Here is a 144179-nt window from a genome sequence, read left to right as displayed (position 1 = left end):
GAACGAAAGCTCGTTCCTCGTTCCTTCGCAATCTGGAAAAGAGTTCCGGTTACACTTGTAACATTAGAACGTTTCGTTATTTTAACGTTACATTTGGTTCTTCAAATAAAAGTATAGTGTAGGATAATCCTGAGGTGAAATAATAAAGTGAGCAATTCAAAACTCACATCAAACTACGTACATTATACGAATTGGAACGCTGCTGGCAGCAGATTATCTGCAGATAAAAAGAATCCAAAGAAACGCAACCAGACGAATTTTACCACGGAGTTGAATAGCGCCGACATTACACCTCGCTCTCTTAGCTTATCTTGAACTTGATCGGCTAATCATCTCCCTTAATCCTGGAAGAGAGAGAAGCGAGGAGAGGCACGAATGTTAGCCAGACACACGTCCGCTTTGCGGAGGGAAGGGATAAAGGGGCGAGGCGAAAAGAGAGACAGAATGAAAGACTACAGGCGGTCCTGAAAAACCCTTGCAACGTTTTCATGTGTATATTGTATATTTACATTGGCTGTCTTCTCAAAAACAAAACGGGGATGAAGACTCGGAACGCAGTGCAGACGCGCCGGCCACAGCTGAACTTGGTGCCTGTCTGAGGGGGCGGGTGGCCCACGTGAAGAAATAATGGCGCGGCCAGGTGCATGCGGGCGCACCGGCGCTTGCTATGAGGCTCGTTGGTGCATAAGCAGCTCCCACTGATAAATGCACCCGCAAGCGCATTTCCATGCACAGATAAAACGATCCCCAGCAGCGACAAGGTGGAAGAAAGAGACGCTTGGAAGTCAGCGACTGCCTATAATCCCGAGCAACAGCCTCCCGTATCTCAAGAGGATGGGCGGATGTGGTGCGGCGTACGATGCATCGCCCCGGCCGGTGATCTTGGAGAAACCCTTAACGACTTTTTAGGAAATGCGGCGCCGCCACCGAGGCGAACGTCGAGGCGCGAAAAATAGGCGCTGCCCGTACGCAGCGCTGGTGCTAGAGTGATAAGCGCCTGTGCCCGCGGTGCCTATATCGAATGACGAATACGTAAGCAGCGCTGCGAGCTGTCAGCAAACGGCCGCTCTGGCCCACCGTCCACGGCGTTCGCTGAGGAGATGGCTCGAGGACGCTCTCCATCGACGCGCAGCGTGCGCACTATGTGCCGCGGGAGAAATTTATTGACTTCTCGCTTCGCCCTCGTGGCGTCATTTGCTGATATGGCGGCTATATTTACTCTTTGTTATGTGATCATATGGTACAGCGGCTTCCGTGCGCACACGACCATGCCTGGGGGGTGAAAAAGACTAGAACAAAAAGTCAGCTTAAAAAGGGGGGGAGCAAGTCGCGCTTCCATTCTTTCTCAAAGCAGTGGAAAATCGAGGAAGCACAATTACACAAGACGCAAGAGTGTTAATGAACAGCGATCGACAACGATCCAGCGGAAAGAAATACAGCGGGAATTCACTTGCCCGGACCGAAAGAGGGGGGCGCGAACCCAGCAGCTGCGAAGAAATTAAGAGCCCACGGTCCAAGCAAGGGATGACAAAAGAGTGGTGTGTGTGTGTGTGTGTGTGTGTGTGTGTGTGTGTGTGTGTGTGTGTGTGTGTGTGTGTGTGTGTGTGTGTGTGTGTGTGTGTGTGTGTGTGTGTGTGTGTGTGTGTGTGTGTGTGTGTGTGTGTGTGGAGAGAGAGAGAGAGAAAGAGGGAGAGAAGGCCAGAGGGCACCAAATTAGACAAACGATGGATGAGCCGGAACGCGGCGACACAGGGTAGTGGGGGAGGCTCCCCGACAGAATGGAAATACGCTCCTTTCCCATTGTCCCCTAGCGCGATCAACAGGTCCTTGCTGACGTGGCGCCCGAAAACTTGGGCTTGCTCCGGCGAACTCGCACAATGAGCGCCTGCCATCGGCAGATGCGGACAACTTCGGCGGCCTGCCTATTCCCGCTCCTTCCTCCTTTCAGCCGCTCTTGCTGGCGCCTTTCGCACTGCGTCGCTCCCATAGGCACCGCCCTGTTGGTGCGATCAAGTGCGCGCAGCGCCGAGTTTCACTGTGCTTGTTAAAACACCGCTGTCGGCCATTCTTGTACTTCATTACCGGCCCCTTGTCGTCCGCTCGAGGCGACCAACTCACTCATCTGTGCACTCCCCAAACTCCTCTTGCTGTGGGTGTAGACGCAGTCGTGTCGCGTACACAGTGCTAAAACGTAGGACGTCTGTCGACGGCCGTTCGAGAGTACAATGTCGGTAATGAACCGTCCATCACTCCTTCTCACCATTCCCTCACATCTTATCTTCGGGGTGGCTTCGGACGCCGTTAGCAATCTCACTGCTACCTCAAACAATGATCGCCCTTAATCTGACAGCCGTGATCGCGATAACTTGTTTTCCTCACCAGCCACGTGTTTTGAGTTGGGAAGTACTTTTTTCTTAAAAAACACTATTCATTCGAGATTTTTCCGTTCGAGACTATTCATGAAACAGTAGCTTGATTACCAGACTGAAACAATGATAAATGCTTACAGGCGTGGGCGTCTTTTGGAAAACGTGCCTCAATAGTTGCGTGAGCAATTACATGTCAGCCATCAACGCCTACTGCCGACACCCTGTTGCCTATTGAGACGGAACAAAGCTTTGGTTAGCTGTTCAATAATATATAGTTGACGGCGCATTTTGCGGCACGAATCATCTATGTCCACAAGGATGAACAAGTAGTAACAGCATAAGTTACGCCATTCAATGCAAAATGCACGTCTTCTTGCGTGAAGCATCATGCAAGAAGACGTGCTGCATTGCTGCATCGTGTAAATCGGAGGCTCGATTCAGTGGACTCGTGTGGCTCGCTGCATCGTCCTCAATTTAAGTTGAACCCACTTCGTAAGTGTCCAGATGACGATGCTGATGATGATTCCAAATTTCAACAAATTTCGAGGTTTCAAAGCCGTTTCAGTGTCCCTTAAAACGTTCTTTGACAACTTCACGCAGTTTTATTGCGATAGTAATCATATGAATTTTTAAAAGTGTTTTCAGCGCAAGCACGTAAGTGCTGAAGGAAAGGCGACACAGTGAATAACGGAAGGCAAAGAGGGACGCACAAGAGCGATGTGCGTCCCTCTTTTAAAATTGCACTTTAACCAACTAGCTCAAATCGCCGTTCTTCTTCAAATATATGAACACTCTCCGCGGCTTTTTGCCGTCTCCGTCGCCGCCATGCCCCGTAGACAGTCCAAATCGATAACATCGCCCCGCGAATCGTATGTTCAACGCGCTAGTGAAAACGCGTGAGGGCTAGGGACGAGCGCGGCTAAAGCAGCGATGAAAAGAGCCGGCCGTCTCCGTCGCACGAAGGGCACATGCGATAACATTGCCCCGCGTGCGAGGCCTGGCGTCGATGGCTCGCTGCTGGGGAAGGGGGGGGGGGGGGCAGCGTCGCTCGAGAAGCAACTGCGAACTTTGCTCATACAGGTGCGGTCGGGAGCGCCGGTGCGCGCGCTATCCAGACTGCTCGTAAACTTGCTGTGCTCTCAGCGTTTACTTCGCGTTTAGAGGACTGACAGCACGAAAACCGTTTAGGTCCATGGTGCGGCCGTATTCCCTTAACCCAGCGTTTTGTTGAGTTGCGAGAGATCGGATTCACAAGAGTTAGCTGCCAGCCTTACTTCGTATAACATTACACTGTAAAAAAAAATTACTCCCAGGTGGGAGTAAAATGCTTGTCCTCTAGCGACCCCCCTATTGGGAGTTTTTTATACTCCGGACTTCCGGAGTAAAGCTTTCACTCCGGCTGGCCGGAGTTATTGCGTGGCGCCTCCGGAGTATTTTTTGCTGTTCTTTCACTCCGGCTGGCCGGAGTTCTTGCGTGGCATCTTCGGAGTATTTTTCACTGTTCTTTTACTCCGGCTGGCCGGAGTTTTTGCGCGGCACCTCCGGAGTATTTTTCGCTGTTCTTTCACTCCGGCTGGCCGGAGTTTTTGCGTGGCACCTTCGGGGTATTTTTCGCTGTTCTTTCACTCCGGATATCCGGAGTTTTTTCGTGGCACCTCCGGAGTATTTTACAAATTTCCTTACTCCGTCCGGACGGAATTTCAGTGAGATGCATCGGAAGTATCTTTCTCTTTGCTCCGCTGTTACAGTTTCTTTACTCTATGCTGATCGTGTAACGCGTTGGTTACCTGAAGCAATTCTCATCAAAACACTGCAGAGTCACTGTGTACTTTTTTCCACAGAGCTCTAGCAGATGAAATTCAAGAGAACACTTCAGTTCTTATTATTTCATTTATTCACAATAAGCTGCAGTTTTCGGTTCATGATCCAGCATTTGGGAAAGCAATACAAGAAGAAACAAAGATGCAAAAAGCCACCAAAAAAAACAAAGCAGAAGTCAGATCATGTGATATCAACAGTACTCAAGTTTTAAGCGCAGCGTGTCGAAATGAAGTCCAGAATGCTGCAAAAGAATGCACAACAGGAAGCGTAGTCGCCGGAAAACCATCCACGACGGACCATCCATCAGATCCATTGACGGCGCAAGGGTTCAGCTGATTTCTTCCTGCATAATTTAGCAAAAAACTAGTACATGAGAACTGTAAGTCATGCCACAAACACGAAAACTGAGGACACTAAAGCCACAGATACTCACTAAATCCCATGCAGGGTGCCAGTCCATGAGAACACCCAGGTTCTTACAGCATAGTCAATACTAAAATTAACGACAAAGTTTGACAGAGCAGTACAAATAAACGGACCACACAAAGAACACAATATCACAAAGAAGTCAATATCAAGAAGCACATCCCATGTACTCTGGTGTCAGCCAGCCGCTCTGTGATAAAAACACACCTCCGCGCCGCGAATAAAGTGCAAAACGCGCGAAACCTTTCCATAATTTCTAAATCGATACCTCTACTTCTGCTCAATCTTTCAAAGCCATTTTTTTCACTAAAATGAGCGAATTTCGGTACTTTCGACGAAAGTATCGCGAATACCTCTCCCAGTTAACTTGCTAATTTTATAAAATATTATTACTGGTTATTACAGTTGCATTTCAATCTGTGCTTATCGTCCTACTTGCCGCAAATTAGGCGCTTCCAGTTTGTATGCTTCCGGCCGCTCCATAAAAAAAGCGTACCTGTATTCTGCTTTGCAAGACAGACTTCGGGGCAAGTTGGCGTTGTACCTTTCTTTCTTAATTTGCTACGCCCGCTCTGTCATGAAACTTTTCGTAACGGACATTTTTCAAAATAGTTATTGCGTGGGCATGTATAGTTTCCAAACCTACAGCCTCGAGCATAAATTAAAAAAAATTACTCCCACTTAACAAAAAACAAATTGTCAATAAAAAATACAAACTTTACGCCACCTATGCCGATTGCATCTTCAGTACATACTGACAGAAATGAGGGAATGACGACCAGTCTACTCAACTCACAGTTTCTTGCAAACGTCGGGCAGGAGGCCACGGATGGTGTTGCACGCCGTGGTGTCACGATGTGTGCACGAGGATTCGAGGAATTTCCTTTTTCCCTCTTTTGTTCACGGGCCAGCGTCGTTGCATTGCAGGTCCAAACTATGTCCCGTCTTCGAGCACTGTTTGTCAGAAAGAGATAGAGAGAAATGTTTTATTTACAGAGACACTCTACTTGAAGGTGAACATCTTGACAGTTTTAACTATCTGGTCCGGGAGATAAACTGAGATTTTATTAGGCCTCCAACCCCCCCCCCCCCCCCAAAAAAAAAAAAAAACTACATACACGGCGTTGGCAGCAGGGCGGAAAAGAGAAAATTAAATGCAGCAGCGCAATAGACCTTTTTCAAGCAATCCCAGAACCCCCCGAGGGCGCGCGAAGCACTATGGGACAAGTGTGTACGGCGAGCCCGCCGGCTGTTGCGTCGCTCACTGCTCGTTGGCGCCGTGGGAGCACCAAACAAAAAAAAAAAAAAAACGCGTCGCTGCTGGTTGACTATTATTAAATCCTAAATACTACACGTCTGAACGCACCTGCATGTATCTCTACGCATGGAATGGGAAAGAAATGATGCAGTCAGTGTAGGTATATTACCGAGCGGATGTCAGTTAAGCGGCATGCGAGTTATCACGTGCCGGTACACATGCAGTAAAAACGTGCTATCGGGAGCAATGTGAGCTGGAACACCGAATTCGTATTTATTCAATGATTACTTGTTCAGAAGCCACTACGGCATTTAATGCTATAGTGGCTCGTGATAGGGTTTACCCAAACTGTAGAGAGGTGTTACAGTGTTCAGGTATACAGATGATTATATTATTTTATTTGACAAGTCACGCGCTGTACAAGGAAGTGAGCACATGTGTGCTCATTTGTGTGCTTGAAAAAGCTCGTGTGCTTGAAAAAGGTCTATTGTACCTTCCCCCCCCCCCCCCCCGGCAACACGGAACAGACTGCTAATTTCTCAAGAAGGTGCCCTCTCTTTCTCCTTCATTTTCTTTCATATGCCATTTCCCCTCGCCCCAACGACGTTGAGCCGTGCTCTCTAATGCGTTGCAGAAATAAGCGTTTTTTTTAAATCCTCAAACCAGTACTACTATATACAGTAACCTCAAACATGGAAGGGGGGTCGACAGACAATAACCCCTCTTCCAACGAAACGTCAAGCGCCCCACAACCCGTTTTTGTGCCAAGCGACCCCTGCCTTCCTTTCGCATTCCCCTTCGCCTACAAACTGGTCTCATCAGCCCCCTCTCTCCCTTTCTTGTTATGGACGGACCACATTCAATTACATTTCTATATTGATATATCAGATACAACTTATCATATCAAATAATTTTTCACCAAAATGAGCACGTATATGCGTTCTAAAAATCTGTACCAAACACGTTTCTCTAGCTCAATTCGCAAAATATATAAAAATAATACTGATTTCAGTTTTTCATGTTCTATTAGTTCAGTTTACATGAAAGATCAAGTTTATTAACACGTAATGATAGACCTCAACCTGGCGTATATTCATATCGAGAGCGGACAAAAATTACCCTTTGTTTATACTAACCAGACCAACAATATCTCTTTAACAATTAGGTTTACTTATAACACTTAACAACTCTTTATTGAATTAACCCACAACTATATGATGTTTTCCATCAATGCATATCGCTGGTCACTCCACGCTCCAAATATTACAGTGCTGTGTCTAAAGTTACCGCAGATATCCATATTTCTTAAAAAAAACATCTGGTCCAAACAACGCGTTTTCGAAATTTCTGCTGGATTTTTTATTGCCAGTCTGTAACGCCAACCTAGTCTTGGTAACCTCCTTGGTTATCAACCTAACAGTACCCAATTTTAGCACTTTTCGACAAAAATGACGGAGATAATTTAACAAGAGCTCACTCACCAGGTTTGCGCCGCACCCGCGACCGTCCGCTTGTTCGCCACTCGCGAGATCACCATGTGTCGTTTGCTGCAAGGTACCATCACGCCATTAGGGTCCCGCAACTTGCTGCTATCGATGAGATGACTTCGTTGACGCTTGCAGTCGCTTGTAATGTCCACAAGGTGCACGGAACGATTTCCTTTTTCCGAACGCGGCCGAAGGCTTCGGACAATCCTCGCTGCACTACGACGGGGACACACGCGCTTCAGGCAGGGTCACTGAGGAGACAGGGGATTGGAATGCAAGGCAAGCGAACTCGTCGGACGGGTTGGACGGCCGGCGGCTTGTGTCGTGAAATTCTTGCTCGCAGGCCTGAAAACCTGTCTAGGAGGTGGTGGTGGAAACCGGCCGGCCGGCGAGGCTGCCTACGTCACTCCTCCAACAGCCAATGGAAAGCCGCTGAGCGATGCTCCGGAGTATTTGAGGCACGAGCTCCGGAGTATAATCAGGGAAAGGGCGCCCTTTTCCTCCCTCCATCGCCCGCGGGAGGAGAACGGCGGTGAATGAACGTATATACTCCGGCAAATTCCGATGTGTTCGAGTTGGGGAGAGCTCACCGGAGTTAGGCGGGAGCATCATCCCCCAAGACCTCCCAGCTGGGTACATTTTCGTTTACAGTGTACAATTTGTTGCTATCGCATTCATTGCGTCGCCCTAGCGGCGAAACTGTGATTTGTTTTCTTTGAATTCCCGCGGGTATGTAAACACAGACATTATATTTATGGCGCAGTTACCTGTGGGAACACATATCAATCGTGCATTTCATCAGTGCAACGGTTCCAGAACCAAGCAATCCGAATTATCACTTTTAGCCCTCGCCGTTTTAATGCCACCACATTATACTTAGACAATACAACACTTTACACATTCGGAAGTTATTTCAATTTAATTGTACTTGTTTGTTTTTTTAAATAATAAATCGTCAGCTACCTTTCGATCTTATCAACTGTGACTTACTAAAAAAGTCACAGTTTCGCCGCAAAGCCGAAGCAATGAATGCGATAGGAACAAATTACAAAGTCGCAAGAACACCAAGCAGCTCGATACTTGCAGCACGCCCATCTACCCCAAACGAGCCACGAAACGAACACGCACAGGATGACCACGAACTAACAACGGTAACAGCTCGACACTTGCAGCGCGCTGGCTGCTCAAACACAACGAAGGAAGCTCGAAAAGAACGCACAGGTATACACAAGACGAGCGTGAACTAACGACTGTCCCATTTACTTATTCGTGTTTGAGCGGCGCGCTGCAACCCAACGCTTTTAGATTTTTTTTTTCTTGAAAACTGAGGCGCGTGGAGTGGCTCATCCGCGTCTCCTGCCGTGCGGTGGCGCTCGAAGCATTGTTTACCCGGCGTTCCACATCGCGTGTGGGTACAGAAGTGGGCCACTTTCTAGTGCGCGTCTCAAGGGCAATTTTCAAACAGAAGTAAAATTTATCATTGCTTTAAAGCGCACCCTGCAGGCAATCTCGCGGGTGATACTGCACACGCGAAAGCACCTCCGACATCTACATACCGCCAGTGTTAAATGGTGTATAAAAATAGCTCACCGTTATTATTGCGGCCAACCGGCGGCGCGTGGCCGAGTTCATTAAAGAGTGGCGCTGAGGAGCGAGGGGTCGCAGGTTCGAATCCGGGTGCCGCACTTTGAAGATCTTTTTCTGATTTATTTTTCTTTGTTGGTTTTATTTATGAAGAAGAAACGAAATGAAATATTTATATATACATATACATGTCCGGGGCATGACGGCGACGGCAAAAATCAGCGGAGAGTGTCCATATAATTGCTATCGCAATAAAAACAGTAATCGTACATGTTTTGCATTAGAACGATGTTCAATTACTAGCACAAGTTCGCACTACTTACGGCATAAAATTCTTGTCATTTACAGCTATTTCGTTATGAAACTCTATATCACTCAATCTAAAGTCTTCATCTAATCTGTACACTTAAAAGAAAAACTGAAATTATTCTTTCTGTCGTCATAAATCATTCTATTTTGTCCGTTTTGAATTACATTGCAGTTATTGTATTATTTTGCTGTTGTACTTAGCACTATATTTATAGTTTTTTTTTGCTGTAGTTGTTGTATAACTCTGTTCCATTGATATTACGTTTTCTTGCCATTTGCCGATGCATTTTTTAGTACAAACCGCCTTCCTTGCGGATCCCCCTGCAGTCTTCGCACTATGGGACCCTAGTCCGTAAAACGTCTCCTTCATTTTATGTATATATATATATATATATATCGCTACTTTGGTTCGCTTTCACAGCAACTTGGACCACCGGGTATGTGTTCAAATAAACAACATAGGAACCGACACAACATTGGCCGTCAGGTATATGTGTGACTTGCAGGGGTCGATCCAGCTTTTTCTGAGAGGATGGCCAGCAAGCACATGGTGATGGATGATGACGCTCAACGTCTGCACTTTCTCCTGTGGTTCGCACTGAGATGCACCAGATAAAGTTGGGTATTCTGCGCCATGCATAGGAGGGAGCCGGCTTATAAATGCTTGCAGTCAATCAATGGTGATGAGAAATCGTCGAACAATGAATGTCGCTGGAGCAAATGTTTCGACGAGGGTACTTGTCTTCGTCAGGTACTTGTCGACGATATTTCTTGACGTAATGTTAACTCCGGAGGCGTTCCTTGTTCGACGATTTCCCATGATTTTAGGCCTCCATCTTCCCCTAGACTTCTGTCTTTTTTTTTTTATTAATTTCTGTTACAATCACGCGCATATGACCGTCTTCGGGCTGTGCGACTGACTTGCCAGCAAAAATCAATACACCCAACCCTTGCGCGTCCCATGGCTAAGAAACAGAAAGTTATCTCCCGCATTTTTTTCCTTCTCGTTCTCATTTTATTTCTTATCACTTTCCCAAACTCAGGATAGCCAATCAGACGCTTTTCTAGTCAACCTCCCCATTTTTGTTTTTTCCTTCCTTCTTGTCGTCTGTTATAGGCGCACGTCCGTCTATGGCAGCTATCAATAGCACGTGGTAGTACTGCAGTCTCATCTCGCTGGGGGCAGATGTGTACCTTCCATAGTGCAATATAATCCGTGTAAATGGTAAAGTTCAGATCATCGATGCAAGTCGAGACGATTCGTAGATTCCTGCATGACTTGAAGCACAAGACGATTCGCCTTGTGCTCCGTGCTGGGAGCTCATATTATTTTCGAATATGATGAGCGTGTTTTCCATCAGATGTGCGACAGAAGCGTCTCGGAAACACAGAGTTTCCATTACCTTGACATGGCGAGAGAAAAAAGATCGCCGGAGCTGAGCTGTGCTTTAATCGAAATTCAAGGAACGGCCTGTAATGCAGGACTCTTTCAAACTCCTTCATCGCATCTCAGTACTTAGCGTGTCGGGGGAAGCAAAGTCGTCATAAACGTGCCATTTTGATCGGTTGTTTGTTGTAACGACATCAGACAAGATTCCTGAATTTGTATGCTTTACAAGCGCAATAGTCTGACTGCGATGTGCTGCGGAATGGCTCGGTCATGCTGTCAGACGGCCCAACAAGGCATGCGTGCACCCTTAGTTTCTGACGTTTCAGCCACTGTCCAGCTAGCAGTGGCCTGAGAATTTTACGCGCAAGCGTAACATGCCCGTCTGCGAAATCGGCGAGATTGAGTCGGAGGCCGCGAGAGAAACGAGCGCCAGAGAAGAATGGTGCGTGGAGGTGGAGCGGTGAGTGCGCGCCGGTGAAACTTAGGAGGAGAGAGCGGCGGAGCGGGGGAGGGAGAAGGTACGAGGCGAAGTGTCGTGGAGGCAGAGGCGTTGACTTCCTCTCTGCGGATCCTGTGCGCGTTATGGATTTCCAGTGCCGCAGGTCACCCACCGCTTTTCTAATGGAAAGAGAGGTATATAGTCCTGGCACTCGGTGTTGTGGCTACTTAGTACGTCTGGAAAAGGCGGCCTCTCCTTTGCTCTGTCTTCTTTTACTCCCCTTCTCCGATGACGCTGCGCTGTGCTCCCTTAACGGGTTGCAGCAATAAACGTATTTCCTATCCTCAAGCCACTACTACGTTATCGGGCGTGTCTCGCGATGGAGAGGCCAAGCGATAAAGACGGAGCAGCAACGCAAGCGGCGGTAGGTGGAGCGCGAGTCGACTGACTTCGGAGTAGTCGGCAAGTGCCGGGCACGAGCTGAACAAGACCAGCAACAGACCCGCGCCAGACGTGCCTAGAAGACTCGCGAAGAAAGAGCTATGAGGCTGCGGGCATGTAGGAAGACGCCATAGCTTAGAAACTCCGGCACAACGTCATGCCCGTTAGGAAACCAACCACGCATTTGCATATCGTGTACGTGTAACATCGGTGTGGCCTGCAGAATTATTAATTTCTTACACCAATCATAGACAACTATCGCTTTTTTTTAATCAGGCGCTATCTGAAATGAACGCACGTATCACGCGCGCATACGATGCACCTTTCGCCTATTTGTTCTTCGCACGACGACGAAGACGTTTTGTGTGTTTGAGTGATGGGAGAATGGCGTGGGGGGGGGGGGGGGGGGGGTGATCTTTAACTATTTCAAGTGCGATGATACCAAACAATCACCTAGTCAGTAAATTAGAAGTAGAGAAAAGACAAAGGAAAGGCAGTGAGGTCAAACAGGCCCGTCTCCCTCTCCATTTTTTAAGGAGGGACCCGGCCCCCCCCCCCCCCTTCGGCAGGTACACTATAGCTCCGCAGCACCCATTTGATAAGCGCTGGAGCTTTTTTTTCAGTAGTAATTTGTGCGGGGAAATTATGACCCCCCAATTTTCCAAATAATGATTCAATCGCGATTATTTGGTTGACGTGGCGTCAGCGAAATGCAAAAAATACGTATTGTCATAGAGTTGAATGCGGTTCCCCGAAACACAGCCCACCACAGGTTACCACCCTGTTCGAATGAGCTCCTTGGCACAGCATACTGTTTCCCGAGGCACCTGAGCGTGGAGGTACCTCATCGTGAATCAGTGAAGGTTCACCTTGGTCTCAGTCGGTTAGTCAATAATCATTCCTTTAGTCGTGCATTACGAGCCTGGTATAATGCCAAAGACACATGTGTCTTTGGCACTTGCATAAAAAAGTAGGCAAAAAAGCATGCATGCTTTTTTGCCTACTTTATTATGCAAGTAGGTGTCAAATAAATATAGCGTTGTCGTGCATGCGGTTCTCAATGCAGTGAGTCAAGTAATGTATGTTCTGCGTTGCAGCTAAAATTATCTGCTTTCAGCTCACATATGTTTATTCCTTTACATCCAGAGTTATTTTTTAAAAAATTGTACCCAAAACGCCAATTTTTTTGAGTTCTTCATCGCATCGGCACATTGAAAAAATGCCGGAAATACGCTCGGAATAATACATTTCTTTGCATAACCTTCATAAGCGTTTGTTCAGTTCTAGAGACAGTTTGCTGCTTCATTACACTGTGATCGCCCCAAACACAACATCTGTGGCCTCTGAGAATGTCGACTACACACGCGCGCGCACGCACGCGCGCGCGCACACACACACACACACACACACACACACACACACACACACACACACACACACACACACACACACACATATATATATATATATATATATATATATATATATATATATATATATATATATATATATATATATATATATATATATATATATATATACGTAATTATGCCACCGCCTTAAGCGGGCGGGCGCGCCCACCCGTCAAACAAGGGAGACTTTATGCCCCGATAGAATCCTAGCGCTTTTGAATGTGAACTCACCCCCCCCCCCCCACACACACACACACATACCAAACCCTCTGCCACGTACCTAACTGCCGCTGTTCCCCGGCTCGCTTTCACATTCATACGTATCATTAAAATAATGCCAACTCTCCGCGTTTTTTTTTTATAACACTTCGCAACCTTGTTAATGCTTGTTGGTGGGCTAGTTGGTTTTCGTGCTTATTGAAACACCAGAAGACAGGGACGGAACATTCAGCGCACATATTTGTCTCCTTCCGTCACTGTAATTTCGCACTGTTTTTCGTTTCTGTATACCAGGGGCGTAGCCAGAAATTTTTTTCGCGAGGGGGGGGGGGGGGTTTAACCACACTTTATGTATGTTCGTGCGTGCGTTTGTACGTGTTCGTGTATATATACGCAAGCAAAACTGAAAAATTTCGGGGAGGGTTTGAACTCCCCCCCAACCCCTCCTCCCTGGCTACGCCCCTGCTGTATACATACTTCACAGCACGCCTCTTGAAAAATTTTGTTAAGAGGGGGAGGGGGGAGCGCCTCGTGAAAAAAATGACAGGGTTCCTTATGCGTTCGCCTAAAACATGGACCTAAAACGACTCGAAAGCGAAAGTCATGCGGTTTTGCTATTTCACCATGCACTTTATATCGACGTCCAAAGTTCACTAATTAGCTATCACTAATGTAACCTTCACTAATCAACTCATTAGTCAGTTAATTAGTTTTGATTATAATTTACTTTTACTGATTATCTTTCATTAATTAATTCACTTCCTAAATTTTTTTTATTATCATCATAAATATGCACAGTCCTGCCTGGGCCCTGCTTTCATTCGCTCTTCTAGACGTCAGTAGGACCCTAACGTCAGTAAGCCGGGTCACTCGAACGCCACTCATTTTGTGCTCTGGCTCCAAGCGGCCGGAGCCACTTCGCGGACGGTTGGTTGGTTGGTTGTCCCTCAGTAACCTGGCTCAACCCACCGCGGGAGATCGGCAGGTCTCCAGACGATGGTGATGCTCCTGGGATTACTGGCACTTACCCACTCAGGGAGATCGGATAAGAGTCAGGTGGATCACATAGTTTCAACTTTTTTTCTTTAAGTGCTACAAGAGGATACGGTGTCGATCAGAAAGAATAGTTATTTTTAATGAATCCCAATTTCAGACTAAACCATGTTGCGTAACCTCTCAAAGGAACAAAAATCATTATGCCAGGAGGACATAATCTAAACATCATTAGCGGTTGATGTATCGATTAAATCTATTTGACTGGCATAGGAATTTCTCCACATCACTGCATACATTCCCGTCCGAGTGTCCCAGCACAGAAGCCCCAAAATGACAGCAGTACATCGAAGTAACTGGCATACCAAGTTACCGCATTATAATTTCCGTAGTTCTTTTTCTGACTGAGGAAAAACGTCGGCATTCCAGCAAGAAGTGTTCGATTGTTTCTACCGCATTACAAAAGGAACATGAAGGAGAGATCGCCAGACCAGCTCTGTGCATGCAGATTCAGAGTTGGGATTCTACAGCGCAGACGTCTGCTGCGCCAGCAGATCGTCTTCTTCATATTTTTCTTTACTGCCTCCTTTTCACGCTTTCGCAAAGACGAAGTGGAAGACCATGGAGAAAAGAAAAAAAAACTTTTTTTTTCTTTCTTCCATGTGGGAAACACGCTAAGCGTCCTTTTTTTTTTTTAAGTCACGCGAACGACGCAAAGACGAAGGGACCGCACAGCTAGCGCGCCTGTAGCCATGAAGCGCGTGGTGACCTGTGAAACTGGTGATGGTGGTGTCCCAAAAATGCCGACCGTCGCGGAAAAAACGCGTGACGCGCTCACCCAAACACCCTCCTCACGCTGGCGCACATCAAAGTAATTATTAAAACGAAATAAGTTCCCTTACCGGGGCTCCGGTTTGAACCCGGGTCCCCCTGTCCGAAAGCGAGTGCCTCACACCCGTGCCTCACACACCCAGTGCCACACACCCGTGTACGCCCAATGTGAACTGAACTGAACCATACGGATGCGTACTACTAGCGCGTTCTACCGACGATCCAAAAAACGATTGGGAAGCGGTACACTGCAGCTATGGGCGCTTCATTGAAATATTTCGTGTTGGCCGACTAAAAGCGATCTGCTGGTCAACGCGCAATGTCGATATCGGGAATTGCACATTTCAGGAAAATTCTGACTTCGAGAAGAAAATTGAATCCATAACCCACGTTTTCATGAACGCGTGATGCCCCATTCGTTGGGCCCAGTGGCGTAGACAAGGGGGGGGGGGGTCAAACCCCCCCAGAAAATTTTCAGTTTTGCATGCGTATATGTACACGCACACATACAAACGCACGCACGAACATACATAAAGTATGGTTGAACCCCCCCCCCCCCCCGAAAAAGAATAGCATATCCACGGAGTGAATGATGATGAGTGGGCGAAGCTGCGGAGGTTCATCGGTAAACCGTGAATCTTCCGTGAATTCTGCCCAGTTCATCATCACCGACGTGAGATCGGGCGCGTTTATACTAAAGGTTCGATGAGTTATGACGACTTACAGCTCACTTTAATTTTACATGTACGCTGTGAATTTTCATTGTTTAGAAAACCATTGCTTTAGAAAACATCTGGCGTCTTTCGTTAAGCAGCTGGCGTCTTTTCGTTTTGCTTTAAAAACATCTGGCGTTCTTTCGTTTTGCTTTTAGAAAACATCTGGCGTCTTTCGTTGGTTTATTTCATCAATCAACGGCGTTTTGAACAAAATTTTTATTGTTTAATCACGCACAGGAGAAATCTCACCAGGCACTACCTTGGAGGTAAACAATGGCTGCTAATGGGAATGAGAGACAGAAGAAGTCGGCTTTTAGCTAACACTTACACTTCTACTTCTACTAACGTTTCCTACTGGAACATGCCAATGGCTGATAATGCGGAATGAGAGACAGAAGAATTCGGCTTTTAGTTAACGCGCACGCTGCGAATTTTTTATTGTTCAACAACGCACAGGAAAAATCTCCCACCGGCACCACCTTCGAGGTCAAGATCTGGTACTAGCGTTACGACTGTTAACGCACTACTACGACTACGAGGGACGAACGGGTGCCGCCTTAAGGAGCTTCGCCCCTAAAAAATTTCTGGATACGCCCCTGGTTGGGTCGTTATAGAGGCTGACGAACGCTGGAAAAAACATAAAAGGCCTCATGCCGATTCAGCCCGAAAACAGCATTTTGGTGACGGCCGCTACTTATGAAACTGAACGCTCATTCTCGGCGCTAGGACTACATAACACGCTCGCAGAGCTGATAGAGGCCCACACGGTGGCACAGTATGACCGGCTAACACAGATCCCCACGGGCAGACATATTTTGGACACAATTGGGGTCACGTATGACGTACAACATGGGGTCAAAAAAGACATTCCGCGGGAAGTGAGGAAACACATCATAGTACCCCCATTACCTAGAAATATGCATCCTGAGCATCACCAAGATAGAAGGATAGAAAGGGCGAAAACACTGCATAAAAAATTCAGCAACGATCGGGACGTGATCTATGTAGATGCAGCGGAATACGAGAATGGCCGAAACATGGCCATAGTAGCAACGAATATTCAAGGGGACTCCAAGGTCAGTGGCACTATACGTACAGGAAAGGCAGAAGTGGCGGAGGAGGTGGCTATAGCAATAGCACTAGCCTCCACAAAAGCCCACCTCATAATCAGCGACTCCAAAACCGCTGTTAAAAATTATGCGAAGGGAAGGATCTCGCCGGAAGCGCTAAGAATTCTAGCTAACTTTCGCGCCGAGCGGCTTGTTCATACTATATGGGCGCCGGCTCACTCCTCCCTCCCCGGGAACGAAATCGCGCACGACCTGGCTCGAGAATTGGCAGGCCGAACAGGTGCAGCGCGAAGCCCGGGGACGGAGAGAGACCGCATGGTTAGTTATGAGGAAATCACAAAATACTACAGGCTAGGAAGGGCTCGCTTTCCCCCGGCACACACCTCGCTAAGCAAGCAGCAGGCGACGGCCTGGCACCTCTTACAGACGAACACGTTCCCGAGTCCGGTCGCATATCACTACTACTACCCGGAGTTATACTCCGATATGTGTAGGTTTCGCAATCGAAGGGCGGACCTGAATCATATTGCTACGTACCAGCGGCATCGCGGCCAAAGAGACGAAGAGAAGGACGAAACAGACTGGCACGTGCTGTTCTCGTCGGTTGTGCTGCTCGCCTAAGCTGTACAATACAGGGATACGTATCCCTCTGAGTTGGTGTCTTTTTCCGTAACATATTTGGTGGAGTGGTGCAATCCCCTACCTCGCCAAGGAACTCCGCAGCGGACGTTGTCTCGAGGATTTCCCCATGGCCTCCCAAGACTCGGCTACATCCCCGCCGCCCGCATTGCCTCCTGCCCTGCCTGCCAACCCACCGGCCGCACCCACTTTCGTCACGCTTCCCGCCGTGAAAGAGCCTGGCGTCTTCTCGGGCCTCGAAGGTTCTGACGTCGACCAATGGATGCGCCTGTACGAACGCGTCAGCGCCAGTTACAGGTGGGACCCCACCCTCATGCTCGCGAATGTCATATTTTACCTGGACGGAACCCCTCGTCTCTGATTTGACACCCATGAGCATGAGATTACCAGCTGGGACCGCTTTAAGGAAAAGATCCGCGAAATTTTTGGCAACTCTCTTGGACGTCGCCTCGCCGCAAAGACTGAATTATCGACTCGCACACAAAGCTCCACTGAGTCCTACCTCAGTTATGTTCAACATGTCCTGGTCCTCTGCCGCAAAGCCGACGAAACCATGTCTGAGCAAGAACAAGTTGCGCACATACTCAAGGGTATCGCCGACTTAAAGTGTAAGACGGTGGCGCAAAAAGGGACAAGGACGAAACAAGAAGAAGAGACATATACAAGCGCACGACGACGCGTTCAACTTGCTGTTGTGCACTAACGTGTCCTCTGTCGATGTGGTACTTCAACAATGTCGTCGCTTGGAACAGGCTAAAAGTAGGCGTGTCTCCCAACTGTTCCCGCGCCTTCCGAATACCGCAATGACGCCTTCTTGCCTCGCTACATATATCCGGCAACCGGACGCCTGCGATCACTTGACCCGACTCGTTAGGCGTGAACTTGAAGCAGCCGCCCCTGTTACCGTGGCACCACCATCCTCTGACACACCTCCTTCCGTCCCTTTACCCCTTCTTCAAGCAGTAATCCGACAGGAAATTGCCAGCATGGGTATCTGCTCTATTTCGACGCCTCCCCGTACCGACTTCCCGCCGCACTTCACGCCCCCACGTCGACTCCCGTCTGGCTCGCCACCAGCGTTCCGTAATCCGTCCGAATGGAGAACACCTGATGACAAGCCCATATGCTTCTACTGTCACCGAATAGGACACATATATCGTCATTGCCGAAGTCGCTGGGGTCCTCCTGCACAAAATTTCCCGCCTTCCTTCAATAATCGTCCCGCTCCTCGTTCTGCAACCAGCCCAGACCACTCTGCCCCTCCTGCCCACTTCGCCCCTCCAGCCCACTTCGCCCCTCCAGCCCACTACGTCCCTCCGGCCCACTTTGCCCCTCAGGGCTACTCTTCCCATCAGGACCACTTTGCCCCTCACGATCCCCATTACTCCTGCTCTCCCTCACCCCACCGTCGCCAGTCCCGTTCGCCTCAGCCCCGACGACCACCTTCCCCCGCTCCCCCCCGACGTTAGCCGACGGAAAACTAAATGCTGCAGCCTCTGGAGGTGGCGCTGCATCAATCGGACCAAGCGAAAATCCTCTATTGACCATACCGACGAAACGGAACCTTATTGACGTACAAGTCGACGGAGTGCCTGTGACAGCTCTAGTCGACACTGGCGCTCAAGTTTCCGTTATGAACACTGATTTTAGACGCAAGCTCAAGAAAGTTCTCACACCTGCGACGACTCCATTTGTCCGTGTTGCCGACGGCGGAACAGCATCTGTCGTGGGAATGTGCTCCGCTCATGTAAGCATTGCTGATCGCCACACAGTTGTCCTCTTCGCCGTCCTTGAATAATGTCCCCATGACGTCATCTTAGGCCACGACTTCTTGTCTGCGCATTCTGCCCTCATTGACTGCTCGGCCAGTACGCTCCGTCTCCACTTGCCCATGATCGACCCTCCTGTGCCCCGGCCTAGTCGCCTCTGCACTGCCGGATACGGTCGCCTCTCACCCCAAACACTGACCTATGTCGAATTTGTCTCACCACCACCAGTTCCCGACGGCGACTATGTACTGACCCCTATCACCGATGTCCTGATAAGTCGTGGTATTACGCTACCACACACCGTTCTTTCGGTCACAGGGAACTCCACGTGCCTTCCCGTTGTCAATTTTAGTTTGACACCGCAAGTGCTCCCGCAAGGCATCACTTTGGCATTACTTTCGACCTTAGAATACAGCGCGGTGGCTGCTCTCACGGTGACCGCTCCGTCCGATCCCCATGCCCAGCAACAACGTAATCCTTGTCCCGACAGCGCCATACGGTGCTTGCACCTTAACGCCGCAGCAGAGTTACGAGCTCCACCAGCTTCTGCTGTCCTACGTCGACGTTTTCGATCTCAGCGGCCATCCATTGGGAAAAGCTACTGGTGTAACCCACCGCACGAACACAGCTGACCAGCCTCCTATTCATAGGCGCCCATATATATATATATATATATATATATATATATATATATATATATATATATATATATATATATATATATATATATATATATATATATATATATCATCATCAGCCTGTCTACGCCCACTGCAGGGCAAAGGCCTCTCCCATGTTCCGCCAATCAACCCGGTCCTGTGCTTTCTGCTGCCACGTTATACCTACAAACTTCTTAATCTCATCTACCCACCTAATTTCTGTCTCCCCCTCACGCGTTTACCATCTCTTGGAATCCAGTCAGTTACCCTTAACGACCACCGGTTATCCTGCCGACGTGCTACGTGCCCGGCCCATAGCACCGATAACTCGCTCTTCGATGCAACCAGTGCGCATATGCTGTAGCGTAAAGTGAAAAAAAAAAAGTGCTTAGAAGTGATAGGGTATCCTTTGTAAGTACACATTTGCTACCTCTTAAAATTAAAGGCAGAGGATTTTGTCCCTCGGGTATTACTGCAGTTTCTCTCTTATAGCCCACCTCTGCACATAACGTGCACTCCGAGCTACTAACTACCCAAAAAAAATAATAAAAAAATACATTCGTATATTGCCATGAAGCCAACTTGTGCATCGAAATTCGCATATAACCAGCACATTGACTTTAGCTCCGAAATTTCTTGTTTTTTTTTTGCGGGTTATACACGAGAAAATATGATAAGTCTCTTGAGCAGGTAATTTAATATTCAAAATGTATCAGAGCTGTGTAGCATGTTAGTCATGTTCACGAATGATGACGCATGTGCTGTTTATAGGTATGACTCTTTGTGAGCATTATAGCATGTCAGCTACTTTAGTCGCACTGTTGGAAGTCAATGTGCCTTTATGTTCCATAGTGTATTTTTGTGTTTTGCACATGCACCTGCAATGCATAGATTCGTCTGCTTTACAATGAATAAGGGTTGCTGTATTGAGCTTGTTTTTATTTTTTTTCGTGTTTGTTATGCTCTTGCTACTGAATTTGCAAACTTTAATTGTAACCCCTAGATAGCTTTATTTCTTTCTAATTATATCTCTCGCATCCCATAGCATACAGTAGAAGTGTGTACATGCACTTAATTTTACTAATGCCCTTGCAATAATTTTATTTTCAATGCATTATTGTGGCTTTGATAACTTGAGGAATAAAAGCATCACTTTGTTTTCTTCTGAGAAAAGTTATGAAAAAAAAACCTATGGTAACGGTGTTATTTAAATTGAAAGGGGTAAGATATTAGAAAAATTTTGAATATGCATCTTTTCGTCCAGTTTCCTTAAAAAAATATTTGTGGAGCACTTTGTTACGTTTAATGTGAATCCTAGCCATTGCATAGTGAAAAGTGTCATATTTTTTTCAATACGTGGCTTAGCTTTTCAGACATAACTTTCAATCACTCAGGGCCCTGTTTAATGCCAGCAGCTCGCCATATGCTCAACCAGTTGCCTGCATATTTTTAGAAAATTGCCTGGCATTCTGACTGGAGCTTATTTAGTGACCTTGCAATGTTTTTTTCATCTTGCAGCCGATATTGGCACTTAATGTAACAACTATGCTGGCAGTAATATTACCATGAGCTTTTCTGGGTGGCCACATGCAAACGCAGTAATACGCAGAGCTGGCATGTCGAGCCTGTACTTGCGTATTCTTGGATTTAATAGCATTGCATTATGGTATGTATAGTTAGTAGTGGCGAAATTTTAATGATTTCTAGTGCACGGCCTCTGCGCATGATGAAACCTAGTGATTCAAGACATGCCATAAGGGCACACTGAGCACATACGTTCTGCATATGTCTGCCTCGATTATCCTTAAACGAATTAAGTGAGTCGGCGCACCATTGCACGACATTGAATGTATGAGAAGGCCATGCACTCGGAATGTCGCGTTTTGTTTGTTGCCGATGGTACTGCGCTTTTGTGACCCGACGTGCAGCCGAATGCTGTTGAATGGCAACTTGTTATTAACGGGCTTTTTTGGGTGTAAGTATTGTGCGTTCCTGCATGGCCACTAACCTGCAACCTGCCTTCTCTCGGTGTGACCACTGATTTAACCCTGGTTGGTGGCTTCTTGGCACGTAGCATGACTAAGTGACGTGGTGAAGCATGTACGGCACCTTAAGTAGATATTTCACACTGTTGTATTGCAGTTTTAGTGTCACAGATTGTGAGAGAATCTTAGTTCCCTTGTTGAGTCTCTCAATCGTATTTTTCACTCTGCCTGTCTCGAGGAGGTTTTACTGTTGTCTTGTTATCATTCCTACAATTTTTTATTACAATAGCGTCACAAACAAACCTGCACTTTTACATGTACATTTATGAGAAAATGTGTAGGCAGCACTGTATCTGGTAAAAGCGTTTTACGTCACTGCTTGGCTTAAAGTCAAAAGCTTAGGGCAGTAAACTTCCAGTTTTAAGTTCAATCTCTTTCTCCTAGAACGCTTTAAATTTTCTGAGACGTAATTTTGTTTATTAATTGTCTTTGGCAGTGTTTCAAAAACTTTTCCAGCTGATAGTATGTATTGTTGGGATACATTTAGTGCAGACCATTGCACATCTTTCCAAAGATGTGCTCATTGTGAATTAGTTGCATTGTGTGCAAATAAAAACATTTATTACTCCCCTGATTAAGATTTTCCATGTTCTATGGTAGTATGAATATTATAGACTTTTCACAGATCCAATTATTTGTTGGACTGTTCGCCTGAGAATTTAGCACTTAGTTTATATGACGGAAATTATTCGTAAGATAAGCGTCAGCACCGTCACTTTCATGATAGTATTCTTCTTGCTTATTACAAACCGTGCGTCATTCGATTACTGCTTCGCCAACTTTACACTGTCCATCACAAAAGCAGTCACACAGAACATTTTAGGGTCCATATTTCATGTTGCTTAGGTAGTAATAGGTCGGTTAGAGAAGAACTGCGTTTTGTTTCAAAATGAATACATGCAGCCTCGTGTACTATGTGTAACAATTAATGTTATGTGGCTCAACTTGTCACATGACAATAATTAGTGACAAACATCCAGTGGCTTCAAATGGCAGCAACTTTTTTTTTATCAAATATATGGACAGTTCACTGTAAACTAGTAAGATCATTGATAAAACTGGTGCGATTTCTCTGGGCTTCTAATGTGACAGACACAACCTTTGTAATTACGTATCCTCATGCGCATTGGTGATTGAATACTATTACTCATTGGTGTTTAACATGCCTAATATAGCTTTCCTTGTCATTTTTCTTTCACTACCGTTATGCGTCAGACATGTAATTAACTCCTAATTTCACAATCCTAATGTTCAGGTGGCTTTGGTGCATTCAATGTTTTTTTGTTTTTAACACTGCAGCAGCCTTCCTTGATGAGTTGCTCACTAAGCAAAGTCAGCAGCAGTACTAAAGGGTATTAACAAATGTAGAAAGCCCTCCTGGGACAGGTTAACTAAAACCATAACAAATATATGTGTAGAACTTCCGGTTCCTTGCTTGTATATATATATATATATATCGCCATTACTGTCGCCATTACTCATTGTCGTTCAGTGCTGTCTATTAAACATCTTAACAATTTGGTGGAGAGTGCTCTGCTCCCATTCAGTGCCCCTGGAGCTCCGATCCCGTACCCTGCCATCTACCATGCCTCAAGACGCCGCCCAGCAAACGCCTCCTCTCGCAACGAGCACATGTCCCGGTGTCCCCCGTATACGCGATCCACCTATCTTCACTGGCGCCGATAGCACCGACGTGGAGGACTGGCTCGCAATTTACGAGCGCGTCAGCATCCCCAACAAATGGGACGAAGAAGGCAAGTTAAGCAACTTGGTATTCTACCTCGCGGGCGTAGCAAGCTTGTGGTACAACAACCACGCGTCCGATTTTGCGACTTGGTCCGATTTCAAGACCGCCGTCATCAGCGTCTTTGGCCGCCCAACAGTTCGTAAGCTGCAAGCCGAACAGCGCTTACGTGAACTATCTCAGCAGGCCGGTGAATCTTTCACAAGTTATATCGAAGACGTCCTCGACTTGTGTAAGAAGGCCAACGGGACCATGTCTGAGTCTGACAAGATCCGGAACGTAATGAAAGGCATTGACGACGATGCCTTCACCGTGCTGCTTGCCAAAAACCCTGGCACAGTGGCCGAGGTCATAACGCTGTGCCAGAGCTACGAGGAGCTCCGCCGGCAGCGTTCGATGACCCGTCGATCCCCATCACGCGACGCAGAGCTTGCTGGCTTGGCGGTAATAACTGACCAGGCCGCGCTGCTGGCAGAAGTCAAGTCGTTCGTGCGCGAGGAAATTGCACGCCAGGTCTCCCTCCTCGCCTTTGCCCACCCGCAGCCCGTTCAACAGTCGTCGACCACCCTTCTTCCTCCTCTCCACCGAGCGATTGAGCAGGAAATTGCGGAGGTCATGCCTGAGTACCACCCGCAACCTCCGGCTCCTACGCCCCAGAGTTACGCTCAAGTTGTCGCCAGGCCGCCCCAAGTAATTCCTGCGGCTGCCCCAATGAGTTACGCCGAAGCCGCCGCTAGATCTCCGTTCTTTGAGGCGGGTGTGCCGGCTACATATGCTGACGCCATCCCTCGGCCCCGACTGCAGTCCACCACACAGTCATTTCAGCAGCCGACCAGTCAATCGCGTCCTGCGACATGGGCGGGAGGACCTACCCCGGCGAACCGATGGCGCACCCCCGACAACCGGCCCATCTGCTTTGCTTGTGGTTACGCCGGTCACGTGGCACGTTATTGTCAACGCGTGCAGCCGCCTCGAGTCGCGTCACCTGTCACCAGCCAGTCAAGCCGTGCATTCTACGACCCACCTCCACCTATGTCGCCGACGTCACGCCCACCTCCAGCTACTCGCCGCTCTCCGTCTCCACGACGTCGATCACTGTCACCCATGCGGCCACGTTCGGTCGCACGAGAGCAGGAATACTAGTCGTCGCAGTCCAGGAGGCAAGGGCTGCGATGCTATCGAACTGTGAAAGCCCTCAGCGAAGTCCATCGAATGTAATCGACGTGCTTGTGGACGGTGTTCGCGCATCGGCCCTTATCGATACTGGAGCCGCTGTATCCGTTATGGACGCAAAACTTTGCCGCTTACTTCGAAAAGTGATGACGCCACTTTCTGGGATGTCCTTCCTACCGCAAGCTCCCAGAGTATTCATCCTACAGCAGTATGCACTGCTCGCGTCGTCATTCAGGACGTTCTGTACGACGTCGAGTTCATCATAATTGCGGCATGCTCTCACGACGTCATCCTGGGATGGGATTTCCACTCCCGCCACGACGCCGTAATTCGTTGCGCACCAGCCGAAATCGAACTCTCACCGTTCTCACATTTGACGCCGACAGACAGTCCATCGGCAGTGAGCAAGATCCTCGTCCAAGACGATACGAAAGTGCCTCCAAACTCGTCAACGGCTGTGTCGGTCTACTGCGCCGGTCTCTCCGACACCATTGCACTCCTTTCGCCATCTGCCCGCATCTGCACTAGGAAAGGGTTGCTGGTACCTTTCGCGACCGTGCGAGTCACTCAGGGCAGCACCGCTATTTTTGCTACCTACCCATCCCCGTGCATTGTTACGTTGGTTCGAGGGGAATGTCTCGGCAAAGTGGAACCCGTTGAAGACGCACAAGTTCTGGACGCACCCGATGACTCGCACTGTACCAGTTCCCCCACCATCAGTGCTGTTTCCACGTCTGATTCGTCACCTACTGATGTATTTGGTCCCTCCATTGCTGACAACCTTACGTCGGTCCAGCGTTCGCAGCTTCTGTGCTTGTTGGATGAATTTCGTCATTCTTTCGATGTCGGGCAAACATCCCTCAGCCGCACGTCCGCTGTTACGCATCGCATCGACACTGGCGCCCAACCATCACTGCGGCAACGTCCATATCGCGTGTCTCCCACAGAACGCCGGGTAATTAACGAGCAAGTGGACGATATGCTTCGACGCGATGTAATTCGGCCCTCCGACAGCCCATGGGCGTCTCCTGTTGTTCTCGTTGCGAAGAAGGACGGTTCTGTGCGGTTCTGTGTGGACTACCGACGGCTCAACAAGGTCACCCGCAATGATGTTTATCCACTGCCGCGAATCGACGACGCGATTGACAGCCTCCAAGGAGCAGAATTCTTTTCATCTCTCGATTTGCGCTCGGGGTACTGGCAAGTACCCATGGCTGATGACGCTCGACCAAAGACAGCCTTTGTCACGCCCGACGGCTTGTACGAGTTCAACGTCATGCCGTTCGGTCTGTGTAATGCGCCCGTGACCTTCGAGCGCATGATGGACACCGTTCTGCGTAACTTGAAATGGCACACGTGCCTGTGTTACCTGGTCGACGTCGTCGTCTTCGCACCGGACTTCTCCACGCATCTCCAACGTCTGCGGCATGTCTTGACCCGTTTGAGCAACGCCGGCCTCCAACTGAATCTGAAGAAGTGCCGATTTGCGGCACGGCAGCTGACAATCCTCGGCTACGTCGTGTCCAAAGACGGAATCCTTCCCGATCCGGCCAAGCTTCGGGCCGTGGCCGAATTTCCCAAACCTACGTCCGTCAAAGAACTGCGCAGTTTCGTCGGACTGTGTTCATACTTTCGACGCTTCATACGAAACTTTGCCACCATCATATCGACGCTGACGAAGCTCCTTGGAAGTAACGGACCCCTAAATTCGTGGTCGTCCGAGTGTGACGACGCGTTCGCAAAGCTCCGTCGTTTGTTGACGTCTCCTCCCATACTACGCCACTACGACCCTACAGCCCAAACGGAGGTACACACGGACGCCAGCGGTGTAGGCCTCGGCGCTGTCCTTGCGCAACGCAAACCAGGGTTCCCCGAATATGTCGTGGCATACGCAAGCCGTACGCTTACCAGAGCCGAGACCAATTACTCAGTCACGGAAAAAGAGTGCCTGGCGATCATATGGGCCCTTACAAAGTTTCGACCTTATTTGTATGGTCGCCCATTTGATGTCGTCACCGACCATGATGCACTATGGTGGCTGTCGTCATTGAAGGATCCCTCAGGCCTTCTCGCCCGCTGGGCACTTCGCCTGCAGGACTACGACATCCGCGTGCTGTACCGCAACGGACGCCAGCATGCTGACGCCGACGCCCTCTCGCGCTCTCCCTTGCCTGACGACAATGCCCCCTGCTCAGTATCTCACATAGCTGTTGCTTCAATCAGCGTTCACACCATCGCTACCGAACAGCGCAAGGATAAATGGATCACCTCGCTGATCGACTTGCTCACTGATCCGACGGCAACACCATCCACTCGCGCGTTGCGTCGTCAAGCCCACCATTTCGCCGTTCGCGACGACCTCCTGCACCGACGCAATTACAACGCCGACGGCCGCCAGTGGCTACTAGTGATACCCCGCAGTCTGCGTTCTGAAATATGCGAGGCCTTCCACTCTGACCCGCAATGCGCGCACTCTGGGGTATCCAAAACTTACCACCGCATTCGACAACGATACTTCTGGCGTGGGATGTACCGCTACGTGCAGAAGTTCGTTCGCTCCTGCCTCGATTGCCAACGCCGAAAACCTGCAACGCACGTGTCGCCAGCAGGTCTACAACCATTACCTTGCCCTAACCGTCCGTTCGGGCGCGTGGGCATCGATTTGTATGAACCACTTCCTCTGACTTCGGCTGGTAACCGCTGGGCCATCGTCGCTGTTGACCATCTAACGCGATACGCCGAAACCGCCGCCCTCCCAGCGGCTACAGCGCGGATGTTGCCTCCTTCCTACTACACCGATTCATACTGCGTCACGGTCCACCCCAAGAGCTTCTCAGCGATCGAGGCCGTGTCTTCTTATCGGAAGTCGTGGAAGCCATTCTGAAAGAGTGCCATGCTGTTCACCGCAAAACTACTGCTTACCACCCGCAGACGAATGGCCTAACCGAACGCTTTAACCGAACGCTCGGCGACATGCTGTCAATGTACGTCGCCGCCGATCACACCATTCTGCCCTTTGTCACCTACGCCTATAACACCGCCCCTCAGAGCACTACTGGTTTTTCACCGTTCTTCTTACTGTACGGAAGGCACCCGTCGTACACCATCGACACGATACTTTCTGACACAGCCAGGCTCGCTGAAGAGTGTCGCGAGCTTACCAAGACATTTACGACGCAGGAACAAGAGCTGCAGAAGAGCATTCGCGATGGCACCACTACTTCTGAACCCACGTTCCTCCCTGGAGCGCTCGTATGGCTCTCGGTCCCTACCGCTGCAAGTGGCCTTTCTTCAAAACTGCTGCCGAAATACGAAGGCCCATACCGGGTCGTCGAGCGCACATCCCCGGTCAACTACTTGATCGAACCCATCGAACCAGCTTCGGACATGCGCCGTCGAGGGCGCGACATTGTCAAGGTGGAGCGCCTCAAGGCCTACTATGACCCACTCATATGTGACGAGCTGTTAGGTCGCCGGACGGCTCCCTTTTCATACCCGGGGTAATTGTAGAGAAGCCTTGGGACATGGTAATGTGTTACCCTCTCCAGCGCCTTCTAGTGGGTCGTCCTCTTTGGTTGCTTGAAAAAGAACGACGCTCGCGCAGGGAGTTCGTGCCTTGCCGTGACTGTCGCCATTACTCATTGTCGTTCAGTGCTGTCTATTAAACACCTTAACAATATATATATATATATATATATATATATATATATATATATATATATATATATATATATATATATATATATATATATATATATATATATATATATCAGTGCTGGGCAGTATCGAAGATACATGTATCTTCGATACTATTTTAGATACTTTTTGGGTATCTTGTACCTGTATCGCGATACGTCTCGCAAAACAAGTATCTGTATCTGTATTTCCGGTACATTGAAGAATGTATCGTGTATCTTAAGATACAAGATACTGCGATCGCACCACCACCGTGCGAAGCAGTAAATGTTGGCTGAGCTTGAGCTTCTCAAGCTGATAGTGCTGCCACTAAGTCACCGGAATAAAACTAAAGGCAGTGACATTATTTTATCGTTCCGCAAGAGTTTTCCAGCGAGGATAGGCGATAAGCTCCGAGTGTCCGTATATATTGGTTCAGCAGATTTACGAGGTGGCGCTCGCGTCGTCTCGACAGACAAGCGCGCGAACGTCTGCGCCCAGCCGAATTTTTGTTTAATCGTTTTTTTTAGTTTTGTCAGTGCCATGACACTTGGCACTTAGCGACTCTCCTGTGCCGCGTACTACAATACGTGCAGCTTCTTTCGCACACATGCTGATGCCACTATAAAGTCATTATCGAAGTTCCGCTTGTGTGGTGCTTCGTTACGAAGTCTGAAGAATGCAAGAATGGCGGGCTGCTTCGCCTCTCGTGGTTTCACACATCGGTGATTTGAAGGATCTCGTGGATGTAAGTTTGCATGACATCCAACGAGATTGACTCATATGCAAATAAGATTCTAACAGCTACAACACCAACAGTACCGATGCTGGATCTAACAGGACAAGCATTCATCTAAGAGACGCTACCTTGGCGTACGTCTGTTTTTATTTTATTCAAAGAGTTTTTAAAATCACAATTTGATTGTTAGCAGAAGTTATTTCTTAGCTGTCCTTCTTCTCCATCCCTTACCTATGTCTATATATTGTTTTTTTCTGCCGGTCTGCTTACTGCAATATGCCTTTAACGTGCTGCCAATGTAAGCTCTCTGCTTTATTCCTAGTTTTAACTGTCATATCCAGCTTTTGTGGACACATCACAGCCAGCGCCCCTGGCGGGCCCGGCGCGAAGCTAGCGCGTTTTCAATGGAACTGGCGAGTGTTTCACGAATAATTAAGTGTAGAGGGTGAATGTTGAAAAACGCAGACCACAGAGCGCCTCTGGGAACCTAAACGCACGAGAGGACTACAGCGATCATGTTGCAGGAAGCTTCAAGTTTGTTCCCGGAGCAGTTAAAGATTGTACAATGGGAGTCTATGGAAACGGCGAAAAATGTGGCCTGTTTTTCGTGACAAAAACGGTCGCTGTCGTAAAACTAAGCAAGTTATGTTAATGGTCAGGAAATCACAAGTAGTCCTGACAATCAGCTTTCGTTTGAAGCCATTCGCAACTTGCCGCACTTCGCATAACATTGTTCCCTAACGCGTTTTTTGAAGCGCGGTCGTTCAAATGTTTGTGGTAAATTGATAAACCCTTGCTTACCACAGGCGACAAGGCGTCCACTGTGGCCGAGCGAGCTAATCGCTCAAGTTCAGAGCGCGGCATCACCGCGCCGTCATGGGTTCGATTCCTGGCAACGGATCAGCAATTTTTTTTTCAGCCCGTGACTTAATTCCACAGCTTCGCACGGGATGTCGCCGCCGAAACAAAATAGAGCTTTCGTTTCGGTTTCGGTTCTTGACTGTAATCTTGAGCTGCCGTTTCTTTTTCTCTTTATTATATGACTTTTCTAGTGTATGTTTAAACATTCCACGCGTATCACATCGTTCAGATCTACATTTGTAATTCTTACTTTATTCTTTTATAAACGTCCTAAGGAACAGAACGCCCGATCAAGTTATGGTGAACAAAGCTCTTTCGAACTTTTGTACGCGTATTGTGGTGGAAACTCATTTCTCCGTTCTCATGATTTCGTTACGACCTTCTCAGGTACCTACAATTCAGCAACGTAAAGGAAGCGAACTAAGCTTTGACAAGCGAGGCATAGTAATTAAATGACAAAGACGTTTTTGCAGTTGCTTTTTACTTTAGGGCTAACGCAAGAGTTTGTCGTAATCTTAACGAACGAAGGGCAAGTTTTCGAGGGGTTCGTTTTTTTGTTAGACACTACTAATGAAACCAACAGATAATTAAGCCAATCAAAGAATAGGAAAATTATTTTTTTCTTTTTCAAACAGCAGTGCAATGATTTCGCCCTAACTTAAATGAAATCAAAATCGCTATCTCGACAAGCATCAGCGGACGGCTCATATACCCTTCTATATGCTGCGCTCTCAACTCGAAGAGACTGTGCGAAATCCCCTTTCCTACCTGAGGTGGCTGTGTTCTCTTACAGCACCATTTTGTAGATTTACGAGAGACTGCATCTAGAAGAGTTAGCTGCCAGCTTTACTTCATTTGTTGCTATCGCACTCATTGCATCGTCCTTGCGGTGAAACTGGGATTTTTATTCATCTCTTGTCATATCTATCGCCCTGCGTGAACAGAAAAAAACCAGCATGCCTTCTCATTTAACACCACAAAGCACTGTGCACTACAATGGATAGGTCCGTGTGATATGATATGTGTGGATCAAAGCTTTCGGGAAGTCCAGGGACTGGTGCTCCCAGTTACAAAACGAACATCCTGTGATTCAGCAGCTTTTCGCACGCACTCGCAGCCCACCTCAACGTACCGCAATAAGATGCCATTTTAAACATCTGGAAATGAAAATGTGCGCATCATGTACTGGTTGCGCAAGGCTGGAACCGAAAGCGGAGCTAGCGTTTGACCTAGCTTCTTCTATGGTTTTGCTAGTATTACCAAGCCATTGCTAGAGGTGCAAAGATTTTGCTAGTATAGTATTATAGGATATGGCTAGTCTTGGATAATCTATTCTTCTCAGGTTTCGGTCGGTTCCCAAGACTACGCACTTGTTCCGTGGTTCTGAAGGGGAAATGTCGCGTCACTAGTAGTTAGGTGATGGGATTTTAGTCTCGTGAGAGAGAAAGTACATCTTTATTAGAGTCCAGTGCGGACGCTGAGGTTGCCCCGCGCCACCCGGTTGTTCCGAAGTTTTTGGCGCCAACACGTCACGTCAGTAGTTACGTGACGTTACGGGATTTTAGTGGCGAGACTAATTACTTGATTTTACGTGATTTTTAGTCACGTGGCTAGTTGTTACGTGATTGTAGTCACATAAGTAGATGTGCGATGTTACGTGATTTTGGTCACGCGACAATTGCAGGCCTGGTGTACAAAAAATTGTAGTCGCAGGAAACAACAACCGATCATCGATATCACATATATTTTACGATCACGAGAAATTCACTTTCGTTGCTCGAAAGAGCAAGCGAAGCTGCACTCGTGCACTTTTTATCACGTTTCAAAATTGTTTGGGCTTCTACGATTTTTTCTGGAATTTTTTGTATGCTTCACTTGCTCTATTCTTTTTTCTTTCCTGGTGAAGAGCGCATATATATTGCTGTAAGTTTGAAAATATAGTCAGTTGTAAGTTCAGCGCTGTGTGTGTTTTCCTATGTCGTCCTCGCTCATTACGCTGTGAAACATCGAATTATGGTCTACAGCGCATTTTTGCAAACAGAAAGCAGCTGTTTTCCCTTTTGCATTCCGTTGCTGCTCTTTGGAAGGTGGGGACACTTGCAAGGAGAGTTTGACCGTAGTATCTTTATAATAGCCGCAGTATCACGGGCTAGCCGCCGCGCGCTGTGGCTGAATGGGTTCATCATCCGTGCTGGCTGTTTGCGCGCAATTGCTGGGGCCTTGATTCGAATCCCAATGCGGTTTTTTCTTCTTTTTTTGTCTATCTCAGAATTACTTATGTTTGCCGCGCTGGTACAGCGGTTACGGTGCTCGGCTGCTGACCCAAAGGGGACAGGTTTGACGGCGGCTCCAGCATTTTTGAACAAGGCGAAAATGCTAGAGGCTCGTGTACTTCGTTTTAGATGCACGTTACGAACCTGAAGTGGTTGAAATTTCCACAGCCCTCCTCTCCGGCATGCCTCATAAACATATTATGGTTTGGGCACGTAGAACTCCAGCAATTATTATTACTAGTACAACGCTGCTGAAGATATAGTTGCTTGTTTTCTCGCTGGACCATTTCACCCAAGATATTTGTTGCACTTTCGGTTTCGTTTTTGGAAATGGAGTAAGTAAACTTCTAATGTTTTATTTTTTATTACCACGCAACCCATTACTTAATAACGAAGAAAAGGAACCCAGATTTTAGTTAACCTCAACCATAAGAAGGCAATACAAAACGAAACCAAGGCAAGCATGAGGGCTGCCATTTGTAACATAATGAAGCGTTTTAAAGAAGTACTCTACTATTAGATACGACGCAGAAACGTAACCAGTAAAAGTAGAACCAATGCAAAGCTTGTATTGTTGAATCGTCGCCTTTTTTCTACGGGAGCAGCGTTCTCTGCTTCTGCAAGTAGTGCTGCTCTTTTGCATTACATTTACTTCCCCTCCGAAAAAGAGCCATCCTGGCTAATTACGGACAGCTGCACAGTGACAGTGAGGCTTTAGCAGGCCCATATGCACAATCTGATTCCTCGACATTGTTTGGGGACGACGACGAAGTGTGCCTCTTGCACAGCGCTTTGTTTACCGGGTGACAGTCTTTGGTGATTTGTCATGTTCCTCGCGTAGCCATCGGTATTTTATTTGGCTACACTGGAAGTAGACTGGCTTCCACACCCTCCAGGCATGCCTCCGCCGTCGGCGGGCCCCTCGAGGAAACGGAACAGCGAACTCAGCGACGCCGACAGTGAGTCCACCGAACTGTATTCGGCGAGCAGTGACGATTCCGACGATGGATTCACGCCTGTTTACAGTCGTAAACCAAAACGAAGATCTATGGGTGCTTCATCAGCTTCAACCGCATCTACTGTGAAGCCGAAGGTGGCTTCAACGAACTACACCGTCTTATTTGTGCCTGTTACGCCATCGGACAATCTGAGACACCTGAATCGGCAGACCATCTCGAGGAAACTCGAGTCTCTGGCTCCAAACGAAATCAAGGATGTTCGAGTCAACCCCCGCAAGAATGTCTTGGCCATCGATGTTATACACCAGGCATCTCTGCTTGCTCTGACCAGGGTCACAGACTTCGACGGCATAAAGGTTCGAGCTCACCTTCCACTTAACAAGGACATGGTGGTAGGCGTCATATACGATGTCGACATCTCCATTCCTTGTGGCGACCTTCCAATGCTCATCAAGGAAGTTAGTGATCATAGCAACATAGTCCTAGTCTCACGTCTGGGCAACTCGCGTTGCGTAAAGATTGTCTTCAAAGGCGACATATTGCCATCCCACGTGAAGGTCGGACACTTTCGTCACGTGGTCCGTCCATTTACACCACGACCACTCCAGTGCCGTAAATGTCAAAAAATGGGTCATGTGAGCGGAGTTTGCAGGAACGTGGCGATTTGCCCCCGCTGTGCAGAGCCACACAATGCGGAATCCTGCCGAGCAACTGTCCTGGAATGTACCAACTGCCATGGATCACACGAAGCCTCATCAAGGGACTGTCCCTTGGTGAAAAAGGAATGGAGCGTCATGAGGCAGATGGTACGGGACGGCTCAACGCACAAAGAGGCCGCTGATGTGGTGAGAAATAGACAACGACGCTCGCGACGGCGACGACCGTCTAAGGCTACTGCGGCGCGATCTAGACGGACAACGCGATCTCCTACTCCGACAGACCGTCAGACTTCTCCGAAGCGACAGCTACCACCACTGCCGCCACCACCACCGCCCACTGCCTCACAGTCGGAGAGCCGAAAAGACGCAGAGGCTTTGAAAGCGGCGGCGGATGTCGCGTGGCCCTCACTGCCACCACTGCGCAGTCTTAAAGAGCCGATGCAGAATGGCCCGCAATGTACATCATCGTCCACAGATGATTGCCACGACAAAAACCTACAAGTCCTCGCTGTGTTGAGGTCTCTCATGACCACGATGCGCACTCTCCTCAACGGAATGACAACTCCGTCAGCTCAATGTGCTCTGCAAGTTCTGGATTCCTTGGAGCCAGTCCTTGCAAGCCTTTTTTAACGCCTACTTCTAGACAACCGCAGAGGAAGCGATGTCAAATATTTCTCGGTTGTGACTGTGTGTGTGTGCGGTGAACACTGTGCGCGTATTACTTGTTCCTTCTTTCCTCCTTGCTCTCTCTATTCTTTTTTCTCCCCTTCCCCCTCCCCCGTGTAGGGTAGCAAACCGGGTGCAACCTGGTTAACCTGCCTGCCTTTCCTTCGCTTTTATCTCTCTCTCTCTCTCTCGACATTGTTTGATTACAATAAGTCTCAAGCGACTTGACAGCGTATATGAAGTACGAGGCTTGCTAGACCACACAGTACGGGCAGTGGTACTTCGGAAGAAGTTTCGTAGAGCGACCGGGGCCACTTGGAGTCCAGAGGCCAGGCCCGTAGCTAGGGGGTATGTCCCAAGGGCCCGTCTCCCCTCCCAAAAGTTTGACGGAGGCGGTGTTTTACCGACAAGAATAATGAGAATAGGTGTTTATCTCAAACTGTCAAGGCCTTCAGCAAGTGCCCCCTCGCTGACTGGCACAGGCCGGCGGCGGGGACCGGTGTGCACAGAACAGACGGCGAAACGGTAGGCAAGCAGACTCGGAAGCGAGCGCGGCCGCGCGCGCCATTGCCACAGCAACGACGGAGAGATCTTCAACCGGCTGCTATGCAGCTGGCTTGCGTTTCCTTTCTTGAATTTTCGGCACTCGCCACTTTCCTAGGAAAGTGGCGAGTGCCGTTTCAGTTTTCTGTTTTGTCATCTTTACGCGATATTGTTATTCTTTAAAATTTCTGTACTTTCAGTAAACCTTCAGGTTCACAGTATGCTGTTTTTTTGTTTTATTTTTGCAATTTGCAGTACCTTTTTGTATTACAAAGTTGTTTATGCTGTACTAAACGTTTGAATGCAAATTTTACTGTGACTCTCTGTATGCTATTGCTATTGCTTGATGTAATCCTAAATGCAACTCTTACAGTATTACTCATGTATGTTTAAGTATGATCTTACATGCCCATTTGTACTGTAAACGTCGTAGGCTGCCAATGTAAGGGTCTTCAGGGACCAAGTCAAGCTGCCTAGAGCAGCTTTTAGCCCTGAAGACTATCCAGATTTTTCTGGTGAAATAAACTTTGACTTTGACTTTGAAGAATGCTGTCTCACGCTCATAACGTGCATGCCATTTGTGACCTGCAAGTGCCGGGCGCGCGACGATAATGCAATCGAGAGGCATGCACGATATCAGGACTGTTTTTGTGAGGCGAAACGACACCCTTTCAACACGTTCTTTAGTGTACGGTGCTTTGCTGAAAAGCATAGGTAATTTCATAGGGAATATTAGCCGATCACACACTGCCTTTGTTGCCGCAACGACTAGGGGTGTGCGAATATTCGAAAATTTCGAATGGCGAATCGAATAGCATTCTATTCGATTCGGTACTCGAATCGAATAGTACATATTCGAAATGCCGAATATTTTCCGAATAGTTTTCGAATAATCAGCGCCGACGGGAGAACGCGAAAACAACTAAATTCTGGAACAGTCAACGATCATTTTTCTTCTTTAATCACTAAATTACCAATATGCATGCAGCCCAAGATTTTACGAGACTACCGACGCTATATTGATTACCGAATGAAGGTGTTTTTTCTGAAAACTCCACTCTTACTCAATTTTTACTATGCTGCACCTGCATCGTATTACCCAGTTCGTGTCTTCGTCTTGTAATAACTGAAGGTGGGGACTGTGGCTACATTCAGCTCCACGAATTGCAACAGACGCAAGTGGTGTGTTTGCATAAATATTTCTTGCAGATACAGCTTTCAACAGTGATGTTCACACGCTTTCGGTGCCGAGCCCCATGTTGTAATGACAGGTTTATCCGTTTTATTACAGCCTTAGCTGTATGCGTGGTGTTCGGTTAAAAACTGATTAGTTTTTGTGTCTCAATTTTATTTAAAAGCAGGTGACAAACCTTGATTGCGGTATCACTGCTGTGTTTCAACCTACACTTACAAGATATTTCGAAGGTTTAGGTTGCTGCTGTGTATGAGCTTACCTGAGTTTTCATAACTTAAGTATTTTGAGTCGCTTAAAAGTAACCGTAATTTTCATTGGTGAAAGTTTGTGAATATTCGTTTAAGTGAAAATGTCGTGGAGTTGTCTTACTATTCGAAAACTATTCGAAGAGTATTCGATTAGTATTCGTATTCGATTCGGTGTTATCACTATTCGATTCGTATTCGATTCGGTTCCAAAATTCACTATTCGCACACCCCTAGCAACGACACTTCACGCCGTTGAAAGAGTAATAAGAGGGAGTAACTAAGAGGGAAGTCCAGGCATGGACACATGCATGTTGTCTTTACTGATGACTTTCCCTTAACAGGTACCCATGTTAGCAGCAATGTACAACAGAGTGAATGAAAACAGCGAGGAAGAAGACTTCAAAACAAACAAGTGCTTTTCGCTTTACCGTTCTGCTTACCGATTCAATGAGCCAAGTATTCGACGCTCACTAGATTGCCCTCCGCACTGTGTTCCCGAGCCAAGCCTAACTACGGTTCATCAAACTAATGAACAGATCAAGCTCGTCTTGCTTGTTCGCCTCAGGTTTTTGACTAACGTGTCGGTAATGCACTATATATATATATATATATATATATATATATATATATATATATATATATATATATATATATATATATATATATATATATATATATATATATATATAAGGAAGGAAGTGTCCTTGGATCCAGTCGAATCAATGCTTTGCGAAGTAGAGGACGTGCAACACGAAAACTTTTTATTAATCCGACGTTTCAGCCGGGGACCGGCCTTCATCAGCTGATGAAGGCCGGTCCCCGGCTGAAACGTCGGATTAATAAAAAGTTTTCGTGTTGCACGTCCTCTACTTCGCAAAGCATATATATATATATATATATATATATATATATATATATATATATATATATATATATATATATATATATATATATATATATATATATATATATATATATATATATATATATATATATATATATATATAATGTGTGTGTGTGTGTGTGTGTGTGTGTGTAGAATGCCTTGCGGGTAGCACTCACTAAAAAAAGAAAAGATGCCTTACTAACGTTTCAGCCGTGACACCGCCTACGTAGGTCAGTGTCTTGCGAAGCCCATGCCACAGCCCAAACGTTATGGAATGCATTTTTTCCGGTTTTTGATTTGTGCTATCTGGAAGTTCATTCAATATGGAAAGCGCCGCGCGCATGCGCCGTTGCTCGACATGCGTTCACTAGTAGTCGCGAAGGCAACGCCACCTCTCAAAGTCAACTCCTTTTACTCATTTATAAGCACAGATTAAATCGAGAATGCCTAATACCGTGCAGATTATTTTTAAACGCATTTTTTTTCTTTAGTAAATAGCAGCGGACTGCGTACAGCATTCCGCACATCTCATTCGTGCACTATGAAGGCTTGCCCGTCAGGCAACGCGACATGCCGTTGTGACTTTCAAAGCGCAATTCAACAATACAAATCCTAATCATATGGTGAAAAAAAAAAGCTCGTTTATGCCACTGTAATTTACAGCCAGGGTCTCGTGACACATTTCGGTCGGTTGTCAGTCCCTTTAAGAAAGCACATCGCGAATATATATAGTGATAGAGTAAGTATTTACTCTAAAAAGGCGTGACCTCACTCATGCTCACCTCATGTTCCACGATCCCAAATATTTGTCCATAAGTAAATATTGAGAAGGTTATTGTGTATACATATTTGAACTTTCTCACTATCAAGCAGGTAATTTTCGCGTCACTACAAAATCTGCCCTAAATGGTGGCTCTGCGTTGCACAGCACACGTGTGCGCTGTACAGCGCAGAGCCACCATTTAGGGCAGATTTAGGGCCTAATCTAAGAAAAAAAAAACAAGTTATCAGATTGACAGGAATTCAATTCTTTGAGCTATTTGCACTCAGACAAAGCTGAGAGGGAATACCATGTCTAGAGGGTGTTTTCTAAAACGCGTGCATCTATGATAGCACTGTGCTATCGATGCGCATTAACCAGACTTCACACCTGTGTGCAGATATCCCTAATATTAAAGTCGAGGTTATACATGCCAGTTATCGTGTCTTCCGAAATATTATTAATTTTTCTTAGTCACTTTCGCGCGTATTTCTATTGAAACTTTTATGTTGCAGTAAAATTTAATATTGAATTATATATTTCTTACTATCTATTTTACTGTGCCTTCCTTATCTACAATAGAGAGAAAACTACCCGATACAGTGGAAGGGACTTTCAAGGTGGGCCTACACGTTTGAGCCAAAGAAGAATCCCAACCAGGAATGTCTTCGCAGCTTCGACATTCCTATCGAGCCAGAAGATTCCAGGATTCAATACGAGGCTGATATTTTCCATCATGAAGTACAAAAGAAAGCTCCGGTTTTGAAGACCCTCGAGCGGAGCTGTAATCATTTTATTCGACATGGGTCATTTTCCGTTGGGCTTTCAGAGGAAGAAGACTACTGCTTGAAAAGCAGTAGATATTAAGAGAAAAAGCAGATTTCGCTAGGCTTTATCTGGCTGAAGACTGGTATTTTTCAGTCATTGCTACGAGCGAAAAACTACTAATCAAAATTCCTGTGCGCATAAACACCATTGTTCTCTTAAGGGAACCTCCTGGAAAGAAAGGCTTAAGATTTCCTTTGGAACGCCTGCACATCTTGGTGGCAACAGAAGGAGCTCCACTCACAACTGAAGAAATTTTCATATGCTGGGTGAACGAAAGAAGGGGGAATTAAACGGTTCGCTTTTCTCTGATGTATCTTGTGACCCGTTGCTGAGCAAGTCAAATGCATTTTGTATTCTACATCAGGAGTGTCACAAATTAGCGCGTTATAAAGCACGCGCGCTGCCGCTTTCAAACGGCTGCGCGACAGACCGGCGCGAGTCGCGCGCCCAAGAAGCGCGAACGACAAAAAAAACAAGCATCAAAAGACGCCGGCGCGCCGCATCCTCCTCACCCACTCGAGCCAGACGCAGACAACGCGATCAAACGCCCAGCAATGCCTGGAAACATCTAGAAGGAAAGGGTGACGCATCGCCGATGATGCCGCCGCGGTTCGAACCTACGAGAAAGCTCTCGCCCTTTCTCTAGCCTCAGCTGTACTGCACGCCGAAGAACCCTCCCGACGCTTCTAGAGACCGGGGGAGAAGGGATAAAAGCGTGCAAACGACGACGATTCACAAGGTAAGTGAAGGAGTGAAGAAGTGAAGGAGACAGGAGTGAGTCAGTCGGCCCGGTGAGGGTGAAGTTATGCTACGTGTGGCTCCGTTAGCCAAGGAAGACGTGTTTATGATGGTGTGCGGTCAGTCCATCGTCGATCTGCAAGAATCCGATGACGACGCCGTGTGAGCCGTGACTAGTCACGACGACGGTTGAGCTACGACGATCAACGCCGGAGCTGGCGTGAGTGTTTCCTAGAAGAAAAGCATTCGATTACCGTCCAAGAATTGTGAACTGGATACGCCGTTGTACGTTCGGGACTTTAACTGTCCTTAATAGTTGTAATGCATGCGATTGCATTTGTAGCGTGTGATCTGTTTGTTTAGCTCCTGTTGTGTAAACACCATCTGAATTATATTGTGAAGTTGTAACTGGTACCAGCCGAGTGTGCATGTGTTTGTATTATTTGTATTGCCTTAACTGAGAATATACTTCGTTTTCGTTTCTGTTGTCGACTCTCGGCTCTGACTCGGCCTTTGGACCACAACCGGCGTTCGCTGGCGCACCAAAGGACCAACTCTAAATTGTCCGCGCTTTTGTGGTGCGTTTTCGGAAGGCCGTGACGCCAGCCCTTAGAATCCGCCCGGCGATTGCCATCCCCATTAACGGGATCAGTGACAAGGAGTGACACAGAATGAAGAAGTGATTTTGAGAGATTGTAGGAATAGTTACTATATTATGTTGGATTAACAATCGTTGTTTCAGCGAAAAAAAAAACGCCAAAATTTGCTGTTCTGAATTTCTTTGTGCTGATCAAAGTGGACGATGGGGCCAGTAGGTGATTCATGATTGACTTTGTGCTTGCTGCAGTGCGAAGTTGAAAGAGTCTGCGCCCACAGAACATGAAAGGAGAGCTTCAGGAGAACTTCCAGCCCATTAGGGTACCCTGTTGGTGTAGCTGCGCCAACAGGATTCAAGACAATCACCTCGAGCATATGAGTCAGTCGACCGTGAGAAAAAAAGGGGAAAAAAAAGAAAGAAAAAGAAGAAATGCAATTAGGATAGATAAGTGCCTTTTTTAGCGGGATAGACGGCAGATCTAGAGATTATTACACAACGCGTCAGTCGTATGTGTTCTGCTATACGTTCATTCCTAACAAAAAAAAACTAACCAAGTTCACATTTTCCGGTGTAAGAGATCATCTTGCAACGACTGTATCACTTTTGCACACCCGCTTAGATGGCGCAAAGCTTGCGGTGGCAGCCACATTTCAATAAGAACTAAATGAAAACAAATAAAAACTACCCTTAACTTCTTTTTTTTTTACTCTCATTCCTAGCGTTCTCAAACTTATCCAGTTCTAATTTGAGGTAACGCAAGGAGCAAACGAGCCTCACCCAAGTGGTACACCAAAGGAAATTCAGTTTATTATGCAACCACAATATCCTGTTTGTATCCAAACATAATGGTTCCCGCTAGCTGACAAAAGAAACTCGGAAAGCAGCATGCTGCTCCAATATCCCACCGGTCGGCAGCGCAAGAAACTAAACAAACAAACAAACAAACAAACAAACAAATAAAAACACGATTCTCTTCATGCATCGTGGGCGCGTCCATAACGGCCAGACATTTGGCATGGCACATCTAGAAAAACTGCCAATTCATTGCCAGTCGTCGCCGTTGAGATAACGCCGACAAACAGCGCTCTCTTTTCTGCGCATCGAGGTGAAGCGACAGTCTCGGGGCGTGTGTACTGTTTCTCTTGATTCTCTTTTACTTAGTGCTGCGTCACTGCATACGTCATGGCGGGACTTTTGAATTCTTTGGGGTCGATACGCCACGTGGTGTCGTTCACGCGAACTAGGCCGCTGGTGTCCAGAAAAGCTGCATATGCTGCGTAATTTCTGCTCCTATTCTTCTTCAAGTGGAATATAAGTTTATATACTTACATTCCACTTGAATTTACTGTTATGTAAAGGTGATGTTGAGAACAAATATATAATAATCCGGGCGTGACTGGAGTATGCAGTAACGATAATTCTGCTTACTGCTAAGTAAATTAGCAAATTTTAGTTTGCATTATAATAACGTAAATTATTAGGTGTCATCTTAAATATGTTGGCAAAGATATTCGAGAAACACTGTTATGCCAAATGCTCGGTTTTTCTCATGAGCGTCCCAAAGAGTCGTTTTACGCCATTTTTCATAGGCACTGAATTTAATTGTCGTAGCTATGAGGGGTTACCCGCCGCGGTGGTCCAGTGCTTATGGCGCTTGACTGCTGGCCCGAAGGTCGCGGTAGCCGGATTCAGATGGAGGTAAAATGGTAGAGGCCCGTGTGCTTGTATGTATGTTTTAGAACCCCAGGTGGTCAAAATTTCCGGAGCCCTCCATACAGCGTCTTTCATAATCATATCATGTTTTTTGGACGTAAAACGCAACAATTATTATTAGCTCTTGGGGGTGCCTCCTGTATCGTGCTTCTATACTTATTCTATGTGTTTGATACGGAACCGCTTTTTTATTTTACTTGGATATATTTGTTTTCATTGTTTAGGCTTCCCTGAATCCTTTTGCTGTTGCTATCACCAGGTAATCGGATCTATAACTATCAATAACGTGAATAGCGGCGGTGTCCTGCAGCGCTTTGCTCAACTGTACAATACGTCTGAAACGTTTCTCGACTCTACATGTTCTTGGTGACGTACACCTGTCCGGTGATCCGCTATTGCGAAAACCGTAATTTGTTTACCGGCCAAGTAGAACTCCACAGCGGTATTTGCACCTTCGTGCGGAGGCTTCTTATTGAAGTTCATGTGGTTCGATGGCAACCCGTATAATGGTCAGCAAGCAGAGCAGCGAATAGCTCCCATCAGTTACAAAAGCTACAAGCAAGAACCGCTATCAGCGAAATGTATAAAGAGCTGTCATGTTAAGCAGCTAAAACAGCGCCAATAAGTTGTTTCGGAAAGAAACAGATATGCCTTGAACAATAAATACAAAGCTTTCGAGACACTAACAGACTTTTCATTCAAATTAAACACAATTGGTCGCAGTTAATCAGTTTTCAAGCGAACATCTATGTGCATAGGCGTTTAATGCTGCATTATATAGATATATATTAACAAATTTGAGAATGTATCGAAGATACAATTGGAATGTATCGTATCGGATACAATCACTGTTGCAGTATCTTGTATCGTATCGCGATACAATTTCAAAGTATCCTTGCCCAGCCCTGATATATATATATATATATATATATATATATATATATATATATATATATATATATATATATATATATATATATATATATATATATATATATATATATATATATAAGTGGCTATTTATTAGACGTAGAAGAAATGAGGAAATAGAAGACGCTTCTTTCTGTCTCCCGTATCGGGGTCACGGCTAAGCGCCATTCGTCGCGCCGTCAACCTCCTCTTTTTTCACTACAGTGTTCTAGAAGTTTGTAGTGCGCTCACTGAGCGGCGGAGCGTGACGCACTTCATGTCGCCGCCGACAGGCGGCGCGGCTCCCAGCGTCACCTGAAACTTTCCGGCGGATTGCTGGGCGCGGCTAGCGCTCGTTGCTGTTTTGCGCGCAAGAAAAGTCAAAGTTACGGTGCGCAACACACGGAGCTTCTTTTGATGCAACTTTTCTGTGAATTGTGAAATAAATTACTGTCGCTGTGACTGATTTACGAAGGGTGGGCAATGTTTTAAGCGGTTATTGCATAGATGAATGCTCCTCCACGTAGCCGCTGCAGTAACAGATAGGGCGTGTAGTTGGGGGGTTGAAATTTTTTTTTTTGTCCTGCTGATCGATACGATTTTCAATGCCCTTTCGCCGCTGTAACGATCATAGCGACTTCACTCTCGTCTTTCGAGCCCCACAACAACGCCTCACTTTTTTTTTCTTTTTTTTTATTTGCACATATGAGCTGGTCTGTGTAATAGGAGAATCTGTTGCTGGGCCTGTTGGTATACATACTTGAAGAAACGAAAAAACCAGCTTACGGACGCTTACACAAGAAGAGAAGACACTCGCTGGAACTAGCAACAGGTTTAATGAAACCACATAACGTTCCCTGATAAGCCAAGTGCGCATGCGTCGTACATAAAACATGTGTGATTCACAATAAGAGAGAATGACATCAGTAACCACATTTAAAAAAAAAAAAAGCAATCTCTTTTTTTGATAGTGACAGATACAGTAATGCATTTGTTCGAACCATATGTTTCCAGATTTGCGCTTCAATCACTTCCCGTTCGTATTAATTGCGTGGTTCCCATACCAATAATTTGCGTGCCTTTCAGATCAGGAGAACAGCCGCACACCCGGCAATGAGCAGGCAGATTTGCTCCTCCTCCTGGCCTGATAGACGTCTGATCTGATTTTATTTACACAAACCCCTGCATATGTATGCGCAAATGCTTGCCATATGATTAACAATGCAGAAATGGTCACGACCAATAAACAGCCGACGACGACGTTGATCTAACAGGCACTGGAGCATCCCAAAAGGAGCCCAATTCCTACGGGTCTCCCGCTTCCTAATGACAGCTGCTTCTCCCCTCTACATCTCCTTTTTCTGTACACGAGTATGGTTTTGCTGTCACCACCCTCCTGTTTTTTGTTGTTGTTTTTTTTTGCTTTTATTGTTACCGCACTTGACTACGCGGTCACTCCTAGCTTCGTTGGGTCCAGCTGTTTTTGTTGTCAAACGCTGCCCCAGCAATTTCTCTGCACGTACGCTGCATGCCCTATGTGCACGACCGCCGGAGGCTGTAGCGCATCCCTCCCGTCCAGATGCAGCGGCGGACCGTCTGTGAGACAGTTGCAGTTTGCGGACAGACACAAATGCCGATCCTTCAGAAAAACAAGCATTACGTAAGTGCAGCAAAGCGGCACGCGTGGTGCCGATCGACAAAGGTCCTTCAAACGAATGAATGGCGTGAACATGCGCTGCAGGGAATCAGCTTGAAAGAAGAATAAAATGCTCGACCCCCTCCTTCCTCCTTTTTTTTTTTTTTTTTTTTTTTGTGGTCTCTTTTAAGTGTCATTGTGGTGGCCCTCTTACCGCCTTCAACTCCGCGTTTGTTGATCCCCCCGGAACTACATCGTAACCAGCGTAACCCCGACCAGGGGACGCGCTTCGCACCCCGCAAGAGAAGTTTTCAGGAGAAAATACGGCAGGGGGGTGAGCCCACTGCCCCATTCTAGTACACTGTATTTTTCACCCTCTCTTTCGTGGAGCCGGCGCATCCGCAACGCTGAGTGGCTGCGACGCGCGATACCTCCCAGTCAGGTGACACTGACGTCACGAAAAGCGCGCGCAAGGAAACTTCGCCGCTCGCGCACGCCATGAACCCTCCAGGCGTGCATGTGCGGTTGCATGCGTGTTTGTATGTGTGCATGTGTGCGCTTGCGTGTGTAGGTGCGTGTGCGCACGTGTTTTTGCGTGTGTGCGACTGCATGTGCGCGCCTGCGTGTGCGTAGGTTTGTGTATGTGTGCGCCATGGTGTGCGTGTGCGCGCGTATGCGTGTGTATATGTGCGCCTGTGCGTGCGTGTGCTTGCGCATATTCGCGCGTGTGTATGTGCGTGCGTGTCTATCGCGACTGTACCCGCGTGTGGATGTATGTGGGTGCGTGTATCGCGTGTGCATGTATGTACGGGCGTGCGTGCGTGCCTGTATCGCGAGCGTATGTATGTATGTGCGTGCGTGTCTGTATCGCGTGTGCATGTATATGCGTGCGTGTCTATCACTTGTATATGCGCGTGTGTATGTATGTGCGTGCGTGTCTGTAGCGCGTGTGTACGCGCGTGTGTGTGTATGTGCGTTCGTTAGTGTCTGTATCGCGCGTTTATGTTCGTGTGTATGTGCGTGCGTGTCTGTGCAACTCCTTCGGTGCACCTCCTTCGGCAAGTGCAACTCCTTCGGCAAGCCGAGGGTGCCGCCAGAGCTCAAGGACTCATGGCTGCCACCTAGGGAAGGGAGCCCATCCCTCAAATCTTGCCGTCTTAAATAAAAGTTATTTCCTCCTCCTCCTCGCGTTAGGAGGGAGCATTTGCGCAAATCGAAAGAAAGAAGCGCAGAGTACGTCAGGCACGCCAAGCTTAATAATAATAATAATATCTGGGGTTTAACGTCCCAAAACGACGATATTATTATGAGAGACGCCGTAGTGGAGGGCTCCGGAAATTTCGACCACCTGGGGTTCTTTAACGTGCACCTAAATCTAAGTACACGGGCCTCAAACATTTTCACCTCCATCGAAAATACAGCCGCCGCGGCCGGGATTCGATCCCGCGACCTTCGGGTCAGCAGTCGAGCGCCATAACCGCTATACCACCGTGGCGGGGCGGGCACGCCAAGCTTCACTTGCCCCCATTTCCCCGGGCTCCTAAAGGGCTCCTAAATTTATTAAGACGAAAGCCTTAGATGCCTCATCAAACGCGAAATTTGACCGTCGGCGTCTCGCGTCCTGCGGCGTTGGGGACGAATGATGCAAAAAAAAAAAAAAATCATCATCACGTGATGACGTGACCATATGAAGTAATCATGACGTCACAGATCGCAAAAATTTGTTACGTCGCCATATTACGTCACAAATTCTGGCGCGACATCATGCGACGTAACGCCACATGATGCCGTTGTAGCGCCCTCCTTTGGGCAGCGAACAAAACCGGAGAGCGCGTGACCTCAACAGAAGAAAATAAAGACGGCGCTTGGCAGTGGTATAGCAGTGGAACGTGAAGCCACGGCTCGTGTTGCCGGCTGGCGTCGATTCTGGTTCAGCCGTCTCGACGTTCCTTCACTCCTGTGGCATATGCCTACACCGTCATCACAGGACATCGTAGTTTGGTCAAAGGCGCCCCTAGTCACCTAAGAGGGGGGGGGGGGGGGGCAAAGTGTGCCCCATACATTGACTTAGTAGGGGGGCGCTGCGATAAACTTTCGCCCCCCCCCCCCCCTGATGAGGAACCCTGCACACGCCTAGGTTCACATTGCACCTGTGGCGTCCCCCAGTGCGCAGTACTGAACCCTAAGCTATTTTTTCCCCTTCCTTCATCAAGTTTCAGCTTCTTTATTTTCACTGTTATCTTAGACTGCAACAAATCTTGCTCTATCAATCTCATATCCTTGCATGGTTTCTGCCAATATCCTTCTGTTGCTTATATGTCCATCCACTTTGAAACCAAGACCGGTCCTTTGATAGACACGCCCACGGATCTTGCTGGCATTCCATTAGTGTGTTGAGTACCTTCCATATTTTTCTTGTAGCAGACATAGGCCTCCTAGCTCCTGTTGTGAATATTTACTCCGGCGTGTTTGTGTCTGCCTATGCAGCCATCTCAGGCTTTCTTTGTGTTAGAATACGGATTTTCCCTTCCGATTTCTTTTTAGCCGCATTTGTAAATCTCCGTTTTTTTTTTCGCCATCTGTTGTAACCAATTTGATATCTATGTTACTCTTTTTTATGATACGTCGATGTCACTTAATTGTTGGTATCCGACTTCCTTCATCTTTGCCTTCATTTCCCAGGTGAAAATGTGTAACTGGGAATACAACTGGTTTCAACTGACATTAACTGTGATCAATTCTGGACCCAGTTGCAGACCAACCGGTCCCGAGTTAGCTCGCAAGTGGTAAGCTGTTGGTTCCAGTTGCAAGGCAACTGGACACCCACTGATCTCCAGTTGAACCGGAAGCAACTGGTCCCAGATGGGCCCTGTATAACCAGCCCAGGATGCAAGACTGCGATAGATGGAGCATACATGACTGTAACGAACAGGCCGCTACCGCTTCAAATGGAATGATAATAAAGATAATCATAATCAAGATCATCACGCGCATCTTTTGGGGCCGCATTCCGAGTCGGAGACAAAGCTCCTCATCGCTTCAAGGCGCGCAGAATGGCTGTGGAAGGCCGGGCAAGCAGTCACTTGAGCCAGTGGAGACGCCAGATTAAGCGACACTTTCGCCAAAAGTGATCGTCTCAGAATATGGCCCTTCGTTTGGGTTTGGTCGCCACGCGTCCACGATACAAAAGGTTGGTCACAACACATCATCATCACTATCTCTGCGGAACACCTCTGGTTAGAATGACCTAGAATTCCAGGTCACATCTACTCTGGAGCAGTGTACCATAACAATATTCTTGGCCACTGCACCTCCGGCGAATAGAGACGTCGGCAGGCTTTGGACGACGTCTTGCTTTTGGCATGTCCTAAAGCGGGAAGGCTTCGCGGAGGCGACGGCGATTGCTGCCTGTCGTATTTTCGCTCGCGAAAAAGGTGCCTCGCGATTCAGCTTCCTTGTTCAGCGGTATAAGCATGAATAAGAGTCTGCTTTTATAGCGAGATTTACACGCCTTGTTACGTGGCACATGCAGCTGCGTTTACGGCGTACCACGTGTCATAGGCCACGTGTAATCCGAAGGCCGTTCGCTCAGTCAGGTTTCGGTTTCGTTCTTGTGCCTTTGGGCTTACATGAAATCATTTTTTTCTAATTCATGGAGCAATTCTACAGGAGGGTCACAAGAACATACAAGAACATACGTCGACATCATCAAAATATTGCCAGCTTGAGCTGCCCTTTGATTGGGCTTGAACCATTGCCAATATTTGTTATATATTGTAGTTTAATTGTAGCAGTGCATTCTGTAGGCACTTATTCTTGCTTGACACTGAATATTAATGAACCTTTCTTTTTCTTTTTTGAAGAGAAAGTTCTCACACTACGGATGTCTGAAAACGACGATAAATAACCATCTTCTTAGTGTAGGCAACACTGCACACTGCTACTAGTGGCAAAAATGGCGCTGAGCATGTCGGCTGTGTTGAGGGGTTTTCTTACCAATAAGCAAATTGTCGGACGTAGCATAGGGTATGACTGTCCTCATTATCGATAACTTAAAGATGAAACCTGTATGACATTACTGTAGTGTTACCGTACCAGAATTCAGCGTGACTAGTGTTTGAGTTGTCCTCATAATTTCATTACTCCTTGCGGTTTGCAAATAAACAGAAATTCGTGCTTTCTTTTCTTTTGCCTTAGTAATCGACCTTTACAAGCGTGTTATCCAATCCGCTCAAGGTGCATTGTATTTGTCTAAATTTTTGCCTGCGCCCTTTAAAGGTAGCTGACCCTTCGTTTATTTATCTCTTCTCTACACAGGGCGACCAGCTGCTGCGCTCGTCTAACCCAAAATTCTGTTCGAGGATTTGCGACACAAAAGTACAGCAGCACTGGCACCTTACCGCCAGCGCCAAAGCGGCCTCCTTCTGGCTTCATTCTCTTTGCGGCAGACGCCAGAAAGACCGTACTCAAGGAAAACCCAGGTGTGCAAAATGCAGCGATTCGCGAGTGTCGTGTATGTGCTTTGGAAACATCTGCATATGAGCTATCTTAGCACCTTGCCTGCAGTTGCGTAGTTCGCCCGAGTAAGCGCGGACACATCGTTCTGAAACAGCGTTCGTCACCTTCACTCAAACTTTACACATAAATCGATATTGAAGGTAGTAGATCAAAGCTTACACTTCTGTTTGTGCAGTACAGTGTCTATGACTCCTAATACCGTGTAAGTTTGCATCTACTGGCTTTCTTAAATACTTGCAACCTTTCTTTGAGAAGACGTTGGTTTCATGATCCCAAAAGAGTGTATTGTGAACTTGCTATATTATTAAATAAATATTTCGAGGCGCCAAGGCAGCTGAGGTTCTGTGCGTCAGCTGTCATGTTACAGTGAAGTAAAATAAAATAAAAAAAAATGCCCCGCGACGGTGGTCTAGTGGTTATGGCGCTCGACTGCTGACCCGAAGGTCGCGGGATCGAATCCCGGCCGCGGCGGCTGCATTTTCGATGGAGGCGAAAATGTTTGAGGCCCGTGTACTTAGATTTAGGTGCACGTTAAAGAACCCCAGGTGGTCGAAATTTCCGGAGCCCTCCACTACGGCGTCTCTCATAATCATATCGTGGTTTTGGGACGTTAAACCCCAGATATTATTATATTATTAAGTAAAATAAAAATGATTTGATTTGATATTTATGGTCCATCACTTGCTAGAACAATCGTAAGTTTTGATTCCGTCATGAGCCAACTTTACACAAAAATCGGGTGATATTTGTCCCTAACTGTGGGGACCTCGTATAAATTTGGTCATGGGTTAGCAAAGTTAAGTGGTGAAGCAGGCTACTCAGATGTGCAAACCAGGATCATCTTTACAGATGTGCTTTAACCATTGTGTAAGTTCAGACACCACATAGGAAAGGTACTGCATTTCTGCTTTAAAAGAACAACTTCATGATCTAGTTGGCATTTGCCATGCAACTGGAAAGATGTGCGCCAAGGAGAGAAAATGCAAACACGCCACCGGTGTTGGCGTATTTGTGTTTTCTTTTGTCCTTACCTTGTGTTCACTGAGTGATGTGTTTGCTTAGTGAGGCATCCCCGTTTATTGGGCACACTATCACTCACAGTATGTCGAAGCAGTCTTGACTGGTTGTGTTTGCCACTACTTTCAAAATAGGCTGTACTATTTCCAACGAGCACTGCTTTAAAATTTTGGTCGGAAAAAGGCACCAGTCGAGGCAGTGTGATGATATGGAGTGTACATGACAAAGCAAGAAATGTGAAATAAATCATTAAGCTGCTGTAGAGGACTAACTTCACAGAAGTAGCTTTACCTATATTTTTGGACAACAGCAAAAGTTTAGTTTGGGTTCTCAGGCTGGAGATGTTTCTCACCATAAATGAGGCATGTTTCAAAACAGTGTGCATTGACATCCGGTTCCAACGATGGCATTGCGTTGGCTCATCAGCTGTAGTGGTGTCCTGGTGAGCACAAGGTGGCAGGTTTGATTTTTAGTCATGGCATCTAAATTTCTGTGGGGGGCAAAATGCAGAAATGTTCATGTACTGAGATTTCAGCACATGTTACAAAACTTAAGTAATCTGATATAACCTAGAGTCCATTCTCTCTCATAATGACCATCATCCAGATTTAGCTGTAGGACATTAACTTACCAGCCAATCAGTAAACATGATTCCCTTGAATTGCATAGGGCAATTGCATTGATTCATATGGATTGCTTATCCAATTAATTGCATCAATTCTTGCATTCCACTCCACATAGCAAAAACTGCTCCAGATGTTTTATTCAGTATGTGCTACCCTAGCATTCAGATAGTATTTCATCTGATAAAGTATGTGCTTGTATGTAGCAAGCCTAGGGGGGTATGTAAATGCTTAGAATACAGAACTACCAAGAGCTGACCAATTTCGTATATGTACACAGGGGTCCACTGTTAAAGGGACACTAAAGGCAAATATTAAGTCGACGTTGATTGTTGAAATAGTGGTCTAGAAACCTCGTAGTGCCACTTTTATGCCAAGGAAGTGCTTATTTTGAAATAAAATCACGTTTTAGTGGTCCGCATCGCGTTAGCGCACTTCAAATTACCCGCCTGAAATCCGACTTTCATACGTCACTGCTGCCATGCCCAACGTTGCCCATCCTTACTGTGCGGCCGCCGACACTAGTAGCAGCAGAGCGAAAGTAGCGGGACCCACAGCAGCAACAACGGCCATCGAAGCCATCGAAGCTTGCCGCAATCGCCGCAATGGATGTGGACGGAGAACTTGGCAACGAGACATTGGCTCGCGACGCTGGGCTCCAACTCAGCCACTTGAGCCCCGATGAACGCGGTATGCTGCTGAGGGCTCGTAGTGCCGGCATCGTTGCATGCGGCATTTTGTCGAACTCTCTGTCAGAGCGACTTTCACGAGCGCGCAAAACACACTCGGCAGTACGCAATCCCGAAACTACCACTGAGACGCGACCGCGTGAGCGAAGCAAAGAGCCGGGCGAAGCGCAGTTTGGCGAAAATGGAACCTTTGAACCACGCGCGCTGTTCCTGATGGCAAGGCCACAAAGGTTTTTTTTTCCATGAATCAAACGGAAACGAACAAACAGAATTTTATTACATCTTTTGATGCACGGAAGGTTCTTTTTTTATTGCTGCTAGTTTGATTACTAGTGATTTATTGTAGGCAGACTCTCATACGTCATCGGGATCACTTCGAAAATGTCCCACTCGTGGCGCTCATCATGTGATACATTTAGCTTAATTTCTCGGTAAGTACGGCACTGCTGTTGATAATATTGCCGTTTTAGAAGTTGTCATACATTGAGCTTTCACTCTGACATAAATTGTTATTTGCCTTTAGTGTCCCTTTAAAGGGAACATCGGAGTGCGTGACGGCCGGTCGGCGCCACCGCCAGCCGGCGGCTGCAAGGAGTTTTGCGCAGGCGCAGTTAGCTCTGTGAATGGTACTCTTTCGTCGTCCGCTATCGTCTGCTGCCGCGTCACGAATCGTAGTGAAGCGAGCCGTACTCGCGACAAAAGAGCACCACTTACAGCGTGCACTGCGCCTGCGCAAGACTGGTTGCAGCCGCCAACCAACAGTGGCGCTGATCGGCCGTCACGCACTCCGATGATCCCTTTAACAGTGGACCCCTGTGTACATCTTTAAGAAAGCAGTGTCTCCTTTCTTACATATATACTCGGAAAAAGGCCAACAAGTGGACGGGCTGCTTCTTAAAGGGGCCCTGCAACACTTTTCCAAGTAGCCATGGAGTGGCTTCAGTAAAGGAGCTTATTGCCTCACGAATCGACTGCCGCAAAAATTTTTAGAATCTGTCCAGTAAGGGTGGAGTTACAAGGATTTGTCGCACACTATAATTGCTTTCTCTCTCCTCTCGTCGCGAAAAAAGTGCTGGAAGCTAAGCAGGGATGGGTGGCAAGGGGGAAGAAGCTACGTCACACGCACCTCGTGACCTTGAGCACTTATTCTTTTTTTCTTTGAACGCACGGCGTACTTTCAGTGCGATCGTGCGCGCGGGGGCAAGTGGCGGCCTCCAGCAGCAGCAGCTGCAGTAACTCCCGAGCGCGCCATGTTCAATTCAGCTAATGGCTTGGAACTTGAGTCAATGATGCAGCGATTTTGAGTAAATAGCGCCATTTGTCGAGAGAAGAGGAAGCGATTTTTAGCTGACTTTGAGAACCTATTGTAAATCCCAGGCCGCATGCTGCGCTATAATGTTTGGCTCACATGTTCTCAGGAACTTCGACTACCAATTGGTAGCGTTTTCTGACCATGCTGGAAAAGTGTTGCAGGGCCCCTTTAGAGGCGACCACGAATACAAGTGTTTACATTGAAAGGCAAAATGAATTCGCAGTAAAAAAAGAAGACAGGTGAAGAATATTCGCATCACTTATTTTGTAGATCAAGTCATATGTCCCAACAAAGGATGATTACTTATAGTATTTCAATTCTTACCATTTTTAAAGAATAGTCGCCGAAAACCCCGTAGCTGTCTCTGCAAAAATCAATATCTCCCAGATTATTAAGTCTATTACAGGCTGTTTTTACTCTCTGGTAAGGATTATCAAATAGAAGAGTCCTAGTTGTAATAAAAGAAGACATGAAAGGTAAGCATATGTACATGCCTTGTCAAGTTTTAAGTAGAAGATTACCACTGCAGCATTCAAGCTGGATCTGTTTTATTGAAACAATGCTTTCTTTGCCTAGCCCACCATGGTTTCACATCTGTTGGCATATGACCATGTTGACACACACACACTGGAAAAAATACAGTTTAACCTACTTGTAACATTACTCAAGTGCAATGAAAATTCTATTGTTATAACCGGTTGCATGAAAAAAAGCAAAATGTGGGGACAGCAGGCTGTTGTAAGAAAACTGTAATATCGGATGGGATATGCCAACACACATCAGCAAATAAGGATGACACAGCTGCAGATTTTTCAAACATGCTTGAAAATTCAGACGCTGTCACAGCACTGCCACAAGCCCCATAGAGAACATATAAGAACGTCTTAAATTTCGGATGCTGAAACTCTTCGTAGTTTCATTTTTCCGACTTTTTGCTCCAATCGCATATCCGAAACTGCAATAACTGAAGCCTAAACCACTGCAGCATCAATGATCTCGCAGGCTAGAACCGGCGCTGTTGCGAGTCAATCCGTTTGCAGCCGTAGCAGAGTTAAAAAGTCAGCTTTGCTGCAATGCCAATACGCTGTGCGGCGAAGCATACCATGAATCCGAAGGGGCTACTGTCATGGCACGAGTTAACACCCCCTCGTCATGATGCAGAGTAGCCTATTCATGTTCGGAGAGGCGGAAGGATGACAGGAGAGGCGTGCGTTGCTGGTGATACTGAGAAGAATACAGCACAGGTCCCATTATATGAGCGCATGGTGGCCGATAGGCTGGTGGGCGGAGGTGCAGCAGCTTGAATTTCTTGTTTTCGAAGATTTCACATTCCATTAACTTTTGGCACGGACACCCAACAGCCAATATTTATTGTTATAACCAATAATGTGGCATGGGAGCATTGTTGTAAGCTGGGTATTTCACCATAGAAGACATTTAAAAGTTGATGGTGCAGCAGCTTCTCATTGTTATAACTAACATATTGCTAAAACTGGTATCGTTATAAGTGGATTTTAATGTATGTGTGCGTGTGTGTGTGTGCTTGCATGCATGTGAAGAAATTAAGGTGGACAAAAAGACAACTTGCCGATGGCAGGGACTGAACATGCAACATTTGGATAACGCGTCCGATGCTCTATCAATTGAGCTATGGCGGCAGTCCTCCCATCCACTTTATCGGGTATAGTATGTGCATTTAAACCAAGGAGTGTTTTTTGTCAGAGCCACTAGTGGCCATGACGGCTTTTTTTTTTTTGTGCCTGCTGGTGTCACGTAGCATGTGATCTTTTTGCAAGCTGGCAGCCGACCATTAATCCCTTGCATATGGTAGTATGCAAGGGAATATTGGTTGGCTGCCAGTTCATTAAAAAAAAGAAAGAAAAAAAGATTGCTCCACACTCGCTGTCATGGCTACAAGTGGTGCTGACTAACACTCCTAGTTTTAAAGATATACCTGATAAAGTGGACGGGAGGACGACTACCACCGTAGCTCAATTGGCCGAGCATCGGACGCATTAACCGAAGATTGCAGGTTCGGTCCCTGCCGGTGGCAAATTGTCTTTTCGTCCACCTTAATTTCTTCATATTTATATAATAATTACTACAAATAACGTCCCCTATCCTTGGCTTGATTGTTTGTTGGTTCTCATTGACGTTGTGTTAAAAAAGAAGAAACGAGCCCTTAAGATCCCCTTCTTTCGATTATATATATATATATATATATATATATATATATATTCTTGTACTATGTTCTTGTATTTGACATCTAAAGCCCAAAGCGATTTCAAAAACGATCACATCAGACACATTGCACCGTCCTTTAGGAGACCTCCTACATATAAGTTTCAGCTCTGTGCGTGAGTTTGCATGCACTGCGTGATGCAATAAACGAGAAGAGGCGAGGAATTTTGATGATGGTGTCCGCCTGCTTCATGACAAAGCTTCAGTTCACATGGTAGCGTTGCGATAGCTGTAGCAAAAGTCTGTGGCTTTGAGGAGATCGATCACACACTCTGTAGCCCAGACCTGGTGCCGAGTGACTTGCACCTCCTCTCAAGGCTGCAAAAAAGCGTCGAGGCACAAAAATTGCTGCTGATGATTAATTGAAGAATGTAGTCTGCGGACATACTGAAGACAAAAAAAAAGCAGACTTATTTTTCCAAGGGCATAAAATGTTAGCACAGGTGTGAAAAATGTCTTGAATTGAAGTGAAGGGAGATTATATTGAAAAGTGGCACAGTTGTTTCCTTCTATCACCATTAAGAGGTGGCACACACACACACGCACACGCGCACACACACACAGGAGAAGCAATATAAAAGTTCCTGGAATTGTTTCACCCAACATAGCATTCATACCCTTGGGTAGGGGACTGGGAACGTTTACGCACAGTCAGTGCCGGTCTGGGCAAGTTTTAAGGCGAAATGGTGTCACTGCGCTGTGTGATGTAGACGTGAGTGGTGGGCAGTCGGCACAATGTTGCACTTTGAACGACATGCGAACATCAAGTTCATATGCAAACTGGAAAGTCGGCTGTAGAGACTCTATCTGCCTTGCACAAAGCGTACGCTGATAATGCACTAAAGAAAACCACAGTTTACGACTGGTTTGGACAGTTTAAGAAAGGGCATAAGACGTTTGAGGACAATGAGCGCAGCGGGAGACTGTCGACATCCTGAACAGCGAAATGATTGCCAATGTGGAACAGCTGATTCACTGTCATCAAAGAATGACACCCAAGGATTTAAAGCAAGAAGCAGGTATCTCGCAAGGATCAATTCATGCCATTTTATGCAGTGATTTTAAGATGAGATGCGTCAGTGCGAAGTTTGTTCCAAGGCAGCTGAACACTGATCAGATGGAATGTCGCATGGCAATCGCTGGTGAGCTCTTTGAGACAAGTACACAGCACCAGATGTTGTTCCAGCAGATTGTCACTGGTGATGAGTCTTGAGTGGCACACACCTGCGTCTCCCATACCAAAAAAGTCATGCATCATCAGAAAGTGATGCTCATTGCATTCTTTGGCATCGATGGTTTGGTGCGTCATGTGTTCGTACTGCCTGAACAATTTGTTACTGGCGCTTTCTACATGCAAGTTTTGCAGAGGGTGTGTGTATGCAATTCGAAAGGCGCGACAGGACAAGTGGCAAGGCAAGTAGTGTCTGCATCACGACAACACGCCAAGCCACACATCGCTCTTTCTGCATCAATTCGTTGCATGGGTAACATTCCGGTCAATCGTCAACCACCGTAATCTCCGGATCTCACTCCTAGTGACTTTTGGCTGTCCCCCATTATGAAAATGGGCCTCAAGGGCATACATTTTGTAACCATGGACGATATCAAAGTGAATGCAACAGCTAAGTTCAGACAGATTCCAAAAGACACGCCTTCTGCTGCTGCTTCCAACAATGGCAGGAGCAATGGAGCAAGTGTTTGTGTGTACAAGTGTCCTACTTCGAAGATGCCTAGGCAGGCATTGCCATAGGTCAGGGGACTCAAACACGCGGCCCACCGACCTTTCGCTAGTGGCCCGCGGCCCGCATATGACAGTCTTTGTCCCATATTTTTATAATTTTGTGACTGCTTGCGACATTGCTAAACGGTACTCTCGTTATTTTCTAGCCCATCGTGATTAATAACACCTTTTTATGGGTAAGACACACAGGCGTAACTGGTCTGAAGCATTTTTTTTTCGTCAGGCGTCCTATGGGGTCACATTGTGTTGAAATGTAACTGAGGAACAATAACTCTATACTTCAGGATCGGCATCCAGATTTTAGTCATCGTGGAGATCGGTATAGATATGTTTCTTGAATCCTGATGCCAAATGCCCTTCAGAAATAACCCAAATATGAGATATAGGAAAGGCCTTCTTTTAAATGGCAATGTCAGCTGACATTTTGTTCACCCCCCCCCTCCACCCTCCTTCCAACTTCTTCACTGTCCCGGCCCTTGACCAGCGTGGGTATGTATGTGCATTTGTGACAACTGGTACACAAGTCTTAAATTAATTTACATAAGGATCATACTTCTCCCCGTATATGCCTTTCCTAACCATTCCTCCCTCACAAATATCACACACCGCCTTTGTCCTGATGACACTGCTGTGCCAATGTCCATTGTGTGCGTATATGGTACATGAACTGGTGCTTGCATTTTAGCATAGCTTGTGCACAGGTATACATTGCATGAGATTACACTGCACAGAAAGAAAATAAGAACAGTTATGTGCAACACGTTTTGTTGTACAGCATTCAATAACCACTTCAAATTGATTCCAGCGTGTGCATTAAACTTTTATAATATTATTGTGTGAACTACAAGTATTTACCTACTTTTCTGTCACATCTGCATATTACGGGAGCATGAAACCTTGTCTTTTTTCTTCTCTTGTTCTTAATGTGCATGTTTGTGCACATGTTCAGTCACTAAATGAACTTAACATATTGGAAGTTATATCAGTGGTATGTTATATCACGACATTAAAGACTTCTGGAACCACTGTGTTCATGGTAGGCTTGTGATCCTTGAGCAATGTCTTGGCTTTATGCTCTTTGTGTTCACATGCATTTTAGAAAATTGACAAGCCGTGTAATATTTAGTGGGTGCTTACTATATTGCTGAAGTTCTTTATTTGTTTTTTCTCTTTCATTATTGGCAGCCCTCGCACCTACTGAAGTTATTAAGGTGGTTGCAGGAAAATGGAAAACAGCTGACGATGTTACAAGAAATGTGAGTCGTCTTGCACTTGTGAACTTGTTTGTAGCGAAAATTTGCAAATTTTTAACCACATTATTCCCGTCGTTTTTGCAGAAATATGCTGCTTTAGCTCGTGAACGCTTTGAGCAGTATGAGAAAGAAAAAGCTGCCTACACTTCTCAACTGACCGAGCAGCAGAGGGAAGTCCTTGAAGAAGTCAGGCTGGACAAGAAATTAAAGCTCACCAAAAGGAGGTTGAATGATGTGAGTGCGTTTTCCACAATTTTATTGCCAATGGTATAAAGGCCACTAACATTTTAGCATTACAGAAAAGCGCTTCATGAAGTCTTCGCTCATTTTTTATAAATGTCCATGCCAGTTACATGTTTCAGCTGAATGCACTTCTTTTTGGTGTGCATTTTGTTTGGTGTCTATTTATTTTCTAATATACAGGGTGTTTTTGTTAGGCAATACAGATTATTTTAGAATAACAGAGAGCTGAGCTAGTTGGTAAGTATTCATTCTAAAAAGACAGGGCGTGCAAACACGGACACAAGAAAGAAGTCAGGACACCACAAACGCCGACTAACAACTGAAGACACGCACAACAGCTGAAAAGAAAGAAGGCACGAAAACTTATCTGTGCATGCCCATGCAACAGGAAAACCTATCAATCTGGCACGCGTGGTGGTCTACGTGGAAGATAACTGTTAAGGCATTTGATTTCATCTTTATGCAAGTTAATCGACGGTTGGCTCACGCATGCGCTACCACTATTCTCGATATGCCATGCTTCAATCATCAGGCGCGTTTCTTCATTTCTATGAAGACTTCTGACTTCTTTCTTGTGTCCGTGTTTGCACGCCCTGTTTTTTTAGAATGAAGACAGATTATTTATAACAATCCTGTGACAGTAAGGCACCTGACGTTTTCACACACAAACTCCACACAGAGGCGGAAATACTTTGCCGTAGTTAGAACGACACTGTTGTGAATAATTAACAAAAACTCGTTAATTAACTTTTTAATTACTGACTTGAGGACAGGTGTTCATGTTACAAAGTTGTAGTGCTTGCATACTTATGTTTAAGAAATCACAAAAGTTGCGCATAGTTCGAGATATTCGTCATCGAATTTCAAGAACGAAATTGAAACTGATCACGCAAGGCACGCACGAAGTGCGATCGTTTTGATATGTCGGACCAGAACTACCCGTCATAAGGGAGTGACAAAATTTGAATAAAGGAGTGCCGCGGCCGTATGTTTTCGTGAAAAGCTCCAAGTCATCTCACTTATGCCCACGCATCGCCTTACTTTTGCGCATAGTGTTTAGTGCTTATCCGTTTCTTTTGAACTGTGCACAAGAAAACTGCAATATCAATCTTTCATTGTCTGGGAAGCATAAAACTCAGGGGCAGCCACTGCGGCGCTTCTTTTTGCAGACAGGCAAAATAGTTTTTCGCACCTCTTCGCAGTTTAAGAAAGAAACAGATAAGCGCCACCCATCGCATGGAAACATTAAGCTGCCTACTTGTGTATTTCAGAATACTTGCTGATTTTGTGACCAGATTCTGCTTCGGCACGCCTTCGTTCAAGTTTCGTCACTTCCCTGTCACATGTCGTTCCAGTGTTTCACTGCGCTTTGTGCGCGCCAGGCGCAATGAGTTTCGATTTCTTCCTTGAAATTCGATGACGAATATCTCGGACTACGTGCAACTTTTGTGATTCCGCAAGAATGGGTATGACAAATTATCATGCACTACAACTTACTAAGATAAACAACTGCACTGAAGTCAATAATTAAAAAGTTAATTACCAAGTTTTTGTTTATTAGTTGCATCGAGGTAATTTCAGTTGCGGCAAAGTCTTTCTGCCTCAACATAGATTACATGTGTGAAAATGACAGGAGCGTAACTCATAGCATTTTTATAAAAAATCTGTATTGTCTAAAAAAAAAACACCCTGTATGTATTACAGGAAGATAGGTGGGGGATGTCTTTTATGTCGTGATTTCCTAATGCACTTGGGAAAATGTACAAGTACATCAGAAGTATGCACTTTCTGTGTAGCCTCCAAGTTAGGAGCAGCCATGATTGCTTTTCTCATAAATTATTCTACCTAAAAATTGGCATTTCTTGATGCATTTTTTGACGTGATAAGCAGTGTGAGAAACAACTATTGTTGTGCAACTACTAAAACAACTGGCAGATTTGGGTGACCCTGTCAGCTCACAGTGCAATATATAGAGGAAATCTGTTGCTACAACTGAGCTCCCTACCCCACACCCTTCTTTACCTTGCTTTATTTTTATTATTCCTTTTTCCGTATGACCGCCTAAACACAGTGCAATTGCTAGTACAGTATTGGCTCCGTCATTTATCCTGAAGCTTTCAAATTTTCACAGTGCACTCTTCAGGTTATATATCCGATTCCTGCAAGGTTTCTGCCTGACACAACAAGCAGTAGTATTTCTGTCATTTTGCTTGCACACAACTTCAAAATTGGCCCTGACAAGTAATAAGTAAAGCTGACAACTTCTCACAGTGTACCTAACCAAAGCAATGGCTTATAATTGGGCCTACATATTGCCTGTATGCACCTTCACGAAGCCTTATCTTGCCCTCAAGTTTCAGGTTGCTGCAGCATTTGGTTCTTCAGATGGACGTGTGTGCTTGTGTACACATCTCTTTTTTTACAGGGTGTTTTTTTTTAGGCAATACAGATTTTTTATAAAAATCCTGTGACAGCCAGACTCCTGTCATTTTCGCACATGAACTCTACGTCGAGGCGGAAATACTTTGCCACAACTAAAATGACATTGACACGACTAATTAACGAAAACGCATTAATTAACTTTTTCATTATTTACTTTAGGGCAGTCGTGTATTATTAGGAAGTTGTAGTGCATGCTAATCTATGACGTACCGATTTTTAAAAAATCATGGAAGTCACATGTAATTCATGATGTTCATCATCAAATTCTAAGGGTGATATTGAAGCTGGCCGCCCCCGGCACGCAGGAAGCGCAACATCTCTGTTATGTAAGACCGGAACTACACGTGACGAAAAACTGATGAAATTTGGATCAAGGCACGCCGAAGCAGAATCTGGTCAGGATAATCGGCAAGCCTTCTGAAATACAAAAGCAGACAACTTATCCTTAGGATGCGATATGTGGTGCTCATAGGTCGGCAAAAATATTGGAACTCACTCAGGCTCACTCAATAACTATACTTTCCTCTGAGAGCTCACTCGGACTCAGACTCACCAATATTTTCCTCAGCTGGACTCACTCGGACTCAGACTCACTAAACTTTTTCTCAACCGGACTCACTCGGACTCAAACTCACCAACATATTGCTCAGCCGGACTCACTCAGACTCGCGGCTTGACCTGAGCCTGAGTGAGTCGACTCATAAGTCCGCTGGTGTAAAATGAGCTGTTCAGATCATGGTGTAAATGCTGTTTAACGCCAATATCTCACATAATCGGTGCTCTACGATACGCATTTTGATCTTGTACCTTCAAATACGAGTTATCAGTGGTTGCAGTCCAGTAAGGACGTTTTTATGAAATATGCGTCTCACAGGAGATATTTCTATCAAGAACGTCCGGTGATAGAGATTGCGGGGCGAGGTCATGGCAACCCCCCCCCCCCCCAAACTTACGCCTCTGATCAATAAACATAGAGGTGGAGCATGAACGCTATTGCGCTGAGGCAGGTCTGAATAGATTTGAGTATAAACCTAAGCCGATATAAGGCCGATAGTAATGCTGACAGGTGAGTTGATAGGACCATAGGTCGGCAATAAAAGGTGGAACTCACTCAGACTCACTCAATCTGTGCTAAGGGCTCACTCGAACTCAGACTCACCGATATTTTCCTCAACCGGACTCACTCGGACTCAACCTCACTAAACTTTTTCTCAACCGGACTCACTCGGACTCAAACTCGCCAACATATTGCTCAGCCGGGCTCACTCAGGCTCAGACTCACGGCTCGATCTGAGTCTGAGTGAGTCTGAGTGAGTCGTCTCATGAGTGAGTTTGCCGACCTATGGTGGTGCTTATCTTTTTTTTATAAACAGGCGTGAAAAACTATTTTGCCTGTCTGCAAGAAGTGCCGTGGTGGCTGGCCTTGAGTTTTATGCTTAAGGTAGGTCACCACCCTCAGAAACGCATTTAAAAAAAATGATTTTTTTAGATTTGGCATTTTCAAGCTCCCTGTGTATTCAAGAATATTTAGCAAGAAGAATTATGTTGTTATCTTAAGCCGTTCGAAAGTTACCACAATTTTTCTAACCCCTCCTAGACGCAACCGAAACCGAATGTTTCTGACTCCACAGCACCTGTCATATCGTCATAAAATTCTCTTTGTATGCATATTACATTATGCTAAGTTGTTTAAGTATGTTCTAAAGCATGTGAGACATGATGTTTTCGATATATTTAAAAATTTCCTCTACAGTGCTGTGGCACTCTGTACTTCATGTTGTGCGTGTTTCCATTTAGTTGTCTGTGCTTTTTTATATGCCATCTGGAGCTCTCAGATTTAGTTTTGGCCTTTCAAGGAGAAAGTTATAGTACTCCATGAAATATTGTAAAGTATAGGACGAAAAGGAAGTGTCAACACAGGTTAGGGAATTAATATACCAAGCGCGGACCCGCTGTGGAGCACGTGGATGTGAGTCAGCTGGAGATGCAAAACGAGCAAGAAAAGGAATGCAGGCTTCAGCTTGCTCAAAAGGAGCATGTGGCGCTTCGAAGGAGGGCCCCAGCTAAGAGCCTGGTGAATTTTATATAGCATGGACAGTTGGTCCAAATCTCTAAAGCCATTTTTCTCAAAACATCATTTTTTTGCATCCTACAGTTATGCAAACAGTGATAACCTTCCTTCTAATAAATATTTTCACATAAAAAATTCCGTGCGATTTCCTTATATATGGAACTGTGCATTCAAGCAGAATGACTGAAAATGAACGGTAACTTTTTGTACTATGGCCAATTGTGTGCAAAACAAACCTGCTGGATATTAACTTTATCAGTCTTTTTATGATAATGCGCATTAGCTTAGAGATGTGGTGACTGTGGTGGCTAGATGCACAGGTTATTGTCCTCGTTACATGCCTGCCAAGTAACGTTTGAATCATGCCGACCATTTTGTAGTAATGACTGTTGGTGTAACATGCGTATTTTGGTACATTTTGATTTTTCTAAATTTATTTTTTAGATTTTGAGCAATTTTATAATTTTAAAGTTTCAAACTACCTAAGCACTACAAGCCAAAAGTATAATTATGACTTTTGGACTACAACTGTAAAATTTTTCTCGAAGATGGTTACCTACCTTAACAGAGGAAGAAAAGGTTGATATTGCAGTTTTCTTGTGCACAGCTCAAAATAAACAGATAAGCACCAAACACCACATGCAAAGGTAAGGTGATCCACTGGTGCAAGCGTTTTTCGTGAAAAGACACGGCTATGACGCACCTTCATTCAAATTTCATCATTTCGTTGTCACGGGTAGTTCTGGTCTGACGTAACATAGTTGTCGTGTTTCGTGTGTGCCGGGCGCAATCAGTTTCGATATTGCCCGTAAAATTCGATGATGAATATCTCCAATTATGTGCAACTTTTGTGATTTCTAAAAAATGTGTATGCCATAAATTTTCATGCACTACAACTTTCAAATATAAACAACTGCCCTCAAGTCAATAATTAAAAAGTTAATAAACAAGTTTTTGTTAATTAGTCTAACAGTGTCGTTTCACCTGCAGCAAAGTATTTCCACCTCGACGTTGAGTTCGAGTGCGAAAACCACTGGAGCCTTACTGTCATAGGATTTTTATTTAAAAATCTGTATTGTCTAAAAAAGAACACCCTGTGTGTCTTTTTTGCATATCTGTACTCTTGCTTTGAATGTCTCTTGCATGCATGTGCATTTTCAAGTGCTTCTTGTTGCAGTAACAGTTTTGTTGTAGCATCATTGTAGCCTTACTTTTTTGTGCTTGTAAAATGGTTCTAGTTTGGGACATGTAGGTACTGCCTGCTACTATTTGGCAATAAAATCTAATTGACGTCTAGTCTCTCTTAGAATTTCTCTTGACCCTTTCAGGCCTGAATTATTTCTGTTCAGTTTAAGGAACTGGTTTTTACAATTTGAGATGTGCATGATGATGGTAGTCCAAAAAAATGAAAAAATTGTGCTCACACTTTTTAATCAAAAGTAATTAGTGACTGAATTAATCTAGCAATTAATTATTATTTAATAATGTTTCGATTATTTTTTATTAATTTATTGCTTTAAAATTATTTCGGTGGGATAGCATAATACCCAATAGACAAAATTCAAATTTTTGATACAGAACAAAAATAAATGCCCTACCTTTCAAATTTTTGATACAGAACAAAAATAAATGCCCTACCTCCGCACAGTGAAAGAAAAAGCTGTCTCAGCGAATTGCGGGAACAGCGTGACTGCTTCTGTCAATTCTTTGTTCACACGTGACCTCACTTTCTTGTGTGTACCAGGTTGGCAGCATATGTAGAGCAGATGCTAAATATGAGTTCTAGCGGAAGAGCCCATTTTTTTTACCAGGTGGTTGCAGACTGACCTTCAAAAGTGATGATTCCAATTGGAATCGCTGGGCCTGATGGGGTTGAAGGAATCATGAACCACCCCTCGGGCTTGGTGAGAAAACATATTCTGCGTATACAGATACTGCTATGAACAGCTCAGCCAAATCTTGCAGTCATGTGCAGCAAAGAGAATTTAGAAGTAAAGCGCAATGTTGCCATTTTCTCAGGTACCCTCTTTTCATACAGAGGCATGTGCTCACTCTTTTCGGAGCTGCCGGCGCCAGCTGTTTGATGTCGAACAGCAGATGACATGCTATTGGTCAATAGCCGAGATAAGTCAACAGTGGTGCTTGGATCAGATGCGCTTCGTGCCACGAGGTGCCGCCAAGTGCCAGCGCCATGCCCCATAGTCTGCTAACGTTACACAGTGAGGCACACCCAAGCGCAAGAATCACAATGGGAGAGAGAGATTGCATTTGGTCATGTGTGCTCAAGGTCATGATACACGCTGGCGTAACTTTTCCCCCATGCCATCCCTCCCTGCTTAGCTTCCAGACGAGACGAGAGAAGAGAAAAAGCGCTTAAAGCGAGTGACAAGTCCCTGTAACTCCGCTCTTTCTTGACAGAATCAAGAAATTTTTGCGGCAATCGATTCGTGAGACAATAAACTCCGATATTGAGCTCATTCGATGATTATGTGGAAAAGTGGTAGTGGACCCCTTTAAGATTTGTAAATTTCCAATACATGTTTCTTATACAGTTTTTACACATTTATGAAAGAAAGAAGAAAGTTGAGTTGAGTTTGGTTTTATGGCGCAAGAGCGACTAAGGCTAAGGCTTCGCCAAAAGGAAGGGAGGAAAGAAAAGGTTATAGGATACTTACAGTTAGGAACATTATGGATAAACTCACAACACTGTTGTAAGTTAAAAAAAGATTGGTACCTATACGGCACATGTTTTGAAGTATTTTTAATGGAATCTGTTGAAGCATGATACATAATATATGTACTATGAGTAGAAAATCTGCCCTCTTGATGTACCAAATGTTACGGGTAAGAAACCAGCATGGTAGTGTATTGCCCACTGTTTAGCGAATACCATAGCATCTTGCTTTCCCTTGGATTCTTTGTATTAGCTTGATGTACTAGTAATACTCTTTTAGTGAGTATCTGATCTGCTGAAGTCTGTATAGTTTGTTATCAATATGTATTTTTGCTGTATCATATAACTGTGGCCTGTAACTACAGCTAAAAGTGCAGATAGAACTTGACCAACAACAGATATTGTGAAAAGATGGCACATTGGAAGCAGGCTGATACATTAAACTTCTTCAGCCATCATTCAACATAACTTAATGGGTAGATATTCAAGCAAATTTATGGTGGCTCTCTGATTTATGGCAACGAGCCCACCAAGGAATGTAGCTGCATTAAGCACTGGCATAAAGTAGACTCCTACGCTTGTCTTACATACCACCCTCTCTTGTAAATGTGCCTACTTAATTGCGCTGCCTATAATTGCCTATAGCAGGCACATTAATGGTATTGGTTGAAGGAAAAGGCAATGTGAGTTGCAACTACAGCAGGCAGTTGTAGGTTAGCTCTTGAGAAAAATGGCATCTACGTTCATTGACGATGTAACTGCTGAAGAAAGGCACTACTTTGAAGGGACACTAAAGAGAAACAATGAATCAGCCTAGATCGACAACTTGTGCTTAGAGAACTCTAATGTCGTTAATTTCGCCATCATAGGTTTATTAATAGAGGAGAAAATCAAGTTCAAAGTTTCATTTTTAAATTTCGCGCCGAAATCTCCCCGCATGACGTCACGGATTTCAAAGTGTATTTATTGTATTTATTGGTATTTATTGTATTTAAGTTATTGTATTCTGGCGCCATTGGCTCAACAAAATTACCCCAAACTTGGTATGTTGAGTCTATGGCCCCCTGAGAGGACAATGTACTTCATTTTTACTGATTAGGAACTACGTAGTCCCTAGTAGGCGCCATCAAAACATGTGACGTCATGGCGAATGGTGCGGAAACTTCAAGGTGGCGTTGCCACCCACATTTTGTTTTTGCATGTTTTCTCGCTTACTAAGCGTCTTCTCGCAGCAAGCTTGGTGTTTTTGGTATCGTGAAAGAGTACTTTACGAATATGAGAAAAATCGTTTTGCTCTTTAGTGTCCCTTTAAGTGTTACCAAAAGGCATTCACAGTCGTCACAATAGAATGAAGTACAAAGAAGTTCCTGTGTTGCGCATTTCATATCTTTATTATGGTGACCTATATTGAAGGAGGGGTGGGCCTGATATATTTTTTAAAATTTTCTTTTCATATTGTTACGGGGAAGAAACTCTTCGCCCATGACAATATAAAGGCTGTACATTGTTGTCTCTGCTGTTAAAGCATTTCATTTGCTCTAGTAGCTGTAGCAACGTCCTTTTTTATATTTTTAGAAACTTAAAGAATTGGATAAACCTAAAGGAGCCCGGTCAGCTTATGTGCTGTTTTCTACAGAAATGCGGAAGAAGCTACAGGAGAAACCTCCAAAGGTGTGTTTCTGTGCATTTTGTACTTTGGGCTTACACTTCACCCTCACCCTAGGTTGGTTTTTGTGCATCACATATGTAGGTGTATAGGACTCGGACAGCTACTAGTGTGCATGCACATTTTTCTCGTTGACCAAGAGATTTTATTTTGCATGGACGTTCGTTTGGCTGTTATAAGCAGTTTGCCTGCCATAGTTACCATGGCAAGCACACTACATATTCTGTAACCAACGCTTGTGTGCCCCTCCCCCATGTAATACCTTGGTAATGAGAGCTTTTAGGGAGGGGTATTTTGAATAATAATAATAATAATAATAATAATAATAATAATAATAATAATAATAATAATAATAATACAGGGTTTGGAGGCACTTATTATGAGTTGCAATGCTACAGGTTACTTTTTAAATAGTGCCAGTTCCTAATGCCCACTCCATGTGGACATGTGTAACAGCACCTTTAGTAATGTCATTTAATTGATTGTGCACCTTAATATTTTGATGTATTCTTTAAAGAACTGCTTCTGCAAGCAAACTAAAACAAATCTGTCTAATGCAAACTGGTCTACAGCACATATTTAACCTAAATGACTAGGTAGTGCATATTAGTTGGCTTTTTTTTATTAGTTGGCTCTTATGTGGTTCCTCGCTTCGTCCTTTGTGTCTTTTTCTGCGCTCCCAGTTTGCTGAACAGAACTGCATAGATGAGCTTGTATGGTATGAAGGATTAAAAAGGCTGAACGTCACGGTGATGACCATGTGGCAGCATCCTGTGCTATAATGTGTTTTTATTTTTATTTATTATTATTATTATTTTATTTATTATTATTTTTTTCAATTGTCTACCATGTAATATCTCTTTCAGTGCTAACATACTCTGCAGGTTGTGTTGTAAAGTAGTGCATAAAACGTGGTATGTCAGTGCTAGAAAATAATATAAGCTGGGGAGCATGCATTTCTTATTTAGACTGATTCTATTCTGATCTTTGCAAACTGTCCTTGTGGTCATATAAAATGAAATGCATATAATAAAGGTGATAAATAATTACTATCCATGGTGCAATTAAGTGTTAAAACAATAAACATTTGTTCCTTGTGTTACACAACTTCACTAAAACACTAGTTGCAATACAGTTAAAGCTCATTTTAATGAAGTCAAACTGACCCAAGAATTATTTCAATAGACTGAAATCTTTGCTATATCAAAACCTCATAGTTACTTCTGGCTAAATTTTATTACTTTTTAAGGGCTAAAAGAAATACTATAACTATTGCCTGCATGCACATATACCTGCCAGTTCTGCCAATGCCAAGCTGGCAACAAGCCATGGCGCCTTCGACAGAGCACCATAAACGACTGCCTTGTTCAGCTCCCATCCATGTCAATACTGGCATGAGCATACCATGAAAAAAGCTACACTATCTATGAGCAATCATATGCGCAGTCGTATTCTAGGTCTAGTTTTATCGAACATATAATGTCTGTAATAAAGTGTGGAGAATTACAAATAAGCAGCTATAACCGTGAATACTAAAAAACAGTCACCCACTTGCTATTCTTGACGTTCAGTCTCTCATACTAGTGCAACGCAAAGATGTGATGGCGCTCATGTGTGCAAAGTCTGCTTGTTTTGCTATGTTCTGGCATTATTTGATGTCACTGAGGCATGACTTGCATTCGATATAACGAACACAGATATAACGAATTATCGGTTATAACTAAGTAATTGAAGAATAGCCTTGTCATAGATACAGTGTTACAGAAAAACGTTTATAACGAACTTTCGGATATAACAAAGTTATTTTCGTGGCAGATGTGACTTTGTTATAATGAGGTTTCAGTGTATATCAAGCGATCAATGAGCGGTCACTGTACCTGCCAGTGTAAACAAACGCACTTGTTATTGCTTCGGTTTGTCACCAGCACTCATTCACGGAAATTAATCGGCGGTTAGGGCAACAAAATCGGTAGTTAGGGCAACAAAATCGGTAGTTAGGGCAACCTTTGGTCTTTACTTTGCAGCAAGATGTGCTGTGTTGGGTTGCCGGCATTCTCAGCAACTAGATTGGATGGTGGCAAGTTGAATGCAAATGGCGATTAATGACTGCTGAATACATTGGCATCACAGCTGTCCCTGTTTGATGGCTCCAAAGGCATTGTTTGATAAGGAGCAGCCACAAATCAGCAGCATGTGCTAGCTCTTCGCCTTTACCATTTTTATTCTCTGCACTGGCCTGACAGGCATGCTTTGCATGCATTCCCAGCTTGTACGGTACATTTAAATATGTCACATGAAGGGGTACTGCTCGGTTGGATTTCGTTTTCGTTTTCGTACTTTATTGCTTATTTAAAATATTGAATTTGCTGAGAACGTGTGACAGGATTATCTCGTGAACATAGAACTGCCATTACCTTGACATGGTAAAAAAATTGCCTGCGATCGGTTTTAAGAGCCATCCTTTGCCTTGCACAGCTGCAGAGAGATGTCATGTTAAAGCAAGAAAGTGCATGAATTGAATATGAATACCCTTGAATGTTGAAGGCTCCTGGAAATTCCGTGTTATCAACACAAAAGTCATTGGTTCCTTGTATTCCACTCCACTGCATTCTTTGTGTAAGACTAAAAATGAATTGGAGTCGTGCTTGCACTGCCCATCTTTCTTGCAAGACTGCTACTGGACGTCCATCTTCTGGTTGGCATAGCTCATGCACAACCAATGTGAACATAACGCCTGCTTTATCACTTTCTAACGTAGTGTCACTGTAACGTTTAAACAGAATGATGCATTGTAATTAAAAGGTAGCTATCAGCACATCAAACCCTGTCGTGAAAATGTTGCATTCAGCATGAGGATACCTTTAGTGTATCTGCTTTCACGCACGCACGCGCGCGCGCGCGCGCGCGCACACACACACACACACACACACACACACACACAGAGAGAGAGAGAGAGACATGGATACCATGCATTGTGGAGTTCATGCTAATGTGATGTGAAGCTTTGGCCACACAATGCATGAGTTAACATTTCAATCTACGTGTATATCATATCCATTGTTGGAACTTCTAAAGGGCCACCAGAGGCACACTCTAACACCAGGATTTATACAGCACAGTTATAATGTGAACCTCCTCAACATTATATGTTTGTAGCAGAACATGTAATGCTATTTATTTCAAATACATTGCATGATATACAATGTGTCTTTGTTGTTGCTTGTTTTTTTTAGCTGCAGCAAACATTTAATATTAGTCCTTAATAATTCATCGTCGCGTCATTGTTGCGATTTGTATATCTAAGTTGGCAGCCTCTAGGTGAAAATATGTAATTTGTGCAGTTTTGTGCATAAATAACCATGGTACAATAATTATTGCTTTAATTACTTATTGTAGGTGGCCAAAGGAAATGAATAGTTTGGAGCCCATCCTCTATTGTCTAGCTGAGCAATGAAATTAAGCTCCTGTAAGGGCTACGTGGATGAATATATTTCACAGTCGGAGGCTCTCTGAATGTGAAACTAGCATAGAAAAAGAGTACTACCTATGATGTCAACATTATCACCCCTCACCTTTCATCATGTTGCCATCATCACCAATGGCATGGCCGTGCAAGCTGTTGCCTTGCAGTCAGCCCGCTTTCATTTCTTTTCTTTTTAATAGCAAAGCTGTTTAGCAAAACGTTCCTTGTGAGTCGATCCAGAAAACTATAATCATCATCAATGGGTATGTGCCACAGAAATGGGGTAAATCCCACTATTCACCACTGTCCACTAAAAAAGAAGAAGGCAACAGTTAGCCCAACAAATGGCTGCGAAGAAGCGGGTATGTGCCACAGATATTTGATAAATCCCACTACTCACCTCACTATCTCACTACTCACCACTGGTCTACTAAAAATGAAGAAGGCAACAGTTAGCCCAACAAATGGCTGCGAAGCGACGACGGCAAGCCGAACACCCTGAGTACGTACGCAAGAATGCTAGGGAAGTACGGGAAAGGCAACGGCGGGTGCGAGAACACCCTGAAGCGATGGAATGCCTACGCCAACGACGACATGCCCGTAGATTTATGAGAAGTGCGAATGCTTGGTTTCAGTGCAAGTTTCTGTCGCTAGAGTTTGGACAACTGTGTCGTTTCTGTGGCTGTCTCTGGTTTAAGTCAGACCTCTCTGTGCTGAGAATCAATGCAGAAACAACCTAGCATCACCTAGCTAAAGCTTAGCAACAACCTAGAAGCAACCTAGAACCTGCATCACCTAGCTAAGGCCTAGAAACAACCTAGAAGCAACCAGATTAGTCTTCAGAATCGTCCAGTATTGCTGTTTCAAGCCTTACATGGCTTAGTGCAAGCTTCGCCAAATTTTTTTCTAGCCTAGTTGTTGTCACAACAAGTTTAATGCTCATACAGCATCGAACATCAGCTGCTGAAAACCGACTTTTCCACAGAAGGAATACATGACAGAATGATGGCAGTAGAGATTTAGCACGCCATTGGCATCAAGAGATTGTGCTGCTGTCAAAAAAATACGCGTGGCTTTGTTATCGCAAACATCAAAGACCAGCGGAGCTCGGGGAAACCCAGTAAAGTAGTACCAAACCACACACTTAGTCTAACTTTTGCTGGGCTTCCCCTAGCTCCACTAATCAATCGGACACATTCACGATCTTCATTTCTTTGCCTACACAAACTCTCGGCTTCCCTCAATCTAAACTCAGGATCTTCTCTTCTGCGACGCTTGGTTTCAGCTTCCCTAGCTCTCACTTCTGGATCGAATCGCTGTTGCCGCATCCGCTCACGATTAGCTTCTTAACGGCCCCGCAGTCGAGCGCCTTCTTCCGCGGGGGTCCTGATGGTAGTCCTTGCCATTGCTAAGCAAATAAATGCCACATCACTTGTTTTTGCACTGCGAGAAAGAGGACCGCCGAAGCGAGCGCGCGGGCACACGGGTGTTATCGGAGAGCAGTGACATCACAGCACCTGTGCTTGCCGCGCTGCTTCTTCTCTCCCATAGGCTCCACCCACCCTTGCCACGCCGCTCCCTCTCTCCCACTAAGCTCCGCTCTACTACCACCTGCGTCCTCTCCACCTCATATCCGCTCTCCCCCAGCTCGGTGAAGCAGCGCACGACAGAATGGAAAACCTAGCAAGGTTCTAACAGCTCCGCTGCAAAAGAAAAAGAATAAAGATGAACCACAAGGAACCTCTTCAAGAGGCCATGCTTGTGGTAACAGTTCCATCGTGAAATGCAGGGCAGTGTTACTGATGTTACAGACAGTCGCAGACTTTGTCCATGTTAGCTTCACTTTCAGTAGGCCTTTGTGAAGCATTTCTTCACATAGCTCTGATGGGAGCTTGTATAGCGAAAAATTTTCTGCTCAACTTGATCATTGCAAGGATGGGCTCCAAGCTTCTCATTTTCTGTTCCCAATTAAACTGTTATGTAAAAATTAATTAGCATACACTTTTAATTACACAGGAAACTGCACAAATTACTGTCTACAGAAAGCCATCCTGGACACGTGCATACAATGACATCACCATAATTTATATGTCGTTTTAAAAATTTGGTGCAATTAGAAGCAAGAAACACTGACTATATCAGCTCAGTCAAAATGAGGAAACACTTGCACAGCCGTGCATGTCCATAGTGCTGAACTTGAAGCATCATCTGGTATGTTTATAAGAGAAAAAGGAAAATAATACTTGATATCACTTTCAAACATCTTCCTACCTGTGGTTTTGCAGGCGTGGTATGAAGGCTGCGATTGAAGGAGTGCCTAATGCCACCTAAAGCACAAAGCATGATGTGTCAGCATAGAGTTGAAAGAAACACAATTGTACTATTCCACTGAAGCACACCTAACATCTGAAATTAGTGTGATTACGTGGGACTGGCACATTAACTTGCCTACTGCTGTCCAGCCAAGCCAAGCTGCCGATCAAAACATGAACATGCATCCAGAATGTGCCATTCAAATTATTCTTGCTGAGGACATTCACCAACTCATATTTCTGGCATGGAGGGGCCAAACGTTGACCTGAGCTTCGTTGCTCAATTCAGCTTGCGCATGTGTTTTAGTGATTTGGTACTGAACTGTCTGGTAAAACATACTTGTGGCAAGCTTACCACGACAGCTCTTGCTGGCCATTTTAATGAGCAGCCACCCTGCTGGCCATCAAGTTTCCATCACTGCATTGCTTACGAAGAGTTAGCAACCAAATTTTAGGCACCTAGTTGACTTAGCGGTCACTTTAGTGGCAACAAAATGTCAGCTAATGTTGCCATTTGAAAGAAAGCCTTTCCCATATCTCGTATATGGTTTATTTCTAAAGGCGATTTGATGTCAGGTATCAAGAAATATGTCAATACTGATCTCCGGAATGACTGAAATTCAGACGCCGATTCTGAAATATAGAGCTTTTGTATTTTTGTTTCACGGTTATGTTTTAACACATGGCGACTGCATGGGGTGCCTCACAAAAAAAATGCTTGAGACCAGTCGCGTCTGTTTAGATCATGAACATACTTATTAAGCAAATAAAATATATATATATGGGACAAAGACGGTCGTGTGCGTGCCAGGCCACTAGCAAAAGGTCCGCGGGCCGCATGTTTGGGACCCCTGGTATAGACAGTGAGGCTAACATTTGAATGATAAGAGCAGATATTCAGGAGTTGTAATAGCTTTAGTGGGACTATATATTTTAGATATACCTTTATAAAGTAATTACTTTTGCTTTTTGGCTTATCCACAACTTGTATACATACATGCCTATGCATCATAAAGTCTGTTAAGTTTGTTATGGTTCCTGCTTAAAGTTCAAAAATAATCTGCTGCAAACTTACAGAGTCTTGCCACACAGCAATTTTAATTAGTTGATGACTGAACAGTCTACTGCTTTCTTGTCAGTGGTGGTGAGGCAGGTAAATGATGATGCACACAATCAGTACTTTCCCTTCCCTCCGAATTCTAACAGGTTATTGGCCGCAGTTTGTTGCAAACACTGCAGCACACAAAAGTTATGCTTAGTTCAGAATTTGCTGTGACAAAGATAAAAAAAAAACTATTTTTGTGTGCAGTTAAATTTATAAAGCACCTGCAATTGCTCCATCTCTTCTCCAGAGTGCAGTTGGCAGCAGTATTTCTTCATGGTTTCTAGGGAAGCTGCCTAGTAAAAGTGAGGTTCCATCCCCACAGGTAGGCATTCATTCTACATTAGGGCAGCAGCAAAAGCAGCTAGTAAGGCTTCCTTAGTGACAGATATTTAGCATCTTGTCACTTATGTGATAAACCCTAGTGCCTTCTGTTTTAAGTAGGTGTTATATAAGAATGGACTGTTGTGTTTTTATTACAAAAATGAATATACCAGCTGTTTGACACACACAGGAAAAGGGGGATGACACAGTCCTGTGTGTTGTGTCCTCTTCTTTTGTTACTTGTTATGCTGAAGAGCCAGTGAAGTCATGCCAGCAAGCTCATGTAACTATCGCTTCACTCTGAGTAAATAAGACGCAATCCAACAGAATAAAAAAAGCAGAAAGATAGGATATAGGCTTGCAATTCTCAGTTATTTGTGAGTTGTTGCCCTGTTTTTGTGCTTGTTTCTTCTGTTGTCATGCATCTTATTTACTCAGGGTAGCATGTACCAACTAGCTCAACAAGTTCTACTGAGCTACCATTGTTGCTTTGTCGTGACAGACCAAATTGCCAAACAGCACATTTTGACTGGTACTGTAGCAAGATATGGCTTTCGCTTCTTTTTATTTTTCATTTGCTTGTATTTAACAAAAACACTGTTGAAAAAGTACTGAATAGCAGTAAATGAGAGCAAGCATAAATATGCAGCACTGTTAATTAGAAGTAAAATGTTCAAGAATGACGTCACCATCTGATGAGCTCATGTACGTGTGCAAACATTCTGTGAGATGAGGAGATGCTACGTGATAACATTGGACATTCTCTTGGTTTTATTACAGCGAAAGCTGTTATGAGATCACAGCAACAGCCAGTTGTGGTGGTGTAGTTGTCCGCCGCCACCACCAAATATCTGTAACTGCTATCGCGCGAGATAAGAAAAAATGAACTGAGAAAAAATATCGAAAATCAGATGGGATTTGAACCCGGGCCCTCTGCATGGCAGTCGAGTATTCTACCACAGAGCCACGCCGGTGCTTGAAACTCCTTTGCAAAAAGACCCTATACAAGCGTCATGTTGGACAAGGAGTCACGTTAGCATATGTAATATAGCGTGGTAGGAGCGTAAAATAACAGCCAGGCATCGCACAATGCGAATTGCGTAGCGAGTGGGTTGTTTAATGCTTCCAACCCGTTACAAAGGGCTCAGCCATAATTCTTCATAGTCATCAGCCACAGCATCAACAAAGTCCACGTAATGCCTTCCAGATGTGTAGCGGATACCACGCTTCTACGCAGAATGACGAATAATGGCATAGTGGGTGCTTCCCTACCTCACAAAAATTATGATTTATGGCATAGTGGGTACCTTGCAAATGTAGTTGTATTATTTGCCCCAAGAGAGTTTACAATGGGCTAGAAAGGCCGCTCTTCCAGCTTTCGCTGTGACTATGCTGGGAGTTCTGCGCAGGCCTGGCGGTTTCTTTCTTTCTTTGTTCTTTTTTGTTTCTTTTTCTTGTTTTTCTTTTTTATAAGTATGATCACAAAGACGGACCATAATCTAAATGTATAAAGTTTTAGCAGCCTCCAAGGCAGTGCCCCTAATTACTCCATTCGCACAACTATAAGGAGGACTCTTATAGAATAATAGTGTGATTATAGTGTAGTTTAATGGGCATAATGCAGTGACATCAACGAGATTAGAACAAGGTCATTATTATAGCATAATGGGTGATCTATGCCTGCACACAATCCTTGCAAATGTAGGACTGCGTTCTGAACTGCCTGCAAATTTCCCCACAGCACTCTTCCAAAACAGATGCTATCTATACAGGGCATGTTTGCTGCGTGCGGTTTGTTGAGCATGCATCATGGCTGTTGCATTTGTACAGCAAGGTTATGTGGGACCTGCACCACTACCTGAAGTGCTTAGATAAGTGCTCTTGGAGTGGTTGGACTCCAGTATTGTTCCAGTTTATTTTTAGAAGGAATGGCTTGCAGGTGTCTGGAAAAAGAGGCATTTAAGCTTGTACAGGTCCATCATGCTCTTTTGTAGATGGCAGGCAATACACTCAATTACTGTTTATCCAGATGCTCTATTTTTCGGACACGTGTGGTGGTGTGTGTGGTGGTACTTTAATGGTACCACCATGCACCCATAAAGCCAGTGTATGAAGGCGTCTGAAATTTCTGATGCTGAAACCCTTTGTAGTCTAGAATGGCAATAATTGATGCCGTTTTAGACAACTGTAACTGCCACTTCGATTATCTGACAGCCTTCAGCCAGCACTCTTGTGCACCACTCCACTGGCAGCTGTTGCCACAGTCATAGCCACTGTGTTTTGTGGTTGGATGTTTGCTAACAAGGTTCCTGTTGTTCAGTGTCGTGTTTTTTTAAATTAAAAATATCTGCCGCTATCAGAAATCGCAACAGCTTTGCCTTAGTCAACCTCACCGATGGTATCAAACCACGGAAAACATGGCAAGGGTCTAAGTGTTGCATAATACCAGTTTCCAAAAGTCACTTGGCTGTAATACAGTGTCGACGTGTTGAAGCACACACAATACATTTCAGCAAACTATACCAAGAGTGGAAAGGGGTCACCTTCATGAGACATACTACTAGTATGCGTTCCTTAAATATACATATGTGTACTTGCCGTATTCTGTTACAGTACGAGCACTGACATGCCTAATAAGTGTATTGACAGGCCTTCAGAGCATATCAGTAGTGAGTGGATGCGGTAATTTGAGCTCTTGGGGGCAGTATAAGGCATGCATTTGTTTTTTTCGGGCATTTGTGCAGTCCTTAGGGAGTATGAAAAATCAGATGTTGACTGTGCTACAAAGACTGCAGAGACATTTTTCTAACTGCTTGCATTTGCGGCCGAAAAGTTGTGCATCACATTTTAAATAAAGATATAAGTATGCGTCATGTAATTTCATTTAACGTCATGCATGGTATTATATATTCATGACATTTATATGATGCAGTTACTGCGTGGAAAGTATTTCAGATCTTAGCCTATTTACCTCTGAATGAGTGAAATGGCATGTCTTCATGCATGGCAGCCACAGCCACACTACTTGCACTCCTGACCAAAAACTAGTACTAGTCTGTCATATACTATGTAGAAGTATAAAATAGCATGTATGATCTTTAATGTGACATAACCTTACATCTACGGGTTGTAGTTATAATCTGTGTAATATATGTGTGGGAGAAAGCTTTGCAGATCAAAAACGACTGCTCTGTGAAGCATGTGGAGTGCGACTTGTATTGCAGCACTACTTGCATACCTACTACTTGCATGCCAATTATGCAATAAAGTGCATATATAGGCCTCTAGGTTGGCTGCGTATATTCCTACCTGTAAAACATGTATATACAACTTGTAGTGTGCCTGAAGTTTGCTAAGGTGGCAGACATCCGCCTGGTTCACCGTGGTGGAACTAGGGGCAAGGACTTGTGGTCCTGTCCTGTCTGCATAACTGACTCCATTGTCCTTTGTGGCACTGAGTGGTGCTCTCACTTTTTACAGACCTACACCTCTTGCTATTAAAGGGGCCCTGCAACACTTCTTGAACATAGTCAGAAAACACTGCTCATAAGTAGTCAGCCTCCTGTGAACATGTGAGCCAAATAATATTGCACTGCATGCAGAAGGGAATTTACAATTTAATTTCAGAGACATCTAGAAATCACTCACTCGCCTCTCGGCAAACTACTTAGTCGACGGAAATGACTATGTAGATGAAAGGAAGGACACAGCCATTAGCTGGTTTTTTAATTGTCGGAACATCCTTGGTAATATTTATATTGTCTGTTTCGAGTTCAATAAATAAAGATATACGTTTCTCTCTCCAGAAACACTGAAAAATTAACTATCTTTGTACTTCTGTTCTCAATCAACACGTCTCCCTATTGTTTTGTTTTTTCTTATGTCCTTGTGAGGCGGCATTGGGTGGCACCGGGCATACTGTGCCCATACTATTTCAGACCCTTTGTGCTTTAGTCATTCACTTGTCTCGTACTGAGCCCACTATGACTGCACTTACTAATGTGCATTTTCATTTCCAAACCAGTCCATTCGCCAGCACATGCTTGCTCTCTCCATCACTCCTCGCTTATTAGTATACCTATTGGTAGACATTACTACTTGTTTAGCCACTTTAAACCACTTCAAAATGTGCTATCAGTATTTAGCTGCTATCCATGTCAAGCTAGCGCAGGACAAAGCCAGTGCGCACCAGCTTCTAATATAGCTCAGCCACTTTCACACAGCAATAGTAAGCTTTTGTGCTGCATAGTTACTGCAGCTGCCATGGGGTGCTGCATGCACCGGTGGTCAAGACCATGACGCGCACTGATGTAGGTTCCTGCCCCCTTGCCATCCCCCCCCCCCCTCCCCACTGTAGCTTCCAGCACGCTTGTCGAGATGAAAGAAGAGAAAAGGTGCTCTCAGCCTGTGACAAATCCGTGTAACTCCATTTATACTTGATGGATGTGAGAAATTTTTGTGGCATGAGATTCATGAGACAGTAAACTCCTAGAGTATGGTCATTTGATTATTACTTCCAAAGGTGTTGCAGGGCCCCTTTTTAGAGGTTGGCATTCCTGGAAAGCTTGTTTGCTTGGAAGTAGATTTTCTTGCATGTTGAGGAGTGAAATGAAAGAAGAAAAAAGAAAACACTTATTTTGAAGCATAGTTTCTGGTAACTACACAAGGTACCTTCTCCAGCTTGTAATCCAGGAGGAGTGGAGGGGCAGTGGGAGAGTTGGGCATGTTATAATACTGCAAGCACTGGAAACAATTATGTCTAGGCATGCTGTATCATAGTAAAACAGGAGAGATGTTACACGGTGACACAGACAAGGCAGTGTAGTATGTAGCCTTGCCACTAGCATAATTCCCATTTTGCTCCGAAGCAGCACCTCTAGCACCAGTCACAACACCACGAATGGTAAATTTTTTTAACTGCAGTAGAACTGAAAGTTGGGTGAGTTGGTTCAAATTCATCGTGAAATCTTGGCACGCACAAAAGACAAGGACACAACGTAGAGGACAAACAAGCACTTACGTTTGTCCCCTACACTGTGCCCTGTCTTTTGTGGCACTGAAATTTCGTGACGAAATTTATTTAAATCAAATTGATATTAATGACAAAAAATTCGGCAAATTCCACAAATTCTCAGAAGTCGATGTCATGCGAAGGAGTAGGCAGTTAGTGGCCTATACCAAACATTTTTATTGCTTTCAGTCAAGCGTTGCGAGTTGGACCGACTTCTTTGTGCATTTTGAGTAGTGCTGGGTATATATCATGGGCAGGCCAATAGCGAGGAATTTTTGTCAGGGAAGTGGAGGGGAGCACTTGCTGAAGGCCTTGACTATTTGAGGAAAGCACCTATTTTGAGGGAAGTGCATATTTGAGGAAACAACAGTATTGGGGGGGGGGGGGTCCTAGGCCCTCCCCCCCTTGGTTACGGGATTGATCGTAGGCTTACCAGGCACGTCAACTACACCAACGTTACTAAATTAGCTAGAATCTAGTAATTTTGGTGTATACTGACTCCCAAAGAGTGTCCTATGGTCCTATGTGACGTCGATACTCACCTTAGAGCACAGATGTCAGTTTTACCGAAATGAACTGCACGCTACAGTGCGACGCTGTACGCATCATATGAAGCGGTTTATGCCGTTTTCCTCCGGGTTGAGCAATGGGTGACGATTGCTTGGAGAGTCATGGGAGTTAATATGTAATGGTTGTGACATTGTTGCAAGCGCCGATAGCGAACACTGCAACCACAGTTGACGTTGCCACGCTATGACGCCATTGCAGCGTCTTTTTCGTAAGCATTTTCAAGCACTGGCGTAGCTCTGTGAATGAATGTTTGATTGCCACGCAGAATCTGGGTTCACTTGGGGCTCTAACCATAATTTTCAATCTTTCCGTCCCTCTGATATTTCCCTCACCGGCAGTGCTGCCGACTCCTGCTCTGCATTTTCTGCGACACAAACTCCAAACGCGATCACATAAAGATTTTTAAAATTCTGTTATCGTCGTTCCTGGGTTGATCCAAACTGTGGCTCATAAGCGCATTCCATGGGCCGTGGTATAGGTATGTGCCACACGTGACTGAAGGAAAGGGTTTCATGACGTACGCGACAAGTATCTCATGCTATTCATGCAATGCCCTGTTCATCATGTTCGTCATACGCTGATGTCCTCCCATGCAAATTCTGGTATGTGTCAACTGTCAAGCTAAGGAAACGACCACGAAAGCACCCAGACGTAGGCGGCTAGATAGATGATATGTAGATAGAAACGGTCAAAGTGCCTTTGGTTCGCTAAGAAATGCTTCGCATTTAATAGAAATTTAGGCTACACTGATAGCTTAAATACTTGAGAATGTCTAAGAGTGAGTATTATAGACAACAGCACTTTACTAATCAAGATATTTGAGCAAATGTAGGACACAAAATGTGACCCTATCAAGACATTCTAGTACTTGCTCAATGATGTAGTCCATTGTTGGTATAATTCTATCTATATTGTAGGGAGGAAGAAGAACAATACGCCGTGGTGGGGCACTACTTTAGCTGAAAAGCTCTGAGCAAGAGCTGTTGGCGCTAGCACTGTGATTCTTGTGTCGGTTTTTGCCGCGTCCATAGCCTCCTGCTGAAGTACTACCCGTACCACTTGTACTAAACCACTCAATAAAAGGATCATTGCAGTGTATTGAAAGATTGAATAAAATGTTGCTGTGCATTTATATTTAAATCTCGTAGAAAATATCTTTTGATGTTAGCCTAGGTGGTGCACAAGCTTGCATCCCAGTGACAATTTCTTCCTAACAACAGCTGCCAGTCTCAAAAGCCATGTTTTTGGGTGCTGCGACTGGCATATTGTATAGTGCAAGCTGGAAACACATCATGGCCACCAGGTTTAGGACACCATCTCTTGACAACTAACACTGGTGACGTGGGTGGTCAAAAAGTTTTGTCACCCATGCACTCCCATTTCACTAGTTTCATTAATGTGCAGTGCTTCGATGACTTGGCTCAATCACAAAATCTACTCTAACTGCAAGTAAGAGAAAACGCCTTGTCCATGTGATGTTGTCAGCTCATTGTCGGGTAGTAAAAGGCAGTGATGGTGTATGTAACGGCATTCCGCACCCCCCCCCCCTCTTGAGCGGTAAATGACTTGGGTTGTGTTAAGGGTATGTGGACCCTTCAAGTTATTAATTTTGCAGTGATTCACATACACGAGTTATATTTCTAATCATCCGAGCGGAGTCCTGGGCCATGATTTAGTTATATGTACCTTTTTTTTTATTTCATTCCATGCTGTACTTTGTTAGTGGTCAGTGTGACACTCTGCCCCTTTATCACTGAGGTCAGCGGGCTGTGAATTGTGGCTGATAATAAAGCGTACCATGCAATCAACTGGAAGATGTAGTTACAGAATTGCAGTGCTTAAACAATATATCGTGATGACTCCTTACCAACTCAATTCACTCTTTTGCCGGCCTATAAATTTTTACTACAGTTCAACTTTTCTAGCATCACAATACCTAGATTTACACAGTGTAAAAATTCATAAAAGCATCTCTTTCAAGGAGTGAAAGGGTTACTGACACAAAAATTTTCAGTTCTCATTTTTTTTGCGTCAAATGAAAGGTCAGGCCCTCAAGAGCCTAGAAAAGGTAGTGCTAAGTGCGAGTGCACCCTGAAAAAGTAATTACAGTATGTTTTTAAAAGCTAGTTTCGGTTCCTACTGTACCCTGACGTCACAACACGGTATGAGCTTCTCATTACGTGTTTGCACAATATATAGTGACGTTTCCACGGCTGCTCTGCACCGTGGCTCCATTGGTGACGCAAAAGCGGCCATTTTAAATGTTTTGGTGACGCACAAGTGGCCATCTTGGAAGTTTTGGTACCTAACATCATCACAACTAGCCTGACGTCAAGCTAGTGTCGATGTCGGTAGGTGCGCCATGGGAAAATTGACTTTAATATCAAAATAAAATATCTAATCAGCATTTCCTGAGTTCACACTTGCTCAGAGCCGTCTCTGCATACAGGAGATTTGCATGGCAGAGTAAACGCGCCTTCGAAAAAAAGGTGTCAGTACCCCTTTAAGGCTTGCACAATGCTCAACGCGCGTTTCATAGTGGAGGACTACGGATTAACTTCGACCACCTGGGGTTCTTTAACATGCGCCTAAATCTAAGTACAGGGGCGTTTTTCGCATTTCGCCCTCTGTGGCCAGGAATCGAACCCGCGCCCTCGAGCTTAGTAACACGACGTCCTACATGCTAAGCTACCACTGCTAAGCTACCAATTCATATGCAGGCTTCTGCAGAGCAGAAGTGAAGAAAATAAAGCGTTTAAATAAAAGGCAGGCTTGTAGTTTAGGAGTTCTTAGCTGGGCTTGTTGATTTACACACATTATGGTAAAACAGCACGAACGACAGAGCAGTGAACAAAAAAAAAGGATAAGAAATCTTGATAAAAAATGTTTCGCAGCATTTTCCATGTTACCACTCGTGACTCCATCATTAAAAAGGCAGGGGTCAGGGGAAGATGGAAGCTTGCGATGAAAAATTCGTAAACAGCGTTTGTGTGCTGGAGCCGACGTTTCGACAAGCGGACTTGTGTTCTTCAAGGCTGCAACTGCTTTGAAAAGTAGTTGCAGCCTTGAAGAACACAAGTCCGCTTGTCGAAACGTCGGCTCCAGCACATAAACCCTGTTTACGAATTTTTCATCACTTCATCATTAGACACTCTGACCAGTGAGCCTTCCGTTGCACTAAAGAAGACTTATACCATAAAAAATTGGTTGGCAGCCCCTTTAAGGCATAGGTAGTGTGCTTCACTCTATGACTGTTCTTATTGCTGTTTGTATGCTTCATTGCAATACATGCCTGTGTTCTGCTGAGGCATGCTAAAGCAAATATTCGAGTTTTGCCCTACATCATGTCCATCAGTAAGTGCAAAATCGCCATAGAAAAACTAATTGTGGAACGTAAACACGAAAGCGAAGCAACGAGGACACAAACAAAACAGATTGGGTTCGTCATTGCGGAGTGCTAATAAGGCCCCTGCTTTATATGTTTATGCATCAATTTTGCTCGTTTATCTTCCGTGGCATATAATTCCTCTCTCATTCAATGCCTCGTTTGGCAGCATATGCAAAAACAATGCTGTTTTGTTGGCATGAATGTTTCCAGTGGAGTGAAAAGTGGTTGCAGTACTATTTGAAGTGGTTTTCTTACAGAGGCACAACATTCATTTTGAAAGTGGTAGTCAACATTTTTTATGCACACGTAATACAGTACTATACGTACTTATGCATGAGATATTTTGATGGCGCTAGTACTACTGTTCTTTACAGACAATAACTCCAAATACCAGTGTTCAATATATCCAAATTTGACTATATAAAAGTTTAATAATAAAAATTTGTGGGGTTTTACGTGCCAAAACCACAATACGATTTATAAGGCATGTCATAGAGGGGGGTCTCCGAATCGATTTTGATCGCCTGCCATTCTTTAATACGCCCCTAACTCTAAGTATGCGGGTATTCCTGCATTTTGCTCCCATCAAAATGCAGCTGCCATTGCCTGTGATTGAACCGGCATCATGGAGCACTGCAGCACAATATCTTACCTGCTGGGCTACCATGGCGGGTGTATAAAAATTGAAAGCATATACAAGTGCATGTGCAGAACTGGAAAACTTTTCAGTGGTATAGAGGGAGCGGCACCAGTGCGCACTGCTGGTTTCTTTCTTTTGTTTATGCTACTTTGCATAGTCAGCCCCACACATTGACATAATAGGGAGGGAGGCGCTACAACTCTGGGGGAGGGGCGCAATGTCAGCGGCATACATTGACATAATTGGCGTGCACAGGGTTCCCCCATAAGCGTGCGCAGGGTCCCCCCCCCCCCTGAAGGGGAACCCTGCGCACGCTTATGACAAGTACCAATTAAATTTTGATTGTGGTTGTGCAAAACTGAAGATAGGAGCCCTTTCATCTTGAAAAACTTGGAAGGACAAACAAACGAGTTACGGGAGAGCAGGACACAAACATACGCAGTTTGTGCTTGTGTCCTGCTCTTTCATGTCTTGTTTGTTTGCACTTCCAAGTTTTTTACAATGAATCTATTCCAAACTAGCCCGTCTATCTACCCTTTGCCCTTTCATGTGTAAACCAAGCCTCCTAGAAACCAAGCTAGATTTGCCTTGTGTGTTGAAGCTCAGAGCAATAATCTCAGTGAAGTTTGTTGAAGACCTGTGCTTTTCAAAATGCTGCCATGGTAGTGGCAACATTTATTGTGCTCGTTTTGTTCTTAACTATAAAACTTTGCAATATAAAAATCAGCATCAAGGCAAATGGCTGTCTAGTTGGCACTGGCATCAGCCGTTGCAGCTGTCTTTGTGACAATCTTCTGATTAAATCTTATTGACTTCACACAGTTGCATTATGGTAACCATAGCTCGTACTTCTAGTTCACTAAGATCCACTGTGAGAATGTATATTCTGCTGCAAATTTATATTTTAAGTATGCATGTAAATTCACTAAAATCTGCTTGGATCATTTGTATTCTGCCATAACCACTGTTATCTTCTAAGTAAGTAAGTTGAAATTAATTAGTCTGCTCTCTGGTTAATGTGAATTTTTGGCATTACACCATGCTAATACATGTTAGACCTAGTACAAATTAATTAAAATTGCAATGCTTGTTATGTAGCACACAACCATTTTTCACTGTAACAAACTGTTTAATGTAATTCATTTCTTAACTATCACTTTCACAGGCTCTTATATTATTATATAATTAAGTAAATATTTTCAAAACATTTAACTGAGAAAACTTATCTTGTTTCGCTTTTAGAATTTAACTGTGGCAGTTTAAGGTATTGCCAAATAAATGAATAATGAAGCACTAACCTTTACATAATTACCTAAATTTTAGTCAAAATGGATGAGCCCATTGTCAAAATTGAACTGCCAAGGTGCATCTGTAGTGTTTTGTTTTGTTGTTTTAATTTCGAAAGTTATGCTTGAACAGTCAACAAAGAAATGGCATAAGTTAACTGAATACTGTTTTGCTACACTAGTTATATTGTTTATCAGAAGTTTTCCCTGGCATACTTACCCTGATGGTTCTGCATTCTATATCTCTGAACTTCAGGAGATCATGACTCAACTTGGTGCCATGTGGAAGCAGCTGCCTGAAGAAAAGAAACAGGTCAGCCATTCTGGCAAACACTTTTAAAGTTGCATGCAAATAACCAAGCCAAACATCCTCAAGAGCTACACATTCACTGGCAAATGCAACCAATATGAGTTAATAGAAGTAAGGATGGAGGTGATGCACTTGAATGGTATTATTTAGCATTCACTTTATTGGTATAAAAATGCTGTTAACTCGCATTTATCATAATAAAAATGCTGTTAACTCGCATTAATCATTTGTCAGGTTACTCTATGAGATACAGTCAGCTTTCACATGCCTCAAGGAATGAAATTCATGCAGTGGTACCATCTGTTTGCAAGAGTTCACTTGGTAACAGAGTACGTGGTCAAGCATCTAAGAGACTAGAAACGCAATATAAATCAGCTTTGTGACAGCGGTAACCAGAAATAAAACATGTAGCAATACTTAATCTGAGGCGTGTGAGTGCATAGCAGTAAACATTGCAAAGAATGAAGGCTTGGTCTGGCTCTATGTTTCCTTGGACTCATAAAGTTCACTGCCAGCTACAGTAGCCTGTACAGCATCTTGGTCAACTTTTTTCTTTCTTAGTATAATACTGAATTTCAAGGTTTGACTTGTTAAGTATGATTGAGTAGTAAGTGACTCCAGATTAATTTTGACAGCCTGGGGTTCTTTAATGTGCACCTAAATTTAAATTTAAGCACAAAGCATTCTTGCATATCGCTCATCGAATTCCAGCTGCCATGTGCTTGTGAGAGATGCTAAATGTAATGAATGTTCAATTAGTCACAGACACCTCGGTACACAGTGTTGACAGGCCCGGTGATGGTTCTTTTTTTTTTTCCCCAGCCATATCTGCACAAGGCTGATGAGGACAAACTCCGATATGAACGGGAGATGAAGGCCTGGTCACAGCGGCTGGAGAAGGAAGGCCAAAGTGACGTGCTAAATGACCTAAGAGAAGACATTCGTGAAATTCGAAAAAGCAAGCATGGCTCTGCTCGCAAGATTGTCGCATAGTAATGCAGTGAAAAAAGCAGGGCAAATTATTTTGTGCTCATTAGTTTTCCTCTGCCCGTGTTTACCAATACATATTCATTCTTGAGTGACTGCTGCATATTTTAGCACGCTGTTCCCACTTTGCCGGTATTGTTATCATTACGTTGCATTAATTTGTTTGAATTATCAGTGCTTGCCTGGTACACTTTTAACAATGTCTTTGATGCCTACGGCTAGGTAGCAGCTGTGTGCTGAATATTTAAATGTGAATTTTTTTGTTAATTCATTTCATGGTGGCTGCTCAGCTTGCATACATGAACCAGAGATTTCATTTTTCCAATTTAACTTCCTGAACTAGTGCCGTTAGATAGCCTTTTCTGGCAGCACACATTTCAGCACTTTGTATATGCGAGGAGGCTGCTTTGTACATATGCTTTTGATTTGCTAAACGATGTAGGTGCATACTACTGTAAAAAAAAAAAAATTCCAAGGTTTGTTTCTGAAAATGGGATGTTTCATGGTGGCAGTCACAATATTAAGGAGCTCTTCTTACTACCATGTTTAAACACCATGGATAAACAAATTTAGTTCTCATTGAATTAGTGATGTTCCGATAGTGGTATCGCTCATATGATTCACTTTTAGTCTTATGCTGTAGTTTCTATTGCTAGATGGGCATATTGTCTTGATGCAGTTAAAGGCTTATTTGTGTGCGCATCTCTTATATTGTGCTGGAAGTACACAGTGACTGTTCAATTTCGTGAATTTTGTGTGTGTTACCATGTTCAATATCACTAAGAGATTGTATGATTCTGAGCAAGAGTACAAGAAAAAGTAAAGAACAAGTTGAATAAACAGCAGCTGCCTGTGTTTTTGAACTGTTTGTGCTGTCTTACTGTTCTTGTCCTCCATAGCTTGCTTTAGAGCATGAGAGGCTAGCATTCTCTCATGCCTTAAAATATTCAAGGAGTCACACTTTTTTTCCCTCATATATATGTACATCTGCCTGCACAAGTTTCTTGTCAAAAAAAAAAAAAGAAGCTTTGAGCATGCAACGATAATTGAGGTGCCATTATGTAATTCTGTGCTCAACATATGGCAGTGGCTCCTTTCTTGGTAGTCACTTTATGCTGCACATAACACCTTGTCCTCTTTTTGCATGTGTATATGTGCATTCCATGAGATTGTGCGAGCAGGTGCACCTTGCTGATTGTTATGAAAAAGAACAACCAAATTTCTTTCAAAATGTGCTAAACTTGCTAGCACCAAATACAAGTGCTCATTAAGACAATGTTTGACCAGAATGCTGCTTGCTAATTACTAATTGGTGAGGCTGGAACTTGCACACCACGAGTATAATCCTTGCCAAGATTTGGTGTTCTCTCTCGTATTACTCACAACTGTACACTCGTATACTATGCATGGCTACATGTACAGCACACTTGTAATACTGTCATGCTGCACACTAGACAGAAAAAAACACTGTAGAATGTTACCATAAGAACTTATGTCAAATAATTTCCTAGAGGGGTGCAAAACAGGCTATATGCTCGTATGTTAACAAGCAATAGCTGTTTCAGAACAGAAGTCGAATAAGCACAGATAATTCAATGTTTTATGCTGTAAATTAACAGCTTTCAGAACAGGTTTCACTTGTTTCTCTGAAGAGAGAGTGATGTCTCAGACGTAAAATATATAAAAGAATACAAAATGCTTTTCAAGTACACTACTCCCTAATTTGACTAAATTGCTCATGCAGCTTTCTGCTTGCTTGATACAGAATTATACACACGCACATTCACTCTAAACGCTTGAATGCTTTAAAATCAGCATAACTAGACTACGAGTGCTCTTCTGCAGAATTTTTTTACTGTATTTTTTTGTGGGCCATGCCATAGAATATATTGTTAGAGATTTTGTACAGAAAGAAAGCTGTCAGTAAGTGGAGCTCTGTGCCGGGTGTCGGAGCTACTCATTGAGGTATACCAGACTGCCTACTCGCTCAGAGGTCCTAAATGAGTATTTGTTAAAGGGAAATGGGCTGTGGATTTCTGCAATTTGTGCACACTTCTGCAAAACAGAGGTGCTAAAATGCAAGTGGACCAGGAACATTACTGTTAAGGAACATCAAGGAATGTGAGCATTTAAGTACTACACACTGTCAAGTGAAATTTACTTCAAAGAATGCATCTGTCAAATGAGCCATCCTGTGAAGAGCCATCCTATCTCTTGCAACATCACAAATGTTTCGATATACATTTCATTTGCAAATAAGTACATTCATAGTGTAGTTATGAAAATGTGGGACCTGTGCTGTATTTTTTACGTCTGGATGAAGTTCGCCATTTAGTGCATAAGCTGGAGTCATTTTCACAGTAGGGAAGTCATGAAAACTTTGTTTCCTCATAGGCCAAGCACGCATCAAAATGCCTTAAATGCATTTGTTCTTGCAATACACACAGTGTGCATTTCAACTCCAAGCTTCATGTCCAGGCTGTATGTCAAGCAAGACATTCCAAGGACGTGGTGTGTAAAATGTGGTCTCAGCTCTTCACTTCTCTTATGGCTGTATATGAGGGTGAAATGTGGAGGATATATATTAATAAAATTTCTCTGATGACATTGTTGTCAGAACATACTGAAATAGCTCGGGTTTTATGTGCCAAAACAACAACTTGATTATGAGGCACACCGTAGTGGGAGGCTCCGAAAATTTCAACCACCTAGGGTTCTTTAACGTACACCTAAATCTAAGTACACAGGCCTCTAGCATCTCACATCTATTGAAATATGACCACTGCGGCCTGTATTGAACCCACATTTTTTGGGTCAGCAGACGAGCACTGTAACCACTATAGTACCACCGTGGCGGCTCATTGTCAAAACGTTGAAAGAAAAAGGTAGAAGGTACCAGCAAATAAGCATAAACACAAAGAAAGGCTTTCAAAGACAGTGTTGGGCTAGTGAATTTTTTTATCATAAATGTTATGCGTGCAGACACAAGAGAACTGTGTTGTCACAAGAGGATTGTGAATGTGTTGACTGATTCCCCTCTCTTCTTTCCATGTCTGCATACACCTCTTTCTACAAATAAGAGCAGTACAGGACAAGTGCTGGACTTGCAACTGAAATTTATTTAAAGGTGGTTGCCCTACCTTAGGTTCCCTGCACATGTGTCAACTTTGTTCAATCTAATCCAGAAACATAGCAAAGAAACCAAAGCAGACAAAAGTGAAAGATGAATGAACGGACACTCACTGATAACGGCAGAGGCTAAGAAAATGTGTGCTAGCGCTTTATAAGTCAGTTCTATCTTTTAGAAGGACTGTGGTCTCGCTTACACAGGAAGCTTTGCCGTTTCGCAATTTGGAATGTCTCCCAAATTTCACGTTCATTCATTGACTTTCCTTTGCCGATAATGTTTACTGAATTAAAATCTGCAGTGCAGGCACTCCTTGTTGCAATGCAGAGGTAAGTGCCACCCATGTCTGTGGGGAGCATAAGTCGGCAAAAAAATTGGAGCTCACTCAGACTCACTCAACAAATATATTTTGCTCTGAGGGCTCACTCGAACTCAGACTCACCAAAATTTTCCTCAAACGGACTCACTCGGACTCAGACTCACTAAACTTTTTTCTCAACCGGACTCACTCAAGCTCAGACTCGCCAACATGTTACTCAGCTGGACTCACTCAGGCTCACGGCTTCACCTGAGTCTGAGTGAGCCTGAGTGAGTCGACTCATGAGTCCATTGGCGTAAAATTTGCTTTTTTCGATCTTGGCGTGAGTGCTTTAAAATGCCAATATCTGACATAATCGGTGCGCTACAAGGCGCCTTTTGATCTTGCACATTCAAATACGAGTTTTCAGTGGTTTCAATCCAGCATGGACATTTTTATGAAATACACGACTCACACGAGGTATTTTTATCAAGAACTTCCCATGAAAGAGCTTGCTGGGGGAGGTCATGGCACCTCTTACCCTAGCCGCGCCTCTGATCAATATTGAGGTGGCGCATGAATGCTAGTGTGCTGAGATATATATGAATAATCTTTTGTACAAACGCAAGCCAATATAAGGCTGATAGTAATGCTGAAGATGAGTAGACAGGACCATAAGTCGGCAAAAAAAGGTGGAGCTCACTTGGACTCACTCAAGAAATATATCTTGAGCTTCGGACTCACTCGGACTCAGACTCACTAATATTTTCCTCAGCTGGACTCACTCGAACTCAGACTCACTAAAATTTTCTTCAACCGGACTCACTCGGACTCACACACGCCAAAATATTACTCACCCGGCTCACTCAGACTCAAGGCCCGATCTGAGCCTGAGTGAGCTTGAGTGAGTCGACTCACGAGTGAGTTTGCCGACCTGTGGTGGGAGCACTGTTCACGTTATCCTGTCATTGACACACTGGCCAGTCTAGCGTTCCAGGCCGACTCCTCCTCCTTCTCATTAAAAGCATCTTCTTCTAGCGTTCAAATGACAATAAAATTTGGTACGTGACCGACTCCACAGATTTTGTGGACATAGTGGTGTCCTTTTCTGTCCACATTGGGTGCTAGTTTCCTTTCTGCTTGATGTTTTGCGTTTACAAAGCCTAGAGAGTTTGCATGCCACAGATAGCACTACTCTGAGGCCATTCCGTGTGGCTATTTTTTTCAGGCTGCGGGAAATGCCATGCAAATGTTGGATCACTGCTGCGTTGTGTGGCTTTGTAACCATGACTTCTGTTGTTGTTGTTCCTTAACCCTGTAATGCCCAAAAGGCGTTCTGCCTTCAGAAAAATTGTGAAAAAACACTCACAATATTTACTCTTCGTGTAGAGTTCATTTTAAGAAAAAAACGGGTGAAATTTTATTTCGGTCATAACTTAATTACGCTTAATTGAAATTAATTAAATAATTTGAATAAACGAATAACTCAGTGCAACTTCATTATAACATGTTAAATATGCAATAATAGCTTTTCCATGAAGCTTTGACGGGCTTATTAACTCTTTTGAGGCATTATTTTTAATGTATCATATATGATACACTGGGTTTTACAGGGTTAAGGGGGTATGGTAGGGTAAATCGAGCAAAAACCCAAGTATTTTATTTTGTTGCTAAAATTTAATACACACTGTGGGGAGTAAAACCATGCAGTGGCGAGCACGGAGCGCTCCAACCCATTTAAAAATAGTGTCGAAAACCACACCACCTGATGGAAGCAAGGGCTGATTTACATGTTTTCATTTTCTATCATAATTTCGCTGTGCATGTGTTTCTTTTTTATAATGAATATGTCAAGATCTTCATATTCTGCCATTTTCATAAGTTGTGATTGCAAATTTTCACCCAGGGGTGCTTTTGTAGCATAGTCACTGGTTTTTGTTAGGAGCATTTACCGCACGGTTTTTAAACATATGATGGCATTATTCTCAACATCACTTTTTAAAATTTTTATTATTTATTTATTTATTTACAAATACTGCAGGCCCTGTTCGGGCCCAAGCAGGAGTGGGTAACAAATGTCAGTGACAAAATCAGAATAAAAAACACAATGAAAATACAATACAAGATACGAAATTCAGAACATTCTCAACATCAGGGAAAAATATAATTAATACATAGCAATAATGGCATTCATACAGAAATACAAAAAATCTCAGCACTTATGAGGAACACAATGCTAAAAATCAAGTGCTAGGTCATTGACGAGATGGGCGAACGATTGTATTGTGTCTGCATTAACGACAATTTTAAACCTATATGTACCTTTTCTTGAAAACTACACAACTGATTCCACAGAAACTTTCTGAGGTTTATCGAAATCCTTTCCAAACAGTGTGAACCTAATATTTTGATAAAATGCTTGAGATGTAATTCAGAAAAAAAGGATACAGTTGAAACTTGATTTAACGAAGTGATGAGGGCGCTCAAATTATTTCGTTAAAATCGGGAAATTCGTAAAATCAAGAAAGAGATTTTTCAGTCCTTCGCAATCTAAAATTGTAACGTAGCATCGCCCGAAAGCTACCGAAAGATTTTATTTGCTACTAATACACGCCGGCACCTGTGAAATGTCTACGAGGGCAGTGTGAGCATGATTTCCTCTCGTGTCCAGGTGATACAGGCGAGGTAAATGGTCATGTGAAGCTACGAAAAGCTGTGAATATTCAAAGAAAGGGAAAACGAATGCAGTTAATATCCGAGCAGACAAAGCAAGAAAATTCCAAGGAGACGATCTGTGCCAGCTGTCGCATAAACAACTCAATAATGAAAGTAACCGCCGTGTTCCTCTGGGAATATTTACAGGGACAACAAACCACTACCGCCCAGCGCCATTTGATATGTAAAAGCGCTACCGACTGGGGCATGGAGCCTCATCAAAATAAAGCTAGTGTTGGGACTAGGGTGGCTAGATGTTCTAATGAGATAGCGTTGCAGCACACATTCAAAGAAACGTCGCCTGTGTAAAAATTGGAAAGAAATCACTGCATTTTGCTAATTTATTTCCGAAAAAACTTCGTTAAATCGAGTTCAGTGCCATGAAAGCATTGTTAATTCGAGTTGATGACAACATGGAACCCTATGGGTACCATTCGGGAAATGTAAATTTCTTCGTTAGATTGGGGAAATTCGTAAAATCGGGTTTCGTAAGATCGAGTTTTAACTGTAATTGGAAAGTCTCTAATGGTATGTGATAAGTGAGGGCAGTATTCTTTTTCTGGCGAGATGAATGTACCAACCCATCCTTCTTGGTCGGAATTAAAGCCAGTATCATGTGGCATTACTGCAGACTAATGATTAGTCTGCAAAATTTCACGGTCATGCAGTTTTTTGTTTTCGAGAAAAGGCACATTCAATTTTACACCACAGTCTAAAATTTGTTTTAGAGATTAAAAAAAATTCGGCAGATCCCACACGTTGCGGGAATCAGTTTCGTGCGAAGCAGTCAGCGAGTACTTCTGTGCTGTATTTTATGGCTTTGAGCCAAGCGTTACGAGGCAGTGGCGTAGCCGGGGGGGGTGGGGGCACACCGGGCCCGTGCCCCCCCCCCGTAATTTTTTTTCCCATGGGTTACAGAGCACAAGATGACACTTGACCTGACTTATCTGTTCAGACCCGATGTCAGATCAAGGTGCCCCCCCCCCCCCGACAAAAATTTCTGCCTACGCCACCGTTACGAGGTGAAGCGACGTGTTTTTGTAAGTGTAGAAGCTGTGCGCACATTGTGGGCTTACCAGGCACGTCGACAACACTGGCATTTAAAGGGTAACTTATGGTGTGACGTAACATCAGCACTCACGTTAGGGTATATACGTAAGTATTATCTAAACTAAGTGCACTTTATGGTGCAATCACGTGTATATCATACGTAAATTTCGTTAATGTATTCCTCTGGGGTCGAGCAATGCTTCAATATAGCTTGCTGAATCATAGGAATACAACTGTAATGTTTATTAGGCTGCTATAAAAGTGGAGCCAACACTGGTACTACATACGTTAAGTCTGATATGACGCCTGTATCGCAGAAGTACATATGTAGTGTTTATTGCTTTCTTGTAAAATTAGATAGCCAGCACCACAGCCACATGACGTTGCACCGACATTACGCCTGCATAGGCTGTTCTTCCAAACCAGTTTCCAGACCTGGCGTGGCTCTGTGGTAGTATAGCTGACTAATGCGCAGAATGCTTGGGTTCGATTCCTACTGGGATCGTAATTTTTATTCTTTCCATTTGTTGGGTCAACGCTGCTCATGTCGGTTTTTCTTAACACTTTTGCATTTAAATTACCAATGTCTGTTCTCGCCCCATGCACCGCGGCCCATGGTAAGTGGGTATGTGCCACACGTCTGGAGCAAAGGGTTTGACGACTTACGTGACAGGATTTTCACGTTATTCATGTCATGACTCGACAGTCATACTCGTCAAATGCTCTTACCCTCCCGTGTCAACTTTGGTATACATCAACTTAAGGAGGCAATAATGAGAGCACCCAGACATAGGCGGCAAGATTGGATGAATGGACGGACGAACGGACGGACGGGTGGGTGGATGGATGGACGGACGGATACGTAGATAGAAACACTGAAAATGCCAAAGGTTTGCCAAGAAATGCTTCGCATTTTTTAAAATAAGAAAGGCAGTAGAAAAAGAAATTACACCATGTGAAGGCCGAAGGCATTCTTAATCAACACGCAAAATTTTTCAACAAAGTACAGAGCAATAGCCCTTTTTCGGAGAGCTGAGCTAGTTGGTATGTATTCACATTCAAAAACAGGGCGTGCAAACACGGCGTTTGTGGTGTCTTCACTTCTCACTTGTGTCCATGTTTGCACACCCACTTTTTTAACATGAGACTCTTTTTCATAATCCACAAGCGTGCTTCCCTGTGCTGCATATTCACCCAACTAATGGCAGCACCTGTTGTCCTTCAACTGGAGAGGAGGTCCTAGTTGCACGTGCTGGGGCTTGTCTATTATGCGTGTTTATATATCAAGAGAACTGAGTATGTGTTTTTCGCATCATAGTGCAATGAAACTGTGCTTGAATACGCTGTTCGCAGTAAGCGACTAGCCACCATTAGTTGGGCTAAATGCATCGCAGAAAAGCTAGCTACACGATTATGAAAACGGTCTATTGTGGAGATATAAAGCTAAAACAAAGATGACCCACTAACCCTCCCATACTCTCTTAAGAAAACTGGCTCATACCAACATTGGCCACACCGTAAAAAAAAAAAAAAAATGCATGGATAAGAATCGCATGAAAAACTAAAAGCAAGGGTCAAATATGATGTAAATGAATCATATATAGTGAATTCTCGTCAAAACGAAAATGAATATAAGATTTTAAAAGCATTTTTTTTCCCCATGGCCCCATAGTCGATAACATAGCAGTGTAACCTTCTGGATGCTATAATGAATTTGTGTGGAGCAGTCAGAATATTGACGCAATTTGTACCAAACTGACAGGCTCCAAAAGGCAAAGGGTTTGATGTAGTCAAAGTTATGCCCAGCTTACCATCAGCATAGTGAAAAACATAGAAGGAGGTGAAGTGGCGACATGGGAAGGAAGTCGTAAATTGTTTCTGGATTTGTGAAGGCAAAAATTTAAACTGGAATCGCTACAGCGGACGCTTATTAAGAAGCATCTGGCATTGATGTGAAAGGTCATGTTTCATGGGAACTAAAATTGTTGGTAATCCTCAGATTGAGTGAGAACTGCAGGGTTCGTACAGGTTTCAAAGGAGAAAATTCAAGGATATTCAAGGACTTTCAAGGCCCTATAGGAGGATTTTCAAGGCCCTCTTCGAGAGGTAATTTTTTTTCCCATGTCGAAGATCTTGAAACAGTGCTCTCAAAAGGTCTGACATTTATTGCACAAAGAAAAATACATGTCACAATACAAATCTGCTTGTATTGCACACAATAAAAAATAAAGATATGTTTACCAAATATCACAACATAAATTGCTTCAAATGCACAAAAATCTTCAGGAAGCAGCTCCTTATAGCTGCCCACTTATACATATCACAATGCAATTCTGCTTGTATTGCACGCAATAGAAATAAATAAAGATAGCTTCATCAAATATCACAATGCAAATTGCTTCAAATGCACAAAGCACCTAGCGCCTGCCCACTTCAGGCGAGCTCCAGAAGCTTTTGCTGAATTTGGACGTTGAGCGAGTGTAGCTCACCAGTCTTCTCCTTTGCCGTCTTCCTCAAGCTATTTGACTTGACAATGTGTGCCACATCGTTTGCTGCCTCTGCTTTTTCCGCATAGGCATCTGCAGAAGCCATGAGGTCATCAATTGTCAATTCTAGCCTTTTTTTCTTTCTTTTCATTCCATCGAGCTCTTCCTCTATGCATTGTTTTTTCCTCTGCTTTGAAGCTTCAAGGTTTTGCTTCTTCTCGGCTTCTAAGTATGCTCCATACTTGTGTCTAGCAGCTGACACTGCCATCCTCAGTTCCCTGGTGATTGGAACCTGCAGAACACCACCTGCCTTCTCAACCGCATCACACACAACCCGCTGTGAAACATAGGAAAGGTCCTTGAGATTCTCCACGCACACCTGTCGGTTCACACTGAATCCACGTTCAACTGTGGCCTGGCCGTGACTGAGGACAAGCAAAAGTTTTACGATGGTCCATAACTCAGAGTAGCTTGAACTAAATTTCAAGAGGTCAGGGTAGAACTCATCCAGCCTATCAACACTCTTGTCATATTGTCTAAGCTTATGTTTCTGCTCGTGCAGAAGCTCCGTGTACTCGGCCAGCACAGTGTCTCGAAAGTGTTCAGCTATTCTACCCGCAGCGATGAGGGTATCCAACACTTTTCTAAAACCTGTAAGGCATTCGTCGGGCTTTGAACACATCTGTCGCGGGTCCAGTGAAGAAAGGCCCCTAACAAATACAAACTTCAAGGGGCTTCGCTCTAGGACTTTTTTTGTGGCACTGATCAAAAACTGTTTACATTCCATCCGGAACTGAAACACATCCCTTGAGCTTACCCGAGAATTCTTGATAATTTGCTCGGCTTTGTAGCCTATATCCACCTTTTCAAGTGGAATATGATTCTCAACATTATCAACATCGACCTTCAGCAGGCCAACGATTCCTTTGGCAGAGAGGATCGAACATTTCAAAAACTTCATCAGCAGCTTCCTGAGAACAGTTTCTAAATCCTTTGCAAGAAAAAAAGCCATTGGCTTGTCTGTTTGGTACTCTACCAGAAAAGGCTTGAGTGCCATTGCCACACACAACGCAAAATTCAACTTTGCTGGCAGCAAAGCATCACAGCTGAACTCAAACAAGTTGTTGAATGAGGCACACTTCGGCAGATTAACTTCTTTCTTTCTAGCAGCCTCAATGTACTTTTTGATGTCAGACCACACCACCAATGCTCTCTCAATGACAGGGACATTCTCCAACCACCTGTGGGCAACAAACTTGAGAGGAAAAGTGCACTGGCCTGTAACTGACGAAAAGTCTTCTCTCCGTGCTGGGGCATCTTCAAAAAGTGTGCTTAGACTAGACAGCAGGCAATCAAGTCCCCATTTAGTAGCTGAAACTCCTGCTCTATACGCGTTGTGCACTGTGTGAAGTCCACAAGTGCCTAAGTCCACACACTGAACTTGGTAATGTTCTTGCAAGTGCTCTTGGAGGCCCTTAAAGAACTTCAGATTGACATTGGGACCGTCCATGGATATCTGAAGAATCTTTGCCAGGGGCAATGGCTCAAGCGAGCTTAGCAACTTTTCCTGAATGTCATTCGCTGTAGAATGTCCCAGAAAAACGGAGGTATAATATCTTGTCGTCACCTTCTGGGCGGAGTCCCAACACCTCACGTGCACATCCATTTGCTTACTGTGCAGACAGTCATTTGCCGACTCATCGAAAAGTACGACGAAGAATTCACACTGTTCTATCTCTCGCTGCAAGGCCGAAAGAAAGAAAGGCCTGAGTCCATGACATGTCACATATGCGCATTTCTTTTCACCACAAGAAAACGCCTTCGCCACTTCACTGTCCGGAAACATGCGTCGAAATAACTCCCCTGCTTGGGATGACGACCGGTACGAGAAGTGGGATGTGACGACTTTCAAAGTCCAAAGAATTTCTGCGTCAGTGACAAGCTCGTGCGTTTTAGAAGCATCATTTAAGCTTGGCGACTGCAACGGAGACGCTGTAGTGGACTGCTCTGTCGGAACAGGTGTCAGGTAGCTTTTCAACGCACTCCCTTGCCCCATCTTGATTGCGCCAATATGCTTGGCACTTTTCATGTGACTTTTTAAAGCGGATTCACCCATGGCAGTCACATCAAAAGTTTTGCCGCAAAGCTTGCACTTAGCCCGATGCGGATTCGTCGTGTCAGGTGCAATCCAGTGCTTGTAGTCGTCATGGTGGAGCCACGTAGTCTGAAATTTGCTTTTTCCAGGCATTGTTTAGCATATCAACACATCACTTGCACCCCTTGTACTAACACGTAGAAGGCACGCTCATTCCAAAAAGCGCTGGTAGCACAAGGACACGACTAGGTTAAAGCCCGCGCACAAACGCGGACGCCACAATGGACATGCGATAGCGATGGGGCGACTGCGCTCGCAGCCGTTACTACTTCCGCTAGCGCCGGTAGTGACGTTTTAAGCCACTGACACGAAGTCTACATTGAACGCTGCCTCCGAAACTCGCACCAAGTCCAATGTTGCCAGCGGCCAAACGAGATTCGGCTAAATAGGTATAAAAATTGGTACGGTTTCCTGCCGCATTTTAGAACTCAAACAAAAGACAAAAGTTGAGCAAAGAAAACCATTTTCATGATGACAAATACAATTCAAATTTAGCATTCAACAAATTCAAGGTTTTTCAAGGACTGGTCCGAAATTCAAGGTTTTTAAGGGCCTTGAAAACACACTTTCGATTTTCAAGGGTATTCAAGGGTTTCAAGGACCTGTGCGCACCCTGGAACTGTTTCAGTGCATCTTAGGTATAGAACACATTGAAATCTCGCTCCTGAATTTAAAAAAAGAGCAAAAAGAAAGTGGTAGTATGTTGACGCTATCCTAATTCCACTTCTTTGATTGTCTTCATTATCTTGTTGAACGTTGTTTCTGGTGTCGCCAACAAGTTCTGATTTGTCGCCAACAAATTTGATACTCCCTATTAAAACTCATCAATAGGTGGATGAATCCAATGGAGTGAAAATGGCAAAGTTCGTCAGTGAACGACAAGTCCACAGAGCAAGATTTCAGATTAACTGAGATTACATCTGCAAGCATGTTGATGTTGCCATAAGCATTAACGTCTAAAAGAACTAAAAAAAAATGCCTACATTCCAAAAAGCATAGACAATTCTGTCATACTATGATTTTCTCTGAATCAAGTTGTCATATTAGTTGAAACACAAGCGCTATATAGCAACCCACACTGAGTCTGAACGGTTTCATTAAAGGAGTACTGACACAAAAATTTTACATCTTGTTTTTTCTGTTGCATTAAGTCGTCACATGTTTTGACGGCGCCTACTAGGGACTAAGTAGTTCCTTATCGGTAAAAATGAAGTACATTGTCCTCTGAGGGGGCCATAGACTTAACATACCAAGTTTGGGGTAATTTTGTGGAGCCAATGGTGCCAAAATACGATACATACACACTCAAATCCCCGACATCACGCCGGGAGATTTCGGCGCGAAATTTAAAAATGAAACTTTTTTAACTTGATTTTCTCCTCCATTAATAAACATATGATGGCGAAATTAATGACGTTAAGAGTTCTCTGAGCACAATTTATTGATCTAAACCGATTCATTGTTTCTCTTTAATGTCCCTTTAAAACTTGTTGCAGCAGTGCCCTTACCGAAAAAAAAAAAAAAACTTTTACTTTCAGTAAATGGACATGTTACTTCTGACTGCTTCCACTGGGAATCTATTCTACTCTTATTGAGAGAGTCCAGAATAGCTCCTTTCGAGTTTGGGATCAGGACGAGTGAACTCTGTCATATCCCAAAACGAGCAGCGTTTTGCCTCTCCGGTCGAGATCACTAGCATGAAAACCGAGAGCTTGTTGTGTTTACTGCTACCGCATAAGGAAGACTTGGCCACATTTTGGTTTTCACCCTGAATACAGTGCAACAAAAGCTTTTTCACTTGTCAGCGTCTCATATGTAGGAAGCATAGCCTTTGCGAGAGGACTGGTGAAATGTGGAAAATGAGGTGCCACTACCTAACCAAAGGCTAGTGCTTGCTTGTTAAATCAGAAAAAGCTCACCATCCGGGCAAAATGAAACCTCTATAGCTACCATGCCTCGACGAGAACTGCTTTTCACAGTATTCTGTTTTGAAAAACACCTTGATTTATTTACACATGAAATATAAAGTGGAAACAAAATTTTCCAATCAAGGTTGTAAGAACGATTTTTTAAATACTTTTTCGACCTGCATCTCTCCTTATAAGCACCAAAAGTATTATGAAGAGGCTGCAATAATGGTTACAATATAAGGTTTACAGAAAATATCACACATTATCTCTGGGGATCTCAAGTGTATGTGCCTTTTAGTGAAGGAATGAGAAATTAGCAATACTGCAGATCTTGTTAAAGTGCTTTATAAATAAATCAACTGAATTTATAAACTAAGCAGTGGAATAAAGATTTCAAGTCAAAACTTTTCAAAGATAGAAGTTGAATCCCTTCAAGCCAGTATTGGCAAATCATGACACTGGAAACACTTGTGCTAGTCAGAGCTGTATGCAGTGTTGCAAACTGTAGGGCAGCCTCCTTACATGTTTAAGGTTGCACTGGTATCACATGATTTTGCTATAAAATACATGTTTTACATGCTTTTATTGTTAAGCAAAAATACAAGCTGTAAAGTAAGCTTGAAGAATGCACCGCTAGCATATCAACTCTCACACAAAACTGCGACTATTCAAAGCAAATAATGCAACAATGACACTCTTGGGATAAAATATCTTAGTAAAATATTTTTTTTTTCCTGATAGAAATGTTTATACAAAAGACAAATGCAAGACAAGTCCATAGTTTTTCTTTCTGTATTTAATGCTGTAGTTATATAAAAAGAAACAAACTTGACCTTCACTTTACCCCCTTTTTCCACTCTTTATTGGAAAACACACATTTTCACACACAGACAAAAACCATGACAAAATGTCAACCTGTCTGATTCAGCTGAACATGTCATCATAGTCTGGTGGCCTTGCTGCATGGTCTGGGTTGGGCCTGCAAGATTAAATATAATTATAGTGAAAAAAAAAAAAAACTACAAGAGGTTTTAAGCATTACACACTAGTATTGTCAAAGTGACATATTTGTCCATAATCCACACTAACAGGTTACTGATACTAACAGGTAAACATAGCAAAAGAAACCCAAATTAGCTCGAATTCTAAGCATACATGGTGTACATGTGGTACAGTCAGCATCAAAAGTTGAGAAGCCACAAGACAAAAAAAAGCCGAATATTCCCGCTGCTTCAGTGGGCAGCCCTGAATTTAAATTTCCGGCCCACTCTACATTGCCCTAACAACATGTACTTTGCAGTTACACCGAATACTGTCACAAATTGCTGGGAAATTCAAAGTTTTCTCAGACCTAGTGGTCTCTAAACTTTTGATGTCGACTGTAAATCATCATTCCAAGCAACACAACCAACAAGGATGGCACAAGAGTTGAAAAACATGTTACCCAGAAAACCTGAGACCTGCGGGATCATTAGTAGACGAAGGTCCAAATGGGTCAAACCTGGAACCGGGAGGAACTGATGCTCTGCAACAGAACAGTATTTAAAAACAAAGCCTCTTTGAAGGTTCTGGTAGCTGATGATCAAGCAATAGAATATTATCCAGCAAAACCTCACTAGAAGAGACACTCAAGGGATTCTTGTAACCAAGGTATCTTGTAACTCAATTCTAAAAACAGTGAGGAGTTGAACTAGATCACTTTATTATACATCAGCATCGAAGTCCTAATGTGGCAAAGATTTACAGCAAGATAACTGGGCTGGTTGCACATCTGCCCACATCCAATTGGCGCTGTTTGGCTCTCGACTATTTCAGCAGAGTTGTATCACGAAAATATGCCAATGGCTCCGATGTCCAACTACTACCGGCAGACAAAGTGACCAGTGCAACGGACGCTGCCATGGAAATCCAACTCAATGGCACTCCATCAGAGTTGGTGTGTGAGCATGAGTGATTAAAAAAGCATAACAGAAAGTTTGGTGCAATTTGTAGTCGCAGCCATGTGAAGAATGACATCCAGCTGGGGAACAGAACACAACTGAAATGAATAAAAATTGCAGCACGTGCCTGTTCGCACTACAATGTCAGCCACGTTGCTTGAGCGTGTCTGGGTTGTGTCTCTGCTAAATAGTGAAGAATTTACTCTAGGAACATTAAAAAACTTGTTCTTAGCAACCGGGTGCCTCTTGAAATTAGATTTTACAGTAATACAAAGGAAGACTGCCTCTAGGCTGCTTTGTAGGCTGCTTTGTGGCCACATTTAGAAACACCCTCAGACATACCGACACGGCAGCTACCAGAGACATACGTTTTCCTTTTGCCCAGAGGAGGCGACAAAGCCAGCGTCAACCAGGAGAGGTAGTCAAGCCGGACTAAATGTGCATTTAGTCGCCTGAACTCTTTGCTCTTCAACCCTGGAGTGGGATAGAGGGGAAGCATGTGGGCACCCTACTGCATCGTTTCATGCACTCTGCACAGCACAGTTCCATATTTTGCACTACACATGCCTTGCACCAGCACCACATCTGCTGCTTTTGTTGTCACCACATTGCAAGTGACAAGCATCAGTAACCTTAGAGACAGCAGTACTTAACGAATTCCCTGTCACTTATCTTGCAAGCAATCCCTGTCAGGAAAAAAAAAGCATGTTTCTGCTTGATTTGGTATAACACATGGATCACTCTCCAGGAAGCCAAAGTTGAAAAGAGCTGTGCCAGACTCTCTCAAGGAAAAGATAAATTTTCAGCAAAAGCAGTCAAGATGAAATTTTTACTCAAGATGACATTTTTACTAACTTTTACTACAAATAAAAGTGCTTTTGGTGAGTGCACTACTGCAATAAGTTTAAGTAGCTGACCGATTTTTTTTTTAGATGCTCACAGTTACCTACCATCTCCATAAACCTACCAACTTGCCAATTACCTGCCAACTCCATAAATCTGTGCAGGTGTTTGCTGTCTTGCAAGATTACAAGGTAACACTAACTTGCAAGACACATGCTGAGCTAATGCATAATGGTGGCCAATATTTCTCCGAATTACCACAGTGTATTTCACTTGCATTTCTTTCGGCTTTCCACATGCCATACGACCACTGTGAAGAGAACTTCACTGGCATGGCATCTAGCTGTAAATGTGGTTGCTGGTTCTCAAATTCCACAAAACTGATTTCTTAAAGCAAAGGTTTCTTTCTAAACCTTCCAAGGTTTTCCTGGCCGTGCTGCTGCTCTTTCTCTGTATACGTCCCTGACCGATCCCCGACTTATTGAGGAATCGACCCTCCGATACCTCTACTTCAACTGCAGCAGTGGATCGCAACGAAAAAAAGACCAGCCTGCACAGGCAGAATGTTAGCCACTGGTAAAGTGGGTGAGGGGCCATGACAGCAGAGACCCACATTAAGATGGAAGAGAGAGTGCTGAGGAAGGTGGCCTGCATTGCACAAGCATTCTGCTGCCTGCCTGGGTGCCAGCAGCTGTGTGGGTGTTATCATGTGTGCCTCCAAGAGGTGGCTGGATACACGAAATGAATGGCGCAAAAAATCATCTTACTTCTTTGAACCCTTATCAGGATGGTTACGTTCAAAAGTGCATGACAGTCTTTAACAATTTGGAACCTAAACAAAACCTGACAGAGCAACAGAAAATGGAGCAAAAGAAGTACTGAGTCTTGCAAGAACGACTTTAACATGCTGCAAAACAAAGCTTCGCTTTATGTAGGTTCTAACTGTGCATGCTGGATCTGCTACCATTTTTTTTAAGTTATTGAAATCAGCTGTTTCGCACTGCTCTATTATAGGACTATCTTTTTCAGCCCTTTCTGTGCAAAAGATAATCTGTCAATGACAATATCTTGCATAAGAGGTTGAACTTCAATATGACAAAGCTTTTATTGACTTCTTTATTATAGAGGTCTAACTTTTAAGCGTAACCACAAGCTTCATGAAAGTATCAGGGCATGCAACGCAGTTTGAGGGCGAAAAAATTCTAGGTGGACTATATGATGTGCTGCTTTTCAGTTGCACATGCAGCTGACAACCAAGGTGCCAAACAAGCTTGAAACTTAAGGCAAGTCTGTAGATCCATAGTGGAATGAGGGTAACATGACAAACAAAGACTAAGTGTGCCACACTACCCTCCCTTCACTAATCAGTACAGCTATATATAAGAATATAAGTTGGTAAATACTCAAATTACTTTTTATTTCTTCCCAATATGCAATAATTAATGCAGCTGGCAACTAGCAAGAAAAAGTACTAGCCATGCTTTCATTGCCCAGGGCATTTTGTAGATCACACAACAAGAGTATGATGACACGTGACTGCTGTTGCTTTATCCAGAAGAGCACGCCACACATTCTTAAGTGTACTTTGCAGGGGCACCACAAATGGTGCAATGGTCACTATGTACAGGCAATGTAACAATGCTAATTCTTTGATCAAGTACTGTATGTAAACATGCATACCTGAACACAGTGCTCACACAACAATAAAAGCCCACTTGTCACTCCTACAAATTAGGCAAAGGCAGACACCTTGGCAGGCCCGGAATGGTTGGTCCACGGCTGGAGTGTGGAGCCCTTGTTAACTCCCTTGGATCCATGATCATCCCCCCGCCAGTGCTCCCAGAGAATGGATCCAGATCACTCTGGCCCAGTGGAGCTGGCTCTTGTACCTGGCGCCTGCAAATAGCACAAATGATGGTCCAAAGAAAACTAAATCACCTTCCAAAATAACACACAAAACAAAAAAAGAAGACTTCAGCAATTACTGGGTTTCAAGCTAAGGGCTTTTTCACTGGAAACCTACTCAACTCCATTCAAGATACACTACATTAATATACCACAAATATTCCAGAGAAGCATATCAATCTGAAGTGGGTAAATATAGTTTCAAACCAGTTGTCTCGTAAAGACTGCAATACCTACCGACTACTTTATTTTCAGCACACATCTGCCTTCCTACTTCGGCTCAAACGCGTTAAGCACTTTGACATCGAACGAAGTGAAAGTGTGCACTGCAGAAACATTCAGGACGTCCTTTTAAGTAAAGGACCCACTCACTCAAACAGAAGTAAACAAAAATCCTCCAACGTGTGATGTCTAAAGTTACAGAACTGTTACTAAATAAAAATTGCTCTCCAAGTTCCACTACAAGCTGCTGTAGTATGCATAAAGCCCAAACACACTGCCTACTGAAATAAAAATGTCCTTCATTACAAAGCTAGAAAAGAAGGTCCCCATAGATGCACAAAATGCAGGGTATACCGCAATACCCCCCATACACACTAGAACTGCCAAGGTAATCAACAAGCACATTATTTATCCTCAAGACGCTGAACTTACCTTGGCCTTTTGGCTCACTGTACCAAGGGAAGTTTGCCAACACCAATAAAGAAGTATCATCAACATCGTATCCTGACTTTGTCTCCTCTCATCTCTCACCACGGAGCATGTTATGGCAGCATACGTTAACCTTATGTGTGTGATCACAACAAGCAGAGTGATGGGGAAGTGGGTGAATTCAGAGGCAGTGGAGATATACATTCAGGTAATATATTTTTATGAAAAAGCCAAATGCATGATTCATTGCCGCAAAGAAAGAATACAGGTAATACTAGCAGTACAATGTCAGTTAGCTAGACTGGAATGGACAGAGCAATTTTGTACCACTTTGAGTTATCTGTTACATGTCTTGACACAACAATCTTGCACTGCCTCGAGTTCATCCATGAACGTGACATGATGTGGAACCTATACATATTTTAATTGGGAGCAGCTGTTTGTGGGGTACAGTGTCAATTTTAATGAAATGGGTGCGGGAAAAAAAATTGACCTTGAGTATACCGAGGAGTGTTTGTTTTACGTACAAGCATTGTTACATTCTTTTCTTCACAGATGTGAACACACTTATCTTTTTACTGAAAAGAGTGTTATGCCAAGCCAGTAATTAGTAAAGAACATGAAAAACAATGGTGAGACACGTCACACAGTTCGCTGTTATAAAAGGGATGGGAAGCGTATGGTTGCATTCAGACCGTGATATCAGGAGCCTGCTTACCACATCCTGCTACCGCTATTCAGTGTACCCAGCTACTTTGTGTGTGTCCTTTTCTTTCTCTACCTTTCCCCTTCCACTATCCTTCACATTTCATTCCCGCACTACGTCCCCTGTGCAGGGTAGTCAAACTACCGCTGCTTAACCTCCTTGTCTTCTATGCATTCTCTATAAGTGCATGTAAAAAAGTTGGCCTGGCAGTGCTTGACCACCTTATTATGAGCTTCTTAAATGTTTTTGTAAAGAGTGGCTTATTAGCCGAATTTGCCGGGTACAAGTCCTCAAGCCAATTTTCCTAGATTCAACTTCAGATGTGCTACCATGTGGCAACATATTTCACATGCGCTGCCTGCGATTAACATCCAATCAGAAAATACAACAGGAAAACAAAAATAAGGCAGAAGTTCAGGGGAAGATGGAAGCAAGAAGAGATGAAAAATTTTTAAACACTGGGTGTCACTGGAGCCAATGTTTTGACAAGCGGAGTTGTCATTATTAAACATTATCTAAATGCTCGAATGTTCACATTGTCTCACAAAACACATCAGCGAAACAGGACAGCCTGTTAATATTAGATTAAACGGGCATCACGTGGACACAGCAAAGAAATTACCGAAAGCAGGGGCACAGCAGTTGTGGCAGGTCACAACTTCAATGATCTTAAACTTCACATACTTCAAACTTCTGGTCCCCCGAGCGACAGAAAATATAGAGTCATACCTTATCCACAAGTTTAATACACTCTAGGCAAGAGGTATAAACTAGGGGTGTGCGAATATTCGAAATTTCGAATATTTTTCGAATAGTGTTTGCTATTCGATTCGATTCGCACTGAAATTTTACTATTCGAACTATTCGAACTTCCCAAAGACAAATGCAGTCAACGTCCGGTTGAAAGTGACCCCTTCAGATTTTCAGTATGCTTCACCTCATTACACTTTCGTATTGCGGCAAAGCTGCCTTTCAAGCTCCGTTACGGTCGAACTTAGCCAAGAGAGAAAGTCCGGTTGGAAATGGTCCCTAGATTTTCCATATGCTTCACCTCATCACACCCCCGTATTGCGGCAAAGCTGCCTTTCAAGCTCCGTTACGGTCGAACTTAGGCAAGAGACAGTCAACGTCTGATTGGAAGTGGTCCCTAGATTTTCAATATGCTTCACCTCCTCACACCCCCGTATTGCGGCAAAGCTGCCTTTCAAGGTCCGTTACGGTCGAACTTAGCCAAGAGACAGTCAACGTCCGCTTGGAAGTGGTCCCTAGATTTTCAATACGCTTCACCTCATCACACCCCCGTATTGCGGCAAAGCTGCCTTTTAAGCTCCGCTACGGTCGCAAATGTATTAACTCAAGAAAATGCTAGTTCCCAGGGGCGTAGCCAGGGGGGGGGCTTATGGGGCTTCAGCCCCCCCCGAAATTTTTCGTGCTCTCATACACCACCAACCAGCGGCGTCACCCGGGTGGTGGGATTTATTGGGCTTCAGCCTGATTATCATTTATTTAATTATTTATCTTTTTATGACCCTCAAAATGTTAGCAGAAGCAAGTTTGATATCGGGCTCTACACAGATGGCTCAAAAGTGGATGATGACACAAAACATCAACTGCTAGCTTCTCCTTGGATTCCTCCGCCATGCTATATGTTTAAGTCTATGAACGATTTTAAGCAGAAACGAATGTTTACGTGGCTTGGCTGGACAGGTACCGATGGCTTAGCTTCTCAGCGCTTCAAGAGAGTACGTTTTGCCGAGTGTGTGTCCTTTTTAGCAGAAGTGAGATTGGCAAGGGCCAACATGCGCGCACTAAGGCCCTCGTATCCAATCCATTTCAAAAGTGGAAGCACGCCCTCGAAGTCTTCGGTGCACATGAAGTCACTAAATATCACACTGACGCTCATCTGGTAGCCGATAGTTTTCTTCAAACCTTCTCAGGATGTGTGCCCAGTGTTGTTGATCAGCTGGACCATGGCAGGCAAATTCAAATAAGAGAGATCCGAAGGAAGTTACAGCCTATTGTTGAGACAGTTCTCTTTTGCGGGTGGCAAGGTGTGGCTCTCCGTGGACATAGAGACAGTGGTCCCATGGATTCAAGCACAGCCTCCTCTACAAATACAGGCAACTTCAAAGAGCTGCTTCGCATGCGCGCGGATTGTGGCGACACAGATAAAAAAAAAGCATTTGGAAAGTTGCCCAAATAAGGCCTCATATTTTAGTTTATATGTACAAAACCACATTATAGAAATCTCTGCTGCAACATCAAGGAAAGCCTAGTCGCAAAAGTAAACGCTGCAGGCTGCTTCTCCGTACTTGCTGATGAAACGACGGATGTTGCAGGTATCGAGCAGCTTACTGTTTGTGCAAGGTACCTTAATAAGGATGCGAACGGAATCGAAGAAGTGTTCTTAGGCTTTATGCCAATTCACGACCAAATGGCCGGGCCCTGGCCGACACCATCATAAGGCTCCTTATAGAAATGGGAATTAACATGCAGCATCTCCGTGGTCAAGGCTACGGTGGTGCAAGTTCGATGGCCGACAAAACGAATGGTGTTCAAGCTGCTGTCCGTGAGAAATATCCAGCCGCACTCTATGTATTCACTGCGCGTGTCACTCCCTTTATCTAGTTGTGTGTGCAGCATGCTCCATCACAGACATTCGAAACTCTTTTGGGACTCTGAAGGCGACGTCAGCCTTTTTCCGTAAATCTTCTAGCCGCAAACACGTTTTGCGAAAAGTGATAAGTTTGAGCTGTCCTGAGCCTACAAGGCAGCGCCTTTTGGGACTATGCGAAACGCGCTGGGCCGAGAAGCACGATGCAGTGCTTTCATTTGTGAGCCTCTTTCAGCCGTTGATCGCAGCACTAGAGGAGACTAAGTTTAACGGAAATGGCGAAAGTCCAGTGCAGGCAAACAGTCTAATGTTGGCACTCTTTTCACCAGCGTTCCTTGTAAGCCTGCATGTGACGGAACACGTGTTAGCACTGACTTTGCCACTGTCAAAGAAGCTGCAGACGAGGAGTATCGACATGAGCGCTGCCATTGACGACATAGAAGTGATACAGCAGACAATTGAAAGTGACCGCAAGAACACGAATGTTTCTTTCTCAAAAATATTTGCACAAATGCAGGCATTGGCAGAAAAACTGAATGTGGAGATCACCAGCCGTCGAGCCGGTGTCCGGAAGCAAAACCTTGGGAGCAATGCATTCGAAAGTGCGGAAGAATATTTTCGCAGAACCCTGTTCATTCCGTTCATGAACCACGTACTAGCCCAGTTAAACCAACGGTTTCGAACAGCACAGGACACTTCTAAAGGACTTTTCATTAATTGTATCATCCGCAATACCACCAATGCAAGATGATCGGGAGAAAGGAGCAGAAAATCTCCTGACCGTTTTTGCGCATGACGTCGAAACGAGGGCTGGTTTTGGAGAACTGCGACTATGGTGGACAAAGTGGGCGAACAAAGCAGCAAAGCAGAGCCCCGGTACAGGAACCGATGCCCTCTCTCATTGCGACAGCAGGTTCTGTGCGAATGTGTACAAGCTACTCCGGATTCTAGTCACCCTTCCAGTGACCACTGCCAGCGCAGAGGGTACGTTTTCAAGCATGAGGTTACTTAAGAACTACTTACGCTCCACGATGTCTGAGGAACGCATGGTTGGCCAGGCACTTCTGTACGCCCACAGAAATGTCGACATCAGCGTGTCGGAACTCATTGACCGCTTCGCTAAGCTTCCTCGCCGGGTCAACGCTGTCCTTTGATACCGAGCAGGACAAAAATCAGCGCAAACGAAAGGAAAAGACACTACTGTTCCAGAGTTCAGGTCAATGAGCCCGTAATTCTGACGCAATATTATTGTTCACCACCTTTTAAAGCCGTGAGGATTTTGTACCTTTTAGCAGTTAACACTGTGACCTAATATAAACATAAGAATACGGGCATCAGGTGGACATTACCAGCCAATCGACAGCTTCACCTTGTTCACTGAGAGGTCGGCATACGCGGCGTTACCAAACAAATTCAACTATTGGGAAGCCGTACTAACAACATTGTTTGTTACTTTCATTTGTCGTTTTTGTTCTTCATTGCTTTTTGAACTAGAAGCGGCAACCTTCCTTTATATTGAGTGCACAATAGTGGTTCGCACTTTTAAAACAGTTTTGAAGTAGTTTCTTTCGTTATTTCTGCGCTCTTCCTTTATAGTTCTGTTTACATGGTGCGTCCGAGTCAGCAGCTTGGCCCAAGGACATATCAGTTGGCCATTATGTATAGTGATCATTGCTTAGTTCCGTTTATTGATTGCATATTTAAATGTACATTTGTGAAGTTTTGCGTAAGCATACTGCGCACTGTTTCCGGTGACTTATATTTTGCCCGTATTCGAGGTGTACTTTCCCATTCTTGCTTTTCCCTGGCCGCATCATTTGTGCAAAAAGATTAACATTTTGCGTAAAAAATCTGCATTAAAATCCTGGTTATTTCGTGGACTTCATTTTTTTGTTATCAGGCACCTCTTCAGTTCAAAGCTGATGCAGTTCCGAAGTTTACGTGATATTTGCCGTACCTGTTACACACACACACAAACACAAATATTGAAAAGATTGAAGACAGTTATTCCTGGAAAGATTTTGCGGGCATGCCAACATAATATTTTTACGAAAAAACACATTTCTTACTCGTTCTTAACAGAGGGCAGCATTCAAGAAGTGATTTGCAGCATCTAATACAAATTGTCACTGGTAATACATATTAATGGTAATACCAGTGACAATGTATGTACATGGTAATACATGTACATACCCACGCCGCTTTTGGAAAATTATGAAACCGGACGACAAAACCACAGTCTCTCTTTGTGACACTTCTGGATCCCCCGTTGCCGACTGCGACGTTCCATCCGTCAACTCTGCATTTTGTTCAGTCTTTACTAACGAACCTAACAACGAACTTCCTGATTTTCCGCATTTTGCTTTTCCGCCAATGCCAAAGATTACATTCAATTCAGAGGGAATTGTAAAAGTTATTAACCAATTAAAGAACTCTTCGTCATGCGGTATAGATGGCATAAACGCCAAAATTCTGAAAAATACTAAACATGTATGTAGTTCCATATTGTCAATCATTTTTCAGCAGTCACCCGACACAGGTGAAGTCCCATTAGACTGGAGAGTTGGGAAGGTCTTTCCGTTCTTCAAGAAAGGTGACCGCTCATTTGCAGGTTACTACCGACCAATCTCGCTCACTAGTGTTTGTTCAAAGATCATGGAACACGTCATCTTTTCTCATGTTGCTACATTTTTATCATCCGTAAACTTCTTTCACCCAAACCAACATGGCTTTCGTAAAGATCGCTCATGCGAGACCCAACTAACATTATTCCTGCACGACATTCACCTTCATATGGACCGTAACATCCCAATTGACACACTGTTCTTAGATTTTGAAAAAGCCTTCGATAAGGTACCCCACTCCCGTCTCCTTCAAAAAAACCTCGCGTCTAAACTTTCATCGGCATGTTTTTAACTGGATTAAAGCATTCCTAACAAACCGTAAACAATTCGTGCATGTTAATGATCACTCCTCCGACCTCTCGCATGTCTTGTCCAGCGTGCCCCAGGGTATCGTCCTAGGGCCTCTTTTATTCCTAATATACATTAACGATATTCCGCTTTCCGTTGAATCTAACATCCGTCTTTTTGCTTATGATTGTGTCCTCTACCGCCCAATAAATAACCCCACCGATGTCTCCTCTCTACAGCATGACCTCTCACGCATTCAGCAGTGGTGTACCACCTGGTTGATGTCCCTTAATGCGAAAAAAACATCACTAATTTCTTTCCATCGTCGCCGAAACCACACGCCGGCTACTTACACAATCAACAACTGTCATATAGCTGCTACTGACTCGATTAAATACCTGCGTGTCCATCTTTCGAGTAACCTATCTTGGGGCGACCATATAAATCACATAATTCACTCCGATAACCGCGCTCTCGGGTACACACGCCGTAACATTTCCATGACACCACCTTCCGTTAAACTACTCGCTTATAACACCATTGTCAGACCAAAACTTGAGTATGCAGCTGCTGTCTTTGACCCCCACCAAACTAATCATATCGAAATACTTGAGTCAGTACAGAACCGAGCAACCAGATTCATTGTTTCAGATTATTCCCGCTACTCGAGCGTCTCCGCCCTCAAATCCCAGTTAAATCTTTCTACCCTCGCTCTTCGACGTCGTATTGCACGTCTCTGCCTTTTTCACACATTCTTTTATTCAACCCCGCGTGACAACCACCTCATCCAGCCGGTCCATCGAGGTCATCGCACAAGTCATCCAAATGCTGTGATTCCGCCATGTGCCCACACCACCTCATTTCAGCAGCCCTTCTTTTTGCGCACCACCCGAGACTGGAATGACCTTCCGAACGAAGCAGCAGTCATCCGCGATTTTGCGCGCTTCAAAAATGCCATCCAGGAAGCAGACTCAACCACATCCTAACATACACCTTCATCGATACCGCCATTTTATGACGCCCACCCCTCATGTAAAGTCCCATATGGGACCTTTGAGGATATAATAAATAAATAAATAAATAAATAAATAAATAAATAAATAAATAAATAAATAAATAAATAAATAAATAGATAAATAGATAAATAAATAAATAATTAAATAAATAAATAAATGTTATTCATATACCTAGTCGTTCTAAAAATTCAATGAGGAGGTCGCGCTGCAACGTGAGCCCCCCCCGAACAAAATTCCTGGCTACGCCACTGCTAGTTCCAATATGGTGATGAAAGATGTGGCAGAGTTGGGGGCTCAATTAATGCTGTTTTGGACCTGAAATTTGGGCAGGAAGTCCGAAAAATCGGACGCCGAAGCTTTTTAGCATCCAAAATTTCAGATGTTCTTATATATCGACGTCTACGAGGCAGATTTGGAACTCCGGACTTGAAGGGAGCACACCCTTGTCCGCCACATCAGTTGGCCTTCCACAGCAGTTGAAAGAGGAGGAGAGGCTGAGGAAATGGCATCTCTGCCTATCACACGTAAAGTGTTGTCGGCAACACTTTGGTTGCACCAAATCATGTACATAAATACAATTCGGCCTCTACATTGCCTCACTCTTGATAAGAAAGACAACTATGAAATATGACCCCACCAGCGCTTCATCAACCTAGCGAAAAGAAACACTTTCATGTTGCGATCACACAAGAACATACTTAGGGATTCTCTGCAACTTTTTCTGTAATTTCACTTCGAATTATTCGAAAAATGTTTGAGAAATATTCGAAAATTATTCGAAATTATTCGATTCGATTCGCACTCAATCTTTATTATTCGAATTCGCTTCGCACCCAAAATTTTGCTATTCGCACAGCTCTAGTATAAACGTTTCAAAGGGGGCTCTTGAATCGATCCAATATGGTAAGATACACAACGAAAACCAGTGAGACTTTCTTATAAAAATTTCTAACCATTCTTATCATCGTAAAATTATGATTGTCAGGTGGTTCTTACTTTTTACAACGAAGATTCAGCAAAATACCCACATCCCTTTCTACCTTTCAACACAACACCTCCCCCCCACTCCACCTGTTATTATTTTTTTTTTGTTACTGCTTCCTCTTTCCTTTTGACTGACACAATTTCCCACACCAGCCTCTCTTTTTCCCCCACCCCCGCTTTCACACTTGCCCTTTCCTCCTCTTGTTTGTGTTGGGGGAGAGGGTATGAACCACATACACACGCTAAGGTAGGCAGTTGCAGCCTTGAATAAAGAAAAGACGGCTTGTCGAAACGTTAGCTCCAGTGACACCGCCTGTTCGAGAATATTTCAGCAGGAAAACATGTGTTTCATTCAACTATATAGACACTGTGCCAATAATGCGATGTTGGAATTGGTAGCACTGATAAATACACCTGGTTTCCAAATAAACATCACATACTTTAAACTTTTACATATTTTTTTTCTAGTCTGTTTCAATATCATTGATATCATCAACAGCTGCTTCATTGCGTCCATCATTTAATTGTGTTGAGAGACTGAACCACTGTATCGCCATGTACCATGTATCGCCATGTGCTTATTGTACCATTAGAACGCCATAAAAGACTAAATCCCTTCTCTTGGCTACCAGCCGCTCCAAATTCCATCGTGGACTGCATGCTGCAGATAGGCCACATATTGTGCCGCTGTATACAGGGAGCAGCGAGACACCCTACCTGCTAAGCCACCACAGCGGGTCAGAGAATTAAGGTCACATGCACAAATGTCTCTATGCGAGATGCATGGCCTGCAATGTCACCACTTATGGCGACCAATAAACCACCCAATACAGAAAGCACAGTCCCACCACTACAAGTGTGCTGAGATGAAAAGGAAGAAAAAAAGGGAGGGCGGGCCTCAAGCTAAATGTGACATGGTCCCTTCACTACAGTAGGGAGAAGGCAGAGAAGAAATGGCGCTCCTGAATGCTAGTTGAGGTAACCGGAAAAAATGTCTATGCTGGCAGTGAAGCTCATCGCCTAGCAGCATGGGAATGCAATACAAATGCCAGGTCAGCAATTCATCTTCTATAGCAATGTTCACAAAGTCGCCTCAGCTGGTGGGCCGCAGTCACTAAATTTTCTCTTGCAAGGGCCAGGACAGTATAGAAGTTTCCACACTGAGACACTTCTGAAACCAAGGAGGTACTGTTGAACCTGCACACTTCTGCACACATCATCAGCATCAACTAACATATGCGATTTATTTTTTATTTATTAATATTGTCAAACCCTATCCGGGGTCATTACAGAGAAGGTTAACACCATAGTCAATCGTACAGAGTCTAGGCACACACTCAGGTACACAAAGACAAAGCTATACAATGCTACTTTGCATATCTAAAGCATATACAAAATCATAGGCATCCTCTTCATCATCAAATGAACTGGGTTTTCTCTCTCTTCTATCTTAGGTGTGCAGGCTACCAAGCCATTCACATTCCAATAAAAGGAATAAATATACTTTGACATAAACTTCACAGCAGGACACATTTTGATATTCACTCCATTCACTTTAAGCTACAAAAAGCCCTAAACAAACAACACACTGGTTCCAGTGTTGATTGACAAACACCATGGCCAAGCCCATAGCAGTCTTACTAGCAACAGCAATGTACTCACCAGTGCGTGCTAGGCTGCCCAGTGGCCATACGCAGAACTCTTTCACGGGAGGTGACTGATGAAGCACCACAAACACCAGAAATCTCACTTTCACTGAGCTCAAGAGCATTAATCACCTCTCGATTGATCTTTTCAACCACAGCATTCAAATCCTTGAATGCCCTGCATGATGACAAGTGAAAATAATCTAAACAGTGCATATGTTAGAACACTGACAAGTGAGAATTCTGCATACTGCATATGTTTAAACAACTGAGTGCTTACCGAGAACAGTCCTTGTATTCCTCAGATACATACTTGCCAACATTCAGGCTAGTGGATGCTGTTTTATCCTCCTTAATGTTCTGAGAAAGAAAAAAAGTTAAATGTGGAAGTATTTTTGTGGGTTAGCTACCTACCACATATTCTATTATAGCAAAAATAAGCATTGCTATGCCACCTGCTGTCACTGAAATCGGCATGTGTAAAACTGCTATTTTGTGCATGCAAAAAAGCTACTCAACACAAACCTTATTTTAAGTGAATTCAGGCTAACAGAAATTATTGCTTCCATCTTAAATCCATTGTTTTGAAGGTGTGCTGACATAAAAAGTTTATCTCGTTTTTATTTCTCTGTTGTATAGCTGACGACCTTAGTGATATGCAGTAGAGCCTCAATTCTTTGAGAGTAAAATAATATCTGGGGTTTTATGTGCCAAAACTATGATACGATTATGAAGCGTGTTACAGTGGAGGGCTCTGGAAATTTTGATCACCTGGGGTTCTATAATCTGCACCTAAATCTAAGTACACAGGCCTCTGGCAATGGCATTTCACCTCCACTGAAATGAGACCACCGCAGCCAGGATCAGGCCCGCCCATTTGGATCAGCAGCTGAGCACCATAACCAGTGTACCACAGGGGCGGCAATTCTACGAGATTACAACTAACAATTCACAATGCATGAAATTTTAATGCAACCAACCAGTTTAAAAGTCATGCCTAATGCAATATTGCTTTTAATGTAAATAAAAGGCCATTCACATCACCAAAACCTGATGTTGAGGTTTTATGATACTAGACACTCCCGACACATCCAAAATGATGAAGCTACTGCAAGCAAGAGTATTCAGCACTCAACAAGAAAATGCAAGATAGAAGCCTCCCTGCATTTCCAGGACAAGTGCATAATCGGAAGGGACAATTTGGCAGTTTTCTGCACGCTATAATTGCATGGCCTTCAGTTCTTGTGTTTGGCTCATGGTTGAGCTTGTTGCGATATGTAACCGCCACCTCTGGTATTCACATCCATAGCCATGCTGCACATTTTGAACTGGCTGCATAAAAGGTAATGTAGATATTGCGGTGCTTTTGACAAAATGAGTCTTCATACTGTAATTATTGAGCTGACAGCAACCCAAAAAGCACTAAAGGCAGGATACAACATTTTCATGTCTGAACTAAGTGTTTCTTTCCTAGAGCATCATGACAGGAAAAAACAGAACTAACAGGAGAAATTATCAAGGCAGAGAGGATTTGTAGAAGAGGGCCTGACTGTGTCAGTACTCCCTCCCTCGGGCTGCATGAAAAAGAGTTAAACTTCCTGAGACTGTAAGACGTTGACGCATTGAAGTTGCATGCTTCTTGAATGGTTTTAATTTAAGCTCGAGTCCACTTTTTATGAATTGCTACAAAATAACCAAGTAGTCACTTACCAAGACACAAATCAGAAGAGAGTCGTCTGTTCGAATTGCCTTCAGCAAATATCGCTCATTATTTTGAGCAGATATGTATCGGATTGTGTACATGCCTTGGTCTTCATTCCAGCCCGTAGGCAGCGCCTCTGAGGTGCGCTGGTTGGTATCATCCCACTAAAACAAACATTTTACTTGTTAGAAACATCACTCAGCATGCCAATGGCGTGCATAAGAATAACAGTAACACTGTGGGCTCAGAAAAGTTAGTGCATGTTTTCATTTTCGTATCAGGTGTAACATTAATAAAGTATAGTAGTCTTTAATAAAGAGCATGTGAAGCAGCCGCACATAGCTATTTTAAAAACTAGTTCTATAAAGCAAATGAAATGACAGTGTGAAAATATCATGCAGCAACTTAGGCTTCACACCATACTAAAAGCCTTCCCACACATCTCACTGAACCAGCTAGTTCACTCCCTATGGGAATCATCCCATCTGCTTTTGCTGAGCAGCTCTAGAGCATTAGAATATGGCAATGCCCATAACGCCCAATTACTCTCGGTATCCAATTGCAATATAATAACTGTTGGGGGTTTTATGTCCCAATACCACGATATGATTACGAGGGATGCTGTAGAGGAGGGCTCCGGAAGCTTTGACCACTTGGGATTCTCTAATGTACACCCAATTTAATTACACGGGTTTCTAGCATTTCACCTCCATCGAAATGCAGCTGCTATAGCCAGGATTCGATCTCGTGACCTGCGGGTTAGCAGTAGAGCACCATAACCACTAGAACACCACAGTGGGACGGTATATAATTGTATTGCCTGGGATGTTGAGCATACACATATTACACATAGGTATTTCCTTAGTACCAGTCTTATAGAGCCTACACAATATTGCACGCACACATTAAAGTGAACTTTGCTTTTTCCTTATAGTAGTGCCACATACTAAACATAATGTAAGCAAGTTTCACCTCTTGGTGCAATTTGGCACAATTGGCACAGCAATGGACCTTCTCACGGGAGAGAAAAAACGCTGCCATGCTGGGCTGCATGCGGGATTACAAAGGCTGACGTCACAGCCTCAGCAGTGTATTTTTGGGGGGTCACGCCTATTTAGCGCAGCCCAGAGAGGATTATGACGGCGCCCAAGGAGCCGTCTGTGAAAGGTCTATATCACATCACTGAACTTTAAATGAGTTACTTTGCAGAAAATTAGCACTGCAGAATAGGTGGTGCTTACAAAAAAAATAAAAATAATAAAAAAAATTCACCTTCTGGTGTTTTAGTGTTGCTGGTATTATGTAAATTCTTTATTCATAGTATGTTATCAGATTATGTAGCCATCAAATGAAAATACTTATCACATGTGATGCACTTTTGTGATGAAATGCAGACAAGAGCGTGCAGACAAAATTTCAAAACCTGCCTAGTTTGCTTCAAGTGACTGCAGTTAACAAATTCAAATATACTAATCCTGAATACAGCCAAAGCAGACTATGCAAAATGTTTACTGATTGAGAGCTCCACGTCTGTGCTGACGTGTTCTACATTTTCAAAACATATTTGAGGAAGACACAATGGACTGTTTGTTGGGTTTTTAAAGTTACAAACTTCAGCATTAGCAAACAGGTCACTACTTCACACAATCATTCTCTGTGCAAAGCAATCACTAGGCTGTTTATAAGCATAGCAAGAAATTTTAAATTTAACACCTTTGAACCAGACAAAGCCAGCCTGTGTCTGCACCTGCAGCTAACCCACGCACCCCACATTAATAAGCATTCATTGGACTACCATGCACAAAGTTGGAGTGGTAACAGTAATATGGTTATGCTATGCTAAAGAATCCTACTGATGTTGTGCTCCTGGAGCTGATAAAAAACAAGTACCAGCTCACAATCTCTTGTCATCGCAGTAAGCGTGGAACATCCCACAAAACACGAAGCCTCTATAAAACATTTTATAGAGGTTTACAGAGGTTTTAAACATTTTAAAGACATTTTATAGAGGTTTTGTGTTTCGTGGGATATGTAGTCGTGCAATTTGCCTGGTAAGTGGTGTGTGACATCAAGGAGTGGTAGCATCCCTACACTCGGTGCAGAAGGCCTATACATGCACTGCCCCTTTAATAAATCAAACAAATATGAGTGCACGTGCGTAGTCTACCTCATGGCTTTTTTTTTCTTTTTGTTGTTATTGTAGGCAGTGTCCATTCTCATGGCAGCCATTAGGTGCCCTTCGAATCCATGGCTTGTCAGTGAATTAAAAAAGGCACATATATGAGAACCACTTCTGAGAGTCTAGCAGTGAAGCTGGAAATGGCTGGGTTAAAAAGCACATACTTTTCTTTAAAAAAAAAGGCAACAGAAATTACCAGCGGAAAATCTGCTACTAGTGTCCACAAGAGCTACAGGGATGCTGCAATTTAGCCAGTGTGGTAATGACGTGTAGTATCTGGATTTTCGCCTCGTCTTTCTCGCTTTAAATGCCTTTTACAATGTAATCCCAACAAGATGTTCAAGGGAAAATGGAAATTTGAAGTGATGAGCAATTGTCGAAGGGGCAAATGTCACTGGATTGGTTTTTTTTTTGTTTTTTTTAAGTGGATTTTTCTTCGTCCAGGCAAGGCAACAACTGCCTTCCTTAGTAGCGTGTTTGTGTACACTTTACTCATTCTCCCCTAATTAACCATAAGTGAAGGAGGATAAGAGTGACGGGGGAAAGGGAAAGAAAGGATAGGAGGGGACTATTGAGATTGGTTGGAGTGCCAAATGTGGGGGAGTAAGGGAGGTAAAGAAGAACAAGAAAAATAAGGGAGTGGGGGAGAGATGTACCTAAGTTGTATACAGGTTTGTTGGCTCTGCTCCAGAGACATTCGCCTTTTCTTTTTTTTCACTGAATAAAATTCAACAAAATGTTCTTCATAAATGCAGTATTTGGCAATGCTTTCGGTGAATGAAGTAACGCAAGACATTAGATTTCATTTTCCCCCTTTTTGGTTATTATTTATTTTTTTATTTACAAATACTGCAGGCCCTACTCGGGCCCAAGCGGGAGTGGGTACATCAATATCCAAAACAATACCAACAACAATTACAAATGTCGCCCACATATATTGCAGAATACATGCTGTTTACAATCAATAAGCAAAAAATGTGCTTCGCAATTCGGCACATAACAGTAATATAACAGTAAGAAAACATGTACATACAGCAATTCAACACATAAGGCAAATGTATCAATAAGGCTATGCAACACATAAGGATATGCATCAAATGTAAAAGCGAACGCAAGAACTACCTTCATTGCAACACAGTATAAAAATAGTTTTGCAAGTCAAAGGAAATGTTATTTAAAAGCTGAACGAACGATTCTGTTGTGTTAGCGTTAACTACTTCCTCTGGTAATTTATTCCATAGTGAAATTGCATGGGGAAGAAGAAAATACTGATGTGTGTTAATATTACTAAATGGTTGCTTAACTGTTTTATTGTGGTTTGTACGACCAGACCGCTTCGTGGGCTCGGTTAAGTAACTTTCTCGTGGTATTTTGTAGTGACCGTGGTACAGCTGATATAAAATTTGATGCGAGATACAGTTCTGCAATGAAACGGTTTCTTCAATTTTGCCCTGTCGCGTAGAACGTACACGCTTGAGAAATGCGAATATGTGGTGTATATAAACCTCAAGGCTAAATTTTGCACTCTATTTTCTGTATTAAGTATTTTTGATGCAGGCTCCAGATCAGATCCGCATATTCCAATTTTGGTCTGACGAGAGCTTTGTACGTTGTTAATTTTACGGTTGATGAGGCAAGGCGCAATTTACGTCTAAAAAATGCCAGTTTTTTCAGAGCGTTGATGCAACCGTTTTCTATATGCGGTTCCCAACTTAACTTGTTTGTGAGTGTAACACCTAAATATGTACTTTATTTGCTGGTTTTTTTTTAATATAAGCATTATTATTAATATAAGCAAATTCTAAGGGTTCTTTTTGTTGGTAAATTCGAAGTATTAAGCTTCAAGCCCCATGTTTCACACCATACACTGATTGAGTGCAATGTATCACTGAGTGTAACTTGATTGGAGTGTTGAGTTACATTAGCATAAACAACACAATCGTCCGCAAAGAGCTGGATCTTCACAGGCAATTGAACAAATAGATATCATTTATATAAATTAAGAAGATTAAAGGACCGAGCACCGACCCTTGTGGTAGCCCCCGAGTGTACATCCAGTGTATCAGAAACGCAGTCATTAACAGCCACGCATTGTTTACCTGAGAACAAATAACATGCTATCCAATGGACAATACTGTGTTCAATGCCCACAGGGTGCAGTTTAGTAACTAAATCAGCATGCGGAACAACATCAAATGCTTTGGAAAAGTCCAAAAACACTGCATCAATTTGACCCTCATATTTAGTGTATTTAAAAAAATCATCCGTTATCTCCGCTGTGTTATTGTAGATAAACCAGCCCTAAAGCCATGTTGGTTTGCACGAAGTAAATGATTGTTCTCTAGATGTGTCATAATTGCTTTAAATAAGATATGTTCTAGCAGTTTACAAGTTGTGGATGTTAAGGAAACTGGTCTGATATTATTTAATTCTAAAGGGGAACTAGACTTGTGAATTGGAACTATCTTTGCAGAGCACCAGCCATTGGGTACTGTATCGCGCCCAGTATGAGCTACACCACGCGAGCGCGTGGCCAAGTCCACTGCAAGGTTGTTTAGCGGCACCGATTGTGGCATATTTTCGTGTTATCGAGAGAAAGTTGGCTGTTCCTGTGAGCGCGCGTCGTCCCCGCTTGCTTTCTTTCACCTTCAAAATTATCATTTTTGAACCTGACATCACCACAGCGCAAAACGAGGGAGAGCGTGAAAGCAAGTGGTGGCGATGCGTACTGGCAAGAACAGCCAAGCCTTCCCCTGATAACTCTAAAAAAATGTCACGATCGGCGCCACTGTACAGCTGTACAGTGCGCTTAGCCATGCGCTCCCGCGGTGTAACTCATAATGAGCGCGATAGTACCACACAGGATTCCAAAGACGCTTTATATATTACATATAAGTATTATGCTACCCAGACTGAATATCTGTTGAGAAAAACATTTCATATTTTGTCCAAACCTGTTGACTTTTTTATGTCTAAATTACGCAAAAGGCTGAGAATGCCGTTCTTGCTTAAATTTACTTTGGGCATTGGGGTGATGAAGCGTGTAAGGTTGCAAGTGTGCGTGCGATGCGTTCAAAGAAAAAACGGACTGAAAGAATCTGTTGAATTCATTCGCAATGGTAAAAGGATTGTCTATGCCTATGCCAGATGTTCTAGTCTCTGTGATGCCGCTTTTATCTTTAAGTAAATATCGCCAAAATTTTCTTGGTTGTTCCGACATGAACGAAGTCAAGGTGCAAGAAAATAACTGGTCTCTTGCAGCTTGCACTTTATCCTGAAAAGTGCGTACTAGACTTAGAAGTTGTTTCATGTTACCACATTTTCGAGAGCGTTTTACCTTGCGTTTCAGATGTATGAGGTTACGATCCATCCACGGGTAGTCCCTGTTAATAGGCTTCCTCTTTAAAGGCCCGTAGGTGCTTTCACAATGAATGACCACGTCCTTGAACTTTGACCACAGCTCATTAACATCATTTGTCTCATTAAAGGAAGGGAATAAGGATTTCATATAACTAATAACTCCATCTTCATCCTCATGCATACAGTCTCTCAGAAATGTGTCAGAAGGTTTAACATACGATCGCAAGCCCGAAACAGGACACTCAAGAACAAGTAATTGATGATCAGATATCCCATCCTTGACACTGACGGGGCAATCTGGAAGCGAGGTACTTGTAAACACAAGGTCAAGTATAGAAGAACAGGAAATTCTTGTGGCATCGCAAACCAACTGTGTTGAGGAAAACGTAAACGCAGTTAGTAGTAACGATTCAGCATTATGGAAATCTTTGCCGTCATGAGAAAGGTTGCACCAGTTAATGCCGGGAAGGTTGAAATCGCCTGTTATAAGGATGTTCGAACGTGAATTTGTATTTTGCAACAAATAATCATATAATGAATCTAAGTATTCGGGAGGAGCATTCAGAGGATGATAGACACCTCTCAATGTTATAGTTTTACCAAAAAACTTTAAGTGAATTGCACCATATGCTTTCGTGATCAGTGATGTCACTTAAGCGTGCGAATTTAATGTTATTTTTAATCGCAAGGGCAACTCCGCCACCCCTTGATCCTCTGTCCCTACGGATGAGCGTGTACGAAGGAGGTACTATTTCTGATTTTTGCACATCGGAGTGAAGTCAAGTCTCAGTGATCACCAAGACATGCGGTTGATAAGTCAAAATTACACCTTCGAGGCTCTGTATCTTATTTACTACACTGCGTGCCTTTAGCGAAACAAGCCGGAGCGTCTTGACGGATTCTCGTCATCTTTTATTGCGCTTACGCGTGTTCGCACGTGTGGACGGAGAAGAGGACAGTTCGGATTGCGCAGGCACAGTCGATTTGGACAACTCTACTCTGCAATTGCGCATTGCATCCTATACGTACAGCCTGCCATCAACATTGAGCTTATCAAAATGAAGGGAAACCTTAGAACCACTGCTCCTTTCTTCAGCGGCGGAACACCATAGTCTTGCATGAATATCCCGAATGTTTTTTGAAAAATCTTCTGATATAGCTATTTCCGTGCCCTTTAATTTGAAGCAGGATGACATTACCTTACATTTGTCCATGTAGTTAAAACATCTCAAAATAATAGGATGATGTCGCTGTGCGTGTTTTGGCCCGATTCGGTGAATACGCTCTACGGAATCTATTTCGACACCTAGAATTTTTTTTGAATTTCTTTGTTAACTGTTAACTCCAGTTCTTCTCTCCTTGATTTTCCTTTACTCCATAAACTACAATGTTGTTGCGACGATGTGTGTGTTTCTGTGTCAGCACTACACTGTGCATATCCAGCAACTTCGTAGCATAGCAGGGATCCACGGCCATGTGCACGCTATCTATTTTCGAGGTCATCTACCTTTTCGGCTAACTCAAGAACTACCCATGAAACACGAAACCTCTATAAAACATTTTATAGAGGTTTTCTCTTTCATGGGTAGTTTGTGTTATTGCAAGCTTCGTCCATTTTTCCTAACCTTTGCTCACATTTCTCAATTCGGCACAGTTCTTTCTCAATATTGGTAATGCTGGTTTGAATATTTTCGACTGCTGATTCTACCTGTTTCAAATTAGCAGTCAGTGAAGCCAGAGTCTTATTTGTCTTCGTTTGCTCTTTCAAAATTTTCTTAAGTAATTGACTACTATATTTAACCATGTCTCAGATTCCAAGTCGGAAGAAAGACAAGGATTCAGCTTATCTTTCCGGATGTCAGTAGCAATAACCTGATCACATGCAAACAGTCACACAATAGACCAAGCAAACACAAGTAAAGTCATGTAAAGTGATATATATACATGCACGGGTGGGCTACTTGGTAGCATGATGGATATGGAACAAGAATGACACAGAAGACATACGTAAGCAATTATGTTTGCCTACTCTTTTGTGTTGCCCTTGTCACTAATGTGCACTGCCGTATCCCATGCCGTCATGTTCAAGATTATGAGAGAAAAATAAGCAGACGAAACGGCATTTTCAAATCAACCGCTCGACCAAAGGCAGATGCTTTCCGCAGGTGCCGGCAGGCGGCGATTTATGCCTTGCGAGCTTGCAAGTTAGCCATAAGTTAGCTCTCTAGTGGAAGGTCGCGGGATGGAATCCCAGCCGCAGCGGCTGCATTTTCGATGGAGGCGAAAATGCTTGAGGAAGGTAGTTAGTATGGTGGCTAGAGGGGGAAGTGTGATGGGCGAGAGCGGAGGGCCGTATGAATTACCAATGAAAGATGGCGGTCACACCAGGTGGCGCTACCTGCGCCGAGGTGCTTGCGGTGGCATTTGCCTGCTTTGCGTATGGCCGCTAGACGTTAGTTTCACTTGTTTCTAATAATCGCTTATACACCGCGCCCGTGCTGTTAAAGGCACTATGTGTTTGTTTCGCTAAGAAGCATGTGTTACAAGTTCTGAGCGGTGTTAAGCAAGGGGAAAAAATATCAAGAATGTTTTTAAATCAGACGGAACAGGTTTTCATATTTAAATGTTTCTTAATATTGTTTTGCTTTGACATGTTTAATCTGCAAAAGCGTGCAAAACTGGGCTAGTTGGTTGATAAAAAGCAGCGCAAAAAGACGGCAACACGAGAAGAACGACACAGGACAGGCATCGTTCTTATTAGGGAGTTTTTGAATAGGGGCCCCAAAGCCGTTTGCGTGTGCTCGCTTTGGTTCAAGCAGGAGCTAAGAGTTTTCTAATAGGGTCTGCGGCGCTTCAGGCACTCCCCCTATTCTAGGTCACTAAGTCCTGGACAAGAGCCGTCGCTTCAGTGGGTGCCGTCATATTTGTTTGACGCAAAGCTTTTGGGGCAGGCTTTGGGGCTCCTGCTGAATTCGAGAAATAGTGTCCCTAACGCAAAACCCAAATGCTGCTTGGGTCTCGCGCATGAGCAGTGGCCTCGACGCTATTTCTTTGGGGCCCCAAAACGTTTGGGGTCCCTATTCGAAAACTCCCTCTTATCGTGTTCTTTTTGCGCTATTATCGTCCGTGGTCTTTTATCGTGTTCTTTTTAACCATCTTGGGCAGCAAGATGTGGTCAACTTGCTCGCCATCGAGCTCACACACACCGTATAATACACAATCACGTTCACTGCCAAACATTAGCATGTTCCACGTTTCGTCGGGTAGACGGAGGTTAACACACACACGTTGAACTTCGGCGGGTGAGAACAGCACCAGATGTTTCCACCTCGGGAAGAACATTGGGATCTTCGTGCTCCTGTTGCTGCATTTCGGGCTCTTGCCTGCTGACAGAGTTCGGCTTTTGCCGTTTTTTAGCAGGTCCGTGTGCTCACATATATTTCTGTCCTTTCTTTTCACGGGTGCTTTTTTTGGTAAAGTACTTTGGTGCGTCCGGGAACACCGCAGGCACAGCGTCTTCTGACAAACACGGACAGTCGCGGGGTATCTCAACAGCCTCACCGTTTTATAACGTGCCAGTATGTCTTTTCGATGAGACTCATGTCGAAGTGCCGCTCGCAAACAACGCTGTCTCTCGTCAGCTCTTTGTCAGCCCGCTTAATATTTTGAGCTCATTGCTCTCGCCTCGAGAGATTGGAGCTTTAAAGACCGAAAGCTACTCCGGCAATGATCTATACCAAGCCAGGGACGAAGCATGTAGTACTTGCGCGACTTGACGGCATGGTTTGCAGAACACATGGGTAAACAAACGAGGAATGCGAAAGCGAAGCATCCTAACAAGGTGATGGCAGTGGTGTAACAGGGGGGGGGCACACCGGGCCCGTTCCCTCCCCCCCCTTGAAATTTTTTGTCATGGCATACAAAGCTCCAAATGACACTCGATCACATATGCATGCCCGACCCTCACTTCAGATCAAAGAGGTGCCCCCCCCCCCCCCCCCGAAAAAATTTCTGGCTACACCCCTGGGTGACTGCACAGCACAGAGAGAACGAACGAGCCAAAGCAAGCGCGGCGGGCACCTACTACTACACCAGCGCCCCTTGCGGCGGCCAAAACTTTCACTGCGTTCCGCGCATCCCTCTCCCACGGCGGGAATGCAGCGCCTAGCTGTCACATTCCCCCCTCTACTACGGCGTCCCTCATAATCATATCGTGGTTTTGGGACGTTAAACCCCAGACATTATTATTATGCAAGTTAGTTCGCAAGAAACGTTTGCATTCTTATTCTCTACACCAGTGATATTGCACTGAAATACCTGAAGGATCTGCGCTTTCTGGCGTAGTGGTTAGCGCCGCGCGCTGCGGAACGAGAGGTCGCTGGTTCGATTCCGCGCTCCGGAAGTATTTTTCTGAATTATTTCTTTGGGACTTTGATTTATATATACATACTTATACATATACGGTGCATGACGACGGCGACGGCAAAATCCAGCCGAGACTGTCCATATAATTGCTATCGCAATAATAAAACTTGAATAATAAAGAAACTGCGGCAAGCGCTAAGACATATGCACGTCCCTGTCTTTTAGGCATTCACGTCCCACAAACCCCATGTTCAATACTAGCACTGCCTAAAGCCTATTCAGACTTTTTTTTTCTTTTTTGGCGGAAACGGTGCTATCATCGAAATTAAAGTAGGCCGCAAATGTGGGAAGGCACTTACCACCTCTCCGGTTCCCGCGCAGCGTTTGCGGTTTCTTACCAGGAGATAGTGAGCTAGAACAATAAGAGCATCCTCTTTCGACCGCAAGCTCTCATTACATGATTTATAAAGCAGTTCCAGAGCAAAATACTTTTCGAATGCCGAGACGCCGGATACTTCTCCTGCAGAGCTCATTATGTGAACAGTCTCACATCGCAGAACTACAGCGCTACAGAGACTACAGCCTCTGCTTACATTAAAACGTTCGACCAAGAGCGAGAACCACCTCGTGTCAATGACCGTACTCGTGCCCGCATGTCACGGATCAGCCTAAAGAAAAGAAAAAGAAGAGCAGAGAAATCATCAAACTACAATCAAACTGCGCCAGTGCAGGCCAGTGTGTCAACCACCCAAAGCTATCCAAGCTATCCAAGCCAAGCACGTAGCGACGTAGCCTCGTAGTCGAAGGTGTGTGGCTGGCGGTCGCGTTGTGGGCCGTGGCACATACACCAACCTTGCATACACTCCGTCCAAAATAGAGGAGGCACTGGTCCAACTATGCACGCTGGAGTTACATAAGTGGTGAACGTAACCCCTAAAAAATAGCGTAACCAGTACACCTTTCAACTACAGATGTTCAGAGCGTGGCTGTCTTTTCGTGATCTCTCGACGAAAGCTAGTTTCCCCAGCCGTCCGAAGCGCCTGTCTGGTTATAACTTATTTGTGAAGACAATCTGGCCTTCGTTGCAACAAGAAAACCCAGGTAACATTTTCGAAGAATCCCAAATATGGTTATAAGAAGCTTTTGTGCGCGATGTGGTTGCTCGTAAGACATGCTGATAGTGTGAGATAAATGAAAAGACACGGATGACGCGAGAAACCTGTCAGTAATGTCAATTAAAACGTAGCACGTTTGGAAGTTTTGTGAACTACAATCTTCTCAGCTTCCTGGAGCTCACTAGTCACTTTTCAAGGCAGCAAAATTTTACAGCAACACGACGTTCGCCGCGGCCGCAGTTTTCAAATAGTCATGCAACTCCCATTACCGCCATCTTACAATCGCGCTACATTCAACACGATACTGATCTCTGGCTGACACCTGGGTGGCATCATAATATCGATGCCGTACCTGTGCTTTACTGGCTTTGGTGTCTCATTCGCCCTCCCACTCGACTACATAGCTCATATGTCATGTTGAAGTCATCGGTGTATGTTAGAAAACTGCTGTCTGGTGGATCCTTGAGCAGTGATGCAAAATTGGTTGTACTGGACTAATCTGTCAAATGTTGTGCTATCAAGAAGTGCTGGACCTAAAAATGTTGCAGCTTATTGTCACATTGTACTGGCTAGAATCACTGAATTGCTTTCCTTCCTACTGAAGGACCATGTACATCATCAACAAGAGAGGAATCATGCGGTATTTGCAGGGCATATGCTCATTTGTACTAAACAGGCTGTAAACATCTCAAGTTGTGGCAGCTTGTGTGCACGCATTTATAGATCTTTCTGTTTAGGCCATACAGTTGCTATCTTTCTCCATCACCGTTCCTGCCTTATGACGTTTTCTGTGCTCATAGCCTTGTAGGGTTCCATTGGGCTCTTCATTCGCATTTTGCAGCATTAATCTGTAATGCTACTGCAAGGTGAATATTTTGGCCTTGTCCATTTTGTTGACTGTCTCACCTTCATTCATGTATGTGTTGCAACTCCTCGAGATTGGTGCATCAATTTGCATACTGGCTTGCACCTCGCCATCTCATGCTTAATTGGTGGATGCTCTGTACAACTTCATTGATGACCATGCCATACTCTAATGTGCTAAGCTTCTTGCCCTTCTAAAACAATTTCAGCTCTGTCTTTGATTGTCAGAGCTCCTTTTGGGCCACACATTGGCATGCCCATTCATACACCACTGTGCCACTGCCTCGGCTTTTACTGATCATGTCATCATGCTATTGCTGATCAAGTGCTGAAATGTGGCATTGTGCAGCCTTCCAACAGTCCCCAGACATCACCAGTTCTTGTTAAAAATAGAACGTGTTCCATGGTTCTGCATAGACGTCAGACTCTGCCCAGGCGGCGCTGCGAAAAACACCGCCACCAGCGCCCTCATCGTAGCCCTGGCACTAACTGGGTAGTGCAAAGAGAGCCGCCCGCAAGCGAATGTGCATAGGCCGCAATATAACCCTCCTCTTTCGTTGGTGTCGAGGCGCGGTTTCCTGAAAATCAAGGACCTGGAAAGCTTCTTCCGCCAATCCACGCTTCAGAAACAAAGGAAGCTGATCAAAGCGAACTGCGAGTACAATGCAAAATAAGTTTTAGTTATTCCCGTGCGCTGCAACTCGCAAGTACAAGCGAGCATCACACGACACCGAGTTCGAGGCAAGCCCTCCGACACCCGTTCTCTAGAGCCTAAATGCGTTAAAATCGGGTATATACGTATGCCACAGCGATAAAGTAGCTACATACACGATCAATTTACTTAGCTATGCATCTTACGATCAGTGGTACAAAACTCGGTTCATCAGGGGCGAACTCCGGCGATTTTCGCCTTTTCAGTTGCATTCTCCCTTAATTCATCTCTCGCTTCCTGTGCATTGGAGTGTTTTATTACGCATCCTGAAATGGTCTCTTGATGGTCGTCTTCCGTATGTATGTACTGCAAATGGGGATACGTGCGCGTCCACTTTCGCGGGATACAATCAAAGGCAAAACCGTGGCCTCCGAGATAGCTACGGCAACCGCGGAGGACACGGGCGAAACGAACCTGAAGGGGGTCACGACCAACATTCTGCGATTTACTTGTATGACGCACGTGGTGTTAGCTAGTTAGAACCAGAACTCTTGAGCCTTCAAAACGTACGTACGTCCGCGATGCTGTGTTGTGACGACCAACTCGTCGCGGTGTGCGTATCACGCGTCTCCAGTCTGCCTCTAGCTGCTCACTTCGTGTTACACGACAAGCACCGCGGTCAGAGCCTCTGCTGAGCTTCATAGTCAAGGTTACCACGGTTTTGCATCAGGGCTATGCAAAACAACAGCAGAGCCACACACTCATGCCACCGGCTGTGGAGAACGCGGGTACTTCGCTTACCCAACACGCTCGCAACGGCCCGTATCCAGCGCTCTCGCCTTTCTTCTTCGTACGACAACTATGGAAATCGGTAAAACTGAACGTTGTTATTCCGTCTTTTACGTCCATGGCAATTCACAACGCAACAGTGCGTCTTTTGCGGAGTTTCTTCGTAGCGTGCGGAGGGCTCTCGTCTGCTGCTGTTTTCGCTGTCATTCAGGCGAGTGATCCAGCAAGCACTTCACGACGGCTCGGTGGCGCGTCCGACTAGCGGAGAACAATTCACAGCTCTCGTTCTAAGTGCTAAATGCGCAAACACACGCGATATTAAGCTCAATCGTTGTTTCGCACTCACTAGTTGCACCTGGTCCCATAGCAAACTGTGCGAGAGAGTCGGTCTATGCACTACTCAATACTTCTCTGACAGGTGGCGGCTCCACACATCTTGGAAACTCCAGAGTCTGACGTCTATTGGCTATAGCTGCCTAAACACGACCACATCAGACGCACACTGCAGTGAACTGGCACATACAATCTGGCAATACAATATGGAGCAGAACCATTTTCACATTATTTAGACCCCCTAGCCATCAGCAGGTAGCAATGGCACTGCCTTTTTACCTAAAATGGTGATTAGAATAACTAAATAGCTTGTATGGTTTTGATGTTATGCTATTGAGGCTCTTCATTCCACCAGCAACTTTTAAAAAAGTTATAGATAATGTGTTCTATGACCTTAAATTTCATACTTACCTCTGTGAGCTCAGTGACGGTACAGTCTTTAATGTGACTTCATGACTCTTGCATTTTGAGCTTCAAATTGATCAGGTTGTCAGCTTGGTTGAAGCAGCATTGCTTTGATGCAGAAAAGCTCGCACTTCTCACCACCTATTTTCTAAAGAAGGGATTTTTCCAGATGCAAACTCATGCAGCCACTTACTTTCTTGAACCAATGTCACTTTGTGGAGCTTTTCGCATATTTCTGATGCTTTACAATAAGTAAATTAATAATAATGGAAAAACATTTTTCATCCATGACTGCACCTTGAAGTCTTCCTCCAAGTACAACCCATTTATCCTGGTCTCTGTGATATGGTGCATTCAAGCACTTATGCTGCCTGCTTACACCTCTGTCCACACTGTGCCATATTGATCTTGGCACCTACCGGAATCCACATGGGAGTGACTGGTGTTGGTCTCGGTGCTGTGCCGACTCATAGAAAATCCCACATTGTTAAATCCATGAGCCGTAATCTCATGAAAGCAAACTAAAATCAGTCCTAAAGGGGTACTGACACCTTTTTTCGAAGGCTAGTTTACTGTGCCATACAAATCTCCTTTATGCAGAGACGGCTGTGAGCAAGTGTGAAGCTCAGAAAATGCTGATAAGGTATTTTAATTTGATATTAAAGTCAATTTTTCCATGGCGTGCCTACTGACATTGACACTAGCTTGACGTCAGGCTACAGTACAAATTCTGGTGACTTCACGCAGCAGTCTGGCTAGTTGTGATGACGTTAGGTACCAAAACTTCCAAGATGGCCGCTTGTGCGTCATCAAAACTTCCAAAATGGCCGCTTGTGCATCACCAACGGAGCCACGTTGCCGAGCGGCCGTGGAAACGTCACTGTATATTGTGCGAGCACGTGACGAGAAGCTCATACCGTGTTGTGACGTCAGGGTACAGTAGGAACCGAAACTAGCTTTTAAAAACATACTGTAATTACTTTTTCAGGGCGAACTCGCGCTTAGCACTACCTTTTCTAGGCTCTTGAGGGCTTGAACTTTCATTTGACGCAAAAAAACGACAACTGAAAATATTCGTGTCAGTACCCCTTTAATATGTACTGATGGGCTAGTTGGTGAGCCATGATATTTGATGAAGCAGCGCACAAAAGGACACACTCATGCACACATAAAATGATGCAAACACAGCGCTTGTGTTTGCATCATTTTATGTGTGCATGACTGCGTCCTTTTGTGCGCTGCTTCATCTAAAATCAACGAGAAAGAAATCTGTGGCCATGATCTTGCCACTTGCAAAATTTTGCCCTTGTCTCTACAAACACGCTTTTGATATCAAAAATCATGATGTACTATAAGGCTTTTAGAAGAGATCGTCATGGTAGAGAGTGAAACACAAGTGTATTTACATTATTTAGAGCAGGTAACTTGAATACAGTCCGTGGCATATGCTTCCTCTTTCGCACTTCGTTGTCTTCTTACTGGGGGCCAGTGCTTTCATGTGCTGGTGGTTAATTTTTTCTTTATGGGCAGGCTGGTGAAAATAGAATATTTCCTCCACACATCAAAAAGGCACATAGTTAAAGTCTGAGGATGTAGATGTGGTCACTGACCAAGTCAAGGTGAAAACACAGAGATGTTTCAGGACCTGTAGGGGTTCCTTGATCACACTCAGAGCCACACTCAGATTGTGATCAAGGAACCCGTATGGGTCCCGAAACGTCTCTCTGTTTTCACCTTGACTTGGTCAGTGACCGCATATTCATCCTCATCATAATACCTGACCAGACGAACTTTCGTCGAACTCTTGAATAGTTAAAGTCTATTAAAGTGAGAAAAGTTCATTAGGTACCGGAGTTGGACAGGTCTGTGTATCACGGGGCCATTTGGAAGTTTCCCAGAACACGTTCTGATATTTTGACCATGTCCTCTAGCTACATCTTGGATCCGTCTGATCTTCCATTTATGTCATGATGCATTATCTTCATAAACTAGCTTGAAATCACAAGCTTTAAGATTGTTTGAAACTTGAACACTTGCCTAGAGAGTTGAGTGTAGGTTCCGTAAGTACTCTTTCCTTCACTGAGCGCTGGTATGAAGGCTGTTTGTGGTGAGTGGACTTTTGTGCTCGATTATCTATGCTCTAAGCATCTGCACTAAAGTATTGGCATCCACTTACAATTCAGAACTTGTAAAGACTGTTTGCGGTGACTGAATTTTTTTTTGTTCTATAATCTATGCCCTAAACATCTGCAGTAAAACATTATCATCCATTTAAAACTAAGAGCTGGTACGAGGAGTGTGCATGGTGACTGGACTTTCATGTTCATTGATCCATGCTCTAAGCATCTGCAATAAAACATCGGCATCCACTTACAGAACTGCTGAAAGCTAGTATGAGGAGTGTTTGCGGTGACTAGACTCTTGTGTTCACTCTTCTGAAATTCCAATCGGATTCATGCACGGCGGAGACGAGTTTTTAACTGCGTGTTCTACACGACTTTATGAGGGCAGTTTATGACTTGTACATATAATTCATGACTGGAAGAGTTATAATGTGCATGCGCATCAGTCATTGCTAGCTGTTTTCTGAGTCGATGTTCTTTCACTGTGTATAAATAACAGCGATTCTTTGCAGCCATAGTCTTCAACTTTTCTTCTGCTGTCGTAAACTGGACTAATGTGCTTGTCACAGGCTGTCAAAGAATATAATAATAATTTCTGGGGTTTTAAATGACATAACCACGATATGATTATGAGGCATGCCGTAGTGGAAGGCTCCAAAAATTTTGACACTTAGGGTTCTTTAATGTGCAGCTAAATCTAAGTACACAGACCTGCTGTCGTAAACTGGACTCATGTGTTTTGCAGAACCGCATGATAAACAGTCTTAACCTTATACTTTCAAGGGTGACTGTGGGACAGCTGCTGTTGCCAGGGTGGACAGCATGTTTCTTTTTGCCTTTAGCAAAGAGCACGCGCGACGTTGAACTAGCTTCTTTTCTATGATAGCCTTGGCTGCCACATTGATACAGTAGTTACAGTGCTTGGCTGCTGACCCGTAGGTCGCGGGTTTGATCCCTGCCGCAGCAGTCACATTTTGATGGAGGCAAAATGCTAGAGGTCTGTGTACTTCGATTTAGGTGCACATTAAAGAACCCCAGGTGGCCAAAAATTTCCGGAGCCTTCCACTACTGCGTGCCTTAATCATATCGTGGTTTTGTCACTTAAAATCCCCTTTTGTGATGCATGCTTACAGTATGGCCCCAAAAGTAACTAACTGCTCCTCTCCGTACTTGCTTCTGTACTATTATGAATCTTCTATACGTTCAACAGCATTATTCAATATTTGGTCAATGATTTTGAGTATACACCGCTCTCTTTGGCTGCTTGGCATGTCAAAGAGTCCAGTAAACTCGCCCACTCTTTTATCACTGACAACCAATACTAGCAGAAGCTGCATCACGATGTCATGATGAGTTTTCTTTGTTCAGCCTCTTCCCTGGCTCATTGATTTGTTGTGGGTTCCACGTGCCTCACTTGCCTCTCCACTAAGCTTGTCTCAAGATATTGTGGAATTTAGCATTTTCTCTTAGTTATCAGATTGAGCCAGGTGTGCTTTTTACGTACCTTTGTTACCGTTGCCATGAAAGAGTACACACTGAATGTTCGAAAACTTATTACAGGCTTCTTGCCATGTTCTTGTGTTGCCATGATGCCTTTTTTATTCTGAGGATGATTGTAAAGAGGAAACACATTTTTGTGCCATTTCCAGCTTCTCCCCACACCTAGTTTGGTTCCATTCTAGACACTTATTTTTAGTCATTTGCGCACTGCAGGAAACACCATTTAGTTATGTTGGTAGTGATATGCTAGTTGCATCGCCTCAGGCCAAGTTACACAACACCAGGTGATGCTTATCATCTGCATTAAAGCTTTTACCACTTTCAAGTCAGGATGGTGGTTTTGAATAGTTTATAATTTGCAGGAAATGATTTCCAAAAAGTGGCCTTCATTGCTGCCAAAAAATGGAAGGCGGTGGATGAGCATACAAAACAGGCAAGGATAGCATCTACGGCATGTATGATATAGTTGTTAACTAATGTTACTGTTACTGAGCTTGTCTTTCTCACATTTCAGCTGTATTCCAACAAAGCAAGGGATATCATGGTACAACAAGAGAAGCAGTATAACGAATATCTGTCCAGCTTGAATATTGAAGAGATTATGGCCACTGGTCAAAAAGCAAAACATCTGTACCCGAGGAGAAAGAGTCGTCGTCTGGAGGCAGTGAGCTGCTTTTCCTTTTATTTGGTTTTTGTTGTTATATCTGTTGCTATGACAACAAATAGAATAACCTGTGCCATTTAATATAAATTATGCCCACTTTTGCATAACTTCGAGGGCAGTACTTGTACTTGCAGTTTTTCTTTGACTTTTTAGAAGGTACGACAGCTAAAGAAGCCAGGACCTCCTCGATCAGCATATGCTTTTTTCTGCATTGAAGCCAGACAGCCTAACCAAAAAATTACTGTAAGTACACATAGATATTCATTTTTAAATTACCATTAAATTAATTCGTTTTTTCTCTGCTCCTGCTTTAGGAAGAGGCAAAAGTTCTAGCAGAAAAATGGAAAGCTCTGTCCGAATCAGAGAAGCAGGTAAGTAATGCCAAAGGTAGTAAACATCACACGAGTGACCTTAGGAAACTGGTAACTTGCATAGCAGCACAGATTAAAATTACAACAGGAAAAGGCTAATCAAAACAATTTCTGTGCATTTTTAATTGAATGTCGTGCCATCATGCCCAAAACTCAATGCCTGCTATCTTTTGACAATCTTTCATTCACTGTCATCTAGCTCATTTGGCAGTTGGACTGAAGTTGTCAGGCTGAGCTTCTATGTGGCTTTGGTAACATCCAGCAAGGCTTCTGTTCTGCACTAAAGAAGCTACATTCCTTTGTAAAATAGAGCAACAAGTAAAAAGTGTATTGATTTCTATGAGTGATTCTTATTCCCCAATAAAGTTGCAGGAAGGGATTCTCTTGCATAATCGTGCTTGTAAGCCATAGTGGGTAAGGCACGGAGCTACTCGTAGTACTGCCTTGTGACTTTCCACCTCATATCATTTGCTTTTCATTGCACTGTCAATGAAAATATCTCCAACAGAGCAAAAGTGCAAAATCAAGACATAGACAGAAGAAGCAAGACAACACAAGTGCTATATTTAACAGCACTTTTGCTTGATTCAGATTACATTCAGAGGGGACCCTCATAATTTGGCCAGCACTCTTGCTATCTTCAACCTCATATCATTGGAAACAGACAGAGTTACCGGACATGTTTATTGCATGACTACCATGATAGCTCAGCATTTATGGCATTCTTTTCTTTAGTGCAAGGATGGTGGTTTGCATATTAGATTTCAGTTTGCCCACTTTGCCCCTCACCAGGTTTTCCACATGGTGAACGATCTCTAGTGCACAGATCATGTGCTCATAATCACCTGTAAGGCCAATGAATGACTGAAAGAAAAAATAACTAAAAAAAGGAACTTTGGACACTTCTTGGTGCAGTCTACTATGATCGCTGACGTTCATTATTAACGGAAAATGTTGCATTTTGCCTTTTATATCATGCTGATCAAAAGCGAGTTTACATAAAACCTCAGACAAAACTTCTCTACACAGCAAATTCTTTCTTTGGCTGCCAAGGCAGAGTTTACGTCCAGTTTCTTCTAGTGTGAGCTAGTTAAACACCTCATTCCTACCTGTACCTACCGGGTTAGGTTCTATTATTTACCTGTATCTGAATATAAGAGGGTGGAGTGGGAGGTGCATTAAAAAAAAATTTAAGGTGGTCAAAGTTAATCTTGAGTCTCCTAATTTGTGGTTTCACATAGCAGCATTTAAGTAACTACTGATTTAAGTGGTGTGCGCTGCCATATGCTATAATATATTATGACTGTTTAAACTAAGAAGTTGCCTTAACACTTGTAATGCCTACTAAAACAAATGGGGATACTGTGCTTGTTTTTAGGTCTACCAGCAAAGAGCTGAAGAGGACAAAAGGCGCTACAATGATGAAATGATTGACTGGGAAATGTGTATGCAGCAGACTGGAAACTCGGAAATTCTTCAGGAATATTTTCAAGAAAGGAGTACGGTCGTTAATGTAAAAAAGCACCTGGTGAAGAGACTAACAGAATGTGAAGAAAGCTTAGGAGGATGAGAAGTGTTGGCAGGAATATCTGCTGAATGTATATAAATGGTAACAAGGAAAAGCATTAAAATAGTTGCTGCTTTATTGTCATGTGGTGTTATATTGAAGACAATGTCTTCCTAGGCTGCTTCCACCTACAATCTGTAACGGATTTAATGGGCTATGATGAGCAATGTTTGATTTCTGACAAATAAATAGCAGGAAAACCACAGAGTTAATATACTGACTCTAGAGGAAAAGCTCCCCATAGGGCCTGTAACCGCATGGGTTCCGCTCCCCTTAGAAACCTATAGCCGCGTGGGTTCCGCCATGATGGAACAAAACGAACGTTGCCAGATCCTGAGACGCTCGCTATATTTGACGGTAGTACTAATCAGTTTTAATCTACTAACCTAAGCCAGCTACGCGCTGTTGGCACTGTTGGCGCGATGTCCGGGAGCATCTGCTGTTTTTTTATGTGTGAAGCTGTGTGTTAGTGTAGCGTTGTCAATGCAGCTGGCCTGATTGACAACAGTTAAAATTTCCACCTATTTGTGCACGGTTTTTATAGGCACGCCCTACCAATAATGCATAACAAATAGAGTTTCGCCGTTCGCTGGCACAAGGGTCAGTCGACAGATTGGCAACTCGAAGCAAAGAGTGTAGGCCATGGTCGCGTGATGCTTCGACTTGCAATGACGAGACACCTGTATCCACATTCTTTTTCAGCTCATTGCTGCCGTACTTCAATGCAGAGAGTCATAAAGCAGAAAAATGTCGATTACATGCAGCAGTGAATGTGAGAGATGTCACCCGAAAGCTTCAATCAAAACGAAAGTTACACGGCACACTAAGTTTTATCGCCGTTAAAAAGACTAAAGAAAAATTACACCATCTCCCGCTAAATGGGACCATGAGGCGATGCGAAGCCTGAGCACTTGCACGATCGCGTTCCGTTGGCTTTCGTTGGGCATGCTACCGACGTCGCGTCGTGGAACGCGAAGAGGAACGCTACGCGCGTCGTGTCTTCCCTCTAGCCTTGCCGTTAACTCTCACAGGGCGAGCGGGGAACGCGGTCGTCAGGCGCGCGAGGGGGTAGCGTAGGAGAGGAGAGAGAGGTGAGGGGATGCGCATGCGCTGGCGCTCATCGCGGCGTTGAGAGGGGCGATGCGAAGCAGCGTTTCAGAGGGAGAGGGGAAGTGAAAAGGGGAGGAGGTATGTGGAGAGGGTTTGCTCATGCGCAGTAAGGTTGGTCACGCCGCACACCACCACCGGTTTGAGCTCCGCTAAAAGATGCTTCGCATCTAAAAATTGGCCGCGTATCTGCGTGGTTTTTCTGCATATGTCGTCGAAAGGCGATAGTCTTCTGCCGGCCGTTTCAGCGCAGCCTAAGAAACACTAGGGTCTTTAGAATTACGTATCTATGTATTTTCTAGTAAAGGAACACACCACCTAATACTTACGTATTGATGTTGCGCCTCTGATATGCGTAATATTTGCTTTTTGATCGACAATGTTCACAAGTATGAACGCAGCTACCAGTTCAAGATGGCTGGGTGTTCATCAAGTGCTTAAACTTGGGCCGGGCGGCTGAATCGTGTGACAGACAGAAAGGCAGGCAGACACAGAACAAAATTTATGCGTTCAAGTATCCCGAGAAAGAATATCGTCCTTAAAAAAAAGAAAAACTTAGGTTGCGCCTAGTTGGTGCTATTGTCAGATGGGAGGAGGCGCTTTGTCCCAGAGGTCTACGACACTCATCAACCCATCATCATCCGTACGTCTGTCCTGGCACTACCTCCTGCCCGGGTTGTGTGTGTGTGTGTGGGGGGGGGGGGGGCTAGATTTGTTTCGGGCAGACGGTCCCTTCCCGGACACGGGGGCTGTCGCTAGTTGGTACCAGCGCATCCTCTATTTTTCTGTGCCTGGGCTGGGCGAAGGAGCGGAGCGCCATGGGAACCGACCGTCGGCGTTAGTGCGGCTTTTAGCCGCTGGGCGCCGCCACCGTAGTAGACCAGCCGTCGCGTCGTCGCTCGCGGAAACGAATGCCGTGGCTGCATTGGAAGCTGCTATATGGTTTAGTTTTCGGCTGTATTCGCGTTGTTTAAAGTATAATGAAAACTTGTAAACTGGAATCATGAAGCACTTGTCATTCTGGGCAACCAGCCCATTTCGAAGGCATGTGTCTTTCGCGGCTATTTGATCGAGACGCTCGCGCGTCGTCTGCTAGCCCGATTCCAGAGAGCGCATGCCAGTGATGCGCGTGTCAGTGTCGGAGCACTGCCGCTCCGTGTGTGTCAGTGTCGGAGCACTGCCGCTTCGTGTGTGTCAGTGTCGGAGCACTGCCGCTCCGGGTGTGTACCTCCTTTCGTTTTCGAGCCCTGCGTGGGGCAGTGTTTGTTTCCTGTGCGACGCGCCACCGAAACTCGAGACGTTCGAACTCACGGCCTTTTACGAGCGTATTTCGCGAATTCTGTGTTGAGTGCTGCCTGCAGGGGTGTGGTCCCTGTGGGGACAAAAGGCCCATCTCGACGGAGGAGCCAGGCCGGAGCCTCCTGGCAAAGCATTGACCTTCGAGGCACGAACTGGGACGGACCGCGGGGCAGCCAGAAGAACGACATGTAACCTTTCGTTTTAATACATGTTTGCTTTAAATCTTAAAATTGTATTCTTTCCTTCATTATTTCCCTGACATGGCGCAGTCGACATTCTAAAACCAGTTAAATTCACGGCATTCTGCAACTACGTCATTTGCTGCTACAATCACCATGGCCGAAGCCACCGAAAACCCAGCCCGAGCTTACTCAACGACCACGACCGAGGACTTGCTTTTGTCCGAAGACAGACGAACCCTCAGCGCACTCAAGAAGGCAGAGCTTGCCGATGAACTCAAGCTTCGCCGCATCCCTCACACGGGCCGAAAAGACGAGCTTGTCACGAGACTCATCGAGGACAATGAATGGCAACGAATCAGCGGCACGCAGCAGCCTCCAACGACGCAACGAGCTACCAGCGACGAAGAGCTGGCAAGCATTCGGAGTCTGTCTGCTGCCAACGCAAAGCTGCATGCCGAAATCTAAGCCCTCAAGAGCCAACTTCAACTTCTGTCTACGCCCAACGAACAACGACAGCAACGAGTCAGCCAATGCCACGACAACCGTCACGAAGACGCCGAAACGAGTGAGTCCCGATTGAACTCATCCGAGCATGAACGTAGTTAAGCTGGCAATTCACGACAATTAGAGTCCACCGACATCTCTCGATTACTGTCAATGATGGCCGAATCTCAAGCGAAATTGACAGAATGCATTGTCCGAACCCGAGAACCTATTCAAGTACATTCGACCAATGACGCGTCAGCAGCGATACCACATTACGACGGTTCAGTTCAATCCGACGTACACACTTGGATAATGGAGACCGAACGAATCGCTTCACTCGCTCACTGGTCACCGTCGCTGACACTAGTGAACGCCATCACCCGCTTACGAGGTCCTGCACGCGACTGGCATACAAGCTACGGAAAGCTAATTACAAATTGGGAACTGTGGAAGCAATAAATTTCTAAACGATTCAAACGAAAAATGACTGTGCAAGAATTTCTGGACTTTCAAGCTAAACGCACGCTGCAACGACAAGAATCAATTACTGAGTACATTTACTCGAAAAACGCGATCCTGGAAAAAGCACCGTATTACATGGGGACCGAAGAACGAATCTCCCTCATATTGGCTGGCATCAAAGACGATAAATGGGCCAATCCGCTAGCAGCGTAGTGTTGCAACTCCGTTCTGGAGCTCATTGACAGAGCTACTATGCTTGACTGCCGACGATCAATGGCAACGACGGACGAGACGCGGTCAGAGCACACAGACTTCCAAGAAAAGAGACCTGAACGCAAAATGTCAGGTGCTGCCACGTCTTTCTCATTCAACAAGCCATCTGTGCAGCGATGTTTTAACTGTAACGAGACCGGACACATATCGCGTGAGTGCCCGAAGCCAAAGACTAGAGCAACACAACGAGCAGAGGAGAAGCGCCGAGCGCAGCCGAGGTGTGACAACACGATCGAGACTTCCGTCAAACAGGTGAACTGTTTTCTGGAGTGGTGGAACGTTACCGGTTGTCAACGGCCTCCTTAACGCAAGCTCCCCTGTCAAGGTCTGCATCGACACAGGCGCCAACGTCTCGCTAATCTCTCCGCAAGCTCTTCCTCCGAAAGCTGCAGTTACTGCATGGACATCAGGCAACCACATCGAAATTTTGGACCAAACGATAAATCCGCAAATGTCCGCCGAAATTGACATAATTATCGGATCAACACGGACCACACTATCCAATGTTGTGGTATGTCCGCTACCGAAACCTATTGATGTCATTCTTGGATCCGACTGGCGACGAAAGGTAAACGTTCAAGTCATATTCCATCCGACAAACGATGTGACCTTAGTGAACGTAACTAAAGAGGACACTACTCAATTCCCAGCTCTCACCGTACGTGATCAGACGTCAAGCACAAATGTCAATGGGAAGACCGCAGATATTCTTATTGCATCGTTCTGCCGTCAGCAACAAAACGACACAACCGAGTTTGTGCGAATTGAACCTACAGAACCCGAACCTGATGCAATGCTGTGCCAAGAAATCGAAAAATCAGTTTCTTCAATGACATCAGACGCGAGCTCGGAAGAACAAAACATGCTACGCACGATATTGCTCAAGAACTGCTCAATATTCGCAACGAAGTCTGACGCGCTAGGACTGTGCCCGCACGTTGAGCATTCGATTGAGCTCCGAGATAGCATACCTGTCGCATCAAGACCTTACAGATGCTCTCCCGCAGACCATGAGTTCATCAAACGTCAAGTTGATGACTACCTGGTGAAGGGCATCGTCCGACCGAGTGACAGTGAGTACGCCGCACCAACGATTGTGGTTGACCAGCCGTACCACCCGACAACGCCTCGACGAATGGTTCACGATTACAGAAAACTCAACGCAAAGACGGTAAACCCATCTTACCCGATGCCAATCATCGAAGACGTGATATCAGACATCACAAGAGACGAAGTACTTCACCGTCATGGACGTTAAGGCCGCTTTCCTAACGATTCGAGTGAAAGAAGACGACATCCACAAAACCGCATTTGTCACGCCAGACGGCAAATACGAATACCTGAGAATGGCCTTCGGTTTCTGAAAAGCGCCACAAACAATGCAGAAAGTGATGCGCCACACATTCCATGGCTTGCCACGAACCGCTACGTACATGGACGATGTCGGCCAATGAGCATCTACAGTTTCTGAATCCCTGAAGCTCTTGGAAGAAGCTTTACACAGAGTCAAGCTTAACGGCCGGCTTAAAGATGGACATTCGAAGTGCCAGTTCATCCGTGACAAGGTGACTTTCCTCGGATACGTGATCACAAATGAAGGTCGCACCCCAGACGGCTCACGCATTGCAGCCATCGACAAGTTCGAGCCACACGCCAACCCGAAAAAGTTGCACTCGTTCTTGCAATTTGTGAATCACTATCGCAAGTTCGTCCCGAACTTTTCCAAAATAACACGTCCATTGAGAGACCAAGTGTCTAAAAAGACGAAGTTTGAGTGGACATCAGAACACCAAGCTATCGCCGATAATCTCAAAAGTACGCTCAAGTCTCCCCCTGTTCTGGCGACATTTCGTCCTGAATGCCCGACACAAGTCTACACGCTTGTCAAACAGGACTAGGAGCCGTGCTTACGCAAACACAAGACGGCAAGGAGAAAGTGATTGAATATGCAAGCCGATCGCTCAACGAGCATGACTCCAAGCTTCACTCCAACGTCCTCGAATGCATGGCACTGCACTGGGCAATAATGGAAAAATTTGCTCTGTACCTACGAGGAGGACCGCGATTTACCGTATTCACAGACAATTTCAGCCTAACATATCTCGTGCAGAAGGGAGCGAACCAACCGCCGATTTGCTCGCTGGACGCTCGACCTCGCTGAGTACACGTTCGACGTACTGCATCGTCCCGGTCGGCTCAACGGAGCAGCAGACGCTCTTTCACGACTGCAAGAGAAAGAAAGGAACGTCAGGAGACGTCCTCAAAAGAGAGGATGCGGAGAGGCATGTGCTTCTGCAGACATTGTTCGCAATCACGAGACGCTGATGCAATTTCAAGCCATGGACACATAATGTGCGAAGATGATGAACGAAGGAGCGAAAGACGACAGCGTCTACTCGACAGGCGACGGCGTTCTAACCAGACAGACGACTGAGAAAGGCCGCGCAGTTAAGAAAATTGTCGTCCCGGGAGCGCTACGAAGCACTGACATGAAAATATTCCACGACAGCAATGGACACCTTTGCGTAACCAAAACGAAGGAACTCATCGCACGAAGGTATTGGTGGCCATCGGTGTCTGGGGATATTAAATCATACGTGCAGTCGTGTCGTAGTTGTCAGGCAATCAATCGCTCGCACGAAACGGAGCGAAGGTGAGTCCACGAGATGTGCCGAGCGAGCCCAACACCGTCATATCATTGGGTCACATCGGCCCACTCAACGAAACGGAGGACGAAGGCTACGTGTTGGTCTGCATTGACGATGCCACACGATACATGGATGCTGTCATCGTACCAAGTACGGCATCGACGCACTATATCGACTACCTCTTGAACCGATGGATACCACGATTCGGCGTT

The 144179-nt window shown here is 44.3% G+C and overlaps 3 protein-coding genes across 5 annotated transcripts; 2 read left to right on the top strand and 1 right to left on the bottom strand.

Moving 5' to 3' along the window:
* The first annotated feature begins 48596 nt into the window (after positions 1 to 48596).
* Positions 48597 to 86863, top strand: LOC119401735 (uncharacterized). 2 transcript variants are annotated; one of them, XM_037668680.2, is made up of 8 exons: positions 48597 to 48706; positions 48998 to 49161; positions 58007 to 58077; positions 58159 to 58308; positions 67080 to 67175; positions 74298 to 74372; positions 85523 to 85579; positions 86399 to 86863. In XM_037668680.2, the coding sequence occupies exons 1-8, from the start codon at positions 48636 to 48638 to the stop codon at positions 86567 to 86569; spliced, it is 855 nt and encodes a 284-aa protein (XP_037524608.1). In that variant the 5' UTR covers positions 48597 to 48635; the 3' UTR covers positions 86570 to 86863. The 2 variants fall into 2 exon arrangements, with proteins under 2 accessions (XP_037524608.1, XP_037524619.1); XM_037668691.2 differs by lacking the exon at positions 74298 to 74372.
* Positions 86864 to 101086: 14223 nt separating this feature from the next.
* On the bottom strand, positions 101087 to 127839 carry LOC119401730 (proteasome inhibitor PI31 subunit). The gene is made up of 7 exons (XM_037668668.2): positions 127487 to 127839; positions 117232 to 117387; positions 115802 to 115881; positions 115538 to 115699; positions 104837 to 104983; positions 101749 to 101829; positions 101087 to 101283 (listed from the first exon to the last, which is right to left on the bottom strand). Exons 1-7 carry the CDS (start codon positions 127658 to 127660, stop codon positions 101229 to 101231), a joined length of 855 nt encoding a protein of 284 aa, XP_037524596.1. The 5' UTR covers positions 127661 to 127839; the 3' UTR covers positions 101087 to 101228.
* A 91-nt stretch (positions 127840 to 127930) lies between these two features.
* Positions 127931 to 137588, top strand: LOC119401716 (transcription factor A, mitochondrial). 2 transcript variants are annotated; one of them, XM_037668648.2, is made up of 6 exons: positions 127931 to 128228; positions 135271 to 135359; positions 135423 to 135572; positions 135726 to 135815; positions 135887 to 135943; positions 137322 to 137588. In XM_037668648.2, the coding sequence occupies exons 1-6, from the start codon at positions 128099 to 128101 to the stop codon at positions 137511 to 137513; spliced, it is 708 nt and encodes a 235-aa protein (XP_037524576.1). In that variant the 5' UTR covers positions 127931 to 128098; the 3' UTR covers positions 137514 to 137588. The 2 variants fall into 2 exon arrangements, with proteins under 2 accessions (XP_037524576.1, XP_037524584.1); XM_037668656.2 differs by having other exon boundaries at positions 127932 to 128228; positions 135271 to 135341.
* The last annotated feature ends 6591 nt before the right edge of the window (positions 137589 to 144179 follow it).

The sequence above is a fragment of the Rhipicephalus sanguineus genome, chromosome 1 (genome assembly GCF_013339695.2).
Source record: "Rhipicephalus sanguineus isolate Rsan-2018 chromosome 1, BIME_Rsan_1.4, whole genome shotgun sequence".
NCBI classification, from domain to species: Eukaryota; Metazoa; Arthropoda; class Arachnida; order Ixodida; family Ixodidae; genus Rhipicephalus; species Rhipicephalus sanguineus.
Note: the sequence above shows the minus strand (reverse complement) of the source record. Positions and strands in the feature narration are given on the sequence as shown.

Bases quoted from the DNA above. Each gene is read 5' to 3' on its own strand.
- LOC119401716 (XM_037668648.2), top strand. From the start codon at position 128,099: ATGTTCAGAGCGTGGCTGTCTTTTCGTGATCTCTCGACGAAAGCTAGT. The intron at 128,229-135,270 runs GTAACATTTTCG...TATAATTTGCAG, and splicing joins GTTGCAACAAGAAAACCCAG to GAAATGATTTCCAAAAAGTG. The intron at 135,944-137,321 runs GTAAGTAATGCC...GCTTGTTTTTAG, and splicing joins TGTCCGAATCAGAGAAGCAG to GTCTACCAGCAAAGAGCTGA.
- LOC119401735 (XM_037668680.2), top strand. From the start codon at position 48,636: ATGGCGCTGAGCATGTCGGCTGTGTTGAGGGGTTTTCTTACCAATAAG. The intron at 48,707-48,997 runs GTATGACTGTCC...TTCTCTACACAG, and splicing joins ATTGTCGGACGTAGCATAGG to GGCGACCAGCTGCTGCGCTC. The intron at 49,162-58,006 runs GTGTGCAAAATG...CATTATTGGCAG, and splicing joins CGTACTCAAGGAAAACCCAG to CCCTCGCACCTACTGAAGTT.
- LOC119401730 (XM_037668668.2), bottom strand. From the start codon at position 127,660: ATGAGCTCTGCAGGAGAAGTATCCGGCGTCTCGGCATTCGAAAAGTAT. The intron at 101,830-104,836 runs GTGTCTGCCTTT...GTTCTGTTGCAG, and splicing joins ACCATTCCGGGCCTGCCAAG to AGCATCAGTTCCTCCCGGTT. The intron at 101,284-101,748 runs GTAACATGTTTT...TTAATCTTGCAG, and splicing joins GCAGGTCTCAGGTTTTCTGG to GCCCAACCCAGACCATGCAG.